Raw genomic sequence first — 144179 nt, 5'->3', positions numbered from 1 at the left:
TGGCTTCTGCCTACCTTCTGACTAGCTGTTTAATACTAGAGATGAGCTTCATTTTTCTGGCTCTGGTCGGGTTTCGGTTCGGGCGCTTTGTAGGAAAACTTGTTTTCCCACAGATCATTTTTTGCCAAAAACGAAACTGGAATCCAAACCTGGAACCCGAAAAACGAATTAAAAAAAAAACAAACAAACACAAATCGGGAAAAAAAACACGAATCGGGAAAAAAACCCACCCTAACCCTTAAATTTAACTTTCTTACACCCCCCCACCATCCTGATCCCTCCCCATGACGTACTAAAAGTCCCTGATGGTCCAGCGGGGTCCCGCGAGCGATCTCTCCCTCCATGCTGTCGGGCTGTTGGGCCTGCTATGACTCAAAATGGCGCCGGTAGCCTTGCCCTTACGATGTCACAGGGGCTACCAGTGCCATTGGTCAGCTCTCTGTCACATGCTCCTACCATGTGACAGGGGCTGACCAATGGCACCGGTAGCCCCTGTGACATCATAAGGGCAAGGCTATCAGCGCCATTTTGAGTCATAGCAGGCCCAACAGCCCGACAGCATGAAGGGAGAGATCGCTCGCGGGACCCCGCTGGACCATCAGGGACTTTTAGTAAGTCTTGGGGAGGGATCGGGATGGTGGGGGGTGTATGAAAGTTAAATTTAAGGGTTGGGGTGGGTTTTTTTGTTTTTTTTTTAAATAAATGTGCCCCTCCCCCCACACTAATCCAAAAAGCAAGTTTTCCCCGAAGCTCAGGGAAAATCTGTTTCGTGGTTCAAATCCACCCGAACCACAATGAATTAGGCAATTTTGTTGAAATTGCCTAATTCGTAATAAACAAATGCACATCTCTATTTAATACAGACCCCCAAACTCCTGGCTTCTGTCTGCCTTCTGACTAGCTATTAAATAATAGAGACACATTAAAGAATATTCCCCATTAGTTTACTTCTCCCCAAAACCTTTTAAGTTCTAAAATTTCTCAAAGCAGTACTTATCAGTTTTTTTCAGCCTCCAGCAAGGCGATCCTCTCTTCTCAGTGCTCCCACAAGATCTAATATAATGCTACCAATCAGCTCACAAGAAATTTTCTTAATTTGTTCTATTTGCAGAAAACATAGAATGAGTTAATTCACTTTTTCTGGTACCAACCAGTATTTCTCTCTTATCCTGAAAATTAATTACCTGAAATATCTACTATGGTATTACTAATTAATCTCCTCCTGAAACTACTTGATTCCACAGTAATTAAATTTATCTAAATTACTTCCTTGTGATTCTCTGCCAACCAATGTCCATCCCCCTATCTAGTGGGTTAGTCTATAAAGTTAGAAGTGAAAGTAAGGTGGAGGGAGAGTTGGGGTGTTGGGGGGGGGGGGAGGGTGCTCCTTCCTTCTACACTTCCTTTCTAAAACTACGTAGAAAAAAGTCCTAAGAAACAAAAAAGCAATGCAAAAAATTCCTTTTTCAATAATTCAAAGAACAAACAGTTATTAATAAAAATTATCCCAAAGTAAGGTCTCCGCAATTGAATTTAGCCAGAAAAACGTATCTGTGTAGTTTAGCTCCTCCAATAAAGTTAAATTAGTTCTTAGCTATGGTGACCTATATGCAGAGCTCAGTTCCTGATTCAATAAGCAAAGAGCTCCTTTCAACTCTCAAGCTTCAAAGAAAAAGCTGTCCCTTTTAATTACTAAATCCAAAAGCAGAAACAAAAAGACACCCCTTCCTCTCTACTCTTCCTTTCTAAAACTAAGTAGAAAAAATGCCTAAGAAACAAAAAAAAGCTATGCAAAAAAATGCCTTTCAAAAATTAAAATAATAAAAAGTTATTAATAAAAATTATCCCCCTTCATAGTAAGGTCTCCGCAGTTGAATTCAGCCAGAAAAACTTACCTGTTGTAGTTTAGCTCCTCCACCTGCACCCACGGTCATCTGCATTTCTAAGCTGCAGGGGCAGGAGAAGGCAGTCAGTGGAGAATGGCTTCAGCACTGAAGGGGCAGGAGCACTAGGTGTGGAATACCCAAAGCAACACAGTGCTCCCCTCTCGTTCTCCCTGTGCAGTGTCTGCAGCAGATACTTGCAGAAATAACTGATTCAAATCTTGTGAGGGATTCTCAGACACGGGATATTGAACTTCTAGTAGATCGAGAGCTTGTGGAGTCTACTTACTAGCATGCCATCCTTTAGTGAGCAGCTGCAGGAGGCATACAATGCACTGCTGGGGCAGACCAAGAGGGAAAAGGCCAGGGGCATCTCTCATGCTCTCTACTACCTGGGGGATGCTCCTGGCCCCAAGAACATCACTTGCCGTCTCCTGCAGCTGTTCATTGGATAGCATGCTAGTACGTAGCCTCCTCAAATCCCCCTTAGCTACTGGATCTTCAGTATCTTCTGACTCTGAAAATCCTGGACATGCTTCATATGAATCAGTACTTTCACTTGCAGACAGCCCTCTCAGGAGGAAATAGGGTGAGTATTGCCCTGGTTTTGGTTTAACTATTTCTAGTGACACCCTCCAGTGGGTCTGCAGTCTTCTGTTACTGCATAATGAGAACAGTACTGATGGGAGCAGGTTATTCCTGCTTCTGACATGATTCTGCCTATGTCTAGCTGGTTTCCCCATCCTAAAGAAATGTTGCTTATACTGCTTCTAGGACCCTGTAGGGGAACAGACCTTCTTCTTCATTTGACATTGTTGTCATATCTGTCATTTGATGCCACTGGCAATGGCATTTCAAAAAACAGATCACTAGTGTTATACTAGGGGGTTTTCATGTTCGATACACCCATTAGTGTTGACACACACAGCAATCAATTTTACTATAAAACAAACAGCACTATTGTGCTGTCAGTGCTATGCGCTTGCTAACTTACACTAAGTGACATATACAAAAACTGGGAGAGGAAAGACTTGACTATATATACCTTCCAGTCAGTCAGTCTATATAGAAACCTTTTTTTTTCACTGACAAAGAGCTTCATAGTTTCTCTTCTTTTTGCAAACAGCAGAGAAAATATTCAGAACCAGATGGTGACTGCTCCAATTTAATTTTTCCTTTCAGTTTCAAATTCAAAACCTGAATAAGTAACACTGGGATAGGCTGGTTGAAAAAGTGATTCACCTTGATTTATTCTGCTCCTTCCTTGTCCCTTCCCATCCTGACTCCAGTCTGTCATAATTAAGATAAAACCTGCAGTTTTGCTTGCTCCATAGGCTTTAATAAATCAAAATGGGAATGGGAACAAAAATGTTTGGGGTTTTTTTGAGCCCCTGTTCATTTATTTATATTGGAAAAAGCAAACCAAACTGAAAATGAACTTTTTCATTTTGGATTCCCCGTTTGTTGCAAATGAATAGACATTCCTAACTGTAAGCTCTTTGGATCAGTAAACTGCCCGAACGTAACTTGCCTTGAGCTCTAATTCAGAAAGGAGAGTCATTACACCTACATTTAAATTCAATAGACACTCAAAATGGAGCAAAAGAAAAAAGAAAGGGGACTTGACAATCTAGAAGAATGGTCAAGGGTTGGGAAAATGAGCTTCAGTGAAAACAAATATAAACTCATGCGTTTAGTAGCAAAAGTCCATTAGCAATGTATCATTAGCAAGAAGTGAAAACTGTTAAATGACCTCAATAACGAGTCAATGTAATGAAGCCGCCCAACCCAGTATACTCAGTTCAGCTGCATAAGGAGAGGTGATCAGCAACAGGAAAAAGGGACATTGAGAGGGTGGAATCAGTTCACAGGACGACAAGACCTGCAACGCTGAAATATTTGACAGGCACCACTTCCATAAAGTCCAGGACATTTTCTGTAGCAAGGGAAATTCAAGGACATGGGTTCATGACATCAAGTTGCAGTGGGGAAGGTTCAGAGGGAACATGAGAAAAAAAAAAACGTTCTTTAATGAGAGGGTGGCAGATGCCTGGAACCTCCTACCGGCAGAGGTCGTAGCAGTCGGAGTCATGGCAAAAATATAAGCATGCTAGCAACAGACACAGAGGGGCCGAGGCAACAAATTCGCGTAGAAAGCGGGCGCTGAACAGTCAGCATCCGCTTTCATGCGCGCCACAGGAGCCCCCAAGGGGGCGCCATGCAATATTTAAATTAGGGGGTCCGCTGGCAACGAGTTTATCAGCGTCGCTTTTCGTATTAGATTCACTCTGCATTGGGCGCGAAATGAATATGCGCTAATCCCCTTATTGCATTAGGGGATTGATTAGCGCCTATTCTACCTGCGTCCGACTGCAGGTTAACAGTGCGCCCGGCTGAGCGCGCCGTATTGCATCGGCCCCAGAGCACAGTGGCAAGGGCAGGAGGCGGGAACAGGTAAAAGCAATAAGAGGATGGGGGTGGGGCTTGAGTATTTGCTCAGTCGGGTGAAGCTTTGAAGGGCCAAAGAGGGGAAAATACAAACCGATGACCGGAGAGTGGCAGAGCAGCTGCGTTCGGCTTCCAGGAAGGCTGACATCAGCTGCACAGAGAAGCCATGGTTATAACCTTAGCATAACAAAAAAAAAACCTTTGCAAATGTATCAGACAAAAGCTTCACTAATTTTCACAGCTGTTTGGATTATTACAAAGCTATGGACCTACGCTCCAACTCTGCCCCAACTCCATCCCCGGGATCGCCTCTCTTCAGTTCACGTAAATGCTGCTTGAAACTGGGTCACGCGCACTGAGCCCGATGCAGGAGGCCTTTGAAAACTGAGGGCAGTGGGGAAAGAAGGCAGGCTGGAGAGTAAATGGGAGAAAAACGTAAGAGATAGGAGGGGAACATGAGAAAAGCGAAGGGGAAAAAGAAGGGTAGGAGAGAGAGAGACCAAGGAAATGAGAGGGACGGGGGAGCTGAAATAATTTGTAAAAAGAATGCAGTCCAAGATCTTTTCAGTTTTCCTACTTCGTTTACCCTGTCTCTCTCCTCTTTTGCTCACCTTACCTTCCATCCCTGTTCCCAAACAGATCCTCCTCCCTTTGCTCCTCCTCATCCCACCCACACATCTCAGGAGTGAGATAATTACTTTTCCCTGGCTCTCCTCCCTACCTCCCTTAGGATTTGAATTACTAGACAGCTGAAGAAATACCACTCAGCACAAAAGGATAGCTGCAGTTTAATAGGCTCCCAGAGATGTTAATTGCCTGCCACAAATCCATATTCAATTAGATATTACGCTCAACAGGTGTAAAACCATTGCAAACTGTAACAGAAAATGCTCATTAGGTACATCAACAGGACGTGCACACTTAGAAAACAAAAAACCAGCACACAGGTGCGTGCACATTTTCAGCTGCAAACTGCTGCCGCCAAAATTTTAGCTGGCAATGTCAGGTCCTGGGTAAAAATGTTCCCCTAAGGGCTTATCGCAGGTATCTTCACAGAGAAAAACAATCTTTCAGGCGTGAGACAGGGTTTGCTTGCAAGCTGAGGAAATTATGCTAATCTCCGCGCAAAGGAGCTTTTTATTTCCCACAACAGTCAAGCATTTTCGCAGCATTCACTGAAATGATAAACTGGGCCGGGCCATGAAGAAATCATCCATGAAATCACCAACAGTTTTTCACCTTTCCACGCCAAGGTTTCCCAGTTCGGTTGCAGAGTGCAGAGGGCTCTTCGGCGTGCCACCTTTCTCCTCCTCCCCAGCAGTCCCCTGAACTCGCAGGGACACAGCGGGAGAACCAATGCTCGCTGTTTCTGCAGCCCTTCCTTTTTCACCTGTCCCTGAGAGCGCACTTTGCCAGTTGCACATTCCGAAAACCAGAAAATGTGCAAGAGGTCACCCTTAGACTGACAGTGAATGTAGGGCATCTAGATATGATGGTCTATTTGGTAAATCCAAGCTGCTGAGTAAGTTATTTGTATTCTGTAGGAGGATTTTTTTTAATTTACTGTACATTATTTCCTGCCCGGGGTGGTTTGTCATCACAGCACTTTCCACTTTACATAGTAACATAGCAGTTGAAGACCAGTTAGTTCATCCAGTCCACCGAGTTATTTCCCTCTCTGGTTTCCTACAACTTTGGGTAGACAGGATGGGACAGTTTGATCTTTATCTGCCATCATGTCACTGGGTTATGGCCCTCCCTCCTCCACGTCTGTTACCCAACTTCTCAGTCCTGCTCCTATCATCGCCCGCTGTGTGTGTCCCAATCATGTTACAGTGCTAGTTCAAGCCTTGTCTTATTTTTTGGTTCTTTCGAGTTCCCTACTTAATCTAACATCCAGGCCCCCTTACCACCAAGCTTTGTAATATTAAGAACACCGTTACACAAGATTACGGATCTCGTGGTTTCCTCAGCACTACCAAAAGTGGGTGCACCAGCTGAAGAGGTCTCAAGCATTGTGGTATGTGCAGTAAGTGGCAACAGATTATTCAAGGCCGGGAGTGGATGGAACCTGTATCTAAGCAACTGACAATGTGAATGCGTAGAAATTATACCAACTGTAGAGAGCAACTTATTGTACGTGCACTACTATACTCCTGTCCACAGGTGTGTGTGTAGGACATACAAAGTGATTAATACGCACCAGACTTATAGAGCATCGTAGAAGAAGATTCAAGCTGCCATTGTGGAAAATTGTGTTATAGATCATAATTTTCAACAGCTACAATGGACTTTGATTGAGCAAGTATATGTATCTCCATGTGGTGGAGATAGAGATATATATGTGAGCAATATTGAATATTTACCTTGAATACAGTAGGACGTAAAGGAGAAGTTTCAAAGATCTCCATGCGGCCTGATATACATGTGTACACGGGCGCACGGAGATCTACTGTAGTATTTTATAATCTGCACATTTCTGATCCGTGCAGATTATAAAATATGTGTATATCTGCCCCCAACCTATGCGTATATGTTTCAGCGTGTGCAAATATTTGAATGCATTGAAAGTGCACACTTTCTCTATTTTATGAACACACGTGTATATTTTATGTGCAAAAAAACAAACAAATCTCATACGTATAAAACCCTGATTTATGTGCGGAAGTAGGTATATTTTAAAATATGCACGGGTTCTTGAAATCTCCATCAGTTCACCCAGTCCGCCTCCAATTCACTGAGACCCTCCTACTAGTACTTACTCTGAACTCCCACCCAGAAATAACAGACAAGACCGATATCGGTTTCACTAGTTAATTAGCAGGTGTATAATTGCATGAATAAGTTGCCTAATGTAAATTCCTTATAAAATAACTTGCATGCATATACCTCCTGACCCCACATTAGAATGCCTCTAGACCACCTTTTTTGCGTGCAGCAAATGTGCGTGCGAAACTGAAAATATGCATGTGCTTTTGATGTTTATAAAATTGCGTGTGCATGAATACAATCTACCTACGCGCATATATGCTAATTTTATACATGCAACTCCTGTGAAAATGAACTCGATAATGAGGAGATTGAGTAATATAGTCTGTGCTGATCAGTAAAGTATCGGCCGTGGTGGTATCCATCACTCTTGTTCAGCCTACCAATGTTTTCCTTGATAATATTTTAATTTGATTGGTTTCCATATGTTATGTTTCTGGTTGCGGCAGGCTGTCACGACCCCCACAGGCCTGGGATGCCGCCATGCCACCATGCTGCCTTCCCGGCTCCTACTTAGGCGGATGCACAGAGTGCACTGTATCTGTTAGGGTCCGCAGCAGGAACAGCGGCTTGAGCGCATGATGACATCAGCACAGCTTGGTATTTACATCCAGGCACGCTCCGTGCAATTGCCTCATCAACATGTCCTCTGTTGGGCTGACAGTAATTGTTGCTCATCTAGCCTTGCCTCGTGAAGCTTTGCTCGTCCTGTCTCTCCCTGTCCCTGGCCTTTATCTGTCTCTGTTGCGTCTCCCTGTCTTGTCCCAGTTTTCAGACTCTTGCCTTGTCTGTAGTGATTCATCTTGACCTGTCTTGTTCCCCTGTCTTCTCTGTCTTGGGACTGATTTTACGGTTCTGACCTCTGCCTTAAACTTGGATTTCTCCCTTGCTTGCCACCTGGACCTGGCCTGACTTGTATCCTGACTTTGCCCTGTCTGCTGCATGCCCTGACTCCTGGTCCATCTCTGGACTCCAGGATCACCCTCAGGACCCACCTAAGATCTGCTAACACCTGGAACCCCTGCGAGGAACGGGACTGGTTTAGGCTAATCTCCAAGCTGTCCCAGACCAATGCGTGTTCGCTAGCTGTTAGCATGGGCCTAGTGGGCTCGCTCACTAGGCAGCATCAACCATAGCACAAGGGCTCACAATCCTCACACCATACACATTATACAACTTGTATAAAATGGTGGTTCTTTGTTGTGTAGGTAATGCAGACAGAAACGGTGGTTTAGCAAGGAGTTGTAAATACATCCCTGATGCAGAATGCCTATTTGTGTCAGGCATAAGGCATCATATACAAAGAGAAGCATGGGGCTCAGATTATCAGATATTTTAATAACATTTGAAAAACATTTAAAAAAAAAAGAAAGTAAATAAGATCTATGATTATACTGGAGAACTGCTGTATCAGCTATTTCTAGCATTTGCATCGGCATTCCTTGTTATACTCAGGTTGTGAACCCTTGGCCAACGGGAGGATGGTATACCTTCCGGAGGTTCTCTCGTCGGGTGGCGAGGCAGAGCAGGAGACCGGACCAGCTGACCCATGGCACTGGAGACTGAGGCGACTGCGAAAGCGGATGAAGAGACGAGAAGAGGAGCTGAAGCTTCACCCCTGGAAGTCTGTGGTCCCCCCAGGAGGAGCCCGTAGGGACCCAGACCGCTGGGACTTAGGCGGACCTATGAGAGGTCAGGTGACGGTGCAAGGGCTGACTGGAGCTTCACCCTGGAAGCCCGCGGTCCCCCCCGGGAGGAACCCGTAGGGACCCGGGCCGCTGGGACTTAGGTGGGCCCTTGGAGACGGTAGTCGTGAAGGAGTCCTAGGTCGGGTGCCAGAGGGTCGTCGCTCACCAGTTCGAAGTCGTATGCCAGAGAATCACCGCTTGCCAAGCCGAAGTCAGGAACCAGAGAATCACCGTAAGCCAATCCGAAGTCAGGAACCAGAAACACCAAGACGAAGTAGGAACCAGAAGCCAAGCTCAAGGAACTCCCCGAAGTAAGCGGACTAGACAGCAATTGAAGACGTTGCCAAGTCGAGGAATGAGCAGAGGAAGTCTTCCTTTATACTTCCTCTGCTCCAGCTCATAGGGAACAGCTGAGCCTGGTTAAAGGGATCATGTCCCTTTAAAGCTAATGAGGAAGCGCGGCCTCGCGCCTAAAGATGGCGGCGGCCATCTTTGATTTTGCCCCACGAAGGGGGAACGCCGCTGGACGCCGCGAGGGGGGACAGGATGGCTCCCCCTGCAGCGAGCAGCTCAGGAGGCCATGCGGGAGCGACGGCCTGAATCGGAGCCCTCCCCCAGGGCTCCCGCGGCGCAGGAACACCGCGGATAAGGTAGGGGGCCGCGGTCGTGGGGGCGCCACGACCGCGGAACACAACATTCCTTGTATGATCTTACCACAAATATTTATTTTGAATGTACAGCATGTGATCATATAGCAAATATACTGTAGTTCATTCCCAAAGATAGATACTTCCATATTTGTGTATCTATGGGTCCATATTTAGTAGGACGTTTAGTGGGCAAGTTATCCGGCTACAGTTAACTGGATCACTTGTTGCATATATTCAGCGGGAGAAACATCCCACTGAATATACCAGCCTAATGTTATCCAGTTACATAAGGCCAGATAACTGTGTTTGAATATAGCTGGATAGGTTTTTAGTTATCCAGCCTTGTGTGGCCAGATAATGCGCTACTTAACTGGATATTCTGAAAAGAAATCCAAGTAGAGCTGTCATTATCAAAAACAAAGATTCAGAGGGCTAATCCTTTCCCTTTCCTCCCTCCCCTCCCAAAACTTAATATAAAGCCCCTCAGGCCATATGCACCTACCCCCCCCCCCCCCCCCCAACTTTTGTTAAGAATTAGGTTGGGACCAGCATTATACACCAGCCCCGGTTTCAATTTTCCATTAAAGTGGCCCAGGCTGACTCCTTCCTGCCCCTCCACTCACCCACCCTTCAAGGAAACATAGGGGTGCATACCGCCCAATCCCCCTGATACCTTATAGATCTGAGTCAGGAGTGAGGAGTGAGGAAGGGAAGCAGCCTGAGCCTCTTTAATGGAAAACCGGGACCGAGGCCAGCATTTCCCCGCTGAGGGAAAGCACCCCCACAACAGGATGCTGCCACCCCCATACTTTACTGTTGGGATGGTGTTTGCTGAGGAATGAGCAGTGTTAGGTTTGCGCCACACAACACTTTTTCAATTTTAGCTGGTCACTGATGCTTTCTGGCAAATTCCAGGCATGCTTTGATGTGGCTTTTCTTCAGTAATGGCTCCTTTCTAGCCACCCTCCCATGCAGGCCAGTTGTATGTAGAGCTCTTGATATGGTTGACCGGTGCACCTCCAGTCCAGTCTCAGCCACTGGAGTGGAGGTTCTGTAGCTCCTTCAAGGTGATTGTGTGCCTAAGGTTTGGGGGGGGGGGGGGGGGGGGGGGGGTGTAGGTTAGTACTGCCTGAAGGCTTTTGTATTAAGTTTTGGGATGGGAGGGAGGGAAGGGAGGGGATTAGTCCTCTGAATCTTTGGTTTTGATAATGACAGTGCATTATCTGGCCACAGAAGGTCGCATAACTTTAGACCCAGCCGGATATACCCGATATTTGGCTTGGTTAGCCGGATATCTCAGCCCCTCCCCAGAACGCCCTCAAAACACCCCATTTTTATCCATCTTTTTTATCCAACTAGTTACCCGGCTAGAACTTAGCCAGATTAGGGCTGAATATAACAGGCTAAATGGCTTTTGAATATCTACCAAAAATAGGAGAGTCAAAGGTAACCCCAACAAGAAATACACAAGCCCAGACAAGGGGAACCAAACAAAAATCAAACAATGGTCAGCAGTGAAAACTGAAAGAAAGGTGTCAACAAGTCTGACGGTGTATCCTGTAATAAATAGGGAAAGGACTATCCGGTCATTTCAATCTTCCACCTTTCTAAATGTCCACACATTTTTGAGAAGCTTTTCGTGTAGCAAAATCACCAAGAATAGCCTACAGGAGAGGGAATAACCTCAGAGATTTACTTGTGTACTCTGATTTCTCCTGACAAGCTGATCATGATGTGCAACGTCCCGCTGGTTTACATCAGCTGTGCGGTGACTGCTCGGTTTGCCGTGTTCCTATGAACACCTCCTGCCTGCCTGTAACTTTAGCTAATTTTAAGACTTTTTTTGAAACACAGCACTTCATGCCTATCATCAGCTGCCTTCTATGTGATTGAGTGTCCCTGTAAGAAAATTTATGTAGGGAAGACAACACTTATGATTAAGACTCACATGACTGAACATCTCTCATGTTTATTTAGCTCACTGCCAGCCAAATGCACCATTGGTAGCCCATTGTGAAGAGCAGAATCATTGCTTTGATGGCTCACGGTTTTGTGTGAGCACACAGGCACACAGGCACAGGGGAGTGACCCGAACCAGTTGTTATGACTGGAAACAAAAATGGATTTACCGATTAAAATCTTTTGGCCCCAATGCCGATCTGGATTTAAATGGTTTTTTTTTAGGCTAATCTTGCTTGGTGCAAGCTGACATCATGACACTGTTATCTTGGTTCTAATGTTTTCAGACGGATTTTCATTTTTGACATAGCTATGTCATTGCTGACATTTAAAAGGATGCTGGTTCCCTCGGCTGCCTGACGTTTGAATGAGACCATTGGTCTGACATGAATGGTATTGCTGGCCTGCAAATAAGTATTTTTCCATTTTACTTTGTTGGAAGGTTTACTAATTTTGTGACCTATTTTGTTAATATAGATGACAGTTTTTTTTGCTGATTGTTAGCAACCCCTGAGGAAGCTGGTTAGAGCCAAACACCAGCCGTGTTGGGTTTCTTTTGACCTTCAGTTGTGACTGTGGTATTTTTAAATGCTACACAAAAAGCTTCTAAAAAGATTTGCGGACATTTATAAAGGTGGATGATTGAAATGACCGGATGGTCTCTTGCCTATTATTGCAGGATGCATCGTCAGGCTTGCTGACACCTTTCTTTTAGTTTCACTGCTGACCATTGTTTGATTTTTGTTTGGTTTCCCCTTGTTTGGGCCTCTGAATCTCTACCCCATAATGTCTAGTTGTGCTCAAAAAGCAGGTCACTGCCTAGTGATGTCAAGCCATCATGTCTCTATATTTTAGGAAGGCGATGTCCTTTTGCATTATTAAAAAAGGAAAAGAAAGGGGAACTGTTCTATTTTTACCTCTTTATGGAACCCTCACTCCAGTATATGTATGTGGGGATTTAAAGAAACAAACCGGAAACCGATCCAATATTGCAAATAGCGACCAAGGGGAGTAGATCGGTAAACACCACGGATTCTTTATTAACACAAACCAGGATAAAAAGCCCGACTCAGGCTGAGTTTCGCTCTATTTAGAGCTGCTTCAGGGGCTATGATGGTACTGCTATTTGCAATGTGGTCTACTTGTTGCACACATCTACACTGGAGCTCAGCTTGTTGAATGACCTTATACACTGTTTAAGCAAGTCTATATCTGTAGTTCACTATTTGTACTGATTCACGTGAAATCCATATTCCTACGATCATTACATCAATGTAATGTACTGTTTTATCAAGTATGTATCAGTGGTTGCCTTTTTCAGCAATTCATACGGGTTCAAGATTCTTACGTTGTAGTATACTGTAAGTGCCGAGAATTGAAGTCACCACAACCACCGCTTGCCAACTTCTATTTGTAAAACATCCCCCTGAAGATCTTTCAGATATTCCTATGTGCAATTTGATTTCATCCAAAGATAGACGAATAAAAACTACTGATGTGGCACAGCCAGCTGACATGGAGATATTTCCGACATTATATTTAAAGTGTTACGCTTGATTAATTTGAAACACGCTTGAAATACTATATGCTGTGCAGAGTACCCATAACACAATGCAGAATTCTAAGTACATTTACATTATGTCTAATTAAATTTAAATATATTGTGCCATGTACCTTTTTAAACATGCAAATTGGCAATTAAGCAGATTATAAAGTGAAGTGCTCGCCTTGAGATAGGGCTTTCATTGACCTTCCTTAGAATTTCCCTTCAGTGACAGGAGGATATATGGACACTTCAGACAAGGGACACCCCTTTTAAGAGCTGAATAGAAGATGGAAATATAAATCAAACAAATAAATGTATAGATGAAGTTCCCACAGTAATACAATATTTATCTGAAAAGTAGACCAGTCCATTCTTGACTTACAGCTGATATGGACTCGTCCTTTCTTTAGCAACAGGAAATGATACACTCATATTTTCTAGCACTGGTTCTGTCTCCTTTCCAAATGAAAAGGAAATTGTTAATTGGCCTGAATTGTACTTTGACATGAAAGAATAGGTAGATACTAAATGCAAATTTGTTCAAAGCTGTGGCCTACCCTACATGTCCTTTGTAGATGACGTGACCTACCAAACCTTATCAAAGTTAGGTAAAGACCTGTATCCCCAAGAGTTTAACCTGATTCTGAAGAGGTTCTGATGTTTATCAAAATGCAGAGCTTTACCCTTCACCCATAACTGTCATCAGGCTTTGCAAATAAACAAAGAAGATAACTTTAAAATAGCTGTGGTGCACTCACATACACGTGTATATGGCCACACAGAAATCTACTTTTGTATTTTATAAACTGTGTGTTATATGATTGTGGTGAGGTGAAATGGTACAGTCAAACAAGAGCAAGAAAAATGTCAGTCCCCCCAGGGATGAGAAAAACACTTACTAAAAGCCTGAGTAATCCCACACCTGGGAAGGAGAAGAAGGCAGACAGATGGGTGCCACCTCCTAGAGTAACAGGCAGAAAATGGAATATGTGATGGAGTGGGAGGAGTCAGTCTCTATGGAGGGAGAGAGGAGGGGATACCATGGTCTCCATGGAAACAGGAATAGTCAATGAGGGAGGTGATGCATTTGGCCGGTTGCAGGTCCATCCTGCAACCGACCGCTCTTACCTCCTTCCTCGGGCCGCAGGAGGCCCACCGATGCCGCAGTTGGAGCTCAGGTGAGAACATGGTCGGCCACCTTGCAGGCCTGATGCACCACGCTAAGGACACCACTCAGCTGAGCGGGGCATCCCTAGGCACACCAACAGCTTGCTCACATTTAAAGAGCTCACAGCAGGAAATCCTCTGTGGCGCCCTGCTTCAGATGCCTTGGCAATAGGTCAGACTCACTGGAGTAGCTCTTTGCCACATTGTGCCTGGTTCCTGATCCCACTTCTGTTCCAGTGCCTTGCCTTCATGTTCCTGTGTCTTCAGAGCTCCTGTGACCATGTCTCTTGGTTCCTCGTGTACCTTCAGTGTCTTCCTGCTGTGCTGTTCCTGCCTTCCTTCCTTTGGATTGATTTCTCAGCTTGACTTCGGATCTCTTCTTGACCATCATGGATTTCTGCCTGCCTCTGCTTGCTTCTTGTTTTCCTGCACGCTGCCAGCACCAACCTTGGTCTCCTTCTCTTCCTACTGTTTGTTATCGGCCCTGAACTCTGCTTGGGCTGACCTTGCTTCTTCTCGCTGGCCATTTCTCACAGAGCCATCCCTGCATAGAGGCCTGTGCCTAAGTCTAGCTGGGCCCGGCACCCGAGAGGAACATGGGCTGGTAGTGGTGAAGTTCCTGTTGGGCCTCTGCTCTAGCCTGCTCTGCCTGCCGATGGTGAGGACCCGCAAGGCCCCTCCCTGTGGGTAGTGCCAACCTCACCTAGGTCCAAGGGTCCACTTTTGCCACAGATTGCCAAGGCCATGAACCCAGCAGATCTCTCGGGCCTCCAAGCCATTCCTGGCCTGGCACAAAGATTCAGCAGAAGAAACAAATCTTGGAACTTCTGGCAGGTTCCATAGAGTGCCTTAGCGCCCACCTCGATGCCAAGGCAGCCTTCGCAGCTACTCTGCCCCCTGCAGTACCAGCAGTCATGACGACTACACCCATGATATGTCTCCTGGTTCCTCCCTGGAAGGCTTGAGACCCTGTGCAGTGCCGTAGATTCTTGAATCAGTGCTTTATGCATTTTTCACTTCAAGCAGTGACACCATTAAGACCACCTTTATCCTCTCCCTTCTGGATGGGAAGGCCCTGGCCTGGGCCTCTCCCTTGTGGGAGCATGGAGAAGCTCTCCTTCAGAATCCACAACAGTTTGCCAAAGCATTTAAACAAAAGTGTTTGACGAACCTGGCTGGCTGGCCACAGTGGGATTGGATCTCCCACATCGCCAGCAGGGTATTTGACCCCTGATGGAATATGCCATTGAATTCAGAACCCTGGCCACTGATTTAAACTGGGGAGCATTTTCATTAGAGGGACCCCTTCCATTTGTGCTGGGGGCCACAAATGAAATGAATATGGGCACATTTGTTATGTTTTGCCCTATTTTTTTTCAAACAAATGCACATCCCTGGCAAACATATCTGCTGAATATTTGTTGTGGATTTCCTAGAAAACCAGAGCAGTCTGCAACCTTCGAGGTTGGGAGTTGCAAGTCATTCTTTCTGTTGACGAGCATAGAGATTTTGGTGACCTTCTCTGGAATATATTCCGAAGTGGCATTATTATTTCTAACCAAATTAGTTCTAAAGAAACCAATTAAGAGAAGGCGTCAGAATGTAACGTCAGTGTTAGTAAATCAAGGAGAGCATACAATATATGCTGGCTGGCTACTTGAAGAATGTAGCTGTTGGCAGAAAGCAATATGGTATGGGGCTTATAGGAACAGAACATCTCAGAGGAAGTCATTAAAAGTGCTGTCTGGAAGATTAAGGGAACCTTTCTGATCATGAAAGGCATTTTCCCCACTAATCCCGTATCTCCCGAGAGATACGGCAGAATATGACTAGCATTGCTCGGAGGCGAAGCATGTGGATATTCAACAGAAGATAAACACAGAAAATTTCTAGTGCTTGTTTTAGTTTGTCGTACATATAGTAAAGACCCAATACTTCAGGTTTTTGCAGTTGTGCAGATTTTGTGATGACATCATTCCTGTTTGGCGATGAGGCTCAAGAGAGAACACTGGCTCAAACAATGTACATATGAATACAGTTGGGCTGGGATACAAAACCAGGGCAATCCATTGATACGGTATCAAACAAGCAAATCAGGTGTGCAGGCTGGCACATGTCACCAGAGCCTCTGCTGCAAAAACCTGCATCTGCATTACCATAGTGACGTAGAAAAAAAAGGCAGTGGCGGTGATGCTAAAGCCTCTGGCCTGATTCCTAAGCATGAACTGCTTGCACTTTAGAGCAGCAGTACATAAATATAGCAATCCACTGCTTTACAGATTTCCAAGGACTTTTAACCACAGAAGGTCTCCATTCTCCTTCAGCCTGAAACACCAGTTATTCTCAGGCTCTGCACCAGAAGGAGGCTGAGGCTCACCCCTCCCACCACATTCAATGGGGCAGGCCCCAGACGCCATTAGAGATGTGCTCAGACATAATGTCTTGGCTGTTATGACAGTGCAGCTCCCGGGACTCACAGTTTATCATGGTACCAGCAGATGTCTGTGGAAACACAGTCTCTTTCATGGGACATGTCGCCTAGCTATCCAGCGTTTGGTAAAGTACATTAGGGATTGCCTGTGCAGTAAGACACATGCCATAACTGTAGTTGAATTAGTTTTTAAGTTTCTCCCGCTGATCCTTTCTTTACTTCCTGGTTCTCATTCCCATGACACCACCGTACAGCACAACATTCACTTACACATTTAGGGGTAGATTTTAAAAGGCTGCGCGCATTTTATAAAATCCTGGGTCGGCGCGTGCAAGGGGGGTGCACAATTGTGCTCCTTGCAAGCACCGAGCCGCGCTGCCATCCCCCGTTCCCTTCCCCCTAGCCTGACCTTCCCACACCTCCCCCCCCCAGCCCTACTCTAACACCCCCCCTGACCTTTATTTGACCTTTTGTTGTGCGCGATCCCCAGCACAGCGGCAAATATGGCCGCTGTGCCGGGAACCTGATCCCGCCCTGCCCCATCCCTTTAGTAAAGCCCCGGGATTTACACGTGTCCTGGGGCTATAGGCCCGGCGCGCGTAACCTTTTTAAAATCCAGCCATTACTCTTTCTGGGTATCTGCCATAAGTCAGGGGAAGGGAATACAATATCATTGATCAGCTAGGTTGACTGTTTTAGATCCAGTGGTATTTATTTATTTAGAAAATTCCTATGCCACGGTATCCAATTATTCTAAGCGGTTTACAAGCAACTTTCACTGATTGAACAAAAATAAAATAGAGGGTGGCCCATGGAAAAGTAGGCCGCCTCCAATACCAGTTATTGGAGGCAGGCTACGTTTCCATGGGCCACCCTGTATATACATAATAAAACAGATAGCTACATCTTCTCAATCTTCTGGGTGAGTTCACCACAGATACTCAAATCATTCTGTGACATTCTACTTGATACCTCTAAATGTCAATCTTGCCATATGGTGGCTGATCCTCCAGCCATTTCTGGAAGTGCTCTGTGATATACCTTAGTGAAGGACGTTACCGCAATCAAAAAAAAAATAAAATTGGAAATAATGGTGATGGATGCCAATTTATTTGCATACTTTGTTGAAAATTCAGAGAAAAATCAATGCAAATTTGCATCTTCTGCAGCAGAAACATCTTTACAGTCTGCGAATGTCTTGGGTGCTGTTCCAGAGTTTGATGGAATTTCGGAGGTAGAAAGTCAAAGCTTAAGCTTTGACCCTGAAACATCATTGGGGTTTTTAGGTATACACAAACAGATGCAAATCCAACCTGAAACAGCTCTGGCTCACTTGCAGCATGTTGCTATATTGTCCTTCAAAAGTTGGTCTGATGCTAATAGTAGTTGGTATGGCAACAGATGTATTGCTTTATCGGGCTTGCAGCTGGAAGATCTTCCAACAACACAAGCTTAAGGATTCATGAATAGGAACCTAAATGTCTTTTCCCACTTCTGGCGCAGTATATTAATGCAAAAGAGAATTTTGTCCAGTTTGGGAAGACGATGCCATAAAATCTAAGTTGACTCATTATTTGAAGGTTACAGAAGTGGAAAGGTTGGCATACAAGCATTGTTCTGCCTCTGTGATAATTGGCCGAGAGTGAAGCTTTGATTCTATTGACAGTCTTTTCAGCTTTACAATTTTGTATTAAACCAAGTGTCAGAAAAATTATTTGCTGGTTTCCATGGTCAGGACTGTTATTCTGTGAACACCAAGAGTTCTTAACTTGTTTTCATCCCGTAGGACTAGTTGGCTGGCTGGTGGTTAGCAGTCCTAACCTCAACACACTTAATTTCCACAGTGAACAAGCACAATTTCCTGATTTATCAGGCATTCCAGATCCACACAGTGGTGAGCTCTGATTGCCTGCATTCCTAATTCATGCAAACACTTAGGGGAAAGCATGATAAAAAGGTACTGAACATTTTAACTAAGGAGGAGTAGATCTGTAGGGCTCATCCTTTGCCCCTAATTCATGGCCTAGGTGGTTCCAGTGACTCAGCAGACTTTGTATTTTTAGATTTAATCGCCCATCCCTTTCTGCTCTCTCTGTACTCAGCGAGTTTGGATCTGCTTATTTCTGAATGGAAAACAGATTTTTTTTCCCGGGAGCTTTGATAGGGTTCCACTGGTAGTGTGACTGGAAGGCGTGTTCTTGTGTACAGGTCGCTGATGGCTCAATGACCATCCTCCTATAGTTGGGTCTTTCATGGGCTCTTGAAGTTTTGAGCGTTGCAGCGTTTGCCTCAGTACTTGCTGCAATAAGCAGAGATGGGAAAACTCTAGGCCTGACCCTAACTTTTTCAAGCCCCATCTGTGCCCCCTCCAGAGGAGAAAGGTTGGGAGGGAAGGGTGAAGAGAGAGAACACGGGAAGAGAGAAGAGCAACCGAGGGGTGACAATAGGAAGTCGGGAAAATAATGAGAGAAAGGGAGGGAGATGCAGTGAGATAAAGAATAGAGGTGAGGAATCGAGACAGAGACCGAGTGAAATGTCCGGCCAGAGAGCACAAAAGAACAAAGAAGATAAAGGAAAGGAAGAAGAGGAGAGACAGAAGTTTCAGTTATAATAAGTACGGATTTTATTAATTTCAGTGGCAGGACAAGGATCAAGCAAGAATGTCAGGATGGATTTTTCTTTCTTTTTTCTTGTTCTGCATTTCTGTAGAATCAAGTATTTCTTTATACATTTTCTTCAGATGCAATAACAGACATATATATTTAAAAAAAAAAAAAAAAAAAAAGAATGCGAGGATGGTATCCTGCCATTCCTATCAATTAACTCTCTAACTCTCTGGCCTGCCATGTGCCAGACCTCTGTGACACGTAACCCTTTGAAAAATGTGGTTTCTAGGATTTAGGAAATTGTATAGCACACTTAATATTTAAAACTTGTTTTTTTCAAAGAGCAAGTAAAGCACACAATTCAATCCAGCACTGCAGGGATCTAGGAGCCTGATATTCAAAAAATCCTGATTTCCAGAGCCTTAATTAGGTGCCCAATTTAGACACCTATTTTCAGCCAAATTTAAGGGCCTAAACTTCAGGCTGGAAATAGGCCCCTAAATGTTTTAGAGGCCTAAAATTAGACCTCTCTGAAAATGGCTGCCTAGTGTGGCCGGAGCTCTGAGATCTCCCCCCCACCCTGCCCCCCCCTCAATGATAAAAAAAAGAGCCTGTGCCAAGAGGATCTACCATCCCCTACCCAACGCTCTTCAACCCACCTTTGTGCTGGGGAGATCTACGGGTCGTCCCCCTCCCCCTCCAGCACTCCATCTTTTTCCAACATGAAGAAAAAACTGTACTAAATGATACGGAACCGAAAATACTACAAACTAATTAGCATCCTTATCGAGAAATGTGATTATTTCAAAACAAAGAGAAAATATACTCTGCGAAGGACTGATAATATCAAATGGCTCGAGCAGCAAATAACTAGGAATAACTGAGGAATTCCAATACATCTCTTAAACAGCTAGAGAAATGCTCCTGACCTAAACATCTTCTTATCTGAATGCTTTAATAGCCGTGCAGGATTAGGCCGGCCCCTTACATTTAGATGCCCAATAGCATCTAAAGAAAAGCCACACTCCCCCCCCCCCCCCCCCCGCGAGACACTCTTCTTAAACAGCTCTCCAAAAGATGTGCATCTTAGCTACTTAAACCTACAACTACTTCTAAATCAGCCAGATGTTGGAAGGCAGATTTTACAGGTCTAACTTCCAAGCAAGCATTTGGACTTGTAGCCCTTCTCGGCCCAAAGGTGATAAATCCTGAATGAAAACCAAAAATGAAAGGTCAAAAAAATAAGAACATAAGAACATGCCATGCTGGGTCAGACCAAGGGTCCATCAAGCCCAGCATCCTGATTCCAACAGTGGCCAGTCCAGGCCACTTTTCCTTTTATTTACTTTCCTGACATAGAGATGTTTCTGCCTCTTCCCGCCTGCTGTTGCCTCCTTCTGGCACGTCCCCATTTTACTAAGCTCAGAATTTCTGACATCAAGGACTTTGTCGGATTCATCTGCAATTTAAGCCATTATGAGGGGTGGTGCTCAAAGTCTACAGAGAGCTTGCAGGCCTGTAAATACTTTGAGCCCCTGACCCTGCAAGCTGATATTCAAAGAGCAAATCCAAATGGACTTTTCCCTTTTGTAAAATCGTGCGGCAGGGTAAATTGGGGTACAGGACACATGAGTATTTCCAAATGCAATAGCCGGGTGTGCTTTCAGGGGCCCGTCCCAATACCGCCCCCAGCACTCCCTGCAGGAAAAAGCGCGCACGCTGTCTGTGGCACATCGATTCACTTTTCCCCCGCAGGGAACGGCGGGGAGGACCTGCAAGTTTGGAAAGCATTTTTTCTGCAAAAGGAGAGCTGCTTCACGCTGATTTTTTGGCTCTAGGCACATAGGGTAGGTACCTGTATCTAGGCAAATGAACTGCAGGCCCACATTTTAGGTTCCGAAATTTAACTGGCTGGAAAATCCACCTACATTTATGTTCCTGAAAGGTAGGCCCCCAAACATTTTTTTTTAAAATGGACCCCCTATATTCCTAGGAGCTCCTGGCAGCTCTGACCTGCATCGGGGAAGGGATTTGAAGAAAAAGCAGAGAGAGCTGGTGGAGGTCGAGCAAGAAAGGATAAAAAAAAGAGAAAGCTAAATAGAACATCCCTACTTTAGAGAAACACGTCAGTTACCGGTTTGGCAGTGATCAGAAGGTAATAATAACCTGGACTGGGACTATTTATCTTCCTTTAGCCTAGCTGCTGTGCGCGCCTTCAGACTTAATTTGCAAAAGCCTGCAAGGATAGTGAAGGTGCTAGCGTGCTCCCCATTTGTGTTTTCATAAGACAGATGTGCCAGCTGCAGTGTGAACGGCTTTAATAGATTATGAGTAGCTGCTGAGACTCTCTCAGGGCATCAGAACAGAAAAAAAAGCAAAACTTTCTTAAAATAAATATGGGGCTGGCTGGGCGCCCTAGGAACGTTCGGGGGGGGGGGGGGGGGGGGGGTGTTAATGGTTACCCGAGTGATAGCAAGGCCCATCTCTTAATAAGTGGATCAGCGTGCCAAAGGTTTAAAAAGGACTCCTTTTGGGGGAGTTGTTGACAAGGGAGCTGGAGAAGTAGCCAAGGTCCAGTGGCTTTCCAGGCAGGGGAGAGGGTTAGCTTTTCTCTCTTCTTTCCCTATTCAAATCTACAGGGGAGCTCTCTGCGTGCTTTCTAATCCCTCTGGGAGCATGGGGGTTTCCAACCAGCTAACATGCTTCCACTCTGCCTTCGGAAGAGGAGGATTTTCCTTGCTTGCAGGGGTTTCTGAGGAAGAAGGATTCCCTCTGAGAGAACCAAGAGAGGTCCCTCCCTGCGTCCTGCCGCGGTACTCAAGCTGCTTGAGCTCATATCTTTGACTTTTGGGAACGGTTAAAGGACCGTGTTTGATCTATTTTGAGTCTGCTGCTGCTATCAAAAAACCTGTTCCATGTGGGGGGATTTTAAAGATTTGTGTCCTGCTGAACGTCTGTTTTTATGATCATTAAAATGACTTCTTGTTTTGGAGCACAGTACTTGGCCTGTTTCCTTACTGTCTGAGTGCCATCCCCTGGCCCTTTCAGGATTGTCTGTCCGCCACTCTCACCTTGACGTGGCTCCCTGTGAAAGGAAGTGCAGAACATTACACCTTAATTTCCAGCCTCAGGCTATGAGAAAACACTATAGCTGTGTATGGAGGGCCTTCTTTGTTGGGTGGCTGACATGTGTTGGGGGTCAGGTTTGTATTGTCAGCTATTTTGCTTGGCCTTTTTGCTCTGTATGAATGTTTTTAATACTTGTACACTGGCAGATGAAATTTAATGTGGACATTAACAAGTGCAAGGTGTTGCACATAGGGAAAAATAACCCTTGCTGTAGTTACACAATGTTAGGTTCCATATTAGGAGCTACCACCCAGGAAAAAGATCTAGGCATCATAGTGGATAAAACTTTAAAATCGTCGGCTCAGTGTGCTGCAGCAGTCAAAAAAGCAAACAGAATGTTGGAATTATTAGGAAGGGAATGGTTAATAGAACGGAAAATGTCATAATGCCTCTGTATCGCTCCATGGTGAGACCGCACCTTGAATACTGCGTACAGTTCTGGTCGCCGCATCTCAAAAAAGATATAGTTGCGATGGGGAAGGTACAGAGAAGGGCAGTCAAAATTATAAAGGGGATGGAAAGGCTCCCCTATGAGGAAAGGCTGAAGAGGTTAGGACTGTTCAGCTTGGAGAAGAGACGGCTGAGGGGGGATATGATAGAGGTCTTTAAGGTCATGAGAGGTCTTGAACGAGTAGATGTGACTCGGTTATTTACACTTTCGAATAATAGAAGGACTAGGGGGCACTCCATGAAGTTAGCAAGTAGCACATTTAAGACTAATCGGAGAAAATTCTTTTTCACTCAACACACAATTAAGCTCTGGAATTTGTTGCCAGAGGATGTGGTTAGTGCAGTTAGTGTAGCTGGGTTCAAAAAAGGTTTGGATTAGTTCTTGGAGGAGAAATCCATTAACTGCTATTAATCAAGTTTACTTAGGGAATAGCCACTGCTATTAATTGCATCAGTAGCATGGGATCTTCTCAGCGTTTGGCTAATTGCCAGGTTCTTATGGCCTGGATTGACCTCTGTTGGAAACAGGATGCTGGGCTTGATGGATCCTTGGTCTGAACTAGCATGGCAATTTCTTATGTTCTTGGCTGATCTTCTGAGCTCGGGAAGTTGGTTTAGAAGAACTTTTTTTAAATACATAAAAATAAATAATACTCTGGCAGTGCTGCGGGGGTGGCACTCACCCTTTCTTATTTAAAGAGTCATTTTAGCACAGCTGCTCAGTGGCAATCTCTCTGGGTGCATTAACACGGGCTGCATTTAGGCTGAAAATTCAGTTGAGCCTTGCCAGCTGTGATGCAGACGGCCAAAGTTATGCCTGCGAATCAGGCAGTCAGAAAGAGCGGGCTAGTGTCGAAAAGATGATGCTAGCCAGCTGAAACCTTCCCCCGGCCTAAACCTGGCCCCGGGAAGGCCTACGTTCAAAAAGGATAAGTAGAGCCACACAGCAGGTCTAGGTGATTGTCATTCAGCCAATCGGATCTAAGTACAGAGTTAGGTGGCTGCATCCTTCAGAAAATCGACTCACGGTCTGAGTCCATCAGTTTCCTTTTATAAGTGAATCATACTGAGGGCTCTGAAAAGCCAAACCACATGTGGCCAGCCACGGATTAAGCATGGCTCCAGCAGCGACGTGGCAGGGTTGCAGGGGCAATGCTACGGGGGATCACTCACCCACGTGTCATTTTATGGCCCAGCTGCAGCAGCCACCACCGTGACTTCACCTGGCATTCACGTGAGGCAGGCAGGCATGCTCTGATCAGTAGAGATGTCCTTGTCTCATTTCTCCAGTTAATCTTTTCCGAAGAATCTTTAGGCACACTCACACACAGGATTTTCTCTTTTTCAAAGCCTCTGAATACTGTTACAATCAATTTGTTTTAAAACTCTATTAGCTGAAAAAATAGCAAATATTTCTCTCTTTCAGGATCGGCCAGACTGAACAGCTTTTGATCTCTTCAATGTCCTAATTAACTGGCAAACTGATTATGTGCAATCATCCTGAGATTATTGTGGATTAACAGGGCAAGCTGGAGGCGGAATACAGTGCACATGCTCTAACACACTCACATGTTCATGCTCTCACACGTACTCTCACCTGCTCATTCTCACTCGCACATCTGCTCACGTACACTCGCGCCTCTCAGTCTCCCACACACGCATGCTCACTCTTTTCTCTCCCTCTTCCACATGTAGCAGGGATCTGACTCGCACACATGTTTTCACAGTGGTCCTCTAGGGATTTTCCTGAAAGGTTTTGCATACCCTGCACCTCCCCAGCTGTTTGGGTCATCCTCTTTTTTGGGATGGGTCTCGGGGTATAAGTTGCCACTGAGCACGAGAAGTACTCAGAGGGTTGGCGGCACAAGATTAAGCGAGGGTTAGGAGTCAGGAGATCATTCCATTCTGCAGAGAATTTTGAGAGGAGACTCTGAGTAGGCCCTCAAGGCCTAGTCAAGTGAAGAGCATTTTGGAGACTAAGGGGCCGATGCAATAATTGTACGCAGAAAACGGGCGCTCACTGTTGAGCGCCTGTTTTCCTAACTCACGCCCAGCCACCTCACCTGGGCGCTAGGGAAAATGTGTGCGTCTCTAAGGCCTCCTCGGCATCGGGCACCCAGGAGAGGTGGCTGTCAAGCAGGTTGGGAAAACGGACACTCAATCTAAGAGCGTCAGTTTTCTCCCGCTACCAGCATAGACTCAAACAAGATACACGGCCTGGACCATGTGTCTTATGCGTCTATATTGGGCGCCCAGAATTTTGTTTTTTAAACTGTTATCTGTTTAATTTGGTTCCTCCTACTTAGTGTCGCTACGATACTATTAGGAGGAATCACAAAAAGCAGGATTTTTCTTTTTTTTCCAATGCGCCCTTCAGCGGGGCACACCTTTACGTCAGCCCCGGGCTGGTATAAAATTTGACGCGTTGCAATGGGCGCGTTGGCTGCGCGGTAAATTTTGGGCATTGTGGGGATTAGCTAATAGCCTTACCTACATAGAATTTCCATGTCATGAGCGCTACTAGCCACGTGGTGATTTGGAAGTGCTAATCCCCGTATTGTATCGGGGGTTATGGACGTCCAAAACGGGTGTCCAATCGCTTGTTAAGCCGCGTGCTACCCCCTGCGCATGGTATTGCATCGGCCCCTAAGAGTTTTTGAGAAGATTAAGAGTGATGTTGGGATATTCTGGATCAGCTCCTGACTGAGAGGGTGGTTTCCCCGGAAGGAAGGGCTGGATCCCTGTTTTTTCATCATACACCCAATTAACTACAAGCGGGAATACAGATTGGAGTTTTTGAGGGTTTAGAGAAGTACCTTGGAGATTCAATCTAGTTTTGAAGCTGGGGAAAGATTTTTCATCACTCACTTCTCGCCTTCTCACACTCATGCTCACTCACTTCTATCCCGCTTCCCCACATTCGATCACACACATGTTCATCCATTCTCTCTTCCCACTATGACCCCACCACGGCCAGCACCTCTCCTCCTCTTCATTTGCATCCTTAGGGCAGCAGCTTTCTCTCTTCCTTAGGCCTGCGGGGTGAGAGCAGGAGCCTTGTCTTCCTTCTTTAAGCCCATGGGGCGTAGTGGCAGCCTCCTCCTTCTTTGAGCCTGTAGGGCAGCAACTGCAGCCTCCTCCTCCTCCTTCGGGTCCATGGAGGCCCATGGGAGACCTGCTTCTTCTTCCAGTCATGCAGCTGGCTCTCCTCCTCTTTCCCACCTACACAGCCCACGTAATTTCATCCTGGGTCATGAGGTCCACTTCTGCAGCCCACCTGGAGTTTTCTGGAGTTGGCCAATAGACCTAGCAATTCCTTTGGAATTGCGGAGTCTCTGAGCCAAATCTGGAGAGTACACGGGTATGTCCCCCGGGCTGCGGCTATGCTGCACCTCCCACCCTCATCCACTGGTGCTAGTTCCTCAGTGTCACCAAGGAGCAAGGGCCTTGATCCAGCTCCCATAGCCCATGTCTATCATCATCTTTTCACTGCAATGCTGCACCCACCCTCTCCCAGGCGGCAAAGGCCTTTATCCAGCCTCCTCCTCAATCTTCTAAAGTGTCCGTCTCCTCCTACCTCTCCAGACTTTTCTACAGTTCTCTTCACTCGGGCTGTCCAGAGTGCATCTCCATCTGGGCCTGTTGTTGGTGTGTTCAGGCAAGCCATTACCACAACACTGCAGGCCCATTGCAGCTCCTTCACAGTTTGCTTTGCCGGGGCCCATGCTCGTCATCGATACAGGCAGAAACGGAAGGCACTGTGCATGTGCGAACGTGCTGCTGGCAGTTCTAGCATACCCGGCATTCACATGGCAGAAGAAGCAAGAGGGAGAGCGCGGCCACAGCCCAGAGAGATGACTGGCTGACTGGAGAGCTCTGTGTGGGTGCTCACCAGTGTCTTTAATGGACCAGGGCCAGCTTTAGGGTAAATGGCGGCCTGGGTGAAAATTACTGCTGGGGCCCCCTCCCCCCCCCCCCCCCCCTGCAACTGATCCCCTGCAAAATATGCATTGCATCTAAATCACTCACTCACCCCTTCCCTGTCCTTCCTTCCCACTTCTCTCTCACCTACCTACCCCGTCCTTTCACCCCCTTCCCTCTCACCCACTCACCATCTTCCCTCCTCTTCCCTCCCATCTACTCATCCCCTTATCTTCTCTCCCCCTTCCCTCTCACTCACTCATCCCCTTTCCTCCTCTCCCACCCTTCTCTCTATCTCCTTCCCTCCCACTCACTCATCTCAGTTCTCTTCCCTCCCACCCCTTCCCTCTCACTCATCTCCCTTCCCTCCCCTCCCACTCCTTCTCTTGCTCACTCTCCCCTTCCCTCCCACCCACTCATCCCTTTCCTTCTTTTCCATCCTCTTTCCTCTCACTCACCCCTTCCCTTTCCCCACCCACTCCCTTTCTTCTTACCCACTCACCCTCTTCCCTGTCCCTCACGCCTCCCTTCATTCTCACCCAGTTCCCTCTCTCACTCATCCCTTTCCTTTCCTCCTCCTCACTCATCCCCCTTTCCTCCCCTCTTACTCATACCTCTCACCCTCCCTTCCCTTTTGCTCACTTAGCTCAGCTCCCCTCCCGTCTCTGTGAGACGGAAGGAGAGAGGAAGGGAGTGACGTAGTCAGAACTTATTTCTTTTTTTTTGGGGGGGGGGGGGTTCCCAGGGTTAACATGGGTGGGCCATGGGCATACAGATCTGAGCCCTACTAGTTGTTTATCTATAAATAATTATTTAGCGTGCACCCGACAATGGATATCTAAGTAGTCTGCAACAGCTGTCATTCTTCATAAGCGACACTTTAAAATATTTTAACTCAATTATTTCAAGCACTTACCAACATTAAAAATGCCTTATTAATCTGTATTTATAAACTGCAATAAATAAAAATAAATACACAAAGATAGCATGTAAAAAGCAAAGAGCCCATAAGAAAAACATCAGATCCAATCAATCATAAAATAAAACCAATATCAATGTATTCTTTCATGAATCCTCTTTCCAGAAAGGCAGAGAACATCATAATTACAATAAAATAGTAATAATCATAAGAACGAGTGCAGAGCAGAGCTAGAACAATTCACATATAGCCCAGCATGCAAAACAAGAATCCCTTCCACAGTTTTATTAGAAGTAATGTAAAAAACCTGCAAAAAAAAAAAAAAAAGACACCAGAACCTTGCCATTCCATACCATAACAGCAATAACTCTCAGGACTCAAACAGCAGCAGCCTAATCTATGAAAAGGCAGCAATGCAAATATTACATCAGGCCCTAGAACACTAATACACCACCTACTGGTTAAGCAAGTCAAAGTGCTACAAATCCTTACAGATAAACCACATGCTAGCCGAAATACTGCACCTCTGGCACACATGCAGAACACAGACCAACCTTTACCTACTACAGAAATAAGGATCTACAAATTAGAAACAAGCAGACAAGACTGAAATGGAAAAGCTAAGACACCAGACTTTGAACAATGGAACACTGAAGAAAGAGCAAAATACAAAAATAAAAGAAATGCACATTCAGAAAGATGACAGATTCCAGTCGCTATAAACTCAAAATATATATATGTTTTTACCTTTGATTAGAAAACTAACAGTTGGACCTGATCTCCTTTTTCCACTTTCACCTTGTCGGTCTTTTCCTAATTTCATTTCTGAGGTCTCTTTTCTCTTTCTCTTTCTTCTCTCTCCTCCTGTCTTCTTCCCTTCCACCCTCACATACATGCAGATTCTCACTTTTATACATGCTGTCTCTAACAGGCTCCCACATATACACACAGACAGGCTCTCTCATGGTCTCTTCTTCAGCCACCGCCAGACTCCTCCTTTGGCTACCATGGGGTGGGATCTGCAGCAGCTATGCTGCAGACCTCTTTAGCTGCCAAAGGGTGGAGTCTGTGGTTGCCCTTTCCTTTGGCTGCTGTAGTTTGTTTCTTCTGCCCACAGGGGGTGGGAGGAACCCTGCAGGCCTATTATCACAGTGCCACTGTGGTTTGTTTCCTCTGCACATGGAGGCTGGGAATCCTGTGAGTGCATCGTTATCGTGCCACTGCGGTACTTCATGTCTTAGTGTCCCAGATGACTGCCCAGCCCACCTTACCCAAAGGCTGATCTGTGCAGCACCCAGAGATTTGACCCCTAAAATCTGTCTATAAATCTGGAGTCTCAGTGCCAATTCTGGAGAGTTCCAAGATATATTAGCTGCCACTCGCCACCTATCTTTCTGCCACTCTACTAGATTTTCTCAGATCTTTCCACCACCTAGCATCCATAAAATAATCCCAGTTTCCACATTCCAAAACCTTCCCCCAGGGATTTCTTTAACCTTCTGTTTGCAACTGAAGACGGAGGAGGACCCGGGGGTGTCACGAGCAGAATGCCGCGAAGAAGTGGAGGGAGGACCCAGTGGGCCATGAGCCGAGCCCTTCCTGCTCACAGCTGAAGACAAGGAAAACGCCAATGGACTGCAGCTGAAGAGCAGTAAGCAGCTGATGACATCGACACGGCCTGTGTGTGTGTGTGTGTTTGTGTGTGTGTGTGTGTGATTTAGAGCCTTTGTGCCTGAGTGAGGGTGTGTGTGAGGGATTTTGTGAGGGTGTGTGTTTGTGTGAGAAAGGGAACCCATGTGAAGGAGTGTCTGTGAGTGAGAAAGAAAGCCTTTGTGCAGGGGTGTATGAGTGTGCAAGAGAGAGAAGGAGCCTGTGTGAGTGTGTGTTTGCCAGAAAGAGATGGAGCCTATCTGAGAAGGGAGGAGTGTATGCAATAGAGACAGGGAGTCTATGTGAGGGTACATGTGTATGTGCGAGAGAGAGGGAGCCTGTGTAAGGGTGTGTGTTTGAGAGAAGGACAGAGGGAGCCTGTGGGGGGTAGGGTGACCAACTGTGATAGAGCAAACCTGTGTGTCAGTGCATCCATTGAGAGAGAGAGAGAGAGAGAGAGAGAGAGAGAGTGTGTATGAGAGAATAAATGTGTGTGTGTATATGAGAGAGAGGGAGTGTGTGTATGAGAGAATAAACGTGTGTGTATATGAGAGAGAGGGAGTGTGTGTATGAGAGAATAAACATGTGTGTATATGAGAGGGAGTGTGTGTATGAGAGAATAAACGTGTGTGTATATGAGAGAAAAATGTTTGTGCATCCCACTCGCCTCCCTCCACTCCCCAGTAATCCATGACATTCTCAGAATGATTAAAAATCAAATGTTTCCAGGTAAATCCTTAAATATTGGGTGTTATTTGAGTAGTTTGCTGTTTTTAAATATTTTAAGTGGTTGGAAAACTTTATACAAAGTTTTTAAGTTTAAATGAGCTTTTAAATATTAGAGGTTCTGTTCATCAGATGCTTTGAATTATTTCCTCTATTTATTAATATGGTTTTACTATTATAATTGATGGTTTATGTTTCTTGATTTATTAGTTAGTTTGTGAGAAACTGTGATGTTTCTGTTTTTCCATTATTGCACTGCATATAGAGTTGTGTTTCCAGTTCAGTTCTTGTCATATGTTTTTTTTTATACTATAGTCTCTTTATTCTATTTTTGGCAAGTGACTGACTCTGCATGCCTGATTGAGGTGAGGTAGCTTCTGTGTAGGAATCTATTGCAGCTTGGTTTATTCTTTTTCCATAATAGGAAGGATATTGGTGTTTTAGGGTCTGGTGTAATATTTGCAGTGTTGCCTTTTTATGAGTAAGGCTGTTACTGTTTGAGTGCTGGCAGTTCATCCTGTTTTTGTCTGGGAAGTTTACCATATTGTAATAGGAATGTGAATCGGGCTTCGGACGATTGAAAATATCATCGATATTTTCAAAATCGTCAGAAATCGGGGGCTCCCCCAAAACGATAGGAAAACCCCATGATATTGTTCATGGGGGTTCTCTTATCGTTTTGGGGGAGGGCAGGAAAAATGGCACACAAACATAACCCTAAACCCACCCCGACCCTTTAAAACTAATCCCTTAGCTTCCCCCACCCTCCCGACCCCCCAAAAAACTTTTTACAGGTACCTGGTGGTCCAGTGGGGGTCCCAGGAGCGATCTCCCGCTCTCGGGCCGTCGGCTGCCACTAATCAAAATGGCACCGATGGCCCTTTGCCCTTACCATGTGACAGGGTATCCGTGCCATTGGCCGGCCCCTGTCACATGGTAGGAGCACTGGATGGCCGGCGCCATCTTTGAAAATGGCGTGGGCCATCCAGTGCTCCTCCCATTTGACAGGGGCCAGCCAATGGCATGGATACCCTGTCACATGGTAAGGGCAAAGGGCCATCGGTGCCATTTTGATTAGTGGCAGCCGACGGCCCGAGAGCGGGAGATCGGTCCCTTCCAAGCTCTGCCAGCAGGAGTCAGCTCCGCTTTCTCCTGGCTATTTGGTGTCTTCAAAATTTGGCCACCTAGGCAGTGGTGTATGTTGCCTATGTCCAGTTGCCTGTCTTCCTGGAAAATAAAAAGGTGTCAGAATTTTTTTTTTTGGAGGAACCACAGGGCAAGTCAATCGGATGGAGGAGAAAGGTGCCGGCATTCTGTACGGCACGAACCCCCTGAAAAAAAGGTCCATGCACGCCTGTATCTGGGCCTGGGAGCAGTACCTCACTTTTATTGATATCAGGACTTGGGGGGAAGGGTGTTGGCAGGGATAAATCAGAAAGTAGTGGCTTCTTTTTATATTTGTATGTGGGGGCAGGGGGCGAGGGAGGAATAGTGGGAGTGAGATTAGGACCTCAAGGACTTCACTGGCCTAGGGGCCTAGTCAGATAAGTTTAGGAGTACAAGACTGAATGCCTTAGTCGTAGCCTGCTAAGTTTAAGCTGAAAATCTAGCCAGCCTGTGGCAGCTGAAAATCAGGTTAACTTAAGCCTGCCAACGTTTGGTTGGCCAAGTCAGGCCCAGTGCCTTTTTCAACATTGAACTCATTTTATCGCCCTCATTATCCACAAAAATAGCAGGGGCAAACCATGAATAACCCCCACCCCGGTGTGCCAGTCTGGCACGGGTTAGGCCATAAACTTATTTAAACTCTTTGGGACAGGAACCCTGACCAGCTCTTGTACCTTCCTTACTTCCCAAGGTGTGGATTCTCTGGACTTGGAGAAGAAAGGAGTCCTCACAGGTCCCGATGTGACGGGGGTGGTTTTCTTACACGTTCCCTTGTGTTTCCCCTGGGGAGGATGCTGGGCTCTGTTGTGGGTGCAGCGAGGGCAGAAATAAATACCCTGGAGCCACTCACTGCTGGTGAACGTCACAAAACTCAGACTGCAGCAGCAGAGAAATCTCTCTCCAGTTCCTTTACAGCCTCTTCCCTCTGTCTGTGCAGGACTCACTTATATCAGGGCAAGGGAGGCTCCCACTCTTCTTGGATTAAGGTAAAGTGGAGCTCCCACACGGACAGGGCCTTTAGGATGATCAAAACCCCTTCCAGGCTGATAAACATAGCAAAGTCTCTGGCACAGAGGGTAAATCCTCTCTCTCTCTCCCCGGGTGGTGACCCCAGTGATGTTTCTTCCTTTATTTATTTATTTATTTATTTAACACTTTTTTATACCGACCTTCATAGTAAATAAACCATATCGGATCGGTTTACATAAAACAAGGGAATAACAGAAGCAATAAATAAAAGTAATTAACAAGAGAAGAGAATAAGGTAAAGTTACATTTAACAAGGAGTAAATAACTTGGGAAGCTTAAGAGCTGGAAGAAAGTTAAAGGCCAAAAAATAATTAAAGAAGCATAATCCAAAAGGAATTTGGATTAGAGCAAAAGATGCTTTAATCAGTAAGTGCCAGAGTTCTTAGTTTGAAAGGTTGTAGGACTTTAATCTTCTACGTCCAAGTGAGGAAAAAGAAGACTAAGGGTTGTCTGGAGGATCATCGAAGGCTTGGTGGAATAGCCATGTCTTAAGTTTTTTTCTGAACGAAATGAGACAGGGTTCTAGTCGGAGGCTTGAAGGAATCTTGTTCCAAATAGATGGACCTGCTATTGAAAAAGCTCGGTCTTTGGTCGAAGAAAGGCGTGAGGCTTTAGTTGGGGGGTAATTCAAAGAACCTTTATGATTATCTCTAATTGGCCTGTTGGAGGAATGAAGTTTGAAGGGTAATTCAAGGCTGAGATGGAGTTGGTGGTGGATGGATTTATGTATTAGGGTGATTGCTTTGTAAAGGATTCTAAAATTTACTGGTAGCCAATGTAGGTTTCTGAGGATGGGTGAGATGTGATTTCCTCGGCTGGTGTTGGTCAGTAATCTCGCTGCAGCATTTTGAATCATCTGAAGCGGTTTAGTGGTCGATTTGGGTAGGCCAAGGAGGAGGGCACTGCAATAGTCTATCTTGGAGAATAACAACGCCTGGAGTACTGTTCTGAAATCTTTGAAAAAAAGAAGTGGCTTGAGTCGTTTCAGAACCTGGAGTCTGTAAAAACAGTCTTTGGATGTCTTTACTAATGGGTTGGCAGATCTTCAGGACCTCCTTGATCTTACGCAGTCCTTTTAGTGCTCCCTCTGGATCCTCCATGGAAAGGACCCTCCTTGAAACAAGCAGTTCTCTTACCTCTAGCAGGAAGGAAGAGGCAGCCAAAAGTCTTCCTCCTGGATCTTCTAACAAATGTGTTCTTTCCCCAAAAAGAAACAGAGGCAAATACTTTTCCAGCGCCATCTGCTTAAATGTTGCTGTTAATTTGCTCCTGGCAGCCCCATCCGCATCAGTGGTGTTGCCCGCATAGGTCAATCATGGGCTGCCCAGGCTTTTCCGCTGCCTGCCAGAGCTGCTCGGATGGCAGCGTGCAGCAGCAGCAGCACCTGGCCGTGCCTATGGTCACTTTCCTAATGTCAGCGCGCCGCATAAAGGTCACCCCGGGGGTGATGAAAAACAAAGACCTGTTCTTCTGTGAAACGCACTCTGTTGGAGAGGCCAAGGACTGGCCACTTGGGGAACCACATTAATTAAAATGACTTAAGAGCCAAAGGAAAGCTGCCAGTGAAGTCCCTTTTCCTGCTCGTTCTCCCCAAAGATTGACGTCTAATGCCAGCCTCCTTACGAGGCAGCCGCACGTTGCGATAATACCCTCAAAGCTCCGAAACCTGAAGTGCTGCAGTGTTTACCATGATCCCTCTTTAAGGGAAAGAACAATAGTTATCCCGTGAGGTTTTCAAATCGGGGTCAAGGAACTCCAAGGACGCGTCTTTCAAGCCATTTTTGGTACAAAAGCAATATGTAGGCTGATTAAGTTGTTAGCTGGCTGCAGAATAATCAGGCAGCTCATGTAAACGGGCCTTCACTTAGCTCCCTGCGCCTCCTCGTGGCGGGGCATATTGAGAGCGGTGCAGTAGCGAGTGCACGAAACCGTTTGCTACGGCTCTCTCCTGTAGGAGTGGCCACAATGGTGCAGTCCAAGTCAGAGAAGCCCAGAAATGTTCTCCTCAGAAGGGGGAGAAGGGTTGGCGTTGAGGGTGAGACAGTCTCTCATTTGTTTACCAGATTTCTGGAGTCTGGGGAAGGGGGAAACCTGCCTTTTGCCCCCCCCCCCCCCCCAGTTCTTCAGAGTTGCACAGAAAGTTCCCAGTGATGCTGGTGCTTCTGTAGCTTGTAGGGATGTGAATCGTGTGCCCGATCGTTTTAACGATCGGGTTCAGCTGGGGGGGGGGGGGGGGAAATCTGATCCTTACGAGATGTGAATTGGAATCGTTCTGATTCCAATTCACATCACTAATTTTTTTTAGTGAAACCAGGCCATAATAACCTGGCAAGTACCCAAAAACTAAGACTATCCCATGCTACTGATGCAATTAATAGCAGGTAATGGACTTCTCCTCCAAGAACTTATCCAAACCTTTTTTAAACCCAGCTACACTAACTGCACTAACCACATCCTCTGGCAACAAATTCCAGAGTTTAATTATTTTATTTATTTATTTATTAACTTTTATTTACCGACATTCGTGCAGCACATCATGCCGGTTTACAATGAACTCAGGTGGAAAATACAGTGTAACGATAAAACAATATTTATAATAATGATAGTAAATAAATAACTGGCAATAACAATTAACAATGTGGGGATGGGGAAGAGAGGAGAACAAAGGCAGATAGAGAGATGAGAAGTAAAGGAATGAAAACTATAGGAATAGAGGGAAACTATGTACAGATGACGGAGTGCACAGGTCTCATTAACTTGAGTATAGGTATCAGTAACTTAAGTACAGGTTTCATTTACTTAAGGAGGGACTCATGAGGACTTGAAAGCCACCAGTATTACTTGGGCTAAGGTGTTCATTCGGAGAAAGGTTATTTGAGGGAGATTGAAAGGTGTACGGGGGGTAGGGGGGTAGAAGGGGGAAGGGGGCGGTTGGGAGACAAAGGATTGGAAGGTGACTAGGAGTGAAGAGGGGTAGGGGTGGGTCTGACGGAGGGGGGGAGCAGCCAGAGGATGGTCGAGACAGGGAGGGGCTGGAGGGAAGAATTTATGTTTGGTTTGTGTCAGGGTAGGCCTGTCGGAAGAGCCATGTCTTGACTCCTTTCTTGAAATTGTGGAGTGATGTCTCTTGGCGTAGGAGGGTGGGGAGGGAGTTCCAGAGGGTGGGGCCAGCGATGGAGAACGCTCTCCCTCTGGTATGAGATGAATGTGCTGATTTGAGGGATGGTGTGTGGAGAGTGCCTGTATGGGCTGTTCTTGTAGGTCGGTCAGAGGAGCGGTAGTGAGGCATCTCATCAAGCCAGGTGTGGTTGTGTTTATGAAGGGAGCTGTGAAGGATGGTTAGGGTTTTGTATTGTGAGCGGAAGGAGATGGGCAGCCAATGTAGGTCCTTTAGGATGGGGGTGATGTGGTCCCTTTTACGAGTACTTGTTATGATTCTGGCCATGGAATTTTGTAGAATCTGCAGGGGTTTGATGGTGGTGGCAGGGAGTCCTATTAGCAGGGAGTTACAATAGTCCAGTTTTGTGAGCATGGTGGTCTGTACGACAGTGCGGAAATCGTGTGTGTGGAGGAGGGGTTTGAGTTTTTTCAGGATGTTTAATTTATAGAAACCTCCCTTTAGGAGAGCTTTGATGTGGGGTTTAAAGTTTAGGAGTTGATCTATGAGGACGCCTAGGTCTCTTACAAACTGGGGCTGGGAGAGGGCTGTGGTTGTGTTCTGAGGATTGTTCTGTCGCATGGGGAGGGTAAAACGTTCAGGCTGATTAGAGATGACGAGTAATTCTGTTTTGGATGTATTTAGAGCTAGATGGAGCTCAGATAACAGCGTGTTTATGGTAGTGAGGCAAGATTCCCTGTGTTGCAAAGGTTTGCTTATGGACCCTTGAAACGGTATGAGAATCTGTATGTCGTCTGCATATAGGAAAAATTTCAGGCCTAGGTTGGAGAGGAGGTGGCATAGCGGTAAGAGATAAATATTGAAGAGGGTGGAGGATAGGGAGGATCCTTGGGGGACACCTTGTGTGATAGGTATGTGTGAAGATTCGTATTTGTCGATTTTTACGAGGTATTCTCTGTTTGTGAGGTAGGAGGAGAGCCATGTGAGGGCGGTGCCGGTGATACCTATTTCTGCTAAGCGGGTCATTAGAATTTGATGGTTGACTGTATCATATGCAGCTGAGATGTCTAGTAGGGCGAGTAAGTACGAGTTTCCATGGTCCATACCTTTAAGTATGGTATCTGTCATGGCCAGTAGTAAGGTTTCAGTGCTTCGGGCTTTACGGAAACCGAACTGTAGAGGGTGGAGGATATTATGATCTTCTAAAAAATCAGTCAGTTGTTTGTTGATTACCCTCTCTAGGACTTTGGATAAAAAAGGGAGATTGGAAATCGGACGGTAATTGGCAGGGTCTGTTGGGTTAAGGGTGGGTTTTTTTAGAAGGGGCTTGACTATGGCCAATTTGAGTGGGTCTGGGAGGCTGCCAGCGGTGATGGAGCAGTTGATTAGGTCTGTAATGGGTTTGGTGATGGCGGGGGTGATAGAGAGGAGGGTTTTTGAGGGAATGGTATCTGAGGAGTGGGTGGCGGTATCTGAAGAGTGGGTGCATTGAGTGAAATGGTATCTGAGGAATGGTATCTGAGGAGTGGGTGCATTGAGTGAAAAAGAACTTTCTCCGATTAGTTTAAATGTGTTACATTTTTTTTAGTGATGCCCGCGTCGACGGTCGGCCCCTATGACATAGTGAGGGCAAAGGTAGCGCCGGCGCCATTTTGAATACTGGCAATACGGCCGGAGAGCAGGAGGTCGCTCTCGGACCCCCGCTGGACTTTTGGCAAGTCTTGTGGGGGTCAGGAGGCCCCCCCAAGCTGGCCAAAAGTCCCTGGGGGTCCAGCGGGGGCCCGGGAACGATCTCCTGCACGCGGGCCGTATTGCCAATATTCAAAATGGCGCCGGCGCTACCTATGCCCTGTCACATGGTAAGGGCAAAGGGCCATCGGCGCCATTTTTTTTTTTAGCGCAGCTGATAGCGTGGGAACGGGAGATCGCTCCCCGCGGCCCCCCTGGACCACCAGGTATGTGTAAAAAGTATTTTTGGGGTGGTCAGGAGAGTGGGGGAGGCTAAGGGTGTAATTTTAAAGGGTCGGGTGGGGTTTTTTTTTTATCGGGCCATCGGCGCCATTTATATTAGTGGCAGCCAAAATGGCGCCGATGGCCCGAGAGTGGGAGATCACGCCGGGACCCCCCCACTGGACCACCAGGTAATTTAAAACATGTTGGGGAGGGTTCAGGAGGGTGGGGGATTTGTTTTAAAGGGTCGGAGTGGGTTTAGGGGTTGTTTTGGTGTGCCGGTTTTCCTGCCCTCCCCCGATTTACGATTTTTCACGATAAATCGGGGGAATTTCTATTGTATCGCGACTCTAATGATTTTTGACGATTTAAAAATTATCTGATGATTTTTTTAAATCGTCAAAAAACGATTCACATCCCTAGTATCTTGTCATATGTAGACGATTCTGTGGTATCCATCGGGCGGGTGGAGAATATCCCTGCTCTGAAGAAGGATCAGAGGTAAGCAGCAGTGTGGAAAGAAGAGCGAGAGGAGAGAGCTGCCCCTCTGATCCAGGGGTCCGAAAGGATCCGGAGAAGAGAAGGAGAGGAATTCAGGAGTATCACAAGAGCCTTCGGAAATTAGGGAGCCTTAAACCCCAGGGGAAACAAGTGAATCCCAGGAGCGTGTGTCCAATTCCTCAAGGATCAGCCATTCTTGTCTCAGTACCTGGCTGTGGATTCTAATTCCTTAAAGTCTATACTACCTGCCACTATTTGATTTTGAACTGTTCAATAAAAAGTTTTTTATTTTTTGGAACATCAAAACCTTGCATTTACATTTACTTTTATTAAAATTTGTTAATCTCCTAACACTATAAATAGGTCTAGGCGATTTACAATAAAAAAACATACATAAAATTAAAACAGTGCAAGAAAATGTAAAACATTAAGTAAAATAAAATAGTACATATTAAAATAATAAAAACAGTTGCATGACATTACATGTAAGCCAGTTTAAAAAGAAAAATCTTTTATCAGACCTCTGAATGTCTTAGCTGACTCACAGAGCCGGAGTTCTATAGGATTGGACCGGCAACAGAGACGGAGCACTCCTAAGTAATGTGTGGTCGAGCCAGTTTAGGAGATGGAATGTCTAGAAGATCTCTCTGGAAGACTGCAGATTTCTGGCGGGTTGGTAGAACCTCAAGATAGCATTGGACCAAGGCCAGGATTACTCTGTGTCAAGTGACTTCTTGGTGCTATACCATCTAAACAACTTGGACCCTGAATGTAATCAGTACTCCCACTGGAGGATCCATGCCAGAGTTTGAAGGACTAGGTCGGGACTAAGTCCAGTATCAGGTGTACCCCCAGATTCAAAACATACCTGGAATAGGGGCTACGGTAGTGACATGTAACCAGTGGGTATTACTTTGATTGTAACCAGGAATAAAAAGATGAGTGGGTCTGTCCATGTGGCCCCGAGATAGTGTCCCTGGCTTGAAATCAAAACCTTGCAGATTTGAATCCTGAAAATCCTCACCACTTAAGCTGTACATTTGAAAGGAAAAGTCAGAACTAGTCAAATGATTCACATATTAATCAGGAGGGAAAGACTTGTATTGTGTGAAAGGTCAGTGTTGTTCAAACACAAGGCTACCAAAAGAGTAGGAGAGAATCTTCCAGACTGCTGGGTTTCTCCCTGAAATTGTTCTTAAGAATATGCCATGCTGGGGGTCCATCAAGCCCAGCATCCTGTTTCCAACAAAGGCCAAACCAGGCCATAAGAACCTGGCAAGTACCCAAAAACTAAGACTATCCCATGCTACTGTTACTAGTAATAGCAGTGGCTATTCCCTAAGTCAGCTTGATTAATAGCAGGTAATGGACTTCTCCAAGAACTTATCCAATCCTTTTTTAAACCCAGCTATTTTAACTGCACTAACCACATCCTCTGGCAACAAATTCTAGAGCTTAATTGTGCATTGAGTGAAAAAGAACTTTCTCCGATTAGTTTTAAATGGGCTACATGCTAACTTCATGGAGTACCCCCTAGTCTTTCTATTATCCGAAAGAGTAAATAACCAATTCACATCTACCCATTCTAGACCTCTCATGATTTTAAACACCTCTATCATATCCCCCCTCAGCTGTCTCTTCTCCAAGTTGAAAAGTCCTAACCTCTTTAGTCTTTCCTCATAGGGGAGCTATTCCATTCCTTTTATCATTATTGCATTTCCACAGAGGCAGATAATATCATTTATTGACTTGGGGAATGGATTCCATCATGATCGTCAACACTTCCAAGCAAATACTTCTTAAACATATCTGCTGCGGGAAAGAAAGCTGGCATGGGGAAATCCAGGAGACACAAATTTAGATGACGTGACTGATTTTCGAGAGGCTCCAGTTTAAGATAAGTAGCTGCTTTATATAGCCGCGTTAAATGCACATAGGTCTCCTACACTCTGGTCTAGCACAGCAATCTTCTCTTTGAGCTCCACAAGAAAAGTCTCCTGTCCTTTTTCTGCACTTATAATTTCACACTAGTAGACAAAGTTTTAGCTGTGAAACACATTTTTTTTTTCACCAGAAAACGCCAGGCTTCCCAAGGCTGACCAGATGGCATCCCACTGTAGGTCTCAAAAGACGACTCGTCCAGATCAGAAGTGCAACCAGTGGAATCGAAGGGGACGTCAAGGTGCCCACATACACTGGCAGTCTTTCAGCAGCTGGACCGCACGGTACCGCGGACTCCAAACATGGCCCGCTGCTCGATGCTGCAGAGCAGGCCTCATCAAGTGCTTGGTTTCCTTCGAAAGACAATCGCTGCGATGAGGGGAAGGAAAGAGAAGCCGCAACTTGCCCGGCCACAATGCTGGGAGCAAGCGTCATCAGGGCTCGCCAGTACAGCAGCCAGCACGCCACTTCCCACATCCCCTGGCAGGGCGTTTCGGTGAGACAGACTTAGGAAGACGTTAAGCTCCGACAAGGCAGCCTCTGCCACACTCACCCCAGCAATAGAGAGGTGTTGCCTGCTGAGGTATCGCCGGTGCATCAAGGCTTCAAATCATCCATCGACAGCTGAGAAGTCCAAAAAAAAAAAGGCGACTGGGATAAGTCTTGATCTTGACTTTTTGCTTGGTAGTGGTGAATAAGGTGAAAGGAAGAAAGCAAAAAGTCAAATTTCGCAGGTTACCAAGGGTGCCCCAAGCTCCTGCTGCTAAAGAACCGCTGCCATCTTGGGTGCCCCCAAAACAGGGACTGTGGGAGAGGTGGGCTGTGAAGGGAAAGTGTCATTTCTGTCTTGGCATAATCTGATATGGAAACTTTGCAAACCTGGCTCATAATCCAAAGATGGACTCATGGAAAATCTCAAGAGTGCCATATTAATGGATTGGAGCATTTAAAGATCCCACAAATTGGACCACCTCTGACTTTTAGTTGCTTTTAATGCCTGTGAAGCCCTCTTCTGAAGAATGAGAACACATTCAGAGGTATTTCTGCGGGTGAACCAGTGCTTTATCTGTGGAAGTGGCATTGTTACAAAAGAACCCGCCCGAGTGCCCGCCCATTATGCGGTTAAGCTTCTGCACGTGTGACTTTTGTGCGCAGAACTTTACGGGGACCTTGAGGGCTGTTTTTTTTTGGGGGGGGGGCAGGGCTGGGGAGGGGTTTGCACACTTTTCAATGGTATGCAGGCACATTTTCCCACCTGCGAGCAGGTGTAGTTGTGTGTGGATAGTTTCAGTCTGGTAATTTTCAAAGGGGGCACTTTCCTTTTGAAAATTGCTGTAAAGCCTGCATACCTTTGATTTAAAATGTATGGGGGATGTAACAAAATTACCTCTCAGAGAGCAGGCAGTGTGGGGGCCTCCACCTGTTCTGTGGTAGGACTGTGAGCAGAGCCGGCGTGTGCATAGGACGTGCTGGGCAGTCGCTTGGGCTGCCATGAGCTGAGGGGTGCCCTGGGCACTGCCAGCTTTGCCCATCCTGTGGCCACAGTAGATCCCATCCTACCACAGCCAAAGAGAGGCCTAGGGAAGGGGGGGGGGGGGAACACCATAATTTGAGGGGAGGGTGATTTTCACCCTAGAACTGGCACTGGCTGTGTGAGAAGCTTGTACTGCTGCTGTCTGTGCTCTATGGTGGGGCAGTGTATGTGTGTGTGTGTGTGTGTGTGTGTGTGAAACTTGCACTTCTTCTGCCTGTGCTGTACCTGTTCTATGGTGGGGCAGTGTTTGTGTGTGTGTGTGTATGTGTGTGTATGTGAAGCTTGCAGTGTTGCTGCCTGTGCTGTACCTGTTCTATGGTGGGCAGTGTGTGGTGTCTATGAAGCTTGCACTGCTTCTGCCTGTGCTGTACCTGTTCTATGGTGGGGCAGTGTGTGTGTGTGTGTGTGTGTGAAGCTTGCACTGTTGCTGCCTGTGCTGTACCTGTTCTCTGGTGGGGCAGTGTGTGTGTGTGTGTGTGTGTATGTGTGTGTGTGAAGCTTGCAGTGCTGCTGCCTGTGCTGTACCTGTTCTATGGTGGGGCAGTGTATGTGTGTGTGTGTAGCTTTCACTGCTTCTGCCTGTGCTGTACCTGTCTATGGTGGGGCAGTGTATGTGTGTGTGTGTGTGAAGCTTGCAGTGTTGCTGCCTGTGCTGTACCTGTTCTATGGTGGGGCAGTGTGTGTGTGTGTGAAGCATGCACTGCTTCTGCCTGTGCTGTACCTGTTCTATGGTGGGGCAATGTGTGTGTGTGTGTGTGTGTGTGTGTGTATGAAGCATGCACTGCTGCTTCCTGTGCTGTACCTGTTCTCTGGTAGTGCAGCGTGAGGGAGCTCACATGCCATAGTGTAGTAGAAGGAGAGGCGTGGTTGCAAGCTGGAAATATGTACCGAGTCCACTGATGGATGCATTGAGACAGGATGATCAAAAATTGCTTTTTAAAAAGCATCGCCTGACTTCATGGGCAGGTAGAACATGATTCATAGTTGACAAAAACTGAGTCAATATGTATCACTGCTGCTTTAAATGCAGCACAGTAGCTCCTGCCTCAGAGAAGTTTACTGTAGGAAGAGTGGAAGCACTGAAGACTTGACTAAGTATAATGGCTTTAGCGATTAAGTCTTATAAGTACCTCACCACTAAAGCCTTGCTGATTAGCTTGTAAATGCATATCTGTTCGACAACTGCAGTAAATCATATTTTGTTTTAGCCTACAAAAGAACGGCCATCTCAAGTGCCGAGATTATTCTGTATGCAGCAGTCTGATTCTAGGACAGCAATTTTTGTCATCTCAGGAGGAGTAGACCACACACAACTTGTGAATCCACTCATCGCTTATATTTGATTCAGAAGGCAGATAAGCAGGGGATTTGGGCTATGGAGAGGCAGATCTAACAGTGCGCTATGATGGAGAGACTGGGGTTTCCAACATGGGGGAGGGGGAGTTCTGCATTGTTTTTATGGGGTGGGGGGGGGAGGAGGTATTTTGGGGCAGGGAGGTAGGCGGGGGGGGGGGGGGGGGGAAACTGGAGCAAGCACTTGTATCCTGACAGTAAACCTCACTTACAACATCTGGAAAGTTGGACCACTGAGCATGCTCTGTTGCTGCAGGGAAGGAAATGGAAAGCCTATCCTTGGATGGGGGGAGGGGAGCAGGGGGCTTCTAATGGAGATGAGTTTGATCCTTACAGCTGTTCACTAGAAAAGATGTTAGGCTTTTGTTACTTTCTGGTTTTCTTAACCGTATTAGGTATCTGATAGTTTTGATAAAACGCCTTCTGGAGTTTTCTTGATGGTAGGGGAACTGATCCATTGACGGACCATATCTTTTTATTGGCCCAAATAGTGGGAGCTGAAACAGTGGCAGAGTCCAAGACACAAAAGGACCTTAGTGGCAGGAGGCGGGAGGGAGAAGACCATAGCTGAGCAGGGTCTGTCTGTGCAATAGCACAATCCTATTCTTGCATCCAAGCTTTTGAGACTACAGATATCATAATTCTTATGTTGATGCAACAAAAAATATCCCAACCTTCAAGAGAATGTGCTTTTATTTCCCCTAACACCAGTATGACCACTCCAATTCTGCACTCCAAGCCTATGACTGTAGGTTAGAAATGTGAAGTTTGCAATGGAGTAGCCAGTGCTGGAGTGCTGCCTGATAGAGCAGGGCATGCATCATCACCCTTTATAATAAAACTTATTAAGTATTATATGAGTGCCAAATGGATTAATTAGTTACTCTCAATTAATCGCATATTTAAAGGTAATGAATATCTATGTACCCTGACTATTCTTTAGCTTTGCTTCCGTACACTTTCACAAAGGTCTGTCCTTATGATAGCTGTCCAAATAACCTTCTCAGTCTCCTTCTTCTCTGTCTTTCTTCAATGACTGTCGAGATCCAACGGAGTAAAAATGCAAAACTGGTTTAAAGGAAGACCATTCATCCTTTTCTTTTGCCTGGTAATTTCCTCCTGCTCTTGTGAGTCTCCAGAACCAAGGCTGAAATCCTAGCACTGTGAGCCTTCGTTTGTAGCTAGCCAGGGATTTGTCCCCTGTTTTATACTGAATGGCAAGAAATCCTCTGTTGAATCACTGCATTTTTATAATTTTCATAGATGTGGTTCACAAGCCCTGGAAGAAGTACCCTTCCCCTCTTCCCCCCCCCCCACCCACCATATTCAGGAGTACAATGGGAAGAGTAGAGGTGACCAATTGGGATGACCCACAGCCTCCAACAGCTTCAGATGCCACGTGTGTCATCAAGAACGGTGCCTGCATACCACGGGATGGCAGACACTAGCACGCAAATGCATTTCTCTTATAAATAAGAGGACCCAGTTGTGGCCCTGGCACGAGGGTGCCGATGATGTAGTCTCCTCTCTCATGTGGCAATGCATAAAAGTGCCGGCCCTGGAGCAGAGTAGAGAAGTCACCTGGGGGTAAAGGGGAGGGGTGGTGGAGTATGGGATGAGAAACTAATGGATAAGGAGATGGGTAAATACCCTGTAAGGGAAGATACCTCATCTTAAAACCCTTAAGAAGAATTAAAACCCAGAAGAGGAATTTTCTTGAAAAGAAAACTGACACCTGTTGACTCACTGGGAGATCCCCGTTTCCTGTAGCTTAAAACAGAGTGGGAGGAAACAGGAAATGTGACGGGCAAGGAGGGAAGGGTTCCTGAAGCCCAAACGCCAGGGAGCCAGCTCCAGTCTCACTACAGATCCAAGCCACGATGAAGTAAGCCTGGCTAAGGAGAGCCGGGCGGAGGGTCCCGACCAGAGGCGTCCCCTCGACTGGTCGGAAAATCTTCCAGCATAAAGAGAGAGAACCAACCTCAATAAACCCGCCGTATATTAAGGGTGGAGTCCGCTTCCTGGGAATCATTTAAAAAAGAAGCAACCCTAAGAGCGAGAGAACCTGTACCGCCTACCTACATACTTCTTCCTAACAGTGAGCTGAATCTTATCGATGCAGGCAGGAAGTCACCTGATTAATTCCTATTAAACTGGGGCAATGGTTTGTAAATGAGATTATTGATTTGATTTTATTGTTTTCATGATTTGATGATCCTTGGCGGGAGTTTGGTTGTATTAGCTTGTTGGCCTGTATATTGGTATTGATTGTTTTTTTATCACTTACTTGTTTGTATGTATTATGGTTCTATTGTATTTTTATATGATTTGGTAATTTGTTTTGTACTGGCTTTGGCCAGAAAAAACATGGAATCTACATTTTAAATTAAATTACTCACCTAAGAGTGATACTTTATGTTTCTTTTATGTCACAAGAGTGGAGGAAGATGTGTGCCTATCCCCTAACTGTTCAATAATATTGAAGGGAGCATACTGGTAAGAAATTGAAAAATCTGATAACAATATGTGTCCCCATCTCTGAAGGTTAACTGTGTCCTCACTAATGAGCCCATAAAATGTTTTTACCAAGGGAGACCCATGCCTTCATCAACATTTGAAGTTAGCCTTTCGCTGTTCTCTGCCTTTTACATACAGTTTTTCCCCACACAGTATGGAAATGTTGGCTTAGCACAGTGAGAAAAAACCAACCCAGAACAGTTTCAGAAATAAAATGCAGCAAATCAAATATCTGAGGCGTGAATTCTTTTTTTAATTTGGTGTTGGGTGAGAAGGCACACAGACAATACTCGGGCCACGGCTAGAAAAGAAAACAGGGGAGGTAAGCCAGAGAATTTGCAGGGGATTATATGTACCTTGACGCACAGTGCATTGCATTTCATTCCGACTCCTGGGAAAGCACTTAGAGGCGACAGAAAGTGGTGATGCCTCCAACACAGAGGGGTGGGTGGTGGGAGAAGGCTGGGAGGGACGAGAAAAGGCACCCTTGACAGCGAAAAGACTTTCCTGCCACTGCTTTTGATGTCTTCCACTCAGGCCAGAGTGTGTGAGAGGGCTACGAGCAGCCAAGCTGAGGATGATAGGGTTCTCCTTCTAACGCAGCAAAGCGAACTTCTTCCTTACGTTCAGTGCCAGTGTCCCTGGTGTGGAGCCAGGTTCGAAGTCCATCGCTCCTTGGCAGAAAACAGGCTGTAGCACTGCAGGGGGCTTCAGAGAATGTCAAATTCACACCATCAGCATCACTTTTCTACACTTTCAATTCCTTCCCTGAAAGCAAGAAGCTGAGGATATAGATTTTTTTCCTCTGGTTGGGCAGTAGAATAATTGTTAGATGAAATCAGCTAGTGGAGAGTTCTAGTACCACATAGGTCTTGGGGGAAAACGAGACTCCCTTTGGTTTGTGAACAATAACCTTTTATTAGACCAACAATAAAGAGCCTTCAAGACCATATAGATCCCTTCTGAGTCGGTCACCTATGTGGTCTAGAAAGTGCCTGTCAGCAAGCAAGATAAGAAGTGAGTGAAAGCATATTAGTAATGAGCTATCCAGAATACTAAGTCATTACTGAATGGAGATATTGGAGCACTGAGGCATACGGTACTTTAGTATGTGGATTTTGAAATTAATAATACAGAGCAGAAGCACGTCATCAACAAAGCTGCTATGTTAACTTAGAATAGACCCACTGTTATTGATTCTTTAGCTTGCGTGTGCCAGCCAGTACCCTATAGTGAGGTGGTAACCAAAGCAGAAGCATGTATCAGCAAACGTACTGAATAATATAAGCAACAGGAGAATGATCATTTCTTCAGGCATGGTATTCTAAGAGCTCACATGTATTCTTGCCCTAGTAAGATCAGTCCTTCCAAAACCCATAATTTTTTCATTTATGTGCACAGTCATTGACCAAGATCAGAAGTCAAGTCAAGATCCTGCAATAAATATTCATGAAGATGATGGATGAAGCAAAGTGAGGGTAGCCTGGTTTTCACAGAAAAAAAATATCACTGGACCAAAGGGCATCCCCAGATAAATAAACACACTACTGAGCTGCGAGAGTATATTCTAAACAAGCACCACCATTCTTTGCTTTTCATGAAAAGCTCCAGTGCACTAGGAAACAGAGAAATGACTGCAGAAAAGGACCAAATGGTCCATCCAGTCTGCCCAGAAAGCTTATGGTAATATCTGCTGCGACATGCAGGTCACCTCATGCTTATCAGTTTCCTAAATCATAAAACTCAAGGCCCTCATTGGTTGCTGTTTGAATCCAGTTCCCCTTTTCTCCCTGCTGTTGAAGAAAAGAGCAATGTTGAATTGCATCAAAGTATTAGGCTTATTGGTTAAGGGTAGTAACCGCCACATCAGCAAGTTACCCCATGCTCATTTGTTTCCCCAGGCCATAAATGTTGGGACCCTGGTTGGTTGCTGTTCGAATCCAATTCTCCTTTTCTCCTTGCTTTGAAGCAGAGAGCCATGATGGAGTTACATGAAGAGTATGAAGGCTTATAGGTTAAGAGCAGTAACCGCCACACCAGCAAGTTACCCCCATGAATAATTTTCTTCATTTCCATCCTCTAGCCTTTAAGGATTCACAGTGTTTATCCCAAGCCTCTTTGAATTCTTTCACTGTTATTGTAAGAACATAAGAACATAAGAAATTGCCATGCTGGGTCAGACCAAGGGTCCATCAAGCCCAGCATCCTGTTTCCAACAGAGGCCAAACCAGGCCACAAGAACCTGGCAATTACCCAAACACTAAGAAGATCCCATGCTACTGATCCAATTAACAGCAGTGGCTATTCCCTAAGTAAAATTGATTAATAGCCATTAATGGACTTCTCCTCCAAGAACTTATCCAAGCCTTTTTTGAACCCAGCTACACTAACTGCACTAACCACATCCTCTGGCAACAAATTCCAGAGCTTTATTGTGCGTTGAGTGAAAAAGAATTTCCTCCGATTAGTCTTAAATGTGCTACTTCCTAACTTCATGGATTGCCCCCTAGTCCTTCTATTATTCGAAAGTGAAAATAACTGAGTCACATCTACTCGTTCAAGACCTCTCATGATCTTAAACACCTCTATCATATCCCCCCTCAGCCGTCTCTTTTCCAAGCTGAACAGCCCTAACCTCTTCAGCCTTTCCTCATAGGGAAGCTGTTCCATCCCCTTTATCATTTTGGTTGCCCTTCTCTGTACCTTCTTCATCACAACTATATCTTTTTTGAGATGCGGCAACCAGAATTGTACACAGTATTCAAGGTGTGGTCTCACCATGGAGCAATATAGAGGCATTATGACATTTTCCGTTCTATTAACTATTCCCTTCCTAATAATTCCTAACATTCTATTTGCTTTTTTGACTGCTGCAGCACACTGAGCTGACGATTTTAAAGTATTATCCACAATGATGCCTAGATCTTTTTCCTGGGTGGTAGCTCCTAATATGGAACCTAACATTGTGTAACTACAGCAAGGGTTATTTTTCCCTATATGCAACACCTTGCACTTGTCCACATTAAATTTCATCTGCCATTTGGATGTCCAATCTTCAAGTCTTGCAAGGTCCTCCTGCATTGTATCACAGTCTGCTTGTGATTTAACTACTCTGAATAATTTTGTATCATCTGCAAATCTGATAACCTCACTCGTCGTATTCCTTTCCAGATCATTTATATATATATTGAAAAGCACAAGTCCAAGCACAGATCCCTGAGGCACTCCACTGTTTACCCTTTTCCACTGAGAAAATTGACCATTTAATCCTACTCTCTGTTTCCTGTCTTTTAACCAGCTTGTAATCCACGAAAGGACATCGCCTCCTATCCCATGACTTTTTAGTTTTCATAGAAGCCTCTCATGAGGGACTTTGTCAAGCGCCTTCTGAAAATCCAAATACACTACATCTACCGGTTCACCTTTATCCACATGTTTATTAACCCCTTCAAAAAAATGAAGCAGATTTGTTAGGCAAGACTTCCCTTGGGTAAATCCATGTTGACTGTGTCCCATTAAATCATGTCTTTCTATATGCTTTACAATTTTGTTCTTGAGAATAGTTTCCACTATTTTTCTTGGCATTGAAGTCAGGCTCACTGGTCTATAGTTACCCGGATTACCCCTGAAGCCTTTTTTAAATATTGGGGTTACATTGGCCACCCTCCAGTCTTCAGGTACAATGGATGATTTTAATGATAGGTTACAAATTTTTACTAATAGGTCTGAAATTTCATTTTTTAGTTCCTTCAGAACCCTAGGATGCATACCATCCGGTCCAGGTGATAGAGTAGGTTGTCTTTACAACCTACTCTAGAAGGGCAGGGCATTCCAGGCATCCACCATCCTCTCCATGAAGAAATATTTCCTGACGGTTCTGAGTCATCTTCTCTGGAGTTTCATTTTGTGATCCCTAGATCTACTGATTTCTTTCCAATAGAAAAAGGTTTGTCGAATGTGCATCATTAAACCCTTTCAGGTATCTGAAGGTCTGTATCCTATCTCCCCTGCTCCTCCTCTCCTTCAGAGTACACATATCCATATCATTCAGCTTCTCTTCATAGGTCTTCTCATACAGACCCCACACCATTTTCATCACCCTTCTCTGGACTTCCTCCATCTTGTCTTTGTCCCTCTTGAGATATGGACTCCAGAACTGAACACAGTACTCCAGGTGAGGCCTCACCAAAGACCTGTACAAGGGCATTATCACCTCCTTTCTCTTACTATTTATTCCTCTCTCTATACAGCCCAGCATTTTTCTGGCTTTAGCTATCACCTTGTCACATTGCTTTGTCATCTTCAGATCTCTAGACACTATTACCCCAAGATCCTTCTCTTGGTCTATGCACATCAGTTTTTCATCCCCTATCACATACAGTTCTTTTGGATTACTGCACCCCAGATGCATGACTCTGCACTTCTTGGCATTGAATCCCAGATGCCAAATCTTTGCTCATGCTTCCAGCTTTCTTAAATCCTTTTTCATTCTGTCTACTCCTTCAGGCATGTCCACTCTGTTGTAGATTTTAGTATCATCTGCAAATAGACAAACTTTACCTTCTGTCTCTTCCACAGCAGCACTCATCCAGGCTCAAGAGGCACTCATCCAGTCTCCAGCAGCACTCATCCAGGCTCAAGAGGCACTCATCCAGTCTCCAGCAGCACTCATCCAGGCTCAAGAGGCACTCATCCAGTCTCCAGCAGCACTCACCCAGCCTCCAGCAGCACTCATCCAGTCTCCAGCAGCACTCACCCAGCCTCCAGCAGCACTCATCCAGGCTCAAGAGGCACTCATCCAGTCTCCAGCAGCACTCATCCAGGCTCAAGAGGCACTCATCCAGTCTCCAGCAGCACTCATCCAGGCTCAAGAGGCACTCATCCAGTCTCCAGAAGCACTCACCCAGCCTCCAGAAGCACTCATCCAGTCTCAAGAGGCACTCTTTCAATCTCCAGAGACATTCATTCAGTCCTATCTCCAGAGGCACTCATTCAGTCCTATCTCCAGAGGCACTCATTCAGTCTCCAGAGGCATTCATTCAGTCTTCAGCAGCATTCATCCAATCTCCAGCGACACTCATTCAATCTCTAACAGCACTTCCAGTTCAACAGCTCTCATCCAGCACCAATCCATCCTTTAACAATAATGCAATACCGCCCACGCACCTACAAATCACTCATCCCAATCATGATTTCCCCCACTACACAGTTCCTAGGTCTCTCCCTATTCACCTTAATCCTATTCAACGCCCAATCGCTCACCAACAAATCTCTGATACTCAACGACATACTACAGGACACAACCCCAGACTTTTGCGCCATAACAGAAACATGGCTCAAATCCACAGACATCACACTCATTAACCAACTACCAACACAGACTTACGATTTCTTCTCCATCCCAAGACAAAAAAAAAGAGGAGGGGGTATCTTCCTAGCTGCTAAAAAATCCTTAAGGTTCACATACCACCCCATCAGTACTGCTACTAAACTAGAACTAGGATTGTTCAAATCAGAACATCTCCAAATCCTGCTAGTCTATGCCCCTCCAGGCTTACTAGAGTCAGACTCCTCACCTATTATCGAAACTATAACTTTGCATCTCAATCTGGACTCCCCTGCTATAATCCTGGGTGACTTTAACTTACATGTTGACAAAGTCCCCCTTTCAACAAACTGTGAAGCTCTCCTCACCGCACTGTCAGCGATGGGTTTCAGCCAACAAATCAACAAACCCACTCATAAAGCAGGCCACACGCTCGATCTCCTATTTACAAACTCCGGTATTTCTCTTACAAAACAACCAAATTGCAAAAAAGTCCCATGGTCAGACCACTCTCTAATCTCCACCAGCTTTTCTTTACCTCGATCAGACTCTAACCTCAACTCAAGACCCGCTTTCCTATACAGAAAACCTTGCACCTCGGAACAACTCAGCAAACTTCTAACCTCAGAGCTACCACTCATTGATGTCTCTACACCTAACTCTGCCCTCCAATCCTGGTCCAAAATAACAAAATCTATAGCAAACACTTACTGCCCACTGACAACCAAATTAAGGTCTTCTAATACATCTAAACAACAACCCTGGTTTAATGATGAACTACGAAAGCTCAAACAACTACTTCGGCAAAAAGAAAGAAAATGGCGCAAAGCCCCTTCACCGGCCTCTCTCTCTGATCACTCCATCTATACAAAAGTACCACATTGAAACCAAAAGAGACTATTATGCCCGGAAGGTTCATCATCTCATCTTTGACTCAAAAGCCCTATTCGCCTTTGTTTCAAGCCTAACCAAACCTATCACTCCAGATATCCCACCCGAACAAGCCCAGACTAAAGCAGATGAACTGGCCCTTCATTTCAACAAAAAAATATCGGATCTTCTCAATCAGCAGATTCCAAACTCTACTTCTCCAGATAACACATTTTTTCCCCCAAAACAAAGACATCCAGCTTAATGCTTTCGAACCCATAACAATCACAGAGATACAAACGACGTTAAGGAGAATGAAACCGTCATCTCACCCATTTGATCAAATCCCTTCTAAAATGCTTCTTCTCATCCCGGACACAATAGCAAAAACCCTAGCAGATATCATAAACTGCTCTCTAGCACATGGTATCTACCCAGATGACCTAAAAACTGCCTCAATCAAGCCACTACTAAAAAAACCAAATCTAAATGCATGTGATCCCAACAACTTCCGCCCTATTTCCAACCTCCCTTTCATAGCCAAAATCATGGAAAAATTGGTAAACACCCAACTATCCAACTACTTAGAAGACCACAGTATTCTGTCCCCAAACCAATATGGTTTTCGCAAAGCCGCAAGCACAGAAACGCTACTACTCTCACTCACGGACTTCCTCCTCTCTGGTATTGATAAAGGCCAAGCATATTTACTAATCCTCCTCGACTTCTCGGCGGCCTTCGACACTGTCAACCACTCCCTCCTTCTAAAACAACTGGCAAACATTGGTTTAACAGGTGCCACATTAAACTGGTTCAAAACATTTCTAGGAAACAGAGGATATAGAGTCAAAATTCACAACAAAGAATCCCAATACCACCCATCTAATAGAGGGGTGCCGCAAGGTTCATCACTTTCACCCACACTCTTCAATGTCTACCTGCTACCACTATGTCAATTACTTACAAAATTAAGCCTGAAACACTTCCTTTTCGCAGACGACGTACAGATCGTGATCCCCATAAAAGAATCAATCTCAAAAACAATGGAATACTGGGACACTTGCTTATTAGAAATTAAACTTCTCCTCAACAGTCTAAATCTTGTGCTCAATGCTTCGAAAACAGAATTCCTGCTCATATCACCGGAAAACAATAACATACTTCTAAAACCACCCACACTCCTTCAAACAGCCCATGTAAGAGATCTAGGAGCCATACTAGACAATCGTCTCAACCTCAAACCATTCATTAATCAAACCACAAAGGATTGCTTCTACAAATTGCATATTCTGAAAAGAATTAAACCACTCTTCCACGCTCAGGACTTTAGAACAATCTTGCAAGCTATAATCTTTTCCAAACTAGATTATTGCAACTCGTTACTACTAGGCCTCCCAGCCTCTTATACTAAACCTCTACAAATGGTTCAGAACTCTGCAGCCAGAGTCCTTACAAATTCCAGGAAAATCGACCACATTTCCCCTATCCTCAAAAACCTCCATTGGCTACCAATCCATTATAGAATCATGTACAAAACCATCAACATCATTTACAAAACTATCAACCAACACACGCAAATCGACCTACAAATACCACTTAAAAAATACACTTCCGTCAGACCCATCAGGGAATACTACAAAGAGTCTCTCCAAATTCCAAAGGCCAAAACCTTCCAACATAAATCCTTGAGTCTCAGAGCCTTCTCTTCAGCAGGTCCAGCTCTCTGGAACTCTATCCCACCAGACTTAAGACAGGAGCCATGCTCTCTAACATTTAGGAAAAGACTAAAAACTTGGCTTTTCAAAAAAGCATTTCCAAGCCCTGAATAAAACCTTCACGCAACAGCACAACTGGATCTAAATTCTGTGTTATATTTATTCATATTCTCTGTCATACTTAGCCTTCTAGATACATAGGTTCCATCTCACTGTGATATACCGCCACATTTATTCGCATAGTCTTATTTACTCATCTTGTTACTCTTCTACATTAATTGGCTGAAATGTAAATATTGCTCTGTTCCTTTATCTCCCCTCTTCCAGTTCCAAGTTAATTTTCCCTGTTTTTTGTAACTTTCTCACATCCTTTTCTGATTCCCTGTATTTAAAGTTCAAGGTTTTTATTGAGAATATTGTTATTACGCTACGTTATGCCTTTCACACTTTGTTAATTGTAAACCGGGTTGATGTGATGCCTGTCATGAAACTCGGTATAACAAAAACAATAAATAAATAAATAAATAAAATATTGAATAGAATTGGTCCCAAAACTGAACCCTGTAGCACTCCACTTAACAAGGTTTTCTCTTCAGATCAGGCTCCATATGCCATTACACTCTGCCTCCACTTAACACCGCTTTCTCTTCAGAGTAAGTTCCATTTACCGTCACACATTGTCTTCTGTCCGTCAACCAGTTTTCAATCCAGGCCACCACCTTGGTTCTCACTCCCAAGCTTCTCATTTTATTCACAAGCCTCCTGAGCGGGACCGTATCAAAAGCTTTGCTGAAATCCAAGTAGATCACATTGAGTGCTCTTCCTTGATCCAATTCTCTAGTCACCTAATCAGAATAGTCAATCAGATTAGTCTGACAGGACCTTCCCCTGGCGAATCCATGCTGCCTCGAGTCCAGCAACCCACTGGATTGTAGATAGTTCACTGTCCTTTCTTTTAGCAGAGCCCTCATTCATTTTCCCACCACTGAGGTGAGGCTAACCGGCCTGTAGTTTCCGGCCTCCTCTCGGCTTCCACTCTTGTGGAGCAGGTCCACCACCGCTCTTCTCCCATCACTCGGCACCACTCCCGTTTCCAGGGATCTATTGAAAAGGTCACACAGTGGAGCCGCCAGCACATCTCTGAGCTCCCTCAGTATCCTGGGATGTACCTCAATTGGCCACATGGCCTTGTCCACTTTCAGTTTTCCTAGCTCTTCCCATAATTTCTCTTTGTAAATGGAATTTCATCTACTCCACCCCCCTCCAATGTCTTGTCAACCAGCATCAGTCCTTCTCCAAGGTCTTCTTTAGTGAACATCAAACTGAAGTATTTGTTTAATATTTCTGACATTTCTTCATCTCTCTCCACACACTGCTCCATGTCACCTTTCAATTTCACTATACCACTTCTGGCCTCCCTTCTTTCTCTGATATACCTGAAAAATGTTTTGTGACCTCGCTTTACCTCTTTGGCAATCCTTTCTTCTGCTTCACCTTTTGCTTTTCTGATTTCTTTCTTCGTCTCCCTCAGATTCACCAGGTTTTCTTCCCTGTGTTCCTCTTTTTGGGATCCTTTATACTTCTTGAATGCTGTTCTTTTTGCATAATTTTTTCAGCCACCTCCTTAGAGAACCAGATCAGTTTCTTTTTCCTCTCACTCTTCTTTACTTTCCTGACATATAGAGTTGTTGCTTTTGTCATAGCTCCTTTTAATTTGGCCCACTATTGTTCTACCTCACCCATTTTCTCCCAGTCTTCCAGTTCTTCCTCCAGGTATGTCCCCATTTTGACAAAGTCTGTATTTTTGAAATTCAAAACTCAGGTCTTCGTGTGACTTCCCTGTGTCCTATTCGCAAAATCAAACCATACCGTCTGATGATCACTGGTGCTCAGGAAGAGCTTTTTCTCCCCCTAATCTGTGTCAGAAAGGTGAGGAAAATACAGGGTGCGTATTCCGAGCACAAATTGTATAGTAGTCTTATTTTGTAATAGGAAAGTTTTTGAATTTGATTTTTTTAATAGTTCTCTTAATTAGTAGGTTAGGAAACAGAGATACATTGTCAAAAGTTCTTTCCATGAGTTTATCTAATATCGTTCAGGCATTATCATTGTAACAGCAAACTTGTTTCACTAAAGCAGGGTATTTCTACCAATCCAAACCAATGTCAATCTGCATTCTTCACAGGCTGGGATATTAGGATGAGATTTCCAGTCCACATATGTTCCCTCAACATAGTAGTGTAACCCCTGGGCTGGTTATTGCCGCATATAAGGTCCCAGAGGCCATATCTTAAATACAGTTAAAGGATGGTGCAATTCCCCTGACATTGTCAGATCTGAGATTCTCTGAGCAAGGGGGGTGGGGGGTGGGGAGAGAAGGCGACTGTTCTGGGCCCGTATTTCCCAGAATAAACTCCCTAAATACAGCAGTGATAGCTGCTAAAATAATTCACTTTGCAGTAAAAGCACAATGGAAGCCGAGCTGTTCTCCAGCCATACTTTTACCGAACTTGATGTGCAATGATGACATTGATCTTTACGGCTGTACAAACCTCAGTTCCTTAATACATGTGTGACTTTTGGGGGTCCTTTTTAATAATGGATGTAAAATCCAAATCCTTGAAATGGATCTTTTCTCTCCTTCCCCATGTAGATGAGCAGTTATAAGTGACCTTTCCATAAAGTCGGTGCACGGAGTTACGTACAAAGTCTCAGCTCCTACCTGTCCAGTTCTTTTCTATGTGAACTCAGGCTCTCCTCCAAGTTCCAGGTTGATACCATTGTTACTTCTCCTCTCCCCTAATTTCCAGCAGATATAAGTGAGCCCATACAGGGGTTCAAACTGTATTTATTTAAAAACATTTCTTGATCGCTCTTCCAGATAAAAAGAATCGCTCAAAGTGATGTACAATGATCAAATGACTCCTTTCCCCCCTCTCCTCTGGGTGACTGAAAGTCATCCCTTCTCAGGATCCAGACTATTCCTTCACTGTGAAGAGAATCTTTCCCTTTTGATGTCAAAACACAAGGCTGAGCCCCTAGTTAGTGTTACTGGGAACCCAAGAAAATAGAATGCAAATCTTTTTACAAAACACAGAAAAATCCATAAGTCCAGGATGGTGGAAAAAAAACTCCCAGCTCGGAAAAGCAAATGTTATCAAAGGTCTCATCATTTAGGAGAACCCCAGAGGATTTACCCCTTCAACATAATCCAAAACAGGGGACAGCCAGAGGGAAACCAAATCCTCCGCAAAGCAAAATGGTGATTAGGGGTTTTCATAACAAAGGAGCTCCACCATTTACCTTTTCCCCAAGGGGGGAGCCATCCGCCCACACTATTATTTATATTCCCACGCCCCCCACAAAAGAATTGGTTTAATCCTAAACTGGTAGAGAACCAGAAAGAAGCTACACAGTAACATCCAGGCCAATGCAATATTGGTGCTCGGAAAATGGGCACTTATGATTGAGCACCAGCTTTCCTAACGCAAGCGTTCTTTTACTCAACACATTATTCATCGCCAGAGGATGTGGTTATGGCAGTTAGTGTACATGGGTGTAAAAAAGGTTTAGATACGTTCCTAGAGGAGAAGTCCATAAACTGCTATTAATCAATAGGGATGTGAATCGTTTTTTGACGATTTAAAATATCGTCCGATATATTTTAAATCGTCAAAAATCGTTAGGGCTACGATATAATACCAATTCCCCCGATTTATCGTCAAAAAATCGTAAATCGGGGGAAGGGGGAGGGCAGGAAAACCGGCACACTAAAACCCCCTAAAACCCCACCCCGACCCTTTAAATTAAATCCCCCACCCTCCCGAACCCCCCCCCAAATGCCTTAAATTACCTGGGGGTCCAGCGGCACACTAAAACACGGCACACTAAAACCCCCTAAAACCCACCCCGACCCTTTAAATTAAATCCCCCACCCTCCCGAGGGTCGCTGAACGACCTCCTGCAGTCGATCTCCTGCCGGCACCATTTTCCGTACGGAAAACGATTCGCGGCAGGAAATCGCTCCCGGACCCCCGCTGGACCCCCAGGGGCTTTTGGCCAGCTTGGGGGGGCCTCCTGACCCCCACAAGACTTGCCAAAAGTCCAGCGGGGGTCCAGAACGACCTCCTGCATCGAATCGTTTTGGTCTATGGCCGCCGCCATTTTGCGGTGGCCATTTTGCAAAATGGCGCCGGCTGAAGACTACACGATTTAGTGTGCCGCTTTTCCTGCTCTCCCCCTTCCCCCGATTTAGCTACGGACCGCCGCTACGGAGGTAATTTAAGGCTACGGACCCCCAGGTAATTTAAGGCATTTGGGGGGGGGGGTTCGGGAGGGTGGAGGATTTAATTTAAAGGGTCGGGGTGGGTTTTAGGGGGTTTTAGTGTGCCGGCTCACGATTTTAATGATTTTCACGATACTTTACACACCCAAATGGCAACAATACGATTCCCTCCCCCTCCCAGCCGAAATCGATCGTTAAGACGATCGAGGACACGATTCACATCTCTATTAATCAATAAGGATTTGTAGCCTGGGATCTATTTGTTTAATGTTTGGGTACTTGCCAGGTACTTGTGACTTGGATTGGCCACTGTTGGAAACAGGATGCTGGGCTTGATGGACCCTTGGTCTGACCCAGCATGGCAATTTCTTATGTTCTTATGCTGATCATCCTCTCCAGAATGCCTGATGCAATGTGCAAATAGGCTGCCATGGTAAAAAGGAGGCAGTAGGGGAAGTTGTGCGCCCCTATCACCTCCTCGGTGGCTGTCAGCGGGTTAGGAAGATGGACGCTTGTTAGTTGCACGTTCCTTTTCTTAACCTGACCGCGGCACACCTTTTTTTTTTTTTTGGACAGTTCTACCTTTTCACTTCCTCTGACTTAATATCACCATGATATTAACTTGAAGGAAGTATAGAAAAGCAGTATTTTCTGCTTTTCTGTACACTTCTTGGGCTGCTCAGAAATTAACGCCTACTCCAGGGCAGGCGTTAATTTTGGAGAGTAAAAATATGAGCGTCGGGCGCACAATTTATTTTTGCATGGGGGGAGATAGCTAAGAGCCTCATCAACATGGATTTACATGTGATGAGCGCTATTAGCTACGCGCTCTATTGGACACGCGTTTTGGATGCACTAACCCCCGTTTTGCATTGGGGGGGGTTTGCGTGTTGAGCTGCGCGCCGCAACCAGTACACAGTAATGCATCAGTCTGACAGTAAATGACGGCAGATAAAGACTCAAATGCTTTATCCAGGCTGCCCAGCAGGTTCTTTAGCATTGTGAGTGCAGGTTATCCCCACGCCTTCTATTCAGGGTTGTACTTCCGGTTTGGAGGGGTTACTCCCATGCAGAAACATTACATCGAAAGTTATCACAGGTTATCCCATTTCTCCATTTCCATCTTCTAGCCTCTAGGGACCCTCTGTGTTTGACCCATGCCCTTTTGAATTCCATGACCCTTCGTATCTTCATCACCTCTTCCGGCAGGGCATTCCATGCATCTGCACCCTTTCCATGAAGTCATATTTCCTGACATTGCCCCTGATTCTCACATTGGATCAGAAAAAGAAACCACAAGCTGCAAAGAGTCAAATTTCTGCAGATCCAATACAGTAACATAATAATATAATAGATGACAGCAGAAAAAGACAAAATGGCCCATCCAGTCTGCCCACTTATTCCTGTCTTCCCTGCTAAAGATATTTATTACTACTACTACTTAGCATTTCTGTAGCACTGCAGGACGTAGGCAGCGCTGTACAACAAACACATAAAAAAGACAGTCCCCGCTCAATGCAGCTTACAATCTAATAAGACAAACATACAGGACCAGAAACTTGGGGTATTTCATAGAGCAAGAGAATGATTAAAAAGAAAAGAAATGAACTGATTACGTCCGCTACACTTATTGTATCCTGGAATCTGACAGAGAATGGATTATGAGGATGATTTTCTGCCATCGTCTGGAAACCTTTTTGGATCTCAAAGTCTGTGTAATGTTTATCCAGATCTAGCTAGACAGACTCAAAGAGAGAGGGAGCAGTTCCTGCTGTTACGGTCCGGAGAATTAGATCTGGCGGCTTTCTTCCCGCTCAGGTTTCCTTGCAAACGGATTATTAAATACCAGAATGTTTCACATCTTTCCTTTCTGCCTTTCACAACTCTCCTCTTTCCTGAGCCACAGATTCCAGCTGTTTTAAGTCCTTCCCCTATCCCTTCCAATAGAGGGCAAGATGCCAGCAATGAGTCCCTCAATATTTGAATTTGCTCCTCGTGGTCTGCAAGATCCGGACGCCATTTTTCCTGTGCTTGTGAAATTGGATCCCTTACAGAGGACTTAGGTGACAAGAGATAATAAGAATGATCTTTTCCTTTCCTTGTTTTCTTTGACTGTTATTTTCTTTTGCGTCTCTTTGGTTGCAATTCAGGTGATTTTCTTGTAATGCATTTGGAAAACGCATAAATAAAAAAGAAAAGAAATGTACTTAACAAGACTGAAAGCGGATAATCAAGCATAAGATCAAAAAGCGGTTTCAGAAAAGTGGCTCTTTAGATGGGATTTAAACAGGGTGAGAGAGGGAGTAGCACCCACCAGTGCAGGAAGTCGACGCCAAGCACCCGGGCGCAGGCAGGTGGGAAGCAAGCGAGAGAAGATTAATATGCTGGGGGAGGGGAGAAAGAGGCAAGGGAGGGAGGAGGGAAGAGGAGAGGGGAAAATGGTTATGTTAGGGGAGAAGAAAGGAAGGGAAAGATAATTATTGCCAGGGGAGTGGGAGGAAGAGGGAAGAGAGGGGAAGGAAAGATGAATTTGCCAGAGGGTGGAGGTGGGTAGAAAGGAAAGGGAAAATGATTATGCAGGAGGGTGGGGGAGGGGAGAGAGAAGGGAAAGTGATTATGCAGGAGGATGGGGAGGGGAGAGAGAAGGGAAAGTGATTATGCTGGAGGATGGGGAGGGGAGAGAGAAGGGAAAGTGATTATGTAGGAGGGTGGGGGAGGGGAGGGAGGAAGGAATGATTATGCAGGAGGGTGGGGGAGGGGAGGGAGAAGGGAAAGTGATTATGCAGGAGGGTGGGGGAGGGGAGAGGAAGGAAAGTGATTATGCAGGAGGGTGGGGGAGGGGAGAGAGAAGGGAAAGTGATTATGCAGGAGGGTGGGGGAGGGGAGAGAGAAGGGAAAGTGATTATGCAGGAGGGTGGGGGAGGGGAGAGGAAGGAAAGTGATTATGCAGGAGGGTGGGGAGAGGGGAAAGTGATTATGCAGGAGGGTGGGGAGAGGGGAGAGAGAAGGGAAAGTGATTATGCAGGAGGGTGGGGGAGGGGAGAGGGAGGAAAGTGATTATGCAGGAGGGTGGGGGAGGGAGAGAGAGAAGGGAAAGTGATTATCCAGGAGGTGGGGGAGGGAGGAGAAGGGAAGTGATATGCAGGAGGTGGGGGAGAGGGAGAGGAGAAGGGGAAAGTGATTATGCAGGAGGGTGGGGGAGGGGAGAGGAAGGAAAGTGATTATGCAGGAGGGTGGGGGAGGGGAGAGGAAGGAACGTGATTATGCAGGAGGGTGGGGGAGGGAGAGAGAGAAGGGAACGTGATTATCCAGGAGGTGGGGGAAGGGAGGGAGAAGGGAAAGTGATTATGCAGGAGAGTGGGGGAGGGAGAGAGAGAAGGGAAAGTGATTATCCAGGAGGTGGGGGAAGGGAGGGAGAAGGAAAGTGATTATGCAGGAGGTGGGGGAAGGGAGAGAGAAGGGAAAGTGTTTATGCAGGAGGTGGGGGAGGGGAGAGAGAAGGGAAAGTGATTATGCAGGAGGGTGGGGAGGGGAGGGAGAAGGGAAAGTGATTATCCAGGAGGTGGGGGAAGGGAGGGAGAAGGGAAAGTGATTATGCAGGAGGTGGGGGAGGGGAGAGAGAAGGGAAAGTGATTATGGAGGAGGGTGGGGTGGGCGAGGGGGAGAAGAAGGGAAAGTGATTATGCAGGAGGTGGGGGAGGGGAGAGAGAAGGGAAAGTGATTATGGAGGAGGGTGGGGGAGGGGGAGAAGAAGGGAAAGTGATTATGCAGGAGGATGGGGGAGGGGAGGGGGAAGGGAAAGTGATTATGCAGGAGGATGGGGGAGGGGAGGGAGAAGGGAAAGTGATTATGCAGGAGGGTGGGGGAGGGGAGAGAGAGAAGGGAAAATGATTATGCAGGAGGGTGGAGAGAGGAGAGAGAGAAGGGAAAGTGATTATGCTTGGGAGTTGGGGGTAGGGTGGGTAGGGGAAAGGGAACGTGATTGGCGGGGTTTTGAATGTTACCGCACACCAATGATAGTAGTACTAAAGCACACAAGTTGATATATACAATACATAACATAACTCACACTCCTCCTTCATACCGACTTCTCTTATAGGTCGTCATGCATATATTCAGCCATACACTTCTCAATATAAACAAAGTTATACAGGAACTGACACCACAGAGCAGGCATACGAACAAAGTGACCCTTATGTACAGAAAATAATTGTTAAAAGAAAATTTAACCAGTATCCATTTTGTCAGCAGACTCTCGGGATGATGCTTGGGGTGAGGCGGACTATCTAAGGACCCACTGCTCTCTTCCTCCCGCCAGAGAAGCCACACACTATGTAAACGGAAGGAAACCGAAAAATCAGGTGCTTAAGCCCTATGCATCGAAGTGCAAAGGCCATTGTAGCCACCATACAGTGCAGATAAGAAGGCAGAAAAATGAAGGGAGTGGCTGAGGCAGGAAACAGGAACAGAAAAAAATGATTTGGAAGGTATTTCCACAAGTAAAAAGCAATTTCCCCAGGTAAGTTACTTGCTGAGAAATAGGTTAGAGATCCTGTTCCCAGCATTATCTATAATACTCACTGGAAGCCCTTAGGTTGGACAGAGGAGAGGCCTGACCTATGCAATTCCCTGTGATAGCTCTTGAAGGTAGCAAATTCTTAAGGGATCTGTAAGAAAATGGGTCACATTGAGAAGTCAGGGTTTAATCGTATAATGTCCCCCGAAATGCAGTCTACGCTTCAAGATCTGGAAGAAGCAAGTTGACCCTGCAGAACTAAAGCTTCTGATTCAGCTCAAGAAGGCCTTCGTCCGACAGAGGATAAAAAGTGTTTTCCCTGCAGTAACCAACGCTCTGAAAACTTGGAAGGCTCCACGTGGTGGAAGAAAGCATGGTCTGCCTTTAGCCCCACTGCAGAAGCGTTCCCAGGGGGCGTGACTAGGTCAGGGGAGGAAGTACACATGCAATTTCTTGTAAAGAATTGGTTCGGGGGGGGGTGGGTGCAAGATGGCGTCCTGAATTGAGCCACGAACAGAGCTGCTCCTTTTTCCTCCAAAAAAACCCAAAAAACTGTTTGTGTTAACCCGATGCCTCCCAAACGTAAGGGGAAAAGTGAGGGTTTTCCCCCACTATCCCCACACAACTTACCGAGCAGGCTCTAATCACCAACTTCTTGACTCTCGGAGCTGCGAACTCTGGGGTGGTGTCCCCCGCTGCGATTTCGCCTGGAGGAGGGTCGACTTCACCTGGGGTGGCGGTTTCCCTCAGCCCCCCGACATATGACCGCCGGCAGCCGGAGAGCCGATCCCAGACGCCCTGCAGGAGTCGCCGGGTGATGAGGTCAGCACCGTGGGACTGCAGGGGGAAGTACTGCTGGCGGCACAGTCAGGAAGCAGAAGAGAATCAACGAGGGAGAATTCTGTAACTCCCGACAGTTTGGTTATTTCATCGCCTTCTGAAAGTACCCCCTCAACATCGGGTGAGCAACCTGAGCCCCCTGTTAAGGCCGCGGCCTTAACTTTGGAGGCCCTCTGGGAATTAACTGCCGGGCTTTCTGCAGCAGCAAGAACTTGTAACAATAAGACGGATTTACTAACTGCTTCGTTGGGCTCCAAAATTCAAGCTCAGGAGAATTCACTTTCAATTGTGAAGGCTTCTGTTGCTAAAGTTGAATCTGAGATCCAATGTGGCTACGATCAAGGACAGAGCAGCCTTATCACGGAGCCTGGAGGTGTTGGAAAATTGGAATCGTCGCTTGAATTTAAGACTGATTCATTTTCCCTCGGGTTATGGGAGAACTTCCAGTGATCACTTTGAAGAGGTACCTCACCCAGATACTTCTTTTATCAGAATCTGAGATCCCACCGATTAATAAAGTGTATTTTTTGCCTTCTTTTACTGCTGAGAATCGTTTCAACAACTGATACTGGGGTTCCCCCTTTAGATCTCCAGAATTTAACTACCTTTTTGAAATCCTCGGGCATAGAGATAATTGATGGTTCCACTTTGCTAGTTTCACTCATAGCTGAGCAGGATATTAGTAAATTAATGTCTAGTTACTTTTGACATTAAAATTCCCTATTTCATTTTATTTATTTATTTATTTATTTATTTAGAGATTTTTTTTTTTTGATATACCGCGGCACGTTAAGAACATCACCTCGGTTTACAATAAACAATAATCCAGCAACAAGCTTTACAATCTATAGACCATCAAACAGAACATGTATCATGGCTTTAAGGTCCGTATGTTTCCTGATATAGTTACCCAGGAGAGATGAAAGGGGTTTCTAATTAAGAGACAGAAGACTATTCCTTCAGGAGCCATGTTCCTTTTGCGGTACCCGTGTAAATGCATCGTTAAGAAAGATAATGACTGTTATATATGTTTTGCCCCAGAACAACTGAGAGCCTATTTAGATTCATATTCCACTTAATTTCTGAACCATATGGGATCCAAATGAATTAATATAAGTTGGCTCTGTAAGTCAGGACAATGCTTTTTCTTCTTAATATTTCCTTGTACTCCTCGTGTATATTGCCCCCCTTTGGTGAGTTGTATTAACATATGGTGTAACCCATGGATAATCGTATTTCCTTTTCTTTTTTGTTGTTGTTGTTGAATAGTGAGGTTTCATGTGGTGTATACATGTTTCTCGATGATCAAATACTTGTATGTATTGGAAAAGTCATAAGTAAAGAATTAAAAAAAAAAAAAAAAGAATTGGCGCGGAGTCCCAGATTAGAAAGCACCTCAGTGCTTGTCCAGTGCGGACACTTTGAAAGCCGCCTCCTTAAGCCGCAGGACAGCTCAGTGTCCAGACGCAGTGGAGGTGGGTGCCACCTGCTTGAAGGCACACGCGTGGACCTCTGCAGTCGGCCGCCCTGCTGCCCTGTGTGACGTCTGAAAAAACACGAATGAATTCCAGTCTCATCAGGATTGCAGCCAGTTCGAGGACACATTCATCTGAGTTAGGCACCAACGGCGATGGAACGAGAAGGGATTATTAGTGCAAGGAATTGTGTCAAATCAGACTGGAAATTGAATTTAAAGAAAATCAGTAGGGGGCATCTAGCAGCGCACTTGCTTGCGCCAGCAGATGTGTGTGTGTAAATATCATTGGGCTGACTGACATTAGCCTGCCCCCTCTTTGCAAAAAACCCCCAAAAAACAGGTCACAATGCAGATTACATGATCAATCTTTATTCAGGACAAATTAGTGCACTGTAAAAATCCCATAGATTATCTTCCCTGCCCTCCTATTACCAGCTCTCCATTCCACAGCAGCTGTAGCTTGGCATCCATCAAGATTAAGCCCCATTACTGCCACCCCTTGCTATAATATCCAATACGTCTGTCTCTTCAGATGGTGTTAATGAGGGTGCAGTTCCTCCGCTATTATGTTGTATATCATAATACTGCAGCATTTAGCAGCGCCAAAGAAATCTCACTTCTGGTTTTCATTGAAGTTTTTATTGCTTTCTTCCTGTTGCTCCATTTTTCTATTTTTTTTTTTTTTTTTTTGCCTTTTTGGGTTTTCTTCTCCTGGTCAGCCACGGGACAGGAAACCCGCTTACGTTAATGGCATCCCGAATGCAGCGGTTCCTTTAGAGCGGCATTTCAACGCCTGGCACCGCATCCTGCACGATGGCAGTCAGTGGAGGGAGAAAGCACAGAACATGGGAACTCTGCAGCTTTTGAGCAGAGCCACCCTGGGCTTTCTCGCGGCTGGTCCAGGGGCTCCCCATGCACAGCTGCCCACTTTTCAGCACTGGCCATAGTAGCGAACCTGGATACCAGCTGTGCTCAGATGCCTTGCTTACGGGCATCCAGACGACAGCACACACACACACATACAATAACCTTCCACCTGACCATGGGAGAGCAAATGTACTGTTGTGAAATGCTGCTTTCCTTTGCATTTTCTGTGATTGTGACTGAGTAAGAAATAGAGCATTTTGCTCTCTGCTGCTCTCTTTTTGTTGCAAATTGTCAAAGCTCCATCTACTTCAATGGAGCCGACTGCGGGGTGGTTATGGTAACTCACGGTAAACTCACGGTGGAATAATACAGATTGCTGGCTGGAAATCCACCGAGGTTTAAGAGGGCGGCTAGTCTGAATGAAATATTGCTGTTCTGGCATGATCGCTATCTATTTATATATGCACACGCACAGCTGGAACAACACATGGCAAGATATACAGTCATAGCCCATTCAAACTCAACGTTTGTTGTTCATCCTAAAAAATGTAAAACTTCTAATTAATATCCTGTTTTGTCATCAAATAAAATATGGCTTCGAGAAATTGCTCCCAAGAATGCTGCCCAAACAATAAATCTATACAAACTGTAACTTAATGTTAATTAAATTATGACAGGGGATTCTACTGATTTATTTTTTTTCGACAGGCAAGGACAGGTACAGTACTTTAGGGAGCTAGAGGTCCACAGGGGAGCAGCCAGTCCTATGGCAGCCTCTACCATTTGTTACTGGTCCTGATATCACTGGATTTACTGGCTGCCTTGTTTTCTGGGTTCACTTGTCAAACTCTGTTATGGGCCAGAATAAAGTTTCCAGCAAATATAGGGCTCAGTTCATTCCCTGCTTAAAGTTTTTGGCCTAAAGAAGATATTTGCTGCGTTGCATAAACATCAATATCCATAGCCTACGGTTTGAAAAAGCTGCCGAAAACGTACAAAACGGCGTGTTGATTTAGATGAAAGGTCACCCACTATTGGAGACAGGAGGTTGAGCTTGATGGACCTTGCTTTTTCATCCAGCCTGGAACTTCTTATGTTTTCATATTCAAGAAGCTGAAAAAAAGAAAAAAATGCTTCTCCAGTTTCCGCTTGGACTCATTTAAATATGCTCTCAAATATTGCCATGACCCTACTCCATAGGAAATGACAGGAAGACGGGCACAATTACAACCCACAGAAAATCTCATATTTCCCATCAAACAAAAATAACCCTCCTTTGCATTAGGAGGAAAACAAAAAACCCACGATGAACTGCCGAGTATGAAAACAACAACAACAAAAAAATACACAAACGTTTCCCATCTCTGCATTCTACCTTCTCCTTAATAGGATCATAACTCCCCTCCCCATACAGGCTGAACATGGACACCTTGGATGAAAAAAATGGCATCTCTCTTTTGTACAGAATAATCAGTTCTGATCTGACATCAGTATTAGGTGGACAAACCCAGGACAGGAGGAGCAGGGTCTGCATAAGGGGCTCCACCTCTGCCACACCTACTAAGCGTGGCACTTTCCACAGGGGATCCCATGTCATAAAGATAATTTTAACAAAGCGTTTCCCTGGGTAAAACCCTATTTTGCCCACAGGAATGGACTTTTTGTTTGCCCACCCAATACATGGGTAAAGGTTATATGTGTATGTCCTGTTTGTGATTAAGGTTACCTGGACTGAGTGTAGGTGTTCCTGCGGGGGGGGGGGGGGGGGGGGGCAGAGTTGGGGGGCAGCATTTTCACGGGCGACATTGTGCGCGGGAAGATATGGAGGGATCATTTTCAAAGTGGACTTCTAATGATGAATTCGCTTTGAAAACTGGTGTAACTTATTCGTGATGGTACAAAACTTAACCCCATACAGAGCAATTTTCAGAGGGATTTCCTCGGGTAAAAAAACCCAAAACATTTTTAGCTATGTAAATTGACTGTCTGAAAAATGCCCACTCCTTGTGCGGGTAAAAGTGTGGGCAATAGTTTCTGAAGTGAAGGCATTCCCGGGGGGCAGGCCTGGGTGGGGCAGAAAGCTATGCATATAATTTTGGATGGAAAAATATCCTCAGAAAAAGAAGGTGCACACGTCCATGAATGCTTTTTTTTAACATGGGCAATTTTCACAGAGAAAGTACGGGTGACCATTTCCTATTGGTAGGTAGCCCAGAGGAAGAAAGTACTCTCAGACTTTACAGCAATGCGAGCAGTTTGAAAATGTACTCCATTCTCATAAAGGTCATTCACAGGAAAAACTACTGCCACTCACGTATTAGGAAAGTGACCTATCTCTTTAGCCCCTCTCAGTCACCCCCCTACTTCTTCTGCTTTTGAAACTGCTAAAACAGGGAAACGAGGTGTGTAGACGCAGTGGAACCTCGAACTGTAAGGATATGTCTGAATATAAGGGCATTTTGTATCCTGTGTGGGGGGAAAGCCTGCTTCCCTCCCCCCTTTTGTTTCTCCCTGTCTCTGGGAAGGGGGAAGCACTACTGAGGCATGTCCCTTTATTTACCTTATATGTGCCAGAAAAAGCCCAGGAAAAGACATCTGGGACCTCTTTATTTTCAGATATTTCAGATTTACCACTTAAAATAAAATAGCTACTTATGCCAGGTAAGAAACATATTCTACAATTCTTATCACAAAAAGTACTTATAATGACCACAGTTCAGCAAGTGAACTCAGAGCAGCACGCATCAGAATCATTAACTTGCTTAGGAAGTTAATTGATAAAAGTAGCTAACAGGCCCCATAACTTCTAGAAAATTACCATCAGTCTCACCAGTGTAGATGTCCAGCTTGCAGAGCCGGAAGACGCTGCAGCTCTGTTTGTGCAGTGTTCTCCAGCATCCTGAAGCTTGTCTGTAGGGCTGTGGGGAGGGGCAGGTTGTGATGTCTTGGGAGTTGTCTTCTGGTATTAATGGTCATCTTCTGTTGCCATCCTCTTACCCCTCTCCCCTATGCGTTTAAGAGCCAGGACATGCATATGTAGGAGCTCATACATTAAAAAAACAGGAGAATGAAATAAGCACTCTTCGTCATTCAGACTGGTGCCCCCCCCCCCCCCCCCCAGGATGCGAAACATCTGGTCTTGTGACATTTTCTTCAGGGATCTGACTTGGCTATGAAAGAGTTCTCCACCTGATAAGCCTACTTCTTGGATTGGTATTCCTGGTCTCCCAACAGATTTGGGCTTTGCTGCAGGTCTGAACTGTTCTTATAAACACATCTGGCCTGTTTGTCTCAGGATCTCTGTTTATGGAGAGAATTTTTTATTCCCTCAGAGGGAACCTGTTAAACAGGCAGATCAGATAATTCAGTCACATGTTGCTATTCTGCCAAAGTTTATCATCTCTGTATTACACAGGTCAGTGTCCATCTTGTGAAATCTGCATCCACCTTGTGAAATCAGTATTCATATTTTGCTGTATACAATAGTGAAAGTTCTGGTATCACCCTACAGATAACTACAGTGTTTGCATTTATTGACTACTTAAATTATTATCAATCATTATTTGTTAGAATTAGAACAAGGATACATTAAGGTTATCTAAAGTAGGAGATTTAATTATGGTTTTATCTGCTAAACATAATGGATTAATTTATCAATTGCTTGACTACAGCAGATATATATATTCACATGTTTCACAATGTCTATATGGGCACTTAAATCACTTTACTAAAGCCTTGAACATTTCAAAGATATTACAAGTTTACTAAACCCTGTGATAGACTGAATTATCTTTCAAACTTTAATAGAAAGCAGTCAAGAGTATCTCATCTGTGTTCCTCTGAAATCAACATCTGTGGCATTCAGGAAAACAAGTAAATTCTAGATTTCTCGGTTTGTGGTTTGGAGGAGAGCAGACTCCTCTTGCAGGGTGAGCTGTAAGAATCTGGAGATAGTCAGAAGTTCTTTGTTCAGCAGAAAAGGTAGTAACCTTGCAGAGTCCAGCCGGATGCTCAGTTACAACAAGCACATCCTGTGTTAGCAGACTTCCTCTGTTCCCTTGTTCTCCTCTTCTTAAAGGCCTCATTTGGCAATACTCTGCTTCATTAATGCAAATTACATAGCTATAAAATAAATAATATTATTGGCTTAAATCATAGATTTCTCTTGAATCAAATTAATTCAACTGATGATAAGATGAGCACTTAACACATGGCTGACAGACAAGGGTATGGTCTCTGATAGACTGAGGTTTTTGTAAAAGACTTAACGATACGACCAGCCAGTGTCATTCCAGACTGTTAAAGAGTATAGCATATAAATAAATAGGATAGATTAAATATCTTATGGTATCATACAGTGTAGTAGAGCATCATCAAACATGACATATCTTTTTACTCAAAGCACTATTATAATTATTTACCAAACACCCTCTGCAACATCCTATTTCTTTCTCTTTTGTTTTCAGTATGTAATTTAAAAGTTCAATGTCTTTAAATATGTTTCATATTCCACAATCTGCTTCAAACTGTAACAATTTAATAAAGTATACTTAGCTCTAAAATGGCACCTTTCCAACTCCATTCTTGACAATACTCCAGTGCTAATATTATTTATGAACTCCCGTGGATTAACACAACATCAGTGTTCCAACACATATTATCTGCTTCAGGGGTCTTCATGAAGTCTAAATATGAGAATATGAATTAATAAAAATATTTAAAAATATTTATCAAAACAAGTACTCAAGTAATAATCTCACCATCTCATGCATTTATTCCACAATCATGACAAGTCTGTCTCACAAGTTCTATGAAACCAGACTGCGTTTCCTGATTTTCTAACAGAAAAAGAAAACCCAATGTCCAATCTCCAATCAAAATTGCAATTTTCATAAAGACCTAATAAGAGATTGTGTCAATACATCATTTTCTTCCTACAAAGTAAGAATGCCTCCTATCCAGTAGCACCTGTGATACAAAGAGGGGCATGGTTAGGGTAATTTTTGAGTTACCGCAATATGTGCTATCACATAAGTATTTTTTGCAAGCTGAGAAAACGCCCAAACAGGCATTTTCATGGTTTTTAGGCTGCTCTGGGGGGAGAGAGAGACTCTTTATAAGGCTGTCTTATTAGTCAATTATTTCTGTCACTATAGGAGGTCAACTAGTAGCTTGAGGTAAGGATTTGGTGGTGGTCTAGGGTTTGGAGGTCAGTTTTACATGCGTAGTCAGAAGTACAAACAGCCCAGTAAACATCAGTGAAGATTTGATATAATTTGGATTGGGGAAAGGTACACAAAAATGAGATTTCTACAATATACTCTCACCTTAGCTTGATACTCTCTACCTAGTGCAAAAGCCAAATCCTCACCTCCAGTTACTAGTTGACCCTCCTACAGTGATATAAATAGATGACAAATATGTGTGCTACCCAGATTCTCTCTCTCTCTCTCTCCTCCACTTCACTCTCCCTCTCCTCAACTGAAACAAGATTTGCAACAAATATCGTAAATACTGGTTCGGGCATATCACACAGCTTAATGCCAGGAAAAAGGGTGTAGTTATTTCCAGCATTAAAATACGTGATAATATGCGTTATACTATAGGGATGTGAATCGTTTTAGGACGATTAAAATTATCGTCCGATAATTTTAATATCGTCTTAAACCGTTATGGAACACAATACAATACAGATTCTAACGATTTATCGTTATAAATCGTTAGAATCGTGAGCCGGCACACTAAAACCCCCTAAAACCCACCCCCGACCCTTTAAATTAAATCCCCCACCCTCCCGAACCCCCCCCCAATAACTTAAATAACCTGCGGGTCCAGCGGCGGTCCGGAACGGCAGCGGTCCGGAACGGGCTCCTTCTCCTGAATCTTGTCGTCTTCAGCCGGCGCCATTTTCCAAAATGGCGCCGAAAAATGGCGGCGGCCATAGACGAAAAAGATTGGACGCCAGGAGGTCCTTCCGGACCCCCGCTGGACTTTTGGCAAGTCTCGTGGGGGTCAGGAGGCCCCCCACAAGCTGGCCAAAAGTTCCTGGAGGTCCAGCGGGGGTCAGGGAGCGATTTCCCGCCGCGAATTGTTTTCGTACGGAAAATGGCGCCGGCAGGAGATCGACTGCAGGAGGTCGTTCAGCGAGGGTTCCGGCGCCTCGCTGAACGACCTCCTGCAGTCGATCTCCTGCCGGCGCCATTTTCCGTACGAAAACGATTCGCGGCGGGAAATCGCTCCCTGACCCCCGCTGGACCTCCAGGAACTTTTGGCCAGCTTGTGGGGGGCCTCCTGACCCCCACGAGACTTGCCAAAAGTCCAGCGGGGGGCCGGAAGGACCTCCTGCCGTCCAATCTTTTTCGTCTATGGCCGCCGCCATTTTTCGGCGCCATTTTGGAAAATGGCGCCGGCTGAAGACGACAAGATTCAGGAGCAGGAGCCCGTTCCGGACCGCTGCCGTTCCGGACCGCCGCTGGACCCGCAGGTTATTTAAGTTATTTGGGGGGGGGGTTCGGGAGGGTGGGGGATTTAATTTAAAGGGTCGGGGGGTGGGTTTTAGGGGGTTTTAATGTGCCGGTTTTTCGATTTTTCGATTTTTAACGATTTTTCACGATTTTTCACGATATTTTACCCCCCCAAACGGCAACAATACGATTCCCTCCCCCTCCCAGCCGAAATCGATCGTTAAGACGATCGAGGACACGATTCACATCCCTATTATACTATCACACACAACATTAAACTGTTGCGTGTGCCGGCCATGGTAGGCCTGCAGCCAGGCCCTCTTACCCTCTTCTACCTACTTCAGCGTCTGGCTCCACTTCCCTCGTGGCGGTGGACTGCCGCCTCCGACCTCAGGCCATCCCTGCTGCCCCTCTCTCCATGGCAGACTCCTGTGCTCTGCGGCAGGCCTCCCCGCGTGGTCCGTGGAGAGACGCTGCTGTCTGGCGCCGCACCCGCAACTCTTGTTCCTTTAAAGGGGCCACGGCGGGAACCTATCCTGCAGCCCTGAGTGATGATGTCACTGGGCTCCAGTATAAAGGCTGGGCCCAGCCTCTGGTTAGTTGCCTTTGCAACAGGTTTCCACGCTGGTCATGTACTTCGTTGCTCTCCTTGGTGACTACCTCCTTGTTCCTGGTTCCTATTCCTTCCGTGTTCCTGATCCTGGTCCTGATACTTCATTTGTTCCTGTGACCCGTGTTTGTTCCTTTGATGTACAGACTGACTCCTGGACCCGACCTCTGCTTTGCCTGACCACATCATTGATCTTCTCCTGGACCTGACTTCTGCTTTGCTCTTCCACGCTACTGATCATCTCCTGGACTTGACCTTAGCCTTGCCCGACTACACCTTGGATTATCTCCTGGACATGACCTTTGCCTTGCCATCGCCTTCTGCCTGCCACCTGCCCTGACTTAGGCCTGTTCCACGAGACCTCTGAAGTCTCAACACTGGACTTGGCTATTCAGGCTTCAGCCTGCTTTTACCTGGGTGCTCCCTGTCTGACTTTCGTTCCTCTAGGTGCCCAGGTCTCCGGGACTCTGCCCCGTCCAGTACAGACTTTCCTCTACGTATGTTGCTGGCCCCTGGCTGATCTCCTCATCTCCTAGAAGACCTCAGATGGAGGCCCACCTAACTCCAGTTGGCCTCTGTCAGCCAGCTCCACCTATCGACGGTGGGGACCCATAGGGCCTCCCCTACGGGTAGCATTAACCCAACCTCGGCCAAGGGTCTACCTCCTATGCAACAAAACACCCCTCACTTTCATAAAACCCACCCAAACCCCTCCCCTTTGACTACATTTTCAAAATTTGCATTCGAATCAGATGATGCAAAAAAGAATGCATGTGTTATGGCCTAACACCTGTCATAACACATTTTGATGAATGACCCTGTATATTAGGTGATACATAAACCCTCTAGCCTTGAAAGTCATAACCCTTAAACAATCAAAAAAAGGTTGCTCATTCAATTTCTTTATTCAGTCCAAATGGTACCACCATGCCTAACTCAAAAATCCATTGTTATTAAGAACTTAAGAACATAAGAAATTGCCATGCTGGGTCAGACCAAGGGTCCATCAAGCCCAGCATCCTGTTTCCAATAGTGGCCAATCCAGGCCATAAGAACCTGGCAATCACCCAAACACTAAGAAGATCCCATGCTACTGATGCAACTAATAGCAGTGGCTATTCCTTAAGTAAACTTGATTAATAGCCGTTAATGGACTTCTCCTCCAAGAACTTATACAAACCTTTTTTGAACCCAGCTATGCTAACTGCACTAACCACCTCCTCTGGCAACAAATTCCAGAGCTTTATTGTGTGTTGAGTGAAAAAGAATTTTCACAGATTAGTCTTAAATGTGATAAAGAGAGGGCTTCACACAGAGAGACTGGGTAGACCTCCATGGCCCAAGGCACAGAAGATGACTCTTTCTATGAGGTGTTTAAATTGTTTCTTATGTACAAGGGAATCATTGTCCTCTTCCCTAACATTTCAAGTGGCTTGGAGGAACTGCAAATATCAAATCTTCAAACTGGTGTAAGACAGAACAGAGTGTGCTACTAAGAGAGCTTCCATCTTTGAATGTTTTATACATCTTTGACATTCTAGCATTCTTGTGCATAAAGCACGTTTAGTTTTGCCCACATAAAACAATGAACTATATATATTACCCACACTATTGCACATGTCATAGATGATATCAGCTTATAAGGTCCTTTCTTAGGCAAAACCACAAAGCTGCGGCTAAATGATTGTGGACAAACTGTGCAAGTAGTACATGGGTGATGACCCATCGGTGAATCATCTCCTAATTGATTTGATCCTGGAGTTTGATAACAAGAATGCACAATTTCATCCTTAATATTATAATCTCTTTTTAAAGCAAAACCTGGCTGCTACTGGAAAACCTGATGTAATTGTAAGACATGCCAATACTGACTTTGACGTATACAATGTTGTAACGGTATATATCTGGTAAAAATGGTGGGGTACGTACTAAAGAAGAATCTCTCATTGATTTATTATCGGACAACAGAAGTAAATCACGACTTGCCCACCAAGCATGCTTATAAGCTCTTCTGACAATTGCCTTACACAATTTGAAGATTTGACATTTGTGGTCCAATCCAAGCCACTTGGAAATGTTAGGAGTGAGGATGGTGATTAACTTCTACATAAGAAAGAATAATGGATTTTTGAGTTAGGCATGGTGGCACCATCTGAACTGAATAAAGAAATTGAATAGACAGTCTTTTCCTGATATTTTTAAGAGTTATGTCTGTCAAGCCTAGAGGATTAATATATTACCTATCATGGGTGGACAACCATGGGATAGGAGGCATTCTCCCTTTGTAGGAAGAAAATTGGTTGACATGATGTCTTTTTTTATAGGCTTTTTTGATATTAGAGTTTGTGATTGGATATTGGGCTTTCCTTTTCAGTTAGAAAATCAGGAGATGGAGTCTGGTTTCATAGAGCTTATGAGACAGATGGCCAGTCATAATTGTGATATAAGTGAATGAGATGGTGAGGTTATTATTTGAGTACTTGTTTTGATATACATTTTTTGTACATTTTTATTAATTCAGATTTTCATATTTAGACTTCATAGAAACCCCTGAAGCAGGAAATGTGTGTTAAAACTTCAATGTAGGGTTGATCCATGGGAATTCATAAATATTAGCACTGGAATACTGGCAAGATTGTATTATGAAATCTGCCTTTAGAGTTAAGTATACTTTAAGAAACTGTTGTAGTCTAGGGAAGTTTGTGGAATATGAAACCTACTGAAAAATATTGAACTTTTTAATCACCTATTGAAAAACAAAAGAAAAAAAATAGGACACTGTTTGGTAAATGATTATAATAATGCATTGAGTAGAAAGATATATTATGTTTGACGATGCTGTAGCACATTGTATGATACCATAAGATATTTAATAGGGGTGTGCATTCGGATTGACCGCATAAGTAAAACGCTACTCATATTTTTTTTTAACTTAAAAAAATGATTCGACATAAACGATCGGATTTCCCACATAGCCAACATAGATATGTTGGCTATGTGGGAAATCGCGATTGTTGAGCCAAAATAAAAATATAAACCCCCCCACCCTCCTTAACCCCCCCCCCCCCCGACTTACCACAACTCCCTGGTGATCGAGCGAGGAGTGAGGACGCCATTTCTGCAATCCTTGGCGAGAAGCATGTGACGTCGCGCCACGTCGAGTGACGCGGCGCCACGTGATTCCCGGCGAGTTCGCGCCGGACGACTCGTTCGGCCCAAAAGGAACTTTTGGCCAGCTTGGGGGGGCCTCCTGACCCCCCCAAGCTGGCCAAAAGTTCCTTTTGGGCCGAACGAGTCGTCCGGCGCGAACTCGCCGGGAATCACGTGACGCCGGCGTCACTCGACGTGCCGCCGACGTCACATGCTTCTCGCCAAGGATTGCAGAAATGACGTCCTCACTCCTCGCTCGATCACCAGGAGTTGTGGTAAGTCTGGGGGGGGGATTAAGGAGGGTGAGGGGGTTTAAATTTTTTTTTTGCACATATGTACATATACCCAACTCATTGAATTTTTTTTATGTCCATATTGACCGCAAGTGGGACCCCCTTTCGGACATAAGTAATATGAACATAAAATTTTGCTCTGCACATCCCTAATATTTAATCCTTCCTATTTATATGCTGTCTTAGATATTGTTGAGGATTGGATCAATTACCTTTTTGTGACTGGTTTGTTATAGAGCATAGACAGTTTAGTCAGACAAGGTCCACTCTTTGTTAGTGAACATTGTCAAGTATCCCAGAATCCTTTGGTTTGATTATGTTTTCTTGGATCAGAAAGAAAATAATTCTAGACTAGCAAACAGTGCCTGAAATATGCTCCTACAGGAGAAATAATTCTTGTTTCGTTGTCACGCAGCTGGTGTTCCAAGTTGATTTCTGAGTGAAAACCAAAGCTCCAAATGGAATTGTGGATATTTCAATTATTGTAACTTTGACTCACAGCGGGTTTCCACTAATGGACAGATGTGATAAAGAGAGGGCTTCACACAGACAGACTGGGTAGACCTCCATGGCCCAAGGCATAGAAGGTGACTCTTTCTCTGGGGTGTAAGATGGATACAGTGCAGTAGATATCAGAATAAACAGGTTAGCATTTTGGGTTGACGTTCCAATTTAAAACTTTACTTACAAAATAAATTCTTCAGATGAAATTAACTGGCACCGTGCACCTTTATTTCTCCACCCCCATGTCCAGACTCAGATTTCCGAAACTCCTCTTCATGCAGTATTTGGGTTCCTAGGAATATCTCACCCTTCAGGGCGCGGGAAAGTAAGACTTTGAGGTGGGCAGTGGTCTCCCAGATGTGGGTGGAATTTCCTTTCCTAAAATATTGAGGTGCGTTTGTTCTGAAGACAATCCAGCTCTCTCAGCTTCTCTCTTCTCGGGATGAAGACTCCCCTGGAGGGGTCTCCAGATGAAAAATAACTCTTACTCGGAGTTCTCCTCTTCAGTGTTCTGGGACCTTTGGATTAAAAGACCCTCATTGAACAGCAGGGAAAACTTCCTCTCAAGTGGAAAGCTGGCAGGCAAAACGTCCTTCCAAGCCAAAATGTAAAACTCTGAAAATTGGTTAAAAAACACTCTCTCAAAGCAGAGAGTTCCTCTGTCCATACACTGGATATAAGATAGAAAGTCTTCTCTATTCCTATCCTGGATATCCAGTGGTGTAAGGCTTAGCTGCCAGGGATAGGGAAACCAGAAAACAAAACAGCTCCTTCTCCTTTGTCTGATAACTAAAAACGCCACATGGATTTCTGACACAGCCTGCCCTTAAGCAGGCTGGAGTCTAACTCTACCGTCTCCACACAAGGTTGATGTAGCTAATGGTTTGCTCCACTCCTACACTCTCTCTACCCCAGGTCTGCTCCTGGGGCCATTTGGTGGAGATCTCAATGGATCTCGACACTGATGTATGACATCACCAGCCTCCCATTTTCGGCAGAGCTTTGAGACCAGGACCATGAAGAACACATACAGAGGCTGCCATTTTTGCTCAGTAATACAGAATACATCAATTATGATCGTAGCTTTCATTTTTAGGCACTCTAACCCTATCAGGCACTATATTCCATTACTAACCTCATTAGCAGTCAATCAGCCTGGTTCACTAAGGCTTTTTTTTTTCCAATTCTGTGTCTCTGGAAAAAAAGCTTAGTAAATCAGGCTCATATACTTGTTAAATATACCGGGCGAATGACACTGATTCACTTTTTCATAGTTGGTAAAAGTGAACGAAGACCAGAAGTCTGCTGTGTACAGTCCTCTTCCTAACCAGTTACAAATGAACGGCGAAAACACTCCTTCCCAACACGAGATCACCACAGGACCAGAGGTCTCTGAGTCGGTGCCTTTCTTCTCCCACCGTCCTCTACCCATGTCTTCATGCCTACCAGTCCCTATTTTTACCATTCTGGGAGTTATTTTTAGAATCGGCACATTGCTTGCATCCACAGGCCCACAATCAGGTTTTCTAAGGAAAACTCCCAGCAGAGTCCATCTTTGAGAATTTAGGGTCTGCTGACGCCGCAGGGGCTCCCCCATACCTGTGGACTTCCCACACCTGCTGTGCAGCACGCGCCGTAAGTCATGCCCCGTCCCCAGCCTCACCCCTTTGCGGAATGTGTAAGAGTGAAACAACCTGGGCACTTTTACCCATAGAGGGGGGTGGGAAAATTTTCAACTGAGAATTTTACCCGGATGACTGTTGAGTTACCCAGGTAAAATCATTTGAAAAGTCTCCTCAGTAAAATTAACGAGAAGGGTAGAACACAGCCAAACTCCTCTGATGTGCCCCAAGGTTACTGGGGGCCTCATAAATCAAATGAGGGGAGTTGGGGAAAACCATCTTTCTGCACATTTTTTGACTTGGAATTGATTGAAAAAAGTCTGTGCAGGCTCCGTTTCCTCATCCCTTCCACCGATCGTATTGTGTGTAGATTGTGTGGCAGAGGATTTCTGTTTCTCCTTCTCAAGGCATCAATCGCGCTGGAAAACAAAGCTGTGTGACAAACCTGATGACTCTTTTTAAATTCATAATGATAACGAGAGCCTCGTGCTCGGTCTTTCAATATGGGAACTGGAGAACAATATTGAGCAGTTCTGAAATCACTAGGAAGTGAGAGAGACAAATTGTACCTGCATATGAAGGCCTCTTGGAGCTTCATTAGCCTATTATTAATTATACTATGGAGGAAGAAAAAGCAATTATATGAAAAACATAGCTGTCTTTATGCCCAGATATTTAACAGTCGCTCCAGTAATTTCATTTTATTTTTTATTTCTGTAAATCTAATTAACTGCTCAAGGCGATATACACACAAAACTAAAACATCTCAACATCGCATCAATAAACAATCAACCTCAAACATTCAGATAAAATCAACATATCAGATTTGCAAGTGAGATGACAAATTGTGGAAACACAAAGCTCCCTCGCACAGTATGACGAAGGCTGGTTAGCTGACGCATTTGGAATAATTTCTAGAATATTATATTTTTTGTAACACACCTTGATTTTTTTCCTGTTCCATGTATCTTCCCTCTCTCCAGCACACGTGTAGCTCACTGATGATTTCATGAAGCATGTCAGATGCCCTCTGTCTGAGCAGATAAATACCCATCCCACTCAGGGTGGGATGCTCATTCTGCAGGGGCCTCAGATGTTTCATTAAACATTTAGGCTATGAAATTTGAACTTTAGCATCGTATCACATTGGTCAAGCTAGAGTCAGCCAATTTTTAAATAACCATCTACTGAGCATGGTTTGAAAGTGTACATTTATATACCGATCTTTATGTGGTGTGGTAGAGTCGTCTAGCTCCAGATTATTTAACAGCCAAGTCTGCAGCACCTGTAAACTGGGTGTAGCTACAAGTTTACAATCTTGCTTTAGAAGGAGAGGAAACAAAGAAGAAGCTCCCAGGATGACTGGGAGTTTTGAAGAATCAGAAGGAATTTGGGGAAGGGAGTTTTCCAGAGGGACTGGATAGGACCAGAGAGAAGAGTCCAGCAAGGAGATGTAAAGTGAAAGTTTCAGCATGAGAACTACTAATGTCTCCAGTGACCAGAGAGAGGAGAATTTGCACTGATTGGGTTTTGGCTCTGAGATTAGGTAAAGCCTATTTTGCTGAGTATTAAATTTGGGTGGGTCGTGGACCTGTCCATTCCTTAGTGAGAGTAGAAGGTGGATGGGTTTTTGGATTGAGGGTGGGATGCTGTTAATTTTTTTTATGCTGATGTATTTTTAGGTATTTTATGCTTGTTATTGTACTTATATTCTTGGTGTAAACTACCTTGGGACTCCTTTGGGTGAGGAAGGCACTATATATATAGTAAAATTGAATTCAAAGTTGTGGTGTCAGAAATGGGATCTGTTTAGCTCCCACGGAGGGACAAGGAGCACATATCTATAATTTGATTGAAACGTTACTCACAGGTGCTTGCTTAGCTGCAGCTGTGGTGAAAGTACCTGTGAAAGGCAGTGCCACTCTATAGGAGTTTGAGTTTTTGGTCTGTGTCCTCTGTAAGGACTGGCATGTTTGGGGATAGCAATTTTTTACCAGAAGGATCAATAGTGAAAATATTAGCCTTAAATTTATTTATATATGATAAGATGTCTGGGTTAGTAGGCAATAATACAGTCTGTACTAAGAGTTTGTGTCAGAGCTGGGCAGACTGGTGCAAGGTAATTCCCCAGACAGGACCAACATAGAGATCAAGAGCAGAGCAGGGCAAGGTCTTCTGCCTGGCTGGCCACCTCCCCCTTGGGTTGAGCTCACAAGTTCTGGTGGCCGGCAGGACTTCCCTGGCAGTGTTGAGGCAGGAATGAAGGCAGTCTGTGGTCAGGGACATAGCTAAGCAGGAAACAGGGCAGGCAAGACAGAACCAGACAAACAAGGACAGACAAGAGATAGGAAGACCACTGGAAGGCCACCAGGAGACGGGAGCAAGGGGCAGAAGGACCACTGGTGAGATAGGTCACTAGACAGCCTAACACGGAACAAGAACATTACCGGGAACACGCAGGTAAGAAAGACATGGACAAGGAAGGCCACTGGGAAGCCCAAACCCAGGGTAGGGGCAAGCTAGAAACACATTGGTGAGAGAAGCCACTGGAGGCTGAGGCGGGGCAAGGCAAGGAATATACAGGCAAGCCAGACCACCAGAAGACCTAGATAAGACAAGAACAAGGCAAGGAACAGAGGAATAAGGCAAGGTAATATCAAGGATGGCCAAAGTAAGAAGCCAGAGTGAATCAACGATGAGGCCCTGAGTTAAGAACGAGGCAGGCTTTTATAGGACTGGCCTTACTGCATCATGCAGCCTTCAAGGCAGAGGCTAGAGCAGGTCCGAACATGGCCCAATGAGAACCTTTGCTAGCAGCCGGTCTCATTACGGTTTATTTCCACTTTCTACTCCCCCCCCCCCCCCCCCCAATCTATTGCAGGCTGGTAGATGAATGGGCTAAACTGCAAGAATAGCTGCAAGCGACTCCTTGGCAGACACTGAGAGACTGACCCTGCTATACCAGGAGCTGTGGGAGATCTCCATGAGCAGGGTAGCACCCAGCAGCAGTGGCTGAAACAGGCGCTGCCAATGCTAGCACAGCAGGATGGCCTGCAGGAGATTGCCTCAAATAGCAGGAAGCTCAAGCTAACCACCAGCAGTCACTCAATCCACTGCTGTCTTTCCTGCAAAACGTTAGTCCATCTGCTAAGGGATGCAACCAGAAGGAGGGCCAGCAAGAACTGGAGCAACAATCAACATGGGCAAAGCAATACCAGGAAGAGGCCTGCAATTCATTTAAGGAGTTGAGTCTGGAGAATAAACTCACTGCCAGGGAGTTGCTTGGAGAAGATAACTACACCCAGGGCAGTTAACAGGAGACATTTTCCAAAAATTTTAACTGCAGTACAAATAAGCAGGGAGACTGGGTTTAGTTTTAAGCAAGAAAATCCCTAATTTGAGTTTAGATTGTGAGGATGAGGATGAAAGGGAAGGTTTGGGATTGCGAGGTAGAAATTGGCTTGTAAATGAGCTCAGACAAAAGCCTTGAGATAAGGGGAAAAATCTATTGCCCCTGAAGGTTTTGCCAGTATCCTGGGCATCAGCTTCCCAGGGTTGCAACAGGGGAGGCTGAGGACTTTACACTCAAAAGCAGACATGGAAGGATAGTAAATAATTGAGACCAGGTAAAGGTATGTTCATCTACCTCCCAGGCTAGTGAAATGGGTACAGAAGATGGAGGAGATAAGATCCTTAAATTGACTTATACCCCAATACAGTTTCAAGAAGGGAGAGGGAAGGTCACCTAGAGCAGGATAAGCGGGATACCAAATGTTGGCTATGTGCGAAGGTCAACAGATGAGATTGTTGGCATAGAGCTTGAATGTAAAGAAATAGGTCTTTTTGGAAATTGTAATTCAAAATACCTAGCAAGTAAAGCTTGGGTGTATAGAAATGTTTAAGGAGTGTGAGATGCTGGCTGACAAACAGGAAAAGGGTACCACACTGCTGATGAACAGAGCAGCTTCACTACTGATGAGCAGGCATGTGACAATTCGGTATTGAGCAAGAAAGCAGGAAAGAGCAATTCCAGATTGTGCAAATGTATGACAGGAGTTGGCAATGGAGGAGAAGAGCATAGACGAGCAACTTGCCCAATGAACAGAGATCATGAAGAGAAAAGGAAGAGAGAATGGATAGGTAATGAGGAGCTGCAGAGTGAATGCACTAGTAGGTGAGTCAGAGAAACTTCATCTGTATGTGGAAGTGGACAGGGAGCAAATACAGCAACTTGAGAAGAGGGGTTAAATGGTCATAGCAACCCTGAAGAAAGATCAACTGTGCAGCTGAATTTTGAATAGATCGCAGTGGAGCAAGATGGTTCAATGGGAGGCCCATGAAGAACAAGTTGCAGTAGTCTACGTGAGAAGTGATAAAAGAGTGGATGAGCATTATGGTAGCAAGCTCAGAAAAGAAAGGACAGATTTTAGTGATGTTATAGAGGAAAAACATGAGAGGATTTAGCAGTATTTTGTGTATATATAAAATATGAGATAGGCATCAAAGATGACTGCAAGATTATGAGCCGAGGGACCTGGGAGGATGAGTGCACCATCCACAGAGACAGACAAAGAGGAAAGAGAGGCACCAGGATAATGAGAGTGCCTTCCACAGAAACTGAAAAAAGGGGGCTTGGTGTGTGTGTGGTGGTGGTGCTGGGGGGGAAGCCATGTTAAGTATCAGATGATAGAGGTACATATAACAGTGATGTCAGACAAGCAGGCTGATTCTTGGAGAAATTTCAGGTTTAGAGAGAGAGAGATCTGGGAGTCATCAGCATAAAAGTGATAATGAGAAGCCGCAGATCAGAGTACCAAGGGAAGAAGTATAGAGAGAAAAGAGAAGAGGTCCAAGGACAGAGACTTAAGGCACATGATCGATAATGGAACAGCAGTGAAGGAAGAACCTCCGGGATACAGTAAGAATACAATGGGAGAGATAAGAAGAAAGCCAGGATAAGCAGAATCCTGAAATCCAATGGTGTACAATGTGTCAAGAAGGAGACGGAGATCAATGATGACAAAAGCAGTGCATGGATCAAGAGTAAAGACCCTTGGGTCATGGCCATGAAGAGGTCACTGGAGATTTTGGCAGGAGTAGTTTCTGTCTGTGGAATGGAGAGGGTGAAAGCCAGACTGGAGTGGATCCAGAACAGCTTGAGAAAACAGAAAAGACAGCGGAGGTGACGAGCAGCGCATTCAAGCAGTCTGGATGTGAAGAGGAGGAGGGAGATTCCATGATAGCAGGACAGGTAGAGTCCGGTCGGGGATTTTTTTGAGATGCAGCATGATCTCAGCACATTTGAAGGAAGAGGGGACAGTCCTAGTGGGAAGTGATCAAATGTGAAAGATGGAGGGGAACAAATGAAAGGGGAGATAGAAGAACTGAGGAGTCAGATGAGAATGGGCTCAGAGGAACAAGTGAGTCTGGAGGAGGAGAAAAGATGGGCAGTTTCCTCCACCATGATTTCAGAAACGGAAGACAGTATGGCATCGGCCTATGGAAGGGAAAGGGAATGAAGTGAGGGAGGAGGTGGCGAGCAGACAGAGAACTCACCAATTATCCGATCAATCTTTTCATGGAAGAAGTCAGGCACAGTCTGGGCAGGGAGTGAAGTGGGTAACAGGGGCAGAAGGCAGGTGGAGGGGGGAGGTGAGTGCGGCAAAGCGACGGTTACGTTTGGAGGGCAAAGGGGTTTGAGAGGTGAACATAATAATCTTACTTAGAAAGTGCAAAGGCAGACTGGACAGAGGTGGGCATGGGCATGAATCTAAGATGTATGAGGTCAGCATGGGAGCCGAGAGGGTGCAGGGACATGGCTGCTGACTCAGGAAAGGTCTGAGAGTTGGGACTTATGTTCTGATAAATAACGGGGACGTTATTCTAACCATTCCACAGCGGGGAGAGGTCTGGATACGTTTGGAAATGCAGGAGAATTGAACTTTCATCAAAGTTTAGTAACTGAAAAGAGAAGGAGATCAAGCATTAAGGATCTGGCTTTTAGAAGAAAGGCAGAGACTTTTACAAGAAGAGTGAGGTCACAGACTTATTAATCTTCCTTCTGCCTTTACTTAAACTCTTGAGTGCAGTAAAGAGATTCTTCGTTCATTAATTATCAATTCTCAGTAAAGGACTTGGGAAACCGCTACAGTGGTGGAGACTTGTCGTGCTGTTTACAGAGACGGAAGAGAGGGGCTAATGGAAAAGGGGGCCCTGAAACTCAAAGTGAAAAGCGATCCACGGAGTCCCAGCTAGGGTTCCTCTCTCTTCCCTCTGGGTGCGGTGGAAGAGATCCGTCCCGCCTGCTCTGGGGTTACATTTGCGGTGGGGAATAAGATCGGGGAGGGCAAGCGCCCGGAAGAGGAAGAGCAGCCAGCTTGGGCGGGGAAAGGTAAAAATGCTGCTGGCCCGAGGTAATCCTGCGGTGCTGCTTGTTGAAGGCGCGCAGAGGGGAGTAGGTGCACATTTCTCAGCGAATGGGGGTGTCCTGAGGGCTCCTAAATTGTTTCGCTCCATGTTAAGGTAATTGTGATTGAGTGAATGCGAGAAATTAAGAAAAGAAGATGAGGAAAGGAGGTGGGTGGGACTAAAGTGAGAAAAGACCAGGAAACTGGGGTGGGATGGACTTTAAGGTCCAGCTGAACTGGCATAGCACAAACCGGTCCTTTTCTAGTCTTTATTCCTCGCTCCCAGACAGTGCGACCACCACACTCCTGTGAATGCAGAATGCTGGGGTTAAAACATAGCCGGGACTGAGCAATACAAATCAGTATAAACATGCACCAGGCTTTATAGTCAACTTCCTGCCTTGTAAAAACCATTTATGCATAGCTGGCATCTCTTTGGGGAAAATGAGGGTAAGCATGCCGATTCCTGCCGCCCTGAGTGCCTCTCATCTTGGGCTGCCCAGTCCTATAGGTTTGAGCTAGGGACTGGGATGGCATGGAGAAGATGTGACAGAGTTAGTCCGATCCAGGCATGGCCTTCAGCACCCAGAAGCTAATTAATTGCCTGATGGATGTGGCTATGAGTTTAAAATCCTGCTCTCGAAGCAGAACAAGCAGGACATTCATTGAGCGAGCCGCTCTTATCTGTATCCATTTTCTCCACTGCCAGCTCCTGTCTCTGCATTTACCACCTTGCTGTGCTGTGTGCCTGGAATACACTTCCTGAATCAGAGCACCATGCTTCCTCTCTGGCTGTACTTAAATCCAGTTTAAAAACTCACCTTTTTGAAACTACTCTGCAATGCTAAACACTTCGCTGCTATAAATACACTTCCCATAGACTCTTGTTTGTCATGTATATTTGTCTTGACTAGACTGTAAGCTCCATGGAGCAGGGACTATTTCTTATAAGTATCTGTACAGCGCTGCATATATAGAAATAATAATTAGTTAATGAGTAGTAGTAGTAGTAATAGAAACAGGGTCCTTGGACAGAAAGGAACCCAGAGAAGAAGCTTCTATATGTTTATATGAAAGAATGAAGCCAGCCATTATGTTTTCTTATTAATTGCCATGCGAAAAATATTTTAAGTAATTTTTTGCTGATACTGCACAACAGAGATGTCTCTTAAATGGGGTTATTGGACAAGTTAAAGCAGAGAAATAGGTCCACGTGATGCTGTGAGGGAGAGCAGACACTCCAACTGATCTCTCTACATTCATTTTGCAGTGCATCCTGCTTCCTGCCTCCACCGTCTTTACAGTCCTCCATCCTCCTTTGCTGGGCGACACGAAACAGAGTATCCATGGTGCTAACTCTGTTCTTATGGCGACGAAATCAACGAAACGAGAGAAGGAGAAGGCAAAGGGCGAAGACCCCCAAAATGGCCGATGCACCGGACATTCCTACAACCTCCGACAGCGCGGACCCGATGAGATCGGAAGTGGCCGCTACCGCGCTAGGTTGCTCTCGACGGGATGTTTTACCCAGCCGTCGGCTCAACTATCCGGGGTTAAGCACGCAGTTTAACGCAAATTCAACAGCCGCTTGAAACTGCATGACAAAGGATCTCCGAAGTAGAAGACACGACTGCCTCAATGTCAACAAGCATGGCGCAGCTGAAATCCCAGTGTGGAGCACTGCAGTCTAAAGTGGATGACCTTGAGAACTGGTCCCGCAGAAACAATTTGAGAATTATAGGGATCCCTGAATCTATCTCAGATCAGGCTTTGGGGACCTGTTTGGAAACCTGGCTCACGCAGTCCCTGAACTTGGCTGACACTCGTGGTGCCTTGAAGATTGAAAGGGGCCAATCGCTTGGCGCCCATGATTTCTGGGGACCCCGCTGACGCCAAGCCCAGAGCAGTGACATCCAGGGTCCTCAACTCTGCACATGAGCTGGAAATACTGAGAGCGTATCGCCGCTTGAAGGGACCTGCCTTTTGAGGGGGACAGAGTTTTAATCTTTCAAGATTACTCGGCGGCGGTGGCCGCGCGGAAGAAGGCATTCGTTCCTGCCTGCTCGAGGCTTGCGCGACTGAACATCAGATCTACACTGCCTGTTCCCGCCAGGTTGAGAGTTTTTCACAAGGGAAAGAGTATTTTCTTTAATTCTACTGAAGAAGCTCAACATTTTTTGCAAGGGCTGAGTTCCGACCCTGGTTGACGATTTTTATGTTTATATAACTGGTTTGCTTGCGCCTTTATAGCCGCTTGACTTTCCTATCCAAGTTACTTGTCCTATTTTGGATGCCGGACTGGAAAGGAGGGCCCTCACAGCAGTCAAGATCCACCCAACCTGGCGAACATTTTCTATTCTGGTTGGTATTTTGGGGTATAAGATTCCTTTTTCTTCCTTCACCTATTACATCTTTGCGCTGGTTGTTTTTTTTTTTTCTTCTTTCGTTTGGAGTTTCTGCTGAGAGGACAAATAGTTTATTTTTTATTTTTTTTTTAATTCTTTATTTATAAGTTTTCAAATAATACAATAAACATATTATTTGTAAGCAGAAAAAAACATGGTAGGGTTGAAACATAATGATCTAATACACCCATTCAATTCTTAACCAATCATTTTACCCGTCCCATTACATATCAATCAAATTGGAGGGGTTTTGTTTTATATCATATTGGGAGAATATTCGGGAAAAAAGAAAAACAAAACGAGGATAAACTCCAGCTACATCTACACTAACATATTGTCTAATTGGGCACTGGGGATGATGAAGGCAATCTCATCTGTTCAAGGAAACTTTTTAACTTTTCAGGAACAAAAAATAAATGCATATCATCTTGTCTTTTTATCATACATCTGCATGGAAATCTGAGTACAAATGTGAAGCCCAACGATAAGACTTCTTGGCGATATGTCAGGAAGGCTTTCCTCCTTAACTGAGTGGAGATAGCCAAATCTGGAAAAATTTTTAACAGGTTTATCTAAGTAATTTACCGGATATTTGTTGAAATATTTTTTCATAATTGAATTTATAGCTGTTAAGGAGTAAAACGTTGCTAACATTGTTCCCCAATCTATAATGTTCGCGGTAGAATCTTCCAAAATATTGGAAAGATTTCCCTGAAATATTTCAGGTCTTTCAGCATTTTTAGATTAGGGAAGGAAATAACAATTATTCACCGTTGGTGATTGTTCCATAGTAAATCCAAGCTTTTCAACTAAGAGTTTTTTTTTAAAGTAATAAGTGGATCCTCCCCCACAATCCTGGGGAAGTTTAGAAATCTCAAGTTGAAACGCTTGGAATTATTTTCTAACATTTCTATTCGTCTGGACATTGCTTCTTTATCTTTAACAATCGCTGCTTTAAATTCCAGATTTTTTTTTCTCCTGTACATCAAGATTTTTAAACTTTTCATTGGTTTCTTTAATTTGTTTCTGTGTTACTAGAAAATCATGTTGATTCTTCTCACAAATCATATCTACTTTTTGTTCAAGATTTTTAATATTAACAGTCATGCCTGCCATCATATCCCACAAAGTGTCCATAGTCACCAATGCAGGTCGGGTAGGGATATCCGTCAGCTTTACTCTTAGCGAAAGATCGTTTTCCACCTGTAAGGTGGCCACTTGAGTCATTTCCTTTGCACCTCCATTTAAGTTCACGGAGGTAACTAGGTTGGCTTGGTTTTCAGAGCTTTTTTCGCGGGATTGATGATTTTCCCGCTATAAGCTCTAGGTCTTTAGTCTCATTTAAAGCATTTTCAGATAATCCTTCCTTCATTCTCTGTGTTGGTGCAAGCCTGATATTAGGGCTTAAGGATGCCTCCTCTGCAGGCACAGGAGATCCTCCCTGATTTCCTGGCATACCAGATTTCTCAGCTCCCACTCTTAAAGGTGTAGGAGCAATCATAAAGTTTGCAATTTCCTGCTGTATGGGAGATGGTAAAGGAAGGGAGGGAAATATTCTAACCCTCCCCTTCCATTTAGGAGGCATTTTGCCCAAACCACATGTGCAGGAAATAAGAACAAACTTCGTCTCAGCTCAGCTGGATCCTATATAATAAAACTGATTACCCCGAGAAGGAGAGCTAAAAAGAGTGAGAGAGTATTACTTGGTTCTGTTGTCGAACCGGACAAATCCGGGGAAGCCCAGCAAAGCCCATTGTCTCCGCACGCCCCTTGAGCGTGCGCAGCTTCAGCAGCACACCGGCTCAGCAGTGCTGCAAGCCGGCCACTGATATGGCTGCTTCCGGTCCCGCCTCCAATTCTCCATCCGACATCAGAATCTCACTCAACTGTGTCGGGGCTGCTCCTCCTTGCCCCCGGACTGCAGCGTGGATGTTCTGGGACTCCTCTCTCGCTCTCTCCTGCTCGCCCTCGGAGATAGGAGCACTGGGGGGTCGCTGATATGGCTGCTTCCGGTCCCGCCTCCAATTCTCCATCCGACGTCAGAATCTCACTCAGCTGTGTCAGGGCTGCTCCTCCTTGCCCCCGGACTGCAGTGTGGATGTTCTGGGACTCCTCTCTCGCTCTCTCCTGCTCGCCCTCGGAGATAGGAGCACTGGGGGGCCGCTGATATGGCTGCTTCCGGTCCCGCCTCCAATTCTCCGTCCGACGTCAAAATCTCACTCAGCTGTGTCGGGGCTGCTCATCCTTGCCCCCGGACTGCAGCATGGATGTTCCGGGACTCCTCTCTTGCTCTCTCCTGCTTGCCCTCGGAAATAAGAGCACTGGGGGTCCGCTGATATGGCCGCTTCTGGTCCCGCCTCCAATTCTCCGTCCGACGTCAGAATCTCACTCAGCTGTGTCGGGGCTGCTCCTCCTTGCCCCCGGACTGCAGCGTGGATGTTCTGGGACTTCTCTCTCGCTCTCTCCTGCTTGCTGTCGGATATAGGAGCACTGGGGGGGGGGGGGGCGCTGATATGGCTGCTTCAGGTCCCGCCTCCAATTCTCCGTCTAACGTCAGAATCTCACTCAGCTGTGTCAGGGCTGTTCCTCCTTGCCCCCGGACTGCAGCGTGGATGTTCTGGGACTCCTCTCTCACTCTCTCCTGCTCGCCCTCCAAATAGTTTATTTTTGTACTTTGTTTATTATGTTTATGCTACCTGTTATACTACACCTTGCGGATTGCATCCAATTTTCAAATCTTGGGCTATCACTCTGTTGTGACCACATTGTACTGCCTTGTTCTTTTATTATTTTAGGGTGGTGGGTTTAGGCTGGGGGTCCCATGAAGGAAGTTTCTTCTTTTACAATCTTTTTTTGTCCCCTCTAGGCTTTTCAGATGACTCTCAGATGTTCCACTTGGAATGTCTGTGGGATAGGTTCAGTCACTTAATGCTATAAGATTTTACATATAGCCGTGCTCCAAGAAACGAAACTCTCGGAAGCCAAACACCAGAAACTTCAGAATCATGGGCAAGGTTTATTCTACTCATCACCAGATGGGAGTGGCTATACTTTTCCATAAAGCTTTGACGGTTAATGTGCAGCACTCTGTTGTGGACCCAGAGGGCAGATATCTCTTTTTAGTGGTTGAACTTTGTGGTGGATGGATTGTGTTGGACAATATTTATGCTCCAAATACTTACTCTCAGTCCTTTTTTTACTAGGTTCCTGCATATTCTTTTACAATATTCCCATCTACCAATTATTCTGGGTGGTGATTTTAGCACAGTGTTTGACAGTGCTATTGACAGACAGCCAACTCGACCTGCCCTACGGGGTGACCTTGCACGTTGTCTCCCTTTTCTGTGCAATAACCTGGACTTAATAGATGTCTGGAGGACCCTGCATTCTTTAGAGGCAGACTATACCCATGGCTCGAGGGTGCATGACTCAAAAACTCATCTAGATTATCTTCTGCTGAGTAAGGCCTATTTTCAAAAGGTGGTTGGCTCCACGATAGGACCTCTTGTGATCTAAGACCATAAGTTAAGAAAGCTGGCAAGAGTTGCATGAACATGTGGTATGTAGCAGAGCATATTATGTAACATACGTGTTAAGCTTACGGTGCTTTGTTGTGCATTGTTTCTAATAAACAGATTTCAACATAAAGCAGAGAAATATTAGAAGACAGAGTTCTAGTAACCATGAGGTAAATATTTGAAAGTTATTTAGATGGATAACTGAAAATGTATCCATCTATATGGGTATCTGGTTATATTCAAAGCTGTATGCAGCTAAATTCTGGCTGCATAATGACTTATGAGACTAGAATTTGCCGCATAAGTTGGGAGCATTCCAGGAGCAGGTGGGAGGCATTTCTGAGAGGAGGAGAGTTAGCCAATAAGTTATGCAGCTAACTCTGATAGATGATATTCAGAGTTAGCCATTCAACTTATGCAGCCAACTCTGGTTGCACTGTAGGGCTGTCCTAAAGTTGGTCGGGTATACTTATCTGGCTAACTGTAAGATAGCTGGGAATATTCTGCAGTGTGGCTATGCTGCTGAATATTCCCGTTAAGTTAGCCAGATAGCTATATCCAGATAATTTAACTAGCCGTTCCGCAGCTGAATATTGGCTCCCATATTGCTCTTGGAAAAAAAAATGGGTTCTTTCTAGGTTGTGACACCTTTTATTGAGCCAGTGCAAGAACTAAGCCAAGATGCTATTGTATATGAGCTTTTGAGATTTGAATAAAAGATCTGCATAGTCTAGAAAGTGTCATGTGCAATACATTTTAGATAACGTTTATGGTGATAGAATAAAATATAGCACACTGGAAAATAATATCCAATAATTCAAGAGAAGTTATGCCAGTACCAGTAGGACACTGAAAAAACATAGCCTGAGGGTCAAAGAATGGACACACATTTGCAATGCCAAAATCTCATTTCTATAACATGGCAGAAAAAAAGTTTAGAACATATTTCAGTGGTGCCTTGGAACACAGCCAAAACATCATTATTTTTTTTTAAACCTCCTACGTTTTCCAGTCATTGCAGATTTCCATTGATGATTTTGGCATGCTCTTTCATAACTGCTGTTCCCTTAACATTTCATTCGCAAACAACCATTTTGGAACTAAGCTGGCTCACAGCAGCATTTAGGCTTATTAAAGTTCCAAGTTGAGAGTGTGTACTCAGTAGAATCATATACCCTAGGAACCCCCACCAATCATTTTTCCAGAAAGAGGCGAAGGATAGGATAGGGAGATGTAGCCTTTCATTACCAGTGGAGTCATGGAGCTATCCATGGTTCTGAAAGCCCTTTCGTTTTCTTCCCAACAATCTCTCTTATAGGACTTGCAAGGAAGCCACTACAGAGGGAAAACAGTTACAATATTTATGCACTGACTCTGGAGATATTGCATGCTTTGTGCCTTACTGTAGAACATCTTTAAACTGTTTATAAACACATGCTATGTTCCATCAGACCTTGGTTGTCTTATCAGAAACACATAACAGGTTTAAAAAGAAAGAATAGTGCTGCATCATGAGTATACACTTTCAAATGTATTTCAAAGGGTACACAATAACATTCCTGTTTTCCTTCATATTTGGCTAATGTACAAACGGAAGTCAGTTTTCAAAGCGATGTGCAGGCAAAAATGTCCACATGTGCGCACGTGTGGGCCACGCACAAGCAGCACGGGTTTCACAAAAGCTGTGAAATATGCGCCTATGTTCCCATCCATGCATCAATGAGAAGGGGATGGGAAGGGGGCGGGGCGTGGGCATTCCAGGGCAGGACAAACACTTAACGAGCGTAACTCCGTATTTTAAAGCCGGGGGTCGTGGCGCACATTGGCTGCGCAATTTTACTGCTGTTCCCGACGAGGAGCAAGGCTATAGACAGTGAGTATTAGGGCTTACAGGACAGGGTGGGGATGGGGGGAGGGGTCTGGGTCAACTGGGTGGGCGTGTAGGATGAAGAACTGGAGGGGTCTGGAAGACCTCAATATCAACTGGGCAAACTGGTGGACTAATTGGAAAAACTGTGTTGGCCCTCACGCGAGCATGGTTTTAAAAACCGCCCATATAAAAGCCTGCAATGTCCTAGGAAAGAGACACAAAGTACGTTTTCTCAAGCAATTTCTTAAGATTAGGTGCGTAGTTACGTGCAGGAGGTGAATTAAAAAAAAAATTCCATGTGCACGTGCACACGCGATGCAAAATTGCAGCAGATCGCTGCTCGCGCGCCGATACGCATGTATGGGCGCAAATGCACTCATTTTAAAATCAGCCTTTAGGAGCATATATGCGACTGAGCTTTACAGTAAAACACTCTGCACAGTTTGACGATGCTAGAAATGCATAGAGGTTAATCTTTTAAAGGAGCGGCTTGATTTATTTATTTTACTTGTTTATTTATTCACATTTGTGGGGCCACCAGTGCCTTAGCCCGAAGCAGCTGACAACTCAACATAAAATAATAAAACATGCTGCCAGTGACCAGCACCTTTCTTTACTTTTGCCGTATTCCCAAATGACGGGGTTTGTGTGCTTGAGGAAACTGTTCTGAATGGAGTAAATACAATACACAATCGCGGTCGGCAGGTTAGAAAATCTAATAGATGAGCCGAGTCAGAGCTGAGCCAGGGAGCTGACTTGGCTCTTTCAGGCAAACAAAAGCAGAGCCAAATTAAATAGCACAGAAATAAAGAGCAGGCAAGCCTTACTAAGAGTAAGATTATAATACACCATTTCCCAAGCTTTTTGAGTCTCTGCTGTGATGCATGTTTCTTCTAAATTTGCTGTTCTCGAGCTCTTGGATCTAGCTCTAGTTTTCTCATTCCTGCTTTCCATTTGCAGCGTTCTCGTTTTTCTGTCTCTCCCTCTTATTTCCTCAGCCTGGCTTTGTTTTCCTTTCTTTTTATTTTATCCCATGAGCCCGTGTCTGTCCTTGCCCCCATCTCCCCAGCTGCAGCCTCTCACTTTTGGCTCGCGATATTCTGCTTCTGTCTTCGCTGACTTCCTCTGGCTTGCTCGCCCCTCTCTCCTCCCATTATTTTCAGGCTGCTTCCTCCCCTCTCCACCTCTGCTGCCTTCTTTTCTCAGTTTTTTCCCCTTCATTTCCTCTCCCTTCAGCACAGTCTGCTCCCCCTGCATCTTTGCATTTCCTGCCACTTCCCTTACTCTCTGCCTTCAGCCCTGCTCTTGTTTCACCCCCTCCCTGCAGCTCACTTTCATCATCTTCCCTTAAGCTTCATTTCCCTGTGCCAGAGACCTCCACATTATTCTTACGGTGCCAAGTTACTTTTCCCGAGTATAATAAAATCACTTAGCAGAGTGGCGGAGGGCTCTGCGTGCAACTGGGCTGGATCTGGTGGCCAGTGATGTGGGTGTAAGTGGCTTAAGCGAGCGCAGGAGTGAGACAGCCAGGTGAACAGAGCAACCTGGCTCGGCTTTATCTTGGCTCATGATCCTGACAGACCATGAGCCTAGCCAGAGCCAGGTTACTCTAATTGAGCCAAGCTCGAGGCCTTTCCAAATCTAGGATACCAGTGAAAAAAAAATGTCTCATGGAGATTTCTCAATGGGGCTTAGAAAGGGAAGATTAGCATTGAAGCAATCAGATCTCTCAGACTGTGATGATCATTTGAAGGGATGTAGACAATGAGAACAGATGGTTGTTGGTTCATCCCATCTCATTACAAGCCACTCTGCACAAAGTACTATTGTCTATCAAAATGCAAAAATGAATTGCCCTGAGTTAGCAGAGGATGCCCTGTAGATGGTCACTGAATTTAAGAGTTTTCTTGGCGCATCGTACTTGCTGGGGTTCAATTAATATTCCATAGCTTTGCCCTCTTTCTCAGGAGCCTTCTCCAAAGGTGCAGAATAGAGGAAGGGTAGATTTTCAAACGGCCCACAGACTTTGCCAGATATTTTCAAAGCGAACTGACCTGCGTCAGTTCATTTTGAAAATCCCTGGGTAATTAGATGCATTGGCATGCACGACTCATGCCAGGCATAATGGGCGGGCGGTAACTTATTCTTAAAACCAGGAAGTGTGCACATAAGCTGCAGCTCTGCCCCAGAACGCCTCTGATCAGTATCAGGTGAACGGTAAAATGAGTTACACATATAAATGTAACTTACTATCGTGGCAACTTTCGAAGCCATTTCCCCACGTTAAGTGCAGTATGGACAATTCAATAATATATATTGTAGAAATTTTCGAAAAAGCCCACGCGCACAGGTAAAGAGACTGCTGAAGATGAAACCCAAAATGTAGTAGAACCAGGCAAAGAATCCAACTTAGATGCTGAACCACAGGATGTCCATTATCTGCTGGCATCGTATTCAGAAAAATGAATGAATGAGGACCTCATAGACTTGGGAGAAGATGCACCCGCTGTTGGAGAGATTTTGATTTCTAAATTTATGACAACTTAAGTGCTGGCAGAGGCTTTTCATCATTTGGAACCTGCTATGTCCCTGTTTGAGGAAAATGATCCCAAAACTGAATGCAGTGCAATTGTGAATGAGGGTATTTTGAGGGTTTACAGCTGCTATAGAGAACTTTACAGGGGAGAAAGGAGAATTCCAAACTTCAATGTGGACCTTCTTCAGGAAAGCAGACCATGCAAACCTGCAGCCATCATCATAAGACCATGGCAGACAGTTATGGCTTATAGATTTTTGCTTTTTACTTATTTCTAGCTAAAAGTGGTGACATGGCCTTGGTGTTGGAGCCAACCTCTATGTATAACATTATTTCTTGTGGGAAAATCAGTTTTGACTTAAATCATCTTGACATAAGACACGGTTTCCAGGAACCAAATGTGACTTAAGTCCGAGGCCTTCCTGTATTTGAATGTCTCTATTATATAGAAAAATAGAAATATTAGGGCAGCAAAAGACAGTATGGCTTATTTAGTCTGCCCATCCACCCAACTAATTCAGCTTTACAATTCCCGTCACTTCCCCAGAGATCCCCTGTGTTTATCCCATGCTTTCTTGAATTCAGAGACTGTCCCTGTCTCCACCACCTCCACTGAGACACTTCTCCATGTAAAGAAATGTTTCCTAAGATTACCCCTGAGTCTTCCCCCTTTCACCCTCATCTCATGACCCCTCGTTCTAGAGCCTCCTTTCCACTGAAAAAGAATCAGCTCCTGTGCATATTTAGATCTTTAAATCTATCCCCATATGCCTTAGAACAAAGACCACTGACTATCAGGCTGATTCAGTAAAATGCGTGGGAGAGCCGGCGCTCTGAGGCGAGCGACCGCTCTCCCGACGCACGCTCAGGCCAGTCTCCTGGGCATGCGATTCTCTATGCAAATGAGGGCCCACATTAAAAAGAAGGTGCTAGGGACACTAGCGCATTCCTAGCGCCTCCTTATTGGCAGAAGCGGCAGCTGTCAGCGGGTTAGACAGCCGATGCTTAATTTTACCGGCGTCGGTTGTCGAACCCGCTGACAGACACGGGTTCGGAAAACGAACGCCAGCAAAATTGACTGTCCGTTTTCCAACCTGCAGGCAGATTTGTTTTTTAAGATTTAGTTTTTTTTTGTTTTTTTTTTTGGGGCCTCCGACTTAATATTTCTATAATATTAAGTTGGAAGGTGTACAGAAAAGCAGTTTTTTCTGCTTTTCTGTACACCTTCCTGGTGCCGGCCGAAATTAACGCCTGCCTTTGGGCAGGTGTTAATTTCTGAGAGTAAAATGTGAGGCTTGGCTGCACATTTTACTTTCTGTATCGCGTGGGACTAACTAATAGACTCATCAACATGCATTTGCCTGTTGAGGGCCTATTAGTTTCGGGGGAAGGGGGTTAGACACGCATTTTCCACTTACTGTATAAGGGGTAATAATAGCGCGTGGAAAACACGCGTCCAAACAGGAGCTAACGGTGCGCACGGCCGAAGCGCACCATACTGGATCGGCCTGTATGTTAGTAGCCTCCCTCTGGAGCGACTGCATCCTGTTTATATCCTTTTGAAGGTGAGGCCTCCAGCATTGTACACAGTATTGCAAGTGAGGTCTCACCAGGGACCTATACAGGGGCAATATCACCTCCCTTTTTCTGCTGACCATTCCTCTCCCTGTGCAGCCAAGCATCTCTCTGGCTTTTACCGTCGCTTTATCCACCTGTTTGGCCACCTTAAGATCATCAGATATGATCAATCCCAGATCATAAACACAGCAGTAAAACAATAAGGTCAATATACAGTATACAATCAATAAAGCCAATATACACAATCAAGCAGCATATCAAAACCAGACTGACAAAAAAATCTAAACATAATAAAATTATGAAATGAAATACAATAGAGCCAGATAAAATAAAAAAATCAGATAAAAATAAAACTTCATACATATATTCATACAAAAAAAACCAAACACCTAAATAAATAAATAAATAAATAAATAAATAAATAATCTTAATAACAATAAAAGCATTGTAAAATTAATGTTCGGCACTGAACAATCAAGCAAAAGCTTGTTTGAACACTCAGTAGCTGTAAGCTCATAAGGAAGAGTAGTCCAGAATGATGGTGCAGCAGTGTAACATGCACATTTGCATGTCACAGAAAGCCTTGCTTGTTTTACTGAAGGAATATCAAGCAAAGGCATACGAGATGATCTCGGTGATCTTGAGCATGCGCAACATTGTATTTGCCAAAGGTAATGAGCTGATTGCCAATAACTTGTGGGTTAACATGGCCACCTTGTGTTTAACCCTCCACTGAACAGGAAGCCAGTGGAGGTCAACCAGCACAGAAGCGATGTGATTAGTCTTACCTCAGCCATTGATCAAATGTGTGCAGGGCAGGTGCTTAACTTTTTGCTGCCCTGTGCGAAAAATTGCTGTGCTGTTCCCTTGGAACCCATCTAGTATATTATAACACGCTAGGTATGTGGGTTTGACCCCTGGACAAACTTGAGTAAGGTGACTGCCATCAATATAGTAACATTCCCAAAGCAGAACATTACTAACTGCAGGCACTCAAACAGGAACAGCAAATAATATGAAAAGGCAAATATTACACCAGGCCCTAACACCTCCTATTAGGAAAGCAAAATAAACCAGCCTGTTCTAAATTCCTACAGAGAAACTAGACGTGCTAGCAGAATACCTCACCTCGCTTACACATGCAGAACCCAGACAGGCCCTCATCAAATACAGAATAAAGAGGCCATAAACTATAAATAGAAATTTGAAGACAGAAACTGAACTGGAAACTGAAACAAGCCAGACTCTGCATGCAATGAAGCAATGGAAAAACAGAAATAACACTAACCATCATAAATCAAACAATAAAATCAGGAAATAGAAATCAATCATAATAAACCATACTAATAAAAAGAATATTAACAAACAGATGACAAATAGAATAACATTCAATAACTAAGAACTCATATAAAAAGTTACAAACATTTCCTAACAGCAATAAAATATTTCAAAATAGCAGATACATCAAACACCCAATAATTAACACTAGAAGGGAAAAATCCCCTGCTTCTCATACATGAAAACATTACATTTCCAGTCACTCTGATGGATTGAGGGAGGTGGCATAAACTTTTTTCACATTACCTCCCTCCAAGGCAGGCTCCCATTCACACACACATAGTCCCATGCTGGATCCCATTCACACACACATCCCCCCCCCCCCCCCCCCCAGGCAGGTTCCCATTGGCACACACAACACCATCTCCGGCAGGCAGGCTCCCATTCACACACACAGAGCCATCCCCCCAAGGTAGACTCCCGTTCACGCATATCTCCATCCCCCTCAAGCTCCCATTTAATTCACACACACATCCCCCCAGGCAGGCTCCCATTCATACACACACACACACACATATTCATCTCCCCCAGGAAAGTTCCCATTAGCACATACATCACTCTCAGGCAGGCTCTCATTCATACTTAGCCACCCTCCCACCTCAGGCAGGCCCTCATTCACACACACGCACACACACACACACACACACACACACAAGCAACCTGTATCCAGGCAGGGTCTACAGGTCTCTTATTCCTCTTCTGCTGCTCTCAGCAGGTGCCTTGTTCCTTGCAGTGCTGGAGAAGTCCTTCCTGTTGGATGGGAAATCTAAACTTTGGGATTTGCCCACTTAACTCGAATGCTGCCTGGACAAACCTCTTTAAATATCAGCCTCTCTGTTTCTGTGTTAGGGCTGGATTGAAATATTTAAGCACAAGTCTCTCAGGGCTTTTTGTGAGAGCGTTTGCTTGCATTGTTTTTATTTTTCTCTCTGGCATATTTTCTCTTCCAGAAGATGCAGGAAATTAAAGCCTTAGGCAATAAGAGAAGCTGTTTCAAACCTTGGTGGACCTGCAGATTTTTTGTGCCTTCTGGCTGACCTAATTTTTCCTAGCTCGTAACTAGGGCCATTAGCATGTAACATGCGAGATGACTTTAGCTTCTAAACAGACTCATAGTGCTACTTCTATTTTTCTTTCCCTACTGCTACTGACAGTCTTCTCCTGTTACAGAAAACTGTCCACAGATTTTCCTCCTGTGATTTCAAAACAAATCGCAGGAGTAAAGTCCTCTTTCATGATGTAAGTGGCAAATTGAAAATCCATCAGGGCCCACCCAGCGGCCAGCGCTCATAAAAGCATGTGTAAAGGCACTTTCATATGTAATTCTTCGCTTAGGGCTTGGTTTTAAGCATGTGTAAATGCACTGTATACTAGCACGTGACATCAGGCACAAATCAGGGACATCATTTTCTCCAAACACCAATTTAGATTTGATCGTTTCACTTCATCCCGTGTTCTTAAATTCATGGCCAATGCTGAAGCCCTTCCAGAATTCTTTCACACTAGGTCCGTCTTCTCTCCCGGTTGTCTTGATGGCCTGTGAAAATGTGTGCCACAGATAGCCGGTCGTGAAGGATGTTGCATCCTCCTGGTCCATGAGCTGTGGGTGTTCGGTGGTGGAAAGACCACTTTGATGCAAGGATGCAGGTCATCAAGGACGGCAGAGTCAGCTGGGGCATGGCTGCTTTCATTGGATGCAATAATCCCTGATACTCTGCATAAAATGAAGATTAAACCAGTCCTTACAAAGGCTTTTAGTAACCCAAGCCATAGGACTGACTTCCCATGCCTCGGGGAGAAATGCCTTTAAAGCCCTGTGGTTGTCAGAATAGTGGACAAGCAAAGGTTTAAATTCACCGTCACCTGTAGCACTGGAAGCAAGCAAAGGAACGAGTCTGTTTTTGGCAGCTTAATAACCTGACATGGATTTCTCCTGTTTGGCAATATAGATTCTGCGTGGCATTTCCTCCCCCCCAAAAAAAGTCCAGTTTCATCAACATTGAACATTTCTGGTGCAATGATTTTTGCAAGGTTGCAGGGATAACCCGAGCTTTGCCAGCAGCCCTGATGCAATGCTTTAGATCACATAAACCAGCCCCTACTTGCAGTAAAAGTTCCAGTGAAATGAATCTTTTTTTTTTTTGGTTTGCTTTTTAGATTGGCGTAAAGACTTCTTGCCTTTTCCTGACTTATACCCGGACTAATTGGAACACAGCGTTGACTTTGATCCTCCAACCGAAAAAATTAACAGTTTCTCAACTGTGCCATAAGGGTCAAGATGTTGCTTTGTCGCCTCTGTTGCTTGCATTGGAGCAGAAGCCTTAACGTGTCCTTCAAGTCACCGCATGTCTTTTACGATGATCACAGCAGTTGTTCCGGGGGATTTCCAGTGCTCTGGCAATTTCAGTCGCTGTCTCGCCTGATTCAGAGCGTTTGATGATTTCCAATTGGCTTCTTGTCTTATGTTTCTTGCGAGAAGAGTTAACCTCATTCTCCATGGCTCTCTGCTTTTCAGGAAAGATTTCACAGAGAGATTGGCTTGAGGAAATTTTCATAGGAGACAGACCAGCTGGAGGACGCAGGCTTTCAGAGGTGCTGGCATTTCACTCGGAGAATTCTGGAAGGGCTTCAAGCAATGCAAAATTCATGGCAGGTTTTTTTTGTTTTTTTTGCAGGAAGCTGTCTCGGAAGAATTGCCACAGGGGCTGACATTTCATGGAGAGATTTTCAGAGGAGGCAGTCACTGGAGAAAAAGACACAGAAGCGATGGAAATGAAGAAGGAGAGAGAGAAAGAAAAACAAGGGCTTACACGGCTGCTGGCATTACTGGTTAAAAAGTCCATTTAGAGGTTGAAAAAGAGACAAAAGCTTACTGGTTAGTTTGCATATAATAGGGACTTGTGAGAGATGTTATGGACTAACAAAACAGCAAGGAAGGCTGCTTAATAAAGCCGTGGAAGCAGAAATACGCAATAAGCAGCCTGATGTCCAAAATAAAAATTTATTGTGTAGATTCAAATCATATAATAGGCCCGACTCCAGCTGAGTTTCGCCCTATTTCAATAGGGCTGCATCAGGGGAGCATTTAGATCCTGACTCGGTGTATAGCAACACTTTCTGCAGGTCAAGTATTCAACATGAATGCAAACCGCTGTGATCTCTTCAAATAGCATTACAACGCCGGCAACGGCATAAATATTTGAAAACTTTTGAAGTGATCGCAGCGATTTCCATTAACGAGATCGTCGATACCTTACTCGCTGAAAGTATTGGTATACACGGAGCCAGTTTTCAAATATTTATGGGCGAAACTCGGCTGGAGTCGGGCCTATTATATAATTTGATTCTACACAATACATTTTTATTTTGGACATCAGGCTGCTTATTGCGTATTTCTGCTTCCAGAGATGTTATGGAGACACCACTTGCTTTGGATCCACTACCATCGGGCACTGAAAGAAAACTACATCTTGTGAGAAAAAGACCCAAAAAAATAGCAAAATTGAACTAAGATGTAAAAAGAGAAAATCAGCGTTCAGCGATGTGAAGACCCACCCCCCCCCCTGTCATCATGACAACCAGCCAGCGGCGACCCGATTAACGGCGCGATTACACCAGGTGTCGCGCGCAAAGGGGCGCGACAAAGGGGTTTTCCCCTTTGTGCTCCCCTTCGTGCTAACCTTTGTGCGCCTTCTAATATAATTTTATTTATTAATTTAACTTTTATTAATGTTATTTAGTTTTCTGCTTTGTTTAAAATTAATTCATTATTGACATTTAAATGTATTTAGACTAAGGAATTTTACTTCCTGCTTATTCTGTTTCATTGTAAACCGGTTTGATATGCATTTTATGCAGGAAAATCGGTATAAAAAAAACTAAAAATAAATAAATAAATAAATAAATCAGCAATTTTAAATAGCCTGGTCTTGAAGGACTGACATCAGGGTGGAGTCTCCATGGTGGGGCAGAGTTCAAATGCGCTGATGCTGAGCGGCAGGGGCCGATGTTGGATGTGCTGATGACAGGCATCTTGCTCAGTGTCAGAAGATGAATTGCGCATCGGAAGTACATAGAAGGGTATTAATTTATGGAAGATGTGTTGTGGAGTCTCAGTTTAGTGGACCCTTGGGCCGACCTGCAAGAGACTGGGAAGGTGTTCAATGTCTCTAGGTAAACACAGTCCGAGAGGCAGATGTCGGGCAGGATGTGGACGATGCTCTTCACCCTGGAAGCTGGTGCTCCCCCGGGAGAAGCCCGTAGGAGCCCAGCCGCTGGGACTTAGGTGAGTGGTGGAACCGAGACAGGAGCAGGCAGGCTGGTGAACTGGAACCGGGCAGAACTGTAGCAAGACTCGGGTACTGGAACCAGGCAGGAACTGTAGCAAGACTTGGGTACTGGAACCAGGCAGGAACTGTAGCAAGACTCGGGTACTGGAATCAGGCAGGAACTGTAGCATGCAGGCAGGAACCAGGCAGGTACTGTAGCAGGCAGGAACGGAGTGAGTTCAGGAAGGCAACCCACTCCAGGGCAAGGAGCAACTGGGAATCGCAAGGTAACCCCGTTGCAAGGCGAAGACTGAGTGTCCGCGGCCGGCTTATCAAGGCCGCGGCATCTGACGTCAGGAATTGGGCGGAGTCACCAATGGCGGGAACGGGCCTAGAAAGGCATACAACTTGTGCACGTGCGCGCCTAGGAGCAGGGTGTCCATCGGAGGTTCCCCGGCGGCGATGCCCCCACGGGGACGCCACCGAACAGGCCGCGAACTTTGCCAACAGAAGCAGGAACAGGTCCAGGAAAGTGGAGGTAAGGGCCTGGTCGCGGCACTCATGACCGGGACCGTAACAGTACCTCCCCTCTTACGCCCCCTCTTAGCAGGTCCGGGTTTAACTGGGTGGTCTTTATGGAACTGCCGTAGTAAGTCCTTGTCAAGGATGTTACGGGCAGGTTCCCACGAGTTATCCTCAGGTCCGCAGCCTTCCCAGGCGAGCAGGTACTCCCAGCGTCGTTGATGGAAGCATACATCAAGGATCTCCCGAACTTGATAAGTGGTGTCAACCGGTACTGAAGGATCCAGGGGTTCAGGAGCCCAGGAGTGATACCTGGAAAGAACAAGAGGCTTCAACAACGACACGTGGAAGACATTATGTATGTGCATGGAGGAAGGTAGGCATAATCGGTACGAGACTGCTCCCACTCGCTCGGCGACTCGGAATGGCCCACAGAATCTCGGGGCTAGTCTTCGAGACGGGATCCGTAGCTGTAGATTCTTAGTACTAAGCCAGACGCGATCTCCTGGGAGGAAGATGGGCGCTGGCTGACGATGTTTATCCGCCCATTTCTTGGCGGACTTGGCGGCTTTATGCAACTTCCCCTGGATAGAAGTCCATAAAGAAAGGAGCTGGCGGGCTGAAAGCTGCACTGCCGGGAGTGCGCTGGGTTCAAGCGAAGGCAAGGGCGGACGAAGTTGCTTCCCGAATACAACAAGGAAAGGTGAACTTCCAGTAGCGGCATGCATATGATTGTTATACGAGAACTCCGCCCACGGGAGTAACTTGGCCCAATTATCTTGTCGTTCATTTACGAATGAACGGAGGAAAGTCTTTAATGTTCGGTTAGTCCGTTCCATCTGCCCATTACTCTGGGGGTGGAACGCAGACGAAAGACTGAGTTGCACACTGAAGCGTTTACAGAGTGCCTTCCAATATCAAGCGGTAAACTGTGGACCTGTCCTGCCATAGGCTGCCTTAGGCACTTGCACACACATGTATCCCATACTTAAAGGCCCTGTGGTGGGAAAAGGCTTAGGCGCGTACTGATGACATCAGCTGGCTGTGTACTTAAACCTGGACCACATTCCCAGTCAATGCCTCAGCAACAGGTCTTCCTCAATTCTGCAGTGCGTGTTGCTTCCTCCGTTCCTGATCCTGCTTCCAGTCCAGCCATGCCTTTTCCAGCCTGCCTTGCCTTGTCCAGCCCTGTTGTGCCTTGTTCAGCCTCCCCTGCCCTACCTCATCCAAGACCTACCAGCCCAGTCCTTCTGTAGGCCCTACCTTACTTTGTCTGCTTTCTGCTACGGACTCTGATCTCTCTTCTGCTTGCCACCTGCCACCGACCTCAGCTGTGAACCTCGTCTACGTTCTACTTGCCATTTTTTTCTTGACCTCTGGTTTGTCTCTGATGACTGTTGACTGCTGCCTGCCTCGACTTTGGTCGAACTCTGGACTCTCCTCTCCTACACATCCTAAGAGACTCTTGCCTAAGCCCAGTCAGGCCCCAGAACCCAAAAGCTCAACCCATGATAAGGCCTGAATTGGCCTACCAGTGGAGGTGGCGGAAGCTCCAGCCTAGTCCCAGCCAGGGTACATTCACCAGCTGTTGGTGTAAGCCTAGTAGGTTCATGCCAAAGCACAAGGGTCCACTTCCCTTACACATTGCCCTCCTGGAATATTAAAATGTCAATGGACCATGAAGTTACGGAATAAATACAGAGAATCTTGATTTGCAAAAAGTGAAGGGGTAGCAGAAGCATGACCTAGTGGCTCCACAGGCCATGAAAGTAACTATTAACCAAACTGCACAAAGCACAGTTTTAACCCTAACAATAATAGTATGATTGCATAACTGGGATAACCTGTATGTGTGACGGTGACCATATTTCAGTCAGCATGTGGATGCCAGATGATTGGACAATGGCTTCGGTGGCTGTGTGAATTATTGGGAAGTTTGGTAATAAGACATATAGATGGCCTTGGGTGTTGAATTTATTGTTGGCTTTGCATTAATTATAGATAATTTAATTTAGATTTATATTCCACTTTTCACAGCACTTCAAAGTGAATGATAAGGCCTGAATTGGCCTACCAATGGAGGTGGCGGAAGCTAGCACTTTAACAGATTCTGGGTATGCTTCGGTCTGTTATGAAGGGCAGTGGTAGAAAAGCTGATCTCATGGAAGAAGTGCAAGCGGACAGACTGATGGGCCAATCTGGACTTTTTCTGCCATCATGTATTAGGTTACTATGGTAATATTTTCGTCAGTGATCTAAAATGGGTGTCTCCAAACTTGGTCCTCAAGGGCCACAATCCAATTGGGTTTTCAAGATTTCTACAATAAATATGCAAGAGCTACAAACCCAAAGGACCAGGAGAGAGTTGCCAGTCAAAACAAACCCAAACACCTAGGCTTTGCCTTTCCTATTCTTTGCACCCTCCTTTTATTTATTTATTTATTTGTTTATTTGCTTATTTTTTAATGCAAAATTAAGCATTTCTTTTTTTTCTCTGTCTCTTTCACTGCTTTAAGCAGGCCACTTTGCTGCTGGTGTTTACTCCCTACAAATGCTGAGAGATCACAAAGGAGGTCACTTTGAAGGTTTTCTACAAAGGAATTTAGAAGCCTCAGCAGGGAAGAGCTAGGAAGCAAGCAGAAAATCAAATTCAGTGAGACAACAGAGGAAGAAAAAGGGCTGGCCCCATGTGAATCTGTTTAAAATAAGAGACACGTGAACTCGGGGCACGGATAGGGATGAGCTGTGCTAGGCATTTACAACACAACTTATTCCTCGTCTTGTTAGCTGAACATCGGCTTCTCTCTGCTCCACTGTTTCCCTTACTCCCCCCTCCACACACACACACGAATACGCAGGCTCACCCTCGCCCCCCTGTGCACACAGCCTCGCATAAACACACACAGGAGAATGCACGCGGATAGACACAGGCCAACCCTCCTCGCCCGTGCACGCAAATGCATAGAACTGAAGAAAGCTCCTGGCTAGGGGGTGATTGGGAAGAGGGCAAACTCGTATTATTTTCAAGCCCAATGGTTGAGTCAAGCCCTTCGATCCTGGATAGACAAATTGCAAGAGGCCCCGTTGAAGCAGGATCTCTGACTCTTCCTCTCTTCAAGCCCAGAAGGCTGTGCTAATCAGTAGGTCTGGTTATTATTCATGCCTTCTTACCGCCTGGTTCTTTAATACTGCTGTCAGTAAGTTCAGTAGCGTCTTCCTGTCCACCTCTGGTCATGCCTCCCAGAGACCTCCAGTCCACCGCCTCCCTCCTCCACGGTCTGTTTGGTTGTAGAAACGGTGCTGATCACCTACTCCCTCTCCATGCACGAGGGTCCCTCCTCACACAGACCTCTAAGCCACCTCTCCCTCACCTCTGCCAGATGTTGACACACTTTGCACAGCTCTTCCTTCACAAGCAAAGGCCACTTGGTCCATTTCTCCTTTCACACACAGGAAAGTTTGTCCAACCTCCTGCACTCATGTTCTTTTATTTTTCAACATATGGGAAGGGGATTCTACCCAAAGCAAAGGGACGAGATGTCAGCTCAAGTTACCCAGGCCAGTTATCACTTTTTCTCTCCTCCAATAGGTCCTAAGGTTATGTTCAGTTCACTCAAAACCATTTACTGTTTTTGTTGAATGGAAGCTTTCGCACTTGGCGTATGACAGGGTAATTTTCAAAGGAAAATGTAATTGTAGCATACTATCCTAGCAATTTTCAAAAACCCTTTTACCCGCAAAATTTTCAAAAGCCTTTGAAAATTGCTAGGATAGTATGCTACAATTACATTTTCCTTTGAAAAGTACCTCCATGATTCTAGTAACTAAAAACATGAATGGCATTTATGCCTCAGTAAACAGACTGAAAGGAAACTTGTGCAATTCCCTCTGGGCTCAGTAGAACTAATATTAATGTTAAGAATAATGTATTGCCTTCAGTTTTAAGACGTTCCCTATGTGCTTTACAATTAAATAATTTAATAACATGCATGCAGCCTTCTCCTGGGAGGATGTTCTGGCAACACACTTCAATATATGGACGCACATCATCTTCTGAAGCAGTGACAAAAGAAGGAGCAACGTGATTCATATTATTAGCCAATAGCAGCTGAGTAGACTGGTGCAAATGAGTTACCTAAGGTCCTGCAAACAGTGAGAAAATAGAGTGCAAGCTTTCATTTACTGAGGGGCCATTGTAATAAATTGCGCTGACCCTAGCGCGGTTTTTGAACCTGTGTTTTAGTGCAGATTTTTCTGCGCTAGCCTAACCCGAGTATACATGAAAAAAACACATGCTAAAACCCATTATACTGTAGTAGCAGTGTCTAACTGCTTCTACCACACTGCACGCAGCAATAAAATAACATAGGCCACCAGAAAGGTGAGTCCACTCCATCTCAGACCCAGGAGTTACATTTCCAGTGTAAGCTCTATGAGGAAGGCACCTTCAGCTGAACAGTATGTGCTGGTACTTTGCATCCTAGGGCACTGTGGCAAAGCATGGTATGTAAAACCAAAGCGCGAGCTGCCTAGGGTGGACGCCCACAGCTGAACGGTACCCACTGGCATCCTGATGGGCACAATCTCGCCTGCAAGGTGACATGGACAAGGCACACCATGTGAAATGGAAAGGTAAGCTCGCTGGGTTGGGCACCTACAGCCAAACAGTTGGCACTCTTTTGTGCTCAAGTTGAGACGCACAGCTCCACAGAGCTAAAGGGCGAATTTTAAAAGCCCTACGCCCAACAAATACGGGAGACATGTGCGTGACCGAGGGGCGCGCACGCGCGCGAGCCACGCGGATTTTAAGAGGCCCGCAGCCATGTTCGTATCCCCTGGTACGCGCACTGGAAAAGATTTTGCAAAAAGGGGCGGGGCAGGACAGCGCCATTAAGTCCAAGTCACGCGCAAGCGCGCACCGGCATCCCGCGACCATGTAAGCTGCCGCCGCTATGGAGTGTGAGCAAGCGATAAAAGAAAAAAAAATCTATGGTGGTCGGTGGGGTTTTAGGGGTCAGGGCTGGCAGAGTAAAACGGAGGCGGGTTAGGTAGGGGATTTAGGAAGTCCCGCTCCTTTACAGGGGCAAACTGGGAGGGAACAGGGAAAGAGGCTGCGGGCATCTACTAAAATCCCCCCAATTATGCACGCGAGACGGCACTCGCACGCACATACACGCGTCGATATGAAACCGTGCACACGCGTGCGCGGGTAGCGGATTTTATAACAGGCACGCACAGATGTGCACCCCCGCGCGTCTCTAAAAATGTACCTTTTACTGTCCAGATGTAGTTGCCGGCCAGCCCTGAGACTGGTGCCGTTTTGACGTCCCCGCGGTGCTCGTCTCGGGGCCATCTAGCGACGTTTTAAAGTGGCGCTGGAGAAGCGGGAGGCGAGCGGGCATCCTTCCAGCCCTTTCACTAACCTTCCCTGACTCCAACAAATTTTCTTTCCGGGGTGGGGTTGGCAGGGCCCCAGGGAGACCCCGGTTCAGGATTTTTTTAAAAAAAATGTTTATTTCAGTTCTGCACATGAGCTGAACAAACTAAACATTTCATGAACTGAAACCCCAAATCCTTCCCCCCCCCCCCCCTCAAATAATCCAGCAAGGTGTTCAGGGTGGAAACCGCCACACCATGCAGGTGGTCTCCATTCAGAAAAGTTACCACACATTACCCCTAAGTGCTTCATTCCCATCCCACTAGGGTTTGTCGGCATAACCATGCGGTCTTGTTTCCTTCATGATGCTAATGCATGCGGCTGATTGGCTGGAATAATTGAGGGCAGAAAATGAGATACAGGGTCCTTCATGCACCGTGGAAGAGATACACATGAAAATAATGTTCCTGCCATAAAAGGCTGGATCTTCTGCACCGGTAGGTGAGAGGAACCCAGCGATAGCCTGGATCACTGATGGGCAATTGTGGTCCATGAGGCCTGAAGAACCGGTCTGGGGTTCAGGATATCCACGATAACCATGCATGAGATAAATGGTGGATATCTCCCACACACACAAACACAAAAAATGCGAATGCTTGTTTAAAGATCATGCAGCATTGTATTTGGTTTCATCCATCATTGCCATTGATGCCCTTCATACCTGTGGAGACTTTTCAACGAGATGCGGAGCCAGAAAAATGTCAAGCCCCCCCCCCCCCCCCCCCTCCAGCCACCTCCTTCCTCCTCCTCCCCCCACCCCCATCACCCCAAGCAAGACAATGAAGTGCCCAGTCATACACCCCAGAGGCGGCCGCAGCCAGGTACACTTCTGAACTGTCGCAGCTGTAAAAAGCTCAGCCTGGCTGAAAAGCACCAGAGGCAATTCAAACACTCAGCGTGGCAGCAGCAGGCACATAAGGGAAGGGTGATTGCGTCTGGGTAAAATGAAAGAATTCTTGCTTTTTTTTGAAGTGATAAATGTAACAAGATGCAGCCCAGGATTGTGAGCTGGGCTCCTAGCAATATATTTTCCCAGGCTGTTCCTAACCATGTGGCTAAACTTCACTCTAGTTGCTCTCCCTCTAGCTCAAGGCAAGAAAACCTGACAGCTCACATATGTCTAGTTAGTTGGGCTTCTTTGCAGCATGTGAAATGCATCTTGTGAATGAGTCATCGTCAGAAACGAAAGGGAAGAGCAGGGCTCTCCCATTTTGCAGAACTGCTTACTGGATCAAATTGATCGAACTGCGAAGGCAATGCCTTGCATTTACTTCCCTGGATAATATTAAAATGAAGCCATAGAATGAATTAAGAATGATTCTTCTATGCGTATTCTGCTGGAATCCCTATCCCCCGTTTTGGATCCCTCCCTCTGTAGTCCAGCCATCCCAACAATAATCCTTGTCCAGGGACCACAGAGCGTGAATCTCTCTCTGGAACCTCATGCACCCCAAGCCGGACCAGTAGATGTGGCTGTGGTATGACAGCCAGAACGTCCATCACCTGCCAGCCCGCAGACCAGGAGCTGGGTCCAGGACTAAAACTGGATCTGCGAGGCCTGCCAAGCTTTCATTTTTATGAATGGATGGGTGGGTCTTACCTAGGTGCTTTGTACCTCGGTCTCCACCATAACACCAAAGATGACTGACCACATTAGATTCAAGTCAAAATCAAAGAACCATTTCATTTGATCAAGTTGGATCAACTTCTACAATCCAGGAGGAGAGATGGAGCTCACTGCTCAAATGTAAACATCCCTAGGAAGGCACGCTTGCAGGCCTCATAAAATCCGCGTGGCTTGTGCGTTTCCCAGTCACGCACATATCTCCAGGATTTGTTGCGCGTAGGGCTTTTAAAATTCGCCCATTAGCTCTGTGGAGCTGTGCGTCTCAACTTGAGCACAAAAGAGTGCCAACTGTTTGGCTGTAGGTGCCCAACCCAGCGAGCTTACCTTTCCATTTCACATGGTGTGCCTTGTCCATGTCACCTTGCAGGCGAGATTGTGCCCATCAGGATGCCAGTGGGTACCGTTCAGCTGTAGGCGTCCACCCTAGGCAGCTCGCGCTTCGGTTTTACATACCATGCTTTGCACGTGCACAAGAGCACGTGAAAGCAACCGCCACGGCCTACCACGTGGAACAAAGCCTACGTGCGGGGCCTAGTCCACCCAGGGCCACTCAACCCGCACGGCTGCCCAGTTCCCCCATCCCAATGGGAGTGGGAAGGAACGTCAGTAAGGTGCGTCAAGAACGGAGACCCTAGGAAGTCCTGAAATCTCTCTGTCTCCGATTCAGGTGAAAACTGTCTTTTTTTTTTTTTTTTTAACCTTACCTGAGCTCAGCGCTCACCGGCTTACAGAGACAGTCTCCGGCTGTGGGGGAAGGGCATCTGCCGTCACAGCCTCGCTCAATCTCCAGCATTCGCTGCCTTTCAGCTGAACCAGCAGCTAAGTCCACGCCGGGGAAACCCAGCTACCGGACCAAGGCACACTTCTCAGGGACCACGGAAATCACCTCAGGAATTCCCAACTGGAGAGGGACCTTTAGTTATCACCGCAGGAGAACATGGCTTCCTTTTCCTGAATTTAAAATTTAAAATTTCTTCTTCCAAAAAGCTTGAAGCAATCCCCACAGGGAGATGCACGTCCACCATCTGCTGGAGTCAGAGAATACTGGCAGGCTGGGGTCACTGCAGGGTTATAGATACTGTGCCTCAGCTTGCTCTGTCTCCATCTGCTGGCAGGGGAGCATAAACCCACTGTTACTGAACCATCTGTCTACATGCTAGGAAACACTATTTATCTGCTCAATGCCGTGGTCGTCGAATAGCGGTCTAAAACTGATTTAGCATGAAAGAATTATTTTTAGAACATAAGACATGCCAGAGTGGGTCAAATCAAGGGTCCATCAAGCCCAGCATCCTATGTCCAATAGTGGCCAATCCAAGTCACAAGTACCTTGTATGTACTCATACTTTAAATAGATCTCAAGCTACTTTTCCTTATTGATTAATAGCAGTTTATAGACTTTTCCTCCAAGAACTTATTCAAACCTTTTTTAAACCTTGTTACACTAACTGCCCTAACCACATCCTCTGACAACAAATTAGAGAGCTTAATTGTGCGTTGAGTGAAAAATAATTTTCTCTTAGTTTTAAATGTGCTACTTGCTAACTTCATGGGATGCCCCCTAGTCCTTCTATTATTCCAAAGAGTAAATAACCGATTTACATTTACCTGTTCTAGACCTCTCATGATTTTAAACACCTCTATCATATCCCCCCTCAGCCGTCTCTTCTCCAAGCTGAACAGCCCTAACCTCTTTAGTCTTTCCTCATAGGGGAGCTGTTCCATCCCCTTTATCCTTTTGGTCACTCTTTTCTGTACTTTCTCCAGTGCAACTACCGGTATATCTTTTTTGAGATGCGGTGACCAGAATTGCACACAGTATTCAAGGTGCGGTCTCACCATGGAGCGATTCAGAGGCATTATGACATCCGTTTTGTTCACCATTCTGTTTGATTTTTTGTCCACCATAGAACACTGAGCCGACGATTTCAATGTATTTTCCACTATGACGCCTAGATCTCTTTCTTGGGTGGTAGCTCCTAATATGGAACCTAACATCGTGTAACTATAGCAGGGGTTATTTTTCCCTGTATACATTCTGGTTGACCTAATACCAGTGTGGCCAGACTACCAAATAGAATTCTTGGCTTCAGGAGTCTGTCCTGTTCCTCACGTCTTCTGGAGCTGGGAGCAGTATAATACCAGGCCTCATTGTCCCTGGAGGAGGAGTCCGTAGGCAAGCCCACTCTTAAGGAAGTCCACCATTTCATGCGACCGTCAGCTACCATCCAGAACATCGAAATGAGCTTTCCTGTTCTCCAAAGCAGACAGATGGGATCAGGGCAAAGGTATTAGAGGGGCCTAGGTAAAACCTCAGCTATACGCCCCTCCCCCTCCCCCCCACTCTTCCTCTTCCTCCCTCCCTCTGCCCCAGGACCCGGGCTGTCCTAAGAAATGGTACGCAGCATTTTCACCAGCTTGTATGTTTTCTCAGCTGCGCGGCAAAATGGCGCCGGCCTCACCAGAGCCAGAGGCTGAAGTGATGTCACTCTGGTGCCATCCTCTAGCTGGACGGTGCCATTTTTAAAGTTATCTGGAGCTGGGGCAGGAGCAAGTGGGCTTTGGTTCTGACCCTGAATTTCTCAGGAGTGTGGGAAGGGTTAAGTGGGGGCCGAAGAGGGAGCTCCCCAGTCCTGGCAAATTTTAATGGGGGAGGGGGGGGGGTCCAAGGAGGCCTCAGGCCCTGGGTTAAATTGCGGCAGAGAGGGAGGTTGATTCTTGGGCCACAGGAGACCTGGTTTTGTTTTTTTTCTATTTGTTTATGAGGTCCCTTTTTTTTTTTTTGCAGTTTAATGATTTCCTTTTGTTCAGCAAATGAATCAAACTGAAAAAAAAAAAACCCCTCCCAAAAAACCTTTAGACAAACCTAAAAAGGACCCTCGCCCACCTCTGAAATGAAAAAATGAATGGAAGATTTTGAGGCTGCGCCTTCCTATGGACGAAGCAACGGGGGAAGCTGCCGCTATGAGGGCGAGTCTCAGACCCCCCTTCCGTGCCGCTCGTGGTGGCTGCCCGGGCTGTCTAATGCTCCCACCATCCCTGCACAGTCCAAGCGCAGCTCCAGCTCCCTGCTTTGAGTCTGCTGATCAGGAAAGGTTGGGAGGCTGGGGGCACAAGTGAGAAAAAAAAGGGTCAAGTGGCCGCAAAGGACGTCGGACAATGCGAGGCTGCGGCAGCCCAGGACCCTTACCTCCAGCTTTCACCCTGGGCTGGTAAGGCTGATGATTTATTAGATCTGGAAAGACGCAGCAGCGCCACAAACTTTCCGAAGAAACATTCCCAGAAAATACGCAAAAGAAAAAAAAAATGTTGATGGGAGGGGTCAAGCATAAAGTACAGGAAGCTACGGCATGCAAATGAAGGCGAAAATAAATGAAATTCTATGTAAAAGACGAGTCGCTCGGTGGCAAGTGGCCTGCGGGGTCGTTGCACGGTGTCACTCTGGGGCCGGCCCACAGATGGTACCGCAAGGGCTGACGGTCATTATCTGGGGGCAGTTTGCTATGGCAACCCTCTCCCTCCCCCCCATGGCCACTGAACAAGGACGGACTGCCAGCGGGTTAAAATGGTCAGCGCCACAAACCGGCACATGAGGCGGACGCAATGCGTGACAGCCGCGGGCGCTATTTTAAAGCAAGAGAGGAAGGGAGCGCACAGGGCAGGGGGAAATGGACGGACTGCATGGGGCTTTGCGGCGTTTGCCTGCTGTTTGCTCGTCCTTGTTTTCAGGTTGACGTTTCCCTCGGGTTTACAAATATCTGGGTGGAAGGGGAAGAGATGGGGGGAGGGCGAGAGGAGAAGAGGACCATGTGCACAGGAAGCAGATGGGGGTGGGAAACTGAAGGAAGGAAAACGCCCTCCCTGGCTTGATTTTTCAAAGCCACTTAACTAAGCCCGCGAAGCTCCCCCGTTTGGAGTGGGTAAAGTTAGAAAATCAGCCATGGGGCTGCAAACGTGTGCACACACTCCCGGTTTCGTGCATTTACGTTTCCGCGTGCACCAAGGAGAAGCGTCCTGGGTGTGAAATTTGGGGCAGAGTTGCGATTTATGCGCATGTTTTTTGTTTTTTTTTTAAAGCCGCGTTCCACCTAAGCGTGCACACGAGAGTTTCCAGCCTCCGGAGAGTGCACTCTCGCCCCCCCTTGGTAAGGTCACAGCGAACGCCCCCGGATACGTCCTGCGTGCTCAGTCTCCGGGCAGACTGCACCGCCGCGCGGGCGCACTTGTAAAAGCAGCCTCCCTGCGCCCAGCTCTGCCAGTCCTGGCGTTGCCCCGCCGCCCGCCCGGAATTGTAGGGCACTGGGATGAGTGGACTACGGGGGGGAGGGGCTAAAAATGGGGGGGGGGGAGGAAGGGAGAGGAGAAAACCCCTGCGTGTCCCAGTAGGATATGGTCCCAGTTGAGCTGGAAGTGCAAAGGAGCAGGCAGAAACAAAACCAAAGAAGAATAAAAATTAATATAGATGGGCATTTTTTTTCCCCTAGAAAACATTACCCACTGTAAAAATATAGGAAAGGGGGGGATGGGCAGTGGGGACCTGCTTTCAGTTTCCTGGCCAGGACCCTGCTCCCTAGGCTAGCTGGGGCTTAGAGGAGGGTGCTTGCTGCAGAGGCAGCGCTCACATCCTCTATTGGAAGGAGGATCTCACGCCTAGTGGCTGTGCTCTGGAGGGGGGGATGCAGCGTTTGCGGCCCCCCCCCCCGGTTACAGACTGTCATCGCAATGGCTGGGTTAAGTAATTTGGAGGAAATAATACAAAATAGTGGGGGGGGGGGGGAAACCCCTAGGTGGTTGCAAATGAAGGCTCCTAGCACCGTAGCCTGCCACAGGCGTCTCCGCTGAGCGGGCTACGAACCAGGGAGACCAGGGTTCAAATCCCACCACTGCTCCCTGTCACCTTACCCTCCGTTGCCTCAGGCACACACGTACCCTGGGATTCATCATTCCCCTATAAATATAAACAGAGCGGAACGAAGAGCCCAGGCCAGCAAAAGGGGAGGGGGCCGATAGGGGTGCAGCCGGCCGCATCGCAGCGGTGCATTTTCGCCCGCCCTCGGTTGCAGCCATGCCACACATACCGTCGCCCCCATAGTGCCCCTGCAAAAGGTGGCGGCGTTATTTCCGGCGCTGCTGCCAGTGATCGTGTGGAAAACGTTATCGCCCGCAGCGGTGCCGGCGTAACTTTTTTTTTTGACCCTGCCTTAACCCCGTACCCTTTACCTCATTTAAATGTTAAGGTCGTGATGCGGTTGTTATCGCGTGCGATGACGGCCCGTCGTGTTTTGATGGACACTGAGGGCCAGATTCGCTCCGGTGCTCCCGGGTTCCTCCCACTCAGGGCAGGGAAACGACAAGGCCTGCTCGCAGGTGTGAAATAGCAGTGGGTGTGCTTTTAGCACTTAAATTCAGGTGAAATAAAGTTCCCGGTGTCAATCGTAAACCTGCGCGGGCCTGGCAGGAATTCCGCCCCGGGCACTTTCCTGAGTGGAACCTGCGAGCCGGATGCGGACTCTGGAATCCAGTGGATGAGAATCGGAGGGCTCCTTACTAGCAAACAGAACAGACTCCGCCTGATGCCTTAGCCACACTGCATCTCCAGGATGGCTCCTCCTCCTCCTCCTCCTGACTCCACCACTCTTACACAGCTTGAAGCATTCTCCCTGGACGGACGAGGAGCACGCGCCTAACTCCTCTCTTCCTTGAGGCCACCTCTGTGTTCTTCTTGACATCTCAGTCCCCGTGGACACCAAAAAACCACCCAAAAAAAACCAGGAACATCTCCCAAGTTATGAAGGCCTGGGCACCCCCATCCTCAGCTCCAGCCACCTTCCCAGGGCGGGAAACAGAAGAAACAGGCTCTCTGTCCAGGAAGGAGAGATCCCGAACCAGGAGAGCACTTTCAACCACGAGGGCGCAGTCGTTTTACGGAATTCAAGATGCCTCCCCCTTCGCCGCTCCTGCTCTCCCTGACCTCGGGCTCGGGATTGTTTGCTCCAGCTCACTCTCTGACTGTTTCCCGCCAGCTTACAAACCTTTTAAACATGTTAAAATGCCTTCCAAGTGAAGTGATGGGAGCTGCAAAAGTGCACCAGCCTGAGCAGCAGGAATGATAGTTGAAGGGCTGACGGGGGCTGATTAAAGGTGAATCAGTGATGGTGGACCTGTCTGTGGCGAAGTAAAGAATTTTAATAGAATGTCTGCCATGGCTTCTCCTCCTGCATTCTCCAAATACCTTTTTTTTTTTCTGCACACGACAAATATCTTCCACTAAAAGAGCACTCGACATGAATGACAAGAGTTTGAGAGCCTGAAGGTCTCGCGGTGTAAAACAGACACGGTCCATTCCTTCTCAAGACTAGAAAGGTGCACTGCTCGTACTATACACACAATTTCCAAAGGCATTTGACACATACTGTGTGTTTCGGTGTCTCCCAAACCGCAATCCCTTTTCTCCTCCCTCACCCCCTCAATCTACCCTTTTCTCAGCGTCCCCCCTCCCCCACCACATAGCTTAAATCATCCCCCTTCAGTCTTAATTCCCTTCCTCAGTCCCCTCTCAGCAGTTTGCTCCTTGTAGAGCCCCTCCGGTTCTCCGGTAGATGGGCCTAGTCCCAGCCTTGGGGTTAGGAGAGAGGTGCACCATTCTGAAGAGCACCTCCCCTGGGGCTTGCTGGAGTGGTGAGCTCCTGTGTGCATGAGGTTTGGCGCCCCCTCCCCCCCTCGGGTTGGCCACTAGATGGCCCTAGATCCCTGCTTAGAAACTCCATCCCTGTGAGCCGTTCCATCCTTTTCAGCCCCTCCCAACCTGGAAGGCTGGGATTGGTTGCCTGATCCTGCTTAGTGAAGCCTTTGTAGTATTCTGTGGGGTCATTTTGAGTTAAGCTTCTGAGCGGTGAGGGTGCAGTTTTATAGTCCCCGGTGAGGCCCCCCCAGGCTGATCATGAACTTTATTTCTGAAGGGGTCCTCTCTGTGCACACCCTGCCAGAGACTTGTCCCCTAATTTGCAGTGAAGTAGACTTTTGCCGGATCCCCTTTCAGGACTTCCGTGAAGGGGCTGAAGACCTGTGTGAGCCTCACTCTACTCCTTAGGTGAGGAAAGCACCAGTGACAGTACCCACAAGGTGAGGTTTTTGATGGCCAAGATTTATCCTGATTTTTCCAGCTGCTTAAACCTTGCATCCTTTGCAGGAAGCTTCCCCCAGACACTGAGGACACGGGCTGATGACCTGTGAGCCCTAATCTAATCCCTAGATGGGGCAAGCTTCAGCGACCGTGAAGCAGCGGTCGCCGAGAGACTTTACAGAAAGCAGGTATTCATATATTTTTCGTGGGGAGGATGTTTGATCCACCGCGCTCCTCACTAGGGTTCCAGGGCTGGGATAGCCTGGTTCCTGATTCATAAGACCTTTTTCTGCATGAGAAGTCACTGACGCCAAGACTGAGGAGAAGGACGAAGATCCTGGAGTTTCCCCAACCGGATCTCAACGCTATGGGACCAGGACTGGCTGGGTGACTGTGAATAAACTGGACTCAGGGGATCCCCCCCGACAGGATTCCCATTTGGCAGACTGGGAAAGCTTTCTGCACATTGAAATCATCAAGGGAAGCTTCACCCAGATACCCGAGATAAAGGACGCCTATCCAGAAGAAAAAATACACCTTTGTACATCAGCCAGCTGTAAATTCACCTTTATGGAAAGATGGGCTTTAATTTAATTGTTAAAGAGTCAGTAAACATTTAATTTAACCCCTGGTGCCTTGCCCCGCCTGGTTTGTCCCCAGCATGTCACCCCCCTGAGATGCAGCATCCAACACCACAGGGGGAGAAACACATCTCTGCCTGGGCCATAAGCGAGAGCGTCCCCCCACAAAAAAGGATCCACCGTTGGGACGGAGAGTCGAGTATGGGAGGCGTGCTGGCCGGATGCATGGCCCCCCCGAGAGTAAAAATAAGTTTGGGTGCCCTAAACCCTCCCGAGCAAGGGCTTCCTAAGGGAGGGGAAGAAGAAGACACCGCTGTGCGGCTCTTTGAGATGCAGTTTGAGGAGGAAGGAGTTGGTTTTTGGTTACAGCTTTTAGCTTTGGGCCTCAGGGCCTGAGACCTGGTTCTCCCTGTCAGTGCACGTCCACCCTAGAGGGCGTTTCTCAAGGCGCTGGACCCAGAGAGCTGCTCTGAAGTTGCTTTTGGACGTTTCGGTCTTCCTTGTGAAGGAGGAGGAGGGGCAGGCCTTGCCTCAGGAGACCCGGGCTAAGCAGATCTACCGGGCAGGGTAGATCTGCTTAGCCCCTTCTCTTCCCTTCAGGAGGCACCGCAAGAGAGGCTGGGGAGAGAGCTGAAGGTGGAGTTGATGAGAGGCTTTTCATTCTGGGCATTTTTCTGGAGTTGGGAAGGAGGTTTTAAGCCACCCCCCTTCCTTACCCAGAGGTTGGAGGAAGGGCGTTTCGTCTGAGCAGTGTGGAGAGAAGAGCGGGAGAGAGAGAGAAGACTGGACATCTGGACAGTGGCCTACCGAGGGTCTCTGATGCCCGGGGGCCAATGCATTTGTGAGTCTCTCCAGCACCCCCCGCCCTTCTTGTACTAATGCTTAAGGCCACAGAAAATCAGTGGCATCTCTAGGCAGAATAATATTTTTTTTTGGGGGGGGGGGAGGAGCTAAAATGACATTTCCTCATATCACACCCACCTCCATAGCTTGGCCCCCTGCTTTAAAACTGGCTATAAAAATGTCTTATTAAGGAAGCCCAAAGGGTCTTCTGCGTAATTTTAAAAAGCTGCCAGTTTCACCCTTCTAGTAAAACTACAAATATAATTATTTGATGGCCTCGTTCAGCTAATCCTGTATGGCTATGAGAGTGAAGTCTATAATGTAGACAGGAAGGGACAGAGTGTAAATGTACATCCTGCACCTCCAGATGCCGGTGGGATGAGGTCCACCGGCAGCCACGTGGGCCTCCCTGTGTCAGCCATTAGCCCCCCACTATGTCCCTGCACCCAGGGACATTGCCCCCCCCTCCCCCCTCGGTATACCACTGCGTCTGGAGACCTCCACTGGAGTCTACAACCTGAGACAAAATAAAAGGACAGTTTTGGAAAAACTGGGAGCTTGCTGTGGACCTCTGGTACTGTTAAGGCATATCTGTCACCTATAGGGTACCCCCACCCACCTGGGATACTTATTTTTCCACTCCCTGGAGGGTAAGCCACTCTCAGGACCCGGTGCAGGGGGGCACTTACGCAGAGGGAGAGAAGAGAAACACGGAAATAGACGCAGACTGATTCTCTCTGAACAAATGAAAGTCAGCTTTTAATTTGGAGCAACCCATCGGCACATCCAGCCTGATCCTAGCAGGGTTCCTGCACTGAAGAGCTGCTAGGAGAGCACAATGGGAAGGGATTGCACCTGCATGCCGTGGGCCTTGAAGGATGGCCTTCTGTCCATCAGAAAATAACCCCACGGTGGGACACGAGGACTGGTGACTGTACAAGTGGGACCTAGCCCTGGGATTTCATCCTTATCTCAGCAGAATGAGTCAACCCATCCTTCCTTAGCATTTAGTAGCGCCCTCCCCCGATCCAACCTCAATTCTTGGGTTTGTGTCTGTGTTTGGGGGGAGGGTGCATTTTTGCCTTTTTTTTTTTTATTATTATTTTTAGTACAATACATAAGTAAGTCTTGTCTTTTATGTTTCTCTTTGATCTAAAAAGTCAGTTCTGTTTTATGGACATCTCCAAAATCCTGTGTTCACCGTTTTATTTCTCTTCCGTTCTTTGTGATCTTTTCATTTTTTTTTCCATTTAAGTACTACTTTGGCAACAAGTGCAAATGGCCCAATCTGTGAAGCTTCCTGGTAAAGCCACGGCACGAGCCTAGAGGGGGTGGCCACGCTTTTAGCTGGAGACGCCTCTGTTTCCTTGCTGGCATCGCCAGTGGGTGGATCTCAAGCCAGAACTGTACCCGAGGTCCACAAAATGCCATTCGAGGTTCCTTCCAGTCGCCAAACCTTTACCTGCTCTTCTGAGAAGCTTAAAAGCACCATTTTTTCTTTTTTTTTTTTTATTTGTGGCAGCGAATCCAGTTAAATATCCATTTTGGGCTTTAAGGCTTTCTAAAACCAATGTTGACAGTCGCCTGACAGCAAAATCAATTGCATTGAGGTGAAGTGGCCTATGATTATTGACAGCCTTGGCATGGCCGGTAACGATAAACTTTGACCTTTTCAATATTTATCCAGACGTTCCGTGTGGTGCTGCCCTTGCAGTGCTTGCCATGCGCCGAGGCGTCTGGCGGCCGAGGGTTCACTATCACATCCCCCCCTCCCCCCCCCGATGCATTAATATGCAAGAGGAATGTGTAACACCGGAGGTGAACGGTGCGCCATGTTCATTGATTGTAAACCATCCTAATCCCTTTAATTTTATTATCTCATTTACACTAAGCTGTTTAAACTGCAATCAAACACAGAATGCTAGAGGAATTCCATTTCTAGCTTTCAGAAAATATTCACTGTGCAAATACTAATCTGATTTATGAAATCCTGGCAATCTTCATGGGAACAGCAAAGAAAATCTGCATTAGCTGCAATAAAGGGCATTGGCTCTTACTCAATAGAGAATTTTTTTTTCCCCCACAGGCACAGAATCGGGTGGGGGGAGGGGGAATGCTCCAGGGTAAGACTTTACCGTCTCCTGCACTGACAAAGACCTGCAGAAGAAAGTGGCGCAGCTCCGTGCTCTGCGCCACTTGCCCGGCTGCGTTTGGGCTTAGCCGGACAAATGATGGAATTTGAAAATCCCAGATGTGTTTATCCGGATAAAAAGTTATCCAGCTAGCTTGGAGGTGAGACGGGGGCATTTTGGGCTGGAGTCTGCTAGTTTGCTGGATAAACGCCGATTGCAGGATTATATTTTATATCATTGGGTTATGACCCGCTTGATGGTCATAGATTGTTCGCTGTCATATTACGTTTTATGAGTATATTTATATTTTTATTATGTATCTGTATGTTTTGTAAACTGCCAATTATGTTAGATCTTGCGAGATATACATTCTTTTCCAATAAAATCAATAAAAATCAATAACCTTAGGACTGCAGAATAACAATTTGGATAAACTTTGATATACCTGGGTATATTCAGCAATGCACCTGTACCGCATTCTTGCAGAGTTAGCCAGATATAAGTTTATCCGGCTAATTGTGCTAGTTGGCTGGTGTCTGCTGTCTAATATGTACCACAAGGTAATTTGCAGTGGCTCTGCTGGAGAACATTGTCACCTGCTGCTTGAGATCCTGCAGGAACTTTCAGAAATTTGCATAAAATACCAGGGAGGACATTGTCTCTTCCCCTGTGAGATCCTTTATCATTAATTGGGAATTATTGATCGCTTAAAGCCGAGGCCAACAGGCGAAGTGCAACCAATACATTCACAGTTCAACATAAAACAAAATAATTTCTTAAAGCAGACACGACAAATTCCAGAAATCTAGCATGGATCGAGGACATTTTCTCTGGTCCGGAAGCGGTTCCAGCCGTTTTCTGTAGAGAGGATGGAGGATTCACCCTCTGAAGTCCTGCAGGTAAATCCAGAAATGTACCTTAGAGGCAACGGAGGTCGTTATCTCCTGTCCTGCAGATGACCTCGTTAACCTGTATTTCAGGTAAAGGTCAGCACGGTCTGCTGTGCAAGACCCCATAGGCTCGCAGGGGGTTTACAACTCATAGGGGCTGATGCTAGAAACTACACCCAGCCGAGCGCACGGGTTCACACATAATTGGGCTCATGTTTTGGACGCGCTAGACTAGCGCCCGATGCAGTAACCCTAACAAATGCGTACCCGATAGTACCCGAGTGCACCCATCAGATGTAAATTCCATGTAGATGAAGGCATTAGCTATTTATTACCCCCCTAAGCAGGAAAGCGCTGGGCGCCCAACGCACACTTTTAAACGTGGCAAATTTAACTCCAGCCCCAGAGGTGGAGTAAAGTCAACTCGCAGTCAAGGGCTCCTGGAAAAAAAATAAAAGCAGGGTTCTCTGTGCTGCGCTGTGCTCTCCTCCTTAGTATCGTTCTGACATTTTACTGCTTGCGGTGGAGAAAAATAAATGCATATTTTAACTTGATTAAAAGAAACCCGCTTTTCTTAAGGCCACACAATCTAGACGTCCATAGCAAGGGGCACCTAATATTTTTCTGAGGTTGCTGAAGTGAATTAGGACAAAAAAAAAGAATCAGGATGAAAGCGGATGCTCCTATTGAGTGCCTGTTGCAATTGGGCACCCAACGCAATAAACGATTGAGGGCTATGGATGCTCAATTTTCCTTAAGTGTGCCCTTTTTTAACTCTGCCTCATTTAAATATTTCATTGGGTGCCCAGGGGATGTAGCTGAGCGCATGGCAAGACAACGGGCACTCAACAGTAGCGCCCGTTTTCAGCGCGCGTTTTGCCGCATCGGCCCCAGGGTGCTTTAGCGACAAAAGCACACGTTATCGCGTCTCACAGAGAATCCCAGTGGGTGTAATCTGGAGGTCCCAAAAAGTTGCTTTACAAAACATCAGATGCTGTTTATCCTAAGAGTTTCCCCAAAGTTTTTCTGCCCGTTGTGCCACTGTAAATGTTCCCATTACGAGCTGGGGCCTGTCATTCTTTGCACTGTAATTTGCAGCACACTCATACAAAACACGGCTTTAAGAATCAGAAAAGGTACATGTTCTTCAGACGCTCCTAGGATATTTGTCTGTTGAACCTTAAACCAAACTCTTTTGTTAACCCTGCACTTTAATGATTTGCTAGTTCTGTGGTTGACCTTCCAGTTCTGAGCTGTGCTACACGAAATTTCTTTAAGACACATTATTTTAACGTACAGAAAAGGGTTACCCAACTCACTGGCCACGTAAAATATTTAAGGACAATAGCCCTAATGTGGTATAAAACCAGCTGCTTGTTTTATTTATTTATTTATTTTTTACCTTTTATATACCGATATTCCTGTACAAAACTACAAATCACACCGGTTTACAGAGAACACAACTTTGCATAAGAGCGTTACATGGAACAATGTGGGAGACAAGAAACTGCTTAAGAAACCAAGGCTAAGAACTTGCCCGGTGCAAACAATAACAAAAGGCAATGTTCGACATAGCTAATATATAAATACATATTTTCGAACAGAAAATGATAAGTACTTAATAAGTCTGAAATTAACAAGTTTCTAGTTAGAATAAATACTTAATGAATCTGATTAACAAGATTTTAGATATCAAGGTATGCATCTGAAGGTGGCAATAGTCAGGATATGGGGGTCTAGCTACCGGGGTGCATAATGATCTATCGGAGATAAAAGTTCGAGCATTAGATTGGATCAAAGGACCCCGAGAATGAGGGACAACTATAAAGACCTGGTGCAGTGCGTTGGTCAGAATGGTCATGGTGTGCGCGGAAGTCATCAATTCTGGGAAAATGAGCAGAAGTCCTTATACTGGGAATGCAAGTTTGAAGAGCCATGTTTTGAGTTTTTTCGATAGTGGACATGGATCTTGTCGGAGGTCAGGAGGGAGTGTTTTCGGTGGATAACTGACACTCCTTTTTTTCCCCATGCATCCTCCAGCTGGCGCTTCTTTGAGAGCCTTTGATTCCTAGATTGGCTTTTGGATGAACGGGTGTCATTATACTAATTGACAGACATGTTTCTTCAGTCGGCACTGGGTGACTCCTCATCTGGCAAGCCAAACGTTTTAGCTTTGTTTCATCTGAACGACTCCTTGTTGTCCCTTGGTGTTGACGGGATGGGCCGGCTGGTGCTGTAGACTGGTTTTCTGCTCTGGGCATCCAGTTGTTTTGCTGGCGGGGGGGGGGGGGGGGGGGCAGGGAGGTGTCCTTGGTCAGCAGGTTTTTCTGGCATTCCATCTCATCTCTCCACTAATAACATTTCCTATTGATTTTCCAAGCTGCAGGTTATATTCTTTTCTCCCTTCCAATACAGCAGCTTGAATGACTGCTGTGCTTTATATTCCAGAACTGTATTCCATTACATAAAGTAGATTAAAAAATAAATACTAAATAAAAAAAAAAAAAAGCATTGCCTCAGTAGCTCTGTTTTCTTTGAATCGTGTTAGGGGCTGTGCTGAGCACGGTGTTAAAAGAAACTCGTCAGCACTTGTAAAGATTAAATCTAGTTGAAGTGTTCACTTTTGTGGCATCTTGGAGGTGGGGGGGGGGGGGGGTGGGGGAAGGAAGCCAAGAAGGGTGGAAAGGGAGGAGAGGAAAGGGAAGGGCTAAGAACAATGGGAAAGGAGCGAAACGGGTGGATGGTGGTAGGAGGTGGGGGAGGGGAGAAGAGGAGACCAGAAGTAATTAAAATGTCATCTTTCCAAATTCTCTTCGTATTTCCACCACCCCTTCCCTGGTCAGCAACTCACGCATGGGGGGATTTCATTTTGAAACCCCCATGCATGGTTTAAGCCGTAGACTTTGTCCCCTATTGCCAAGGTGACTCATGGTCCGTAGGCCGCAAATGTACCCAGGACAAATGAACCTATGTTTTCTGTGGGAGTGCTCGCAGGCCCTGCTCAGGCTTCCAAAAACTGACTCCCCGAGGTGCCTGTAGAATTTTGCACCAGCCCGTTTTTTGGGTGGCGGGGATGGGGGTGGCAGGGAAGGGGGAATAGCATGCTTATCTTAGGGAATCAAAAGCAGGCGTGCTGTTTTACTCCCCGACCTAAACACATCCACCGAATCGCCCGACATTAACGCCGTTACAAGGATGCACCCTACGGACGGGGCACGGACTTTTAGCTGCACTTCAGTCAGGCCCAGGTCAAATACCTTTGAAAATTGCTCCTTAGATTCTCTGTGTCAGCTTTAACGAGTCTCGGTTTGCACGCTTCGGTCTCTCTCCCAGCTCGAACCTCTTACTGTAAGGATGAGACGTAGCAGCACGTGCAAAGGTGAGCCAAGAAAAGCCCAGGAACATGACGGCAGCCAAAGGCCTCGAAGACCCATCCAACCTGTCAATGCCCAGTTGATCTGTCCTCCGCGCCTTTGCAATTAAGGTTTCTCTCTACTTATAGTACCTGGATTTAATCCACTCTGAAGTGCCAAACAGTGGAATATGAATAAAATAAATGAATAAAAAAAGACTCAGCCTGGGCTTTCTCACAGTCTTTTTACCGTTCTCTCCAGCACCTCCCCCGGGAGATGGCTCCATTCGTCCACCAAGGAGAAATTATTTCTGATGCTATTCCTGAGTCTCGCCACCCCCGACTGGAGCCTCATATCCTGACCTCTTCTTCTAGAAAATCTTTTCCTATTTATACCTTTATGACTTAATGTTTTTGAAAGGGGATTGAATTATGGATGCTCATGGAAGATGAGTGAATATTACATAGCTCAAGTACTCCGGGCACTTTCTGATCAGCCCTCGGAGCACAACATGAATTACAGCAGGAGGTTTCCATACATGCAGGTATACGCCAATGTTAAAATAAATAGTATGCATGGCACAAGATTTAAGAAGTGTCAGATAAATTATTTTTATTAGTTTCTAAACCAACTTATTTAATGTTTTCACTAAAACTTTACAAAATTTAATTATAACTTGTATCATAAATTTTTAGGCTTCCTTTAATATATCCAACAATATCCATATCTTTACAAAAGAACACTGTAAAGGACCCATTATTTCATCATACAGCCAATCATGCACACTTACATACCAGACATGCACACACCTTGAAAACACTTCGGTATACCAACACATCTGATCAATATACCCAACAGTGCTCTAATAACACAATTTGCTATGAACAGTTAATACTCGCAAGAGAATCAATTGTCTTCTATTGGACTTTTTGATTTTAACAGCATTTCTAACACCAATTAGGGACATGCATTTGTTTAAAATGAAACTGCAAAACACAATGAATAAGCCTAATTCATTTCATTCGGGGGGGGGGGGGGGGAGGGGTCCCCGAAATGAATCAGGGCCCCCCCCAAATGAAACAAATCTTATTCATTCATTTTGTTTTAAACTAATGATTTGGGCCTAGCTCTAGGCCCAAAGCCAGGGCCTCACATAGGGCATAGGTTGAGGTCCAAAGCAGGGGCCACAGCCTATGCCTGAGCATGATGCTGGTGCTTCAGCCTAGGCCCGAATCTGGGGCTTTGCCTAGGGCATAGACCAAGGCCCAAAGCAGGGGCCTCAGCCTAGGCCAGAGTGCATCTCTGGGGTCTTGGCAGAGGCATGGGCTGATACCAGGGCCTCAGGCAAGACCTCCAAAAATTAAACATTAATAAAAAATGTGGTTTCTTACCTGTAACAGGTGTTCTCCATGGGCAGCACGCAGACAACCACACAAGTGGGAATGTCCTTCTTCAGCATAGAGTTTGGGCATGCTCAGTATAGCAATGGCTCAGAAAGTTCTTGAAGATTTTTCTGAGCATGTGTGGACTTTTGCGCCCAACCACCAGCAGTGACGACATTCTCAGTTTTGTTCAAGAGCTTCGAATAACAACTCCCCTAATGTTTGTATTATTCAAGTCTTTCCGGGGAGGAGCGAGGGATTGTGTGGCTGCCTTCATCCTGTCCACAGAGAACACCTTTACAGGTAAGAAACTTTGCTTTCTACGTGGACAAGTATGCATAAACAGCCACACAAGTGGGGTATGTATAAGATCATGTATGTGTGTGTCAAAGTTATTGCTATCTTGTTTAGAAACTTTGCATCCATAGTGACTGTGCGGAAAGAGTTGTTAGCCCTTGTTTTCTGGAATGACTGTCCTTAATATCGTCTTTCTGAATTCAGTACTTGGTGTAAGGTAACAGTCTAAGTAGTAGTGTTTGATAAATGTATTAGTGTGTGACCACGTTGCAGCATTTAATATTTCTGATACTAGGCATTGATTTTGAAAGGCCGTTGAAGTCACAACGGTTTTATTTGGTGAGGCCTTATTGATTCTGGAGGAGTTCTATTTTCCAGCATATAACATAGGCTTATGCACCGTTTAAGCCAGTTTGAAATTGCTGGGAACCCTTTGTCCCTTCTTAAAATCAGAATAGGAAATAAATAGTTGAGTTGATTTTCTGAAAGGTCGCAGTACAGCAGTGCTCTCCTGCAATCCAGATTATGATACATTTGTTGTGTTTTGTTAGAGTGTGGTTTAGGGAAGAAAACTGGGAGCTCAATAGGTCAAGTAAGATGAAAGTCTGAGGTAACCTTTGGTAGAAACTTAGGGTTTGTTTGAGGAGATACCCTATCTTCATGGAAAATGGTGAATGGAGAATGGATAGCTAAGGCCTGGAGTTCGCCTGTTCTTCTAGTGGTGGTAATCATACCTGGCAACTCTCCGGATTTGACCCAGAGACTCCGGAATTCTAATGGAATTGCCGGGTCTCCGGGCCAACACCTGAAATCTCCGTGTGCCCTGCTGCCTCTGCACTAGTGTGTATGAGACTAAGTTTGTGCACATCCAGTCCCTCCCCCCCGCATTCACAATAGGGTGACTGGAAATCAAAAGTTCCCAGGTATGGTGGTAATGGCCTGAAGAAAGGAAACTTTCCATGGCAAGATTTGTAATGGAATAGAGACAAGTGGTTCAAAAGGCAAAGCTGTTAATTTTGCTAGCATGAAGTTAAATCCCAAACTGGCACTGATGGCCACAAAGGCAGTTTTACGTTAGAAAGGCCTCTCATAAAATGCATTAACAAGTTTTGAGATATTGGTTTTTTAAAATTAGAAACATGTATGCTGCTATGGCACTTAAATGCACCCTGATAGTGGAGCTTGATGACAAGTTTTGTGTGCTTCAATGGTGCAGATATTTTAGCAGCTGCTCTGGACTGCAAGTTGAGGTTGAAAATGTAGTTGTCTACCCCTGACATATCATAATGTAAATAAAAACAAAATATTGCCTAGTTCTGAATACATAAACAGTTTTCCTTGCTGAGTATCTACATTTGTGTCTGTTTGATATTTAACCAGTCCCTAAAGGAAGGCCCAGAGCAGGTTGCATAGAACAGGGGCTTCCCAAACCCGTCCTGAGGACCCCTGAGCCAGTTGGGTTTTCAGAATAGCCACAATGAATATGCATGAGCTCAATTTGCATATCATGGAGCCTCCGTATATGCAAATTTGTGTCATGCATAATCATACTGCATAATGCAGACAATGGGGCATGCAATAAAATATCTTTTCTTTGGACAGAACTGCTCGCAGCAATCACACAGAGGGCAATTTTCAAAGCCATTTATTTGGATGAAAATGGCCTGATTGAAAACTGACTCCTGCATGTGTGAGCTCCCATGGAACAGGCGCTGTCAGCCAGGCTGGTAAGAAGCATTCCTGGGGTCAGGGGGAGTTTGTGTGTGTTTAGAGTGGAACCATACATCTGCACTTGTAACATGGGATTTTCAAAAGCGTAGGCACCATTTTACCTCCTTCCAGTAGCCACACAAATAGCATGGGGTGCTTTTAGCTCACAGACTTTGCGCTATCTAGGGGAAGCCATCAGGGCTCTTTGAAAATTGCCGCCAAGGGCACAGCACAGCCATTGATATGCAAAGCGCCAACCTGCAAGCTCATGGCAAAGCATTGTGCGGGCGCTGGGTAAAGAGGGAAATGAGCCTGCAAATGAGCCATCATGGGGGACGATTGTGTAACAGCCTGCAGAGAAAAGTCGCCAAATAGGCACACAAGTCATAACCAGCTTTCAAAGCAGACTTAACGTGCGTGTGTTCATGTGGAAGAGATCCCCCCCACCAACACGACCTACACCCAATTCCACCTGCTGATTTGCAGGCACAGGTTTTTTTGAAGAAATTTACACGTGCACTTTGAAAATACCAAAAATATTCAGGGAAGTCCAAACCCAGGCCCGGGTCCGTCCCCGGGGAATGCCTCCACACCGTCCTGGACAGACACAGGGAAGTTTACACGTAGATTATAACAGAGCAGGAATACCTTTGAAAATGACCCCCTTTATGCATTTAAAGCTGTCACAACAGTCACTTGCACCTGAGTAAACATGGGAATGTTAATGCACAGTCACACCATGCAGCGATACAGAAGTATTTCGATAATTTCAGTTTTATGCTCCGTTCCTTTCCTAATGATTCCTAGCATTCTGTTTTTGCCTCTGAAGCAAACATCTTCTCAAATTCTCTTTTTGCCTGCCTATCAATGTTTTGCAGCTAACTTGCCAGTTCTTATGCTTTTTCCTATTTTTTTTTTTCAGTTGGAAACTTTTTCCATTTTTTGAAAGAAGTTCTTTTGGCTTTAATGGCCTCTTTCTGTTGCGCACCCCGTCCGCGCCCGGCCCGCGCACGGGCCTGCTCACCTCGCTAGCTCCTCTGCAGGTCACGGGTCGGCCTCCCCAGCAGCAGCCGCGAGTTCCTCTAGGCCTCGGCGGCCCGCGACGGCGGTCGCCGAGGCCTTCCCACTGCGCACCAGGCCGCATGCCGGAGTTCAGCATCTCCAGTGGCGCTGGCAATGCCCCTATGTGTGCGCGGACCACCCGGCCTCTTGTAGGGCCAGGGGCGGGTCCTAGCTCCGTGGCGCACCCTGATTGATGGAACGATATAAGGAAGTCCTTGCCTTGGCAATCAGGTCGGCACTGTATTGTGTTCTAGTTTGCCTCCGCGTTCATAGTCTTGTTCCAGTCTTGTTCCAGCGTCCTTCTGTTCCAGTGTCCTTCTGTTCCTGCGTCTGTCTGCCCGTCTTCCCAGGTAGTACCCTCGGACTGTCTCTCTCTGGTACTGACCTTGGCCTGTTCCTTGACCATCCTGACCGCTGCCTGCATCCTGACCTCTGCCTGCCTTGTGACCTCGCCTGACCTCCGGAACCTGTCCTCTGCTTCGTTGAATACTCCACGGGCTGATCCTCGGATTCTAACCTCGGCTGCCATTGACCACGTCTCCTGATTCTGGCTCTGTCCCTTGCCTTGTCATCGCCTATGCTGTTTGGGCCTTCCTTGCCTCTCCAGGCCATCAGCGTGAAGTCCGACCGCGCTCCCTTGCTGATCGTGGGCACGCCTCTCTACTACCTCTCTGGGAGACCCTGCGAGGCCCACCTAAGTCCAAGTGGCCTGGGTCCCTATGGACTCCACCTGGGGGGACCTCGGGCTTCCAGTGGTGAAGCTCATACTAGCCTCTGTCTCCTCCTGTGCTCCGCCCTCTGTGGGCAGGTGCTTCTTGGTCCCTACCAGGGAGCCGTTCTCCACTGCTCCAGGACAAGGGTCCACCTCCAAGCGCAACACTTTCACCTTGCATTTTAACCTTGCCAGCAGCCATTTGGCCTGCCTTCTGCCTTTTTTTAATATGTGAAATATATCTGGTTTGAGTTTTCAAGACGGTATTTTTAAACAATGTCCATGCATGACTGGACCTAGAGTACTGCGTGCAATTCTGGTCGCCACATCGCAAAAAAGATATAGTTGCACTGGAGAAGGTATAGAGACCAAAATGATAAAGGGATGGCCCTCATAGGGGAACAGCTCCCCTATGAGGAAAGATTAAAGAGGTTAGGACTGTTCAGCTTGGAGACGAGACGGCTGAGGGGGGATATGATAGAGGTGTTTAAAATCATGAGTGGAACAGAAACTACAAAAACTAGAAGAAAGTCCATGAAAATAGTAAGTAGCACATTTAAAACAAATCGGAGAAAATTCTTTTTCACTCAATACATAATTCATCTCTGGAGTTCATTGCTGGATTATCTGGTAAAGGCAGCTAGCATAGCTGGGTTTAAAAAACGTTTGAAGGAGAAATCCAGAAACTGTTATTAACCAGTTAGAAGGGAAAAGCCACTACTTATCCCTGGGCGTTAGTGGCATGGGATCTGTCTACTGTTTGGGATCCTGCCAAGTACTTGTGCCCTGGATTGGCCACTGTTGGAAACAAGAAACTGGGCATGATGGACCCTCGGCCTAGCCCTGTATGGCAATTCTTCTTTCTTATGTTCTGATGCAAACTCTTAATCTTCGTAGCTACACCTTTTAGGGTTTTTAAAAATATTTCCTCATTTTATCAAAGTCTCCCTTTTGAAAGTTAAATGCTAGTGCAGTAGTTTCCCTTAATGTCCTCCCTCCATTTCTGAACTCAAATTTGATTGTGGTATGATCACTATTGCCAAGTGGCCCCTCTACCTGAGACCCATGCAATTTTGGCATCTGCAGTTCGAGGAGGAACTGGACAGAAGGATTCACAAACTGGGTTTTTGCCATCTTTCTTGCTCTGATGCATTGAGTGCTTCAGCAATGATATTGATGGCAGTGGATGGAGACTGTCCTCAGAGCTTCCAATGCAGTAAGCAGCATCAAATCATGTACGGTGTCCTGTAGAGCATCTCCGCAGCAGGTTGTACTATCTACACATAGAGATGTATGGGAGGAAGCATCACTGATGCCCTATATTGCATTGGAGCCTAGGCCACACCAGTTATCTGGGAGTCCTTCATGAGTATGACCAGTAGATTCATGCACTCTGACCCTCCCACTGGTGGTAGTTTCCAGATTGAAATGTTGGGACTATGCGTACAGGTCTGAAGGTGTCTCTGATCAGATGTCCACAGGCTACCCTTAGATCCCTCACTTCCACAGGCAAAGAGTAGATCTCCTCTGAAGAATCTATTCCTGTTTAGACTTTGTTTAGGTAGTGGCAAAAGCCATCCCATTTGATCTGGGGGTAGGATAGTCCAGGATAACAAATTTTGGCCTCTTAAAGAACATCATTGCCCCTGGGTTCAAATCCCACTGCTGCTCCTTATGACCTTGGCCAAGTCACTTTACCCTCCATTGCCTCAGGTGAGTCCTCTGGGCATAAGGAAATACCTACAGTACCTGTATGTAATCCACTTTGAAGTGCCAAAAAGTGGAATATAAATCAAATAAATGAATACTATTACCTCTCACAACAAATCCTGCGTTCTGCTAAGAATTAGGTCTAAAATATCTTTGCCTCTCATCGGTTCCTGAACCAGCTGCGCCATGAAGCAGTCATTACTAATAATTAGTAAAAAAAAAAAAAAAAGAGCTCAAATAAGTACCTTACAAGGTAGAGATTAACCCACCATATGAGACTGCAATTCTAAAATCTCCTCAAATAAATATAGGTCTGCTCTATTGTCCTCCACGCATACAACAAAAAGATAGCTCCTCACTGATTGAATTATTCGCTAAGGTGTTTCCATCACCAGAATCTACATTATTTGTAGGAGACTTCAACCTACATGTAGATAGAACCCTTAGCCTGTGAAATGTTTTTAGAAGCAATGGAAGCCCGGAGATGGACACAATTTGTCTCGAAAGCCACTCATAAAGCAGGCCACACTCTAGACCTAATATTTGCTAATACCAGTAATTGCCTAATCAATACTTCACACACGATATTGCCCTGATCACCTTCCACATCCATAACAGTATAGATAATAAGATTACTTTTACCTTCAGAAAAAAGATAGATATGGAAGTTCATGCTGAAGCAATAGAAAATAAGCTCTATGAGATAAATCAAACCAATTCCACATCGGCATTTGATTCCTGGGAAAAGACAGACAATGACATAGCTGAGAACCTTAGTCTTGTCCAGAGAAAAACTATTAATAAAGAAAGGAATAACTCCAAACATAAGAAGCCCTGGTACAATGATGAATTAAGAAGCACTAAACAGAAGCTTAGAAAATGAGAGAAACAATGGCAGAAATGCCCATCTGCTGAATCGCTAGGAAAATATAAATCTCTCCTTACAAAATACTGTACACTAACCAATAAAGCAAAAAAAAAAAAGATTACTATTCTAAACAGATTCACGGGGTTATATTTAATTCTAAACTGCTCTTTGAGGTTGTTAAACATTTAATTAAAGACCCAACATCTTCCATCTCAAGAAACTACAACTTTACAAAGGCCTCTTGCAATGAATATGCCACCGCATTCTTAGACAAAATCAATAAGTTGAAAACACAATTCCCAATCTGTTCACCAACAAAAGCACCTGAAGATTCAAATGGCATGGTTAAGTGGTCCAAGTTTGACTGAGTATCGAAGCTGGAAATCAGTCAAATTATTACTAAAATTAACCCCGTCATTCACCCATGATTTGTGGATATGTGGGCCCTTGGTCCGAGATGAGTTGTTGCCACCTGTGGGGAGGAGCCCCACAGGTCTGCACCGTCGGGCACCAAGGTCGGACACAGCGGGGAGCTCTGGGTGCAGCAATGGAGAGGTCCCGAGGAGCCAGGAGAGTACCCCAGGAGAGAGGTAGGCTGGCGGCAATATCTGGGCAGGGACCCCGAAGGGACAGGCACCAGACAGACCACAGAGCGGGAGGCACAAGACTGGCCGAGTAGGAGGTACTCCAGACAGGCAACATTGAGGGGAGGAGCTGCACAGCGTAGAGGATGATGATGTAACGCCGTAGGCCAACCCACAGGACAGGGAAACCCAAGTTGAGACTATAGCGGTGAAGTAGCACAGCCCTGAGGAGCGGGGAAGTGTTGGCAGTCTCAATATATTTATTATTATGTATTTAACAGTTTTATATACCGACCTTCATAGTAAATAACCATATCGGATCGGTTTACAATTAACAAGAATAAAACTGGGGTAACTATTCAAGTAAACGAAAGATAAACAGTAGGTAGGAATGATAAACAGTAGGTAGGAATATAGTACGTAGATGCAACCCCGAGGAACGGGTAAGCATAGAAAGTCACAGAGAAGCCGGAAAACACTACCTTGAGGAGTGGGGAAGCTTCGGTAGTCACATGAGTGACACGTAGGCGCAGCCCCGAGGAGCAGGAGGCATGGACAGTCTTGGCCCCGAGGAGCAGGAGGCACGGACAGTCTTGTTCAGGCTGCGGGCACAACCCTGAAGAGCAGGAAGCCCCATTGTAGAACTCACGGATAGCAGAGGTGTTCCAGAGATGGTCCCAAGGAATGGGAGGCCTTGCAGGGTAGGACCCAGGAGACGTAGACCCAGCCCGAGGAGCGGGATAGGTGAGGAAAGCGAGTCCCCAATGCGTATACTGGCCCCCGAGGAGCGGATACCAGACAGGGTCCAAGTCCACAGGCCCGATAGCGTAGTAACAGGAACACGAAGGCAGTAGTCGAAGACGAACTGAACTTGTTGCCAAGTCGGCTAGCTGAGGGAGAAGGTGGAGCTTAAATACACCAGTCCAATGACATCATCAAACAGGAACACCCCCGAGGTTCCCGCTGAGGAGGCTTCAAAGGGAGGCCCGGTGGCGAGCGCGCGTGTCTAGGAAGGCCCAAAGTTGATGAGGGTGGCGCCGGCGTCCAGGCCACCATGAGGAGTCCCGGGGAACACAGTGGTGGAAGTTGGCCCGAGCAGTGAGCAGCCCTGGGGAGGGCAGGAGAGCGGTGCAGGAAGTAAGTATATGCAGTCGCAGCCGTCTGCGACTGACGGGCATAACACCCAAGTGACCCAATTCCAGCCAGTTCCTTGAAAGAAGTACATGGGGTTGTCATGCAAACAATCACAACATTAATTAACTTGTCTCTCTCAGAAGGAACTGCTCCAAATGGGTTAAAAAAGCTGTGATAAAGCCGATCATAAAAATCAAGTCTGCTTGAACTGACAATTTGGACAGCTATTGTCTAATATCCAACTTGTCTTTTCTCGCAAAAGTTCTCGAGAAAGCAGTGTTATTCCAGCCTGTAAATCATCTTGAAGATCAAAATATTCTCTCCCCAAATCTATTTGGATTTAGGAAACATCACTCAACTGAGACATTATTCCTCTCATCAATGGACTCGATTTTACGAGGGCTTGATGCAGATGAATCTTACTGTCTTGTGCTAATTAACTTAACGGCTGCCTTTGACACTGTAGACCATAACCTGTTATTCCATCACATGAGAAACATTGGGATCGACAGCAGGGTACTCAGATGGTTCTCCTTATTTCTATCTAACAGAAGATTCCAAGTCAAACTGGGCAACCATATATCTGATACTTTCCAGCATGATACAGGTGCCCCTCAAGGCTCAGCCTCTCAGCAACAGTATTCAATATTTACATGCTCCCACTATGTAAATTACTGACAAATATAGGAATAACTTTCTTCTTATATGCTGACGACATACAGTTTTACATACCACTCTCCAGATCATTTGAAAATACAGCTTCGATACTCTCTACCTATATGAAAGCAATACAACAAGAACGTTCACCACTTAAACTAATATTAGACTGAAATCATTTGGCTGAGTAGAAACTCATCAATAGTTAAACCACTGCCCTAGACCTGGATAATTTTCAAATGAATCCCTCAAATCAAGTACAGGATTTAGATATACAGCTAGATGAGAATCTTACAATGAAAATGCAGAACAGTAAATTAATCAAGACAGATTATGCCAAGTTGCGTATACTATATCGGTTGAAACCACCATTAACTTTTCAGGACTTCTGTACCTCATTGCAAACTCTAATCTTCTCAAACCTAGACTACTGTAACTCCTTACTACTAGGTTTTCCAGCAAGTCACATAAAACCACTACAACTATTACAAAATGCCACAGCTAGAGTCTTATTAGGATCTAGGAAATATGATCACATTATACCCTCGCTGATGTCACTGCATTGGTTACCAGTGCAATCCAGAATCTACTATAAAGTATTAATGATAATATTCAACATCATTCATTCCAATAACACCGGCTTATTAGGAGTGACACTACAACCTTACAGTCCTCAGTGAACACTAAGATCTGACCCAGTATGGCAATTTGATTTTCTTATGTTCTTAAAATAAATGACTATTAACTATTCCCACAATACGGATCACACCTCTATCGCAAATAAGAGATCAGATGTTTTCCATAATGGCTCTATCGCTCTGGAATTCTCTGCCTGAGACATTACATGTTTTTACCAGACAGAAAGAGATTTAAATATGAGTTAAAAACATGGCTATTCAAAAACACATATAAATTAAAAACATCAGACTATAGATAGAGAGCCACAAAGACAAGAAGGACAAAAGATACAAATTGATTCATGAAGAATAAATCAAACGAGAGAATGTAAGATTCTCAAAACAACCCACTAAATAAGATGTCATTTCATTTTAATTTTCTGTACTACCTGCCTTATGTAATAGATGAATTTTAAATATGTACTAGATAATTTCACTTGATAGATATTTATGCCTGTCTATGAATACCACCCTTGTAACCAACCTTTGTTTGTCTGTGGAGTTATAACTATGAATGTCATGGAATGACAGTATATAAAATATCTAAATAAATACATTTATTTCATCTAGAAACTTTAACTTCCTAGCTCAGTGGTTCCCACCTTGTCCTGGGGACCCCACAGCCAGTCGGGTTTTCTGGATTTCCACAATGAATATGCATGAGAGAAAGTCTGCATGCACTCCTCCATAACATGCAAATTTTCTCTCATGCATATTCATTGTGGATATCCTGAAAACCCGACTGGCTGAGGGGGGGTCCCCAGGACAGGGTTGGGAACCACTGCCCTGGCATGTTCTGATGCAACATTCATCCAGTCAATACTGGGGTAATTTAAATCTTCCATTATTAATGTGCTGCCACATGGGGTTGGCAGTGATCCAGAAAGGCAGGCCTGCAGTCCAAAGATGCAGGGTGATGTTTTTCAATTCTTGGATTTTGTTTTGCAGGAAATGCCTGTCCTTCTGTATATCCTTGTATGGCCTTCCCAAGCCATAGTAGCCAGGGTCATTTCGTCCACCTTGCTTTTTTCTCCCAGCTCCTCCTCGCTATGCTCACCATTCTCAGCACAGGCACCCCTTTATAACACTCATGTGCACCCACAGTCACCCGGTCGCTCTCATGCTTTATTCTGTATAGTCACACTTGCTACTCTCTTGCCGGTCTGGCACAGATTGGGACAGACAAAGACTTGCATAGCTAAAGCACTTCCACACAGGAAGCCATTCACAAGAAAAACAAGAAAACTCTAGGAGGAAGGGCCAAGCAAACGCATACAAGCAAGAGACAAGACAGAACATTCAGCAGTAGGGATGTGCATTCGGAAGAAATAAAATAGGAAATGAGACATTTCCTATTTCATTTCGGGTCATTTTAAAAATAAAACTATCAATTCTGACAAACTTTTGTTGGAATTTTGTTCCATTTTGAAAATTGTGAAACAAAAATCACTCAATGGGCCTAGGCCTAAGCTTAGGCCTGAAGCCGGGTTCTTGTTTAGGGAATAGGCCAAGACCCAAAGCAGGGACCCCAGCCTAGGTCCTACATGATGCCAGTACCTTAGCCTAGGTCTAGGCCTGAGGCAAGAGCCCAGCATATGAAATAAGCCGAGACCCAAAACAGGGGCCTTGGCCTATTCTGGGGTTCGGTCTTCACCCTAGCCTGATGCTGGGGCTTTGACTGAGACCTGAGAAAAGGCTCAGGCCTGTGAAATTTCCAGACCCCCACTTACCTTATCCATCAGGAATCTGATACCACATCCAGGCCCAGGCCAGGGTCCAGGCCTAGGTCCAATGCTGGGGACATGCCCCAATGCCTGAGCCTTGACCCAAGCCCAAGTGTCTGGTCCGGGCCTCCGTATAGGGTCCCAGCATCAGACCAGGCATTGGGCCCTGTGTCCTAGCCTAGGTCGAGGCCTAGGCTTTCGGGGCCCAGCATTTGGAATGGGTCCCAGAATGGGGCCTGTGCCTTCATCTTGGCCTCGGCCTAGGCCCTGGTGTCGGGACCAGGCCTCCAAGCCTAGGCCTTACTTAGGGCCTAGGCTGAGGTTGTGGTGACTTACGGCAGCCTCAGCCTATGCAAGGCCGAGGCCTCATCGGCAGATCCCCTTGGACCAGTTAAGCGGGGGTTAGGGAGGATTCTGGTCCCAGCATTTTTCAGGTGGGAGGTATGGGTGGTGGGGATGGGAGGCCTCAGGAGGCTCCGGTTCTTTTTTTTTTTTTTTTTTTTTAAATGTTTGTTTCAGTTTTTTCAAAACAAAATAAACATTAAACAAAATGATATCTTTGGGGAAAGAACCCCCCAAAAACGAAACAAAAACAAAACAATTTTTTTACTCCTGCACACCCTTATTCAGTAGTCATTGTAGGCAGGAGTAACTCAGAAGACCAGATCTTCTGTCGTCATCTGCTATATCACTATGTTGCAAAACACACCACTCCTGAACTCTCTCCTCCTGAAAAAAACACTAGCAGCACTCCAGGATCCAGTGTTTCCTTCCTTACTACAGTAAAGCCCTGAAGCCCAAGGCACATGGAGCTCTGCCTTTAATAACATCAGTATCCAAGGGCCTGCACAGAAGCTTTGCCATCAACCATGGACGAGCATCAGATATTCCACTCGGAAGTGGAGTGCATGCACACGTTTCCTGCTGTACCACACAGGTTGTGTAAGTTCCACGCAAAATAATATTGACCTGGTCACAAAAAATGTGTTCGCTCTTTTCGTGACACCCATGTCAACAATCGTTTTTATTTTTCTGCGCGCTATTTATTGCGCATGTCACCTAAATCGCCACTTGCACCTTGGTGACTTGGCCCCATCAGGCCTGATCTCCCTCCCCCCCCCCCCCCCCCCCTCATCATAGACACAGAATGGGAGAAATGTCCCAGCAAATCAGACCCTGAATGCATGCTCAAGGGGGGGTTTTGTTTGGAGAGGAAAGGATCTGGAAGATGCTGCCTTTTATCAAGTCTGCAACCCCAAGCACAAAGCAGGCATAAGTCTGTGGCTCAGAGCCTGTGCTCCCTGCTGCTCCCCCCTCTCGTCCCGGCACATCCCACCCCTCAGCGCAGGCTCATCCAGCACATCTTTAGCAGCAGGCTATCTAAGATTAATGGGAATACAGGGCAGAGAATGGCGGTGTTTCTTGAAGGAACGGCTACGTTAACAGCCCTGCTGGGCCTCCGCAATCAGACCTTCCTACGGCAAAGTGTGATTTGTAATGGATGATCTCCATAAAGCCAATGCACTTGCTGCTTCAGATGCTCCCGCCGATTTACCCCTCGGAAGCTCGCCGGCAGCTGACGTGCATGGCAGGTTAACAAAGTGGCACGTTTCCTGAGGAGCAGCAGTCGCCTCCGGACTGCCTGCGGGAGTCCTAGCTGTCAGCGCAGTAAAAAGGATTGGTACGCAGAGGGGCCCTCGCCGGCGTGCGCTTAATCTTTCCAATAGTTCTCGCTTGCGAAGGTTAAAAGGAGCCGGCAGTATCAGAGAAGGGAAAAACGCTGCCCTTCCTCCCCAGGCTTGGGAGTGCTGAAGCCCTCCAGCTGTTCAGTGCCGGAAGGTGAGTCTGAAGGAACAAGGTGGCCTATGACCTACCTAACCGGGCTGAGCTGCTGAGCCTCAGGGTGTGCAGCCTTGCCTCGGGATCAAACCTGACAAATCCCAACGTGGATTCACTCAGGGAGAGTTTGCATCCGCACGTTCCGGTTCTGCTATTTTTCTGCCTAGAGTCTGCCTGTAGTAGTTCTGAGAGGCGGACACGGAGCTCCCTACCAGCAGGCCGGGAATAAAATTGCCCTGAAGCGGAAGCTGAGTGGCCAGGGCACTGGGAAATATTGCTTAGCAACCCGCTTCAGGTCCCCAAAGCTGTGTGCAAACTCTGGATTAAAAGATTCCTAAAGCAACCCACTATCATGGCAATCCATATTCTCGTGCCCATTATCTTGGGTGACCCACTGTATTCATGCAGCGATGACAGTCACAGATCACGGGAGCATCCTACTTGCCATTTCACACTGCGGTTATGTCATGATTAGAACATGATTAGCCCAACAGCCTGACTTATATCTGTTCTAGCAACTATGCACTTTAACAGACGCTAAACTGTGTATATACATTTTAAGAGAATGTTTACAAATTTATCATGAGGTCTTCTACGTGTCACCTTCGCATACCCCAATGTATATCTTAATCTCTCGTCCCCCTCTTATTTCCTCCTCCAAGTTACACATCCTTGTTATAATGTAACTTTACTCTCCTTCAAATTGTTTTACTGTTTGGTTGGTTACAGTTCCTTATTGTTTGATGTAAACCGAGTTGATTTGATTTGTATCAAGAAACTCGGTATAGAAAAGCCTTTAATAAATAAATAAAATAAATGATTATAGATTCCCCAAGCTTCCTAGTTAGAATTGTGTACACACCAAACCCCTGATCAGGGTTGTCACTGTTTTCTAAAGGCACAGTGGAGGGTTTTTTTCACATCACTTCTAAATCAGAAACGATTTCTTTCTGCTGTATTTGCAGTGTGTTTGATGAGCGCTCCGGTTTCCTTTTTTCGAGGGGTTATCTTTTGTCCTTTAGTTGTGATATTATATGGTTAGTGGTGGACCTACGCCCTTTTGTATTTTTTTTAAACCAAGTAATACAAATAGGCCATAATTATGATAGCTCAGCTTCCTCCTTTAAAAAAATCTACATCTCCCACTTTAGAAAATCAGAATTAGGCCTCTGCTTCCTAAGGTGCATTAACACATTAGCCTGCATTAAGTGATGAATTTAGTGCTTAATACTTGTTAAATTTACATTCATGTGCATTATTGGTAAAGCACTCATAAAAAATATTGTTGAACTGTTTTTTTAATGTAAATCCATGCAAAACTGCTCATTAATATTAAAAGGCATAATGCAAATCACAGTGAGTCTCATGATTTTTGTCAAACCTTGAAACTTATCTACACCTCATGTCCGGGGCAAGGGGGATCCTCGTGCCAGCCAGTGCCGTTTTGAACAGCTGAGCAAGCAGGTCGTGAGCAAGTGGGGATCGCTGGGGGAGGGGGGGTAGGCATGATGGGGAAACTGGGTGAGAACGGGTTCTCCTTGTCAAACCTTGGACCTTTTTTTGATCTGGGACCATGGAGGGTGGGAACGCCAGAGCTCTGAACCCCTTCCTTGATTCCGGGGATGGGGTCAGAGCCAGATTTAAAACTGTGATGCCCATGGCCAGTGGACTCTAGATGGGGCAATTTTGTCCTGGAAATAAGAAAGCAGCAGAAGTCCTACCTTTTAGGAACCTTTAGAATTTGTCACCCTCGGCAAGTACCTGTGCTATCTAAGCCTAAATCCAGGCCTTGATAAAAGCTACTTAACAATGAGGACTAAGAGCTTATCTGTTACGTTTGGTGGCTCACGGCACGCTTCCACTCACTCCAAGCACAGACGCCGTGGGCAACAGGTGCCAGTGAGAGTGGCACAGCACATACCAAAGATGCCGCCGTGATCCAGGGCCCTCCTAGGCACACGGGGGTGGCATGCAGTGAGCCTTAAGGGTGCCACGGCGGGAAACCCCTCGTGGCACCCCTTGATGACGTCAGGAGATCTCCTCTACTTAAAGCCGGCCCCGGACGCCTCTCAAACACCTCAGAAATCGGGTGTTTAATTAAGCAGTTCGTGTTTTGAATTCTTGCCTCGTCCAACCTGCCTCATCCCAAAAAAAGGAACATCTAAAGTGGTGCACAAAAGACCATGCTTCATTTTTAACATAGAAACATAGAAACATAGAAACATAGAAATGATGGCAGAAGAAGACCAAACGGCCCATCCAGTCTGCCGTTTGTATGGAGTGGCATCATGTTTCCCATGGGCGGGGAAAAGTTACGTGAGAGCTGAGTCAGCTGCTAGGGTGGGAGGGAGGCTTGATTCATCTTTCATGGGGGGGGGGGGGGGGGGGGGGGGGGGTGATGCTGGAGGGAGGGATGCTGGAGGGAGGGAAGACTGTGCCATTTGTCCCGGGGAGTGGGAAGGGGGAATGAAACTCTACCTGTTAACCAACTTTTTAGCTTTAGGCAGGCTTGCAAGGGGGATTACAAGTCTTTTTGGATTCCTTAAAAAGGTAACATCTGGTCCAAGCCCACATAAAATAGCAGGTGTGAAGAGCACAGCAGGCTATTTCCCTTGGGCCTGGTAAAGTGTCATTTGTACACAATGTTCCCTCATTTACATATGGGTAAGTGCTAATTTTAATTCTTGCATGTTAAAGTGATGTGAGACTGTCTTAATGCGCATGTTAAGGCCCTACAGCGCTGCATGCTAATTTTAGCATTCACAAAAGGCCCTTAATCTGCACGCTAAACTTAATTGCATAGGTCTAATACTGTCTACACGCTGTTTCCCAAAGCCCAGGGTATCTGCACTGCCAGTGGCCTCATCTGTAACCTAGAAAACTTCTAATCTCAAGAAATTAACAGGAATTGTGTCTCGTTCTTGCAGGACGGGCAAAACAGATTGAGCCGTGGATTAGAGAAATTGAGTTTATTATTGCCCTGGGTATGAAATATCCCAGAAATAAGGCCATTATCAAGGTTCCTTGACTACTGAGTGGTTCTGTGTTTCCCCTTAACCCCCCATAAAAGACAACAAATTATCACAGTGCATGTAAGACTAGGAGGTGGGCAGAAAGGGCACCCTTCCCTATGGGAGAGAGTAATAAGTGCTCCTCTATAGCATTTGAGCTGAGCAAGATATAAATGGCAGAGGTCAATAGGCAAGAATCTTAATGGAACGTCTGTGCAATGTATGTCAAGTAGGTCAGACAAGCAGACGTCCTACCCTTCCTGTCAGCCAGAATACAATCGCACTCCATTCACATTCTAAACTTAAGAACAAAGGCCTTTGTCTTGAGCTCCATAATGTGGTAACGCACACGGGTTTTTTTTTCTCACATTCCACGTAGAAATAGAGTCCCCCAAACAAGTCGCTATGACATCTTTTCATTGGGCTATGCACATTGTAGGGTTAGTGTCAATGCAAAGGATGATGCCGTCTGAATATCCAAATGAAGCTGCAGGTTCTGGCCCAGAATCTGCCGGAAGATTTGAGAGACCAAAAGGTGAATTTTAAAAGCCGGCTGCTTGCCAGAATCAGCAGATGTGCGCGCATCCAGCACATGCATGGGTTCACCCGATTTAATGAGCTACTCGATTTAATGAGCTACTTGCACGCATAATTACCGGGAAAAGGGTGGAATGTGGGCGGGGCTTGGGTGTTCCTGGGCAGCACCAAGAGATCTGCGTGCAAGTACCTAGGAGCCTGGGCGAGGATCCAGGTATATTTGAGGGTAAATTGACTTCTGCCATGGATGAGGTGTAAGTCTTAATAAAACCATTTCCAGGCATCTCTGAAGTGTTTGAGGGGGGGGGTCTGGTTAAATGGGGGGGGGGAGTGCAGGACCTCGCTGCGCGCTGGGCAAACCGCTGGACGAATTGGTGAAACTGGTCATGGCGTGGATGCATGCCTGATATAAAATGGCCTCACTTGCATGGCCGTGCGCACACACACTTGTAAACTTAGGGGCACACACACGCGCACCAGGTCTATTTTATAACATACGCACATATGTGGCTGCTCCAATGTTGTAACTGGGGTAATCTTTTTATTATTGCATGTTATTGTTGTAAAGCGTAAGAAACAAATAAATAAATAAATAAATAAATAAAAATCTTCAAAATAGAAGTCAATTAGCAATTCGATTAATACACAGTTAACACTGATTTTAATGACTGACTAATTTTTGTCTTGTTGTGGTCATTTACAACCCAACATAAGTGGAGGAGTAGCCAATATGGCCGTTGTGCTGGGTGCCTGACCCCGCCCCATCCCCAGACCGCCCCTTTTTACAAGCCCCGGGACTTACACGCATCCCGGGGCTTTATGCGCGCTGCCGGGCCTTTTTAAAATAGGCCCGGTGCACGTAACCTTTTGAAAATCCAAACTTTTAATTTTTATGTGCTGAAATGTTTTGAAAATCAACAGCTTTGTGTCTAAGTGACTTTGAAAATTACCCCCTGAATGGATAATTTTCAAAGCCATTTTCTTGGATAAAATAGTACTTCACCTTTTTAAAAATTGCCCTCCCTATCAGGTGAATTTTCAAAGTGGTTACCCCACGTAAATGAAACATACGATTGTAGCAATTTTCAAAAGCCATTTATCCACATAAGTGCTTGTATGCTTATAAAACCTATGGACAAATCAATGGCATAGATTGTAGCAATTTTCAAAAGCCCACTCACATGGGTAAAGTGCATTTACTCGAGTAAAACCCAGTTTTAAGCGTGGAAATTCTTTTGAAAATGACGCCCTGTATGCAGATAAACGTATGCACATAAGACTTCTGTGTGCAGAAGCTTTCCCGCAGTGACAAGAGGGTTTCCCGGAGGCGGGCTAAGGGAGAGGTTTGGAACTACGAGCATACATTTTCATTTTTAAAAGTATATGCATCTTATCAGATATAAATGTGTACAGGAACTTTCCCTGAGATATTTAAAGTGAAAGTACACTTGTATTTTCACTTTGAAAATTGATGCAAAATCAAGGGGTAAAACAGAGAGAGGTTCATTCTTTTCTAATGAATGCCAAAATGAATGAGGCCATTCTCAATTCATTCCAAATGGATTGAACCAAAAATAACCACCTACCAAAATACTCAAAACATTTTGGCTATTTTATTATTTATGGTATTAAAAAAAAAACCAGGTTTACAGTGGCCCTGCCTGGGCCTTCCCAGCCAAAAAATTGTCAGGCCTAGTGCCAAGGACTAGGCTGGGACCCTCACCCTCTGTAAAACCGATGAGACCAGGGCCGGGGCAAGGGACCTCTCATCATGGCCACCGTTTACCCCCTCTCCAGGTTCTGCATGTAAAAATGCAGGAATTACTCTCTCCTGCCCAGGTCTTGATGCTTTAAAAATGGCTTGTCCACCTGGAGGGTGGCGCCGACGTGACATCACCTTCAGCGCCAGTGTGACTGGCACCATTTTGATGCAAGCTGTAGAAATGTATGGCCATACATTAAAATAGCACTGGCCGTACCACTGGAAGGGCCAAAGTGAAGTCATATTGGCACCAGCCTCCAGGTGGATGGTGCCATTTCTAAAGAGCTGGTACCCAGGAGGAGTGACTGGGCATTATTCCTTCTTTCCCTTTTAAAAGAAGGATCTAGGAAGAGGGTAATTGAGAGACTGGCTGGGAACTTCCTGGCCCCAGCAGTTTTACAGTGAGATAGGGCTCCAACCCCAGCCTAGACCTTGCTACCAAGTCCTGCCTGAGCCTGAGCCTCAGCACTGGGACCTAGGCTTCGGTGCTAGGC

The sequence above is a fragment of the Rhinatrema bivittatum genome, chromosome 3 (genome assembly GCF_901001135.1).
Source record: "Rhinatrema bivittatum chromosome 3, aRhiBiv1.1, whole genome shotgun sequence".
Taxonomy (NCBI): Eukaryota; Metazoa; Chordata; class Amphibia; order Gymnophiona; family Rhinatrematidae; genus Rhinatrema; species Rhinatrema bivittatum.
The sequence above is the reverse complement of the archived record's forward strand: the minus strand, read 5'-3'. Positions refer to the sequence as shown.